The sequence below is a fragment of the Paramormyrops kingsleyae genome, chromosome 7 (genome assembly GCF_048594095.1).
Source record: "Paramormyrops kingsleyae isolate MSU_618 chromosome 7, PKINGS_0.4, whole genome shotgun sequence".
NCBI classification, from domain to species: Eukaryota; Metazoa; Chordata; class Actinopteri; order Osteoglossiformes; family Mormyridae; genus Paramormyrops; species Paramormyrops kingsleyae.
The window spans coordinates 6,350,409-6,494,587 of NC_132803.1; the positions used below are offsets into that span (position 1 = coordinate 6,350,409).

A 144,179-nucleotide genomic window follows, 5' to 3' on the forward strand; every position below is an offset into this window, starting at 1 on the left:
TAAAGACCATCTGCTTATAGTGATCAATTTCACCCAGACAGATGTGATCACTATAAGCGGTTTCCACTGTATATGATTGGGTTGTTTTGGTTTGTTGGAGATGTTATTGCATCCCTCACAAACTCCACAACAATCATTATTCCCTCCCGATTGAAGCGGTATACTTTAAGAAGTTCAGCATTCATTGTTTCCAGGACACTGCAATGTGGACTGACAGCAGCCATTTTGCGACTCTTTGTGAATTGGTCTTAGTGACTTAGGAGTCCACTGAACTACTTTTTATTTCTCCCAGACGTTGGTGCTACTTTTAGCACTATGGAGCTTAGTCAAAAAAATTAGGAGTCCTACATTTAGGACTGACGCGCCCATTATTTTTAAGAGTTTCTCCTAAATTGGCAAGTTAGGAAGTACTTTTAGCCTTAAGATGCTTTGTGAATACAGGCCCAGATTGTTATTCGGCATTGTCTGTGGCATGACAAAAGATTCATCTGGGTCACCTGAAGCTCACTAAATGTAGACAGAAGCTATGGGGCCCCATCTGGTGGCCAGGCATCAGCAATGACGTCAGGAGACTGGTGTTGTCATGTCAAGGCTGCATCATTAACCAAACAAGCCAGAAGAGAGAGCCTTTATTCACTACACCTCTGCTAGAGCTTCCTTGGCAGAATATTGCAGCAGACCTTTGTGAGCACAAATTAAAGACTTTGTTTTTGACTACTTTTCAAGGTGGCTAAGGATCTTGCACGTGCAAAAAACACAAAAGTGTTATTGGAAAGCGAAAGTATTTTCTGTTTTTGTTCAGATAATGCAGCACAATTCTTTATAAAGCACTTCAAGACATTTGCTGCAGAATATGGCTTCAGATATGTCACATCATTTCCCTTAATCCAACAGCATGACCGAATGAGCAGTAAACACTTCTAAGGCAATTCTCAATCAAGATGATGCTCACTTAGCTCAACACCAGTGGAACCAATTGGAGAAAGCCCTGCCAAGCCAATGATTGGACGAAACATCTGTACGACCTCTCCAATTGTCAAGGTGAACCTGAAGCCTGCATGGCCTAACCTGGATGAAGTCCAGAGAAATGACATGCAGGACTAATGGTCCTATAAGTACTACAACCACATGTATGCAGGTAAACCTCTACCATCACTTGTCTACAGTGATTGAATTTGTCTTAAAATTAATGAAGAAAAAACATGGACGACGACAGCCACTGTACAAAACGAGGAATTTATTCCATGACCAAATGTACTGCAAATGGATAAAGGTGACAGCCAGAAGGAGGAACCTCAGACCTACTGTATGCTGGAAGTGAAGAGATGCCCTTTCTTTACATTTTATTTATTTAGCAAACACTGACGCAATGGACAAAGTAGATGCAGCCAGTCACTGGGCTTATTGGGCTTACGGGCTTTGCTCCAGCACCCAACAGTGAAAGCACTTTACCAATCCTGGGATTTGAACCGGTGATGTTTTGGTCATCGCTTGAGTGTCCTAACCCACTTAGCCACATGTAACATTTGGCAAACATGATTTAACATATTTTTCCATACTTCCAATTAAATCTTACTTCAAAATGAGATTTTAAAGGAGCGACTGAGAATTGCGGATGCATTAGAGGGGCTGAAATGGAGTAATTAAGACCGACTGTAACATCCAACCTCAATTGGTTCTCTCATGCCATTGCCTCTTAATTGTGCTGACAGATAACAACGGATAATAAGACTTCATGATGTCAAGGTCAGATCTGTTTGCTATGCAGTCATATCGATAATGATGTCACAAGTTCAGTTGACCTTTATGGTGCTTAGCTCTCCCCCTCTGTGGGGGTTGATGGAGGTGTGGGTTTAGAGAACAATTGTACAGTGAGTGTTGCATTCATTGTCATTTTGGCTTGAGTGCAGAGACTTTTGTTTGGGTTGTGCAAAGTTTCTGTAATGTGCAGTATAGTTACAGCATCAGCCCTTATTTAGTTTAGCAAGTATCCTTTGAAGCCTTTGTGTAGGAAACAACAGTTATGGGGTGATCATAAAACTAAGAAAGGGGAAAATCTATCCAGTAGTATGCCGTAGAGCCAGCCATCTTTCAGCAATTTGTCCATGGCCATTTCTGAAATGATCATCCATAGTGCTGTGTCATCCTGATACAGCTCATGACCTTCCCACAAGGACTCTGCCCGGAGAGGATCCTGTCTGCATTTCTCTACTTTTGAGTATTTGCCAAACATTATTTTTTTTTTGTGGAAGTCATTAAATCTGCCAGTCCGAGTCATGGTGTTCACGCCCCTCTCATAATTTTTATTAGTTACTACTGTTGATGTGGTACTGATTAAATGCCAATCACAAGACTAAAGTTTAGTTCTTATCCTCTTACCCTCAAGTAACATATTAAAGAACTGCACATTAATTGGCTTGTTTGTCTATTAAGATTGTTAGAGCAATTTACATTACTGCTGTTTATTTGATTAAATGACTACGGAGAAATAAAACAAATTGAATCAATCAATCAATCAATCAGTCAGTCAGTAAATCAATGAATGAATGAATGAATTAATTAATATAGAAATCCAAAGTATGAAATTTGTAAGGATTGGAAGGTTCCACGTGTGGCAGTAACAAGGTCACATCTAGAATCATAGTCCACAAAAAGGCAAATGGATGAAAATCAGGCAGAAGAAAACAATAGCAAACTAAGGCAAATAAATCCAAGTCATGATCCAAATCTGTAGTCTAAGCACAGGCAAAATGTCAGCAAGTCAACAAAGTCAATATGAGGAGTAGAGGGCAAATAGCCAAATGCTAATCACAAGATGAACAGCAAGAAATTCAAGTAAAACAGGCACGAGTTATACACAGGGACCAGCCCATTAATGGGACACTCAATATTTCACAATCAGGTAACTGAAAACCATGCGCTTTTATGCCATGCCAAATAATCCTATTGTTCTGCTACAGCTACTGTTCAGGGGAGGTGGAGTGGGACGTGGCAGGATGTGGCTGGATGAATGTGGGCAAGACATGGGCGTAATTTATGGGGGGATTGGGGGGTCGTAACATATCATAGACTGTATCATAGACTGCTTTTACTGAGAGGTGGGGGTGACATGTATGTAAAGAAAAAAAGGAATGTGGATTTGTTTCTTTTGTATGGAAAATTACACGGTACAATAGGCTGCAGTCTACTATAGGGTTAATCTCCATTTAAATACAGCTTTTTGTATGAAGCTATTATTATTCAGGCCTTTGTCTTCAACCCATCTCCACTACCCTAGTTTTGAATATAATGTCAGATTAACATATTTTTCATCTATTGCACTAGATAACTTACCCAAGTGAAAAGTAATTTCTTGCTAAATTATGTATTAAAACACCATTATCTTACATGGAAAATAATCCTGATGTATTACTTGGTAGATATTTCAGTAGACCGGTGAAAAAACTAATTAAAAAACAAAACAAAAAAAGATGTCTGTACCCAAGAAGAAGCACATAATTCTTTAGTAGCAGCTCTGTATGTGTAGAATTTGCACATGCTCCCTGCGTCATGTGACTTTCCTCCCGCAGTTCAAACACATGGCAGTTAGACTATCTGGCTTCTCTAAGTCCTCCTGAGTGCAACCATGTATGTCTCTGTGATGAACTGCCTGGGAAAGGCTCCAGGTCCCCTGTGAGCCTGTGCTGGATGGGTTACAATATGGATTCTGCAGTTTTGGGACTAGTTTGCCACCACAAATGCTTTCTTGTTAATACGATAACTCAAAAATTCTGTAACGGAACTTTTTGCTGAGGCATTGTACAGTATGGGTGCAAAGTGGAACCGATTACATTTTGAGACAGATCTCCCTAAAATTGATGCCGGTTAGTGGCAGCAACGGGGAGGGAGAAAGCAAAGGAAATTTGTCGTCGTGAATGTGGTAAATCAGAAAGCATTTCATGGATCTTACAAATGGCTGAAGATCTACACCTGATTTAATTTTCAGAAAAATTGGCCAAAAAATGAAGCAGCGGTGCTGCGTGGCAGCAAAGGAAGAAAATGGCAGCAATAGAATATGCTGTAACTCTAGAAGTAGTTTACAGGCCTTTTTCAAACTTTGCAGACGTATGGGTGAGAAACTAAAAGTGATCAAATTTTGTGACAGATTTCCATAATTGAAGCAGTGCCACAAAAAAGGTTAGCTTCATGCACTGTATCTTCTTATTGTGGTATTTGAATGTTTTCAACATTTGCAGACAAATTGTAAAGGTGAAGATCTGTACATAATAAAATTCTCAGACAAATCACACCAAAATTGAAGAGGCACGGTGATAAATAATGCTGTCAATTTGATAACAGATTTAACCTTGTGAACAGGATAACTTGTTTTGTTATTTGTTAATATTACTTTATCTATTCTATTTCATCTTTGATGGATCTTATTACTACTTCGGAAAAACATGACATGGATGGAAATCTACATCTGAAAATCTCCCCCATGATGACCCCAAATCACCCCAAAATTGGACCTACGGTAACAGAGTGCAGCAGAGGGCAAAAATGCAGGCTGCAACTGGCATCTTGTACACATAGTCATCTACCATCTAAAATATTCCCTGGATCTTCTCTCAATCTTCTCATGAACATTGTACAGGTCAGTGATTCTCAAATTGTCAAGCACGAGATGATTTTCTGAATATTCTATGATAAAGTTTATATTGTTTTTTTTTTGCCTGCATCCCCACTTGGTGGCAGTCCGGTAGCCAGTCAGCAAAATGTATTGTGTTGTTCGGTACTTGGTAAAATTTAACTGTGGGAGTTAAATCGTGTTGTGTTTATTGTAGAGTTGAGCATAGTTGTAATAATAATATTTTAATTTGGCAAAATTTGTCATGGATACCCCCCCACCCCCACTCGGCTAAGTATGTTGAATTTACCCTTATTACTTATACCTAGTCCTAGTCAGTGGTGGCACATGAACGAACAGACGCAAATCTGGTAAACCTGATTACATTAGGACACCAAAGGTGCTCCAGGAGTGCAGGATACTGTAAATGGCCTGAAACTGCACTCATTCCCCAGACTTCACTCTGAACTGTGTATGTATACATGTGTTTGTCTCAAAAGGAGAGCAGTTAACCACGTTTAACCATTTAGAATGTGAGTTCAGCTATCAGACAAGATAAATTTACTTGTTCAACAATGTCTCATCATTTGTGGGCAAGGAATCGGTATACTCTAAAAAAAAGAACCAAGAGTTAAAAATACTTTAATTTGTGAATACTGTTCTTGTTGGTAGTAGCTAATCCTGTGAATTTAATATAAATAAGAATGTTCATTTTTGAAACATGTCAGTGCAGTCATGAAATTCAGTCTTTTGGTAAATGCGAGGATTGAAGTTACATGATTGCTCCGTATTGAAAAATAAAAGTTTGTGTCGCATTTTGAACAAATATCCAACAATTCTGTCATTGCAACAGCACCCCATTTCCCCCTTCTAGTTTCAAAAAGCTGTTTGTAAAACTGTAATAGTGCCCACTGGTCTCGACTTTACACCAGCAACCAAAATTAGGTCACCGTAAGAGGTTAACAATGACAAATCACTTGTTTAAAATATTATTTCCAGGTCATTTTTAATGACAACTACAACAACCTAAATGCACATATAAAATTAACAGCAATCAACGTAATCAGGTTGTCTTATACTTGTTGCCGCGAGTTGTGTCAACCTGACCTGTAGCCAGAAATAAATTTCAGGTGTGAAGTAGTGAAAAGGCTATTTGATGGGCACAAAGGGTCGCGTTTGATGGAGTGGGCTCTGTTGCTGCAGTGTTTGTTAAATGTGTCCATGAGATATGTAGAGAGGTTCTTATGATCTTCTCTGCTATCCTTGGTCCAGGAGAGGTCATCTGACATGTGTCCTCCAGGGAACTTAGTGCCTTTCACCGGGTCCACGGTGGAGCCATTAATGGTCAGCAGAAAATGTTCTGTGCTGGTCTTCCTGAAGTTTATTATGATTTCTTTGGTCTTATCCATGTTCCGGGCCAGGATATTATCTGCACACCACACTGCAAGATGTTCTTTCTCTTGCCTATATGCAGAGCAGACATGTGTGATCAGGATGAGTAACAGTGGGCTGAGGATGCATCCCTGTGGCGCACTGGTGCTGAGTGGTAGTGATCTTGATATTCCGTCACCTATCCAAAGAGACTGTCATCTATCAGTTAAAAAGGCTGGTATCCAGTTAAATTCAATTCAGTTCAGTTCAGTTCAGTTCAGTTCAGTTCAGTTCAATTCAATTCAATTCACCAGAACATGCGGGACATAGGGGCATGTCTGATCAGGACATGTGTGATCAGGATGAGTAACAGTGGGCTGAGGATGCATCCCTGTGGGGCACTGGTGCTGAGTGGTAGTGATCTTGATATTCTGCTGATATTACGCTTTTAACAGAAACAAGTAGCACAGCGACTTGTTTTGAAGATATTCATATTGAACTGCAAATGCCTCAAAAATGCTTAAAACAAGACGTACAAATGAGGTGGAATTAGGACTGGACGATATGGCAAAAATTTATATCACGATATATTTCTTAATTTTGGTCGATACGATATAATTCCGATATCGATATGGACAATATTAAAAAGCCTCAGGAAAAAACTGCCGAGGACACACACAATGGATGTCTGCAAACTGAATTTGCAAAGTCTATAATACCTCCAGGCTCCTCCTATTAAAATTATATACTTTTTTTAAATAAAAACAGTACAAAAAAAATAAGGTTCACTTTTTATTTGTATTTAGCCTTTACAAACAAGAAATGTGAAATAAACTATCAAATAAATAAAACTCTCAGACTCAGCTTAGTAACAATAATATATTTCCATTTAAACTAAAACAGGCTGATTATTCATATACTGTATATTATATGATACAGTATATATGTATATCGAAATATCGGAAATGTGTTTAAAAATCGTATCATCGTTATTGAAAAAAATTATATCGCGATATATATTGATATCGAATTATTGTCCAGCCCTAGGTGGAATAGTATGTTATGTATGTTTGTAGTAACCGAATTAAAAACATTTTGTCATACATTTTTTCCATCTGTGTTTACTAGCTTAAAAAAAATTAGATATAAAGTATAACGAAGTAAAAAGAGCTCTTGTATTGGAATCTGTATCGGTATCGGCAGTTGTATCGGAATCAGATTGGAACTGTAAAAATGTGGATCGGCCCATCCCTAATTATTATTGTATTGGAGTGCTGAATGGGAAGGCAGTTATGGGTAAAGAGGGATTTGAGGAGGGGCTCTGGGCTCAGCCTTGAGGTACACCAGGGTCAGAGTGGAGGAGATGTGTTTGCCTAGCCTTACCGACTGAGGTAAGGAAGTCCAGGGTCCAGTTACAGAGGGAGAGACCAAGTGAGAGGAGTTTGGTTATGAGCTTTGAGGGGATTCTGATGTTGAAGGGGGAGCTGTAATCAATGAACAGCATCCGGATGTTTTTGTGTTCCAGGTGGGTCAGGACAGAGAGCAGGGCTGTGGCAATGGCATCCTCTTTAGATCTTTTGGGGTGGTTCAGGCAAAGGTGGTCAGACTGACGCAGGTGGGGGCAGGGAGTGGCCTTATATCAGTCCTTAATGTTAGTGTAAAGGTGGTACAGAATCTTCTGTCCCTTAGTGTGGCAGGATAGATGCTGGTGGAATTTAGGCAATACAGTTCTAAGGTTAGCATGTCACTGCCTATGATAAAGGCATTGTCCGGATGCTTAATCTGTTCATTATTGATGGCACGCTGTAGCTGCTAAAGTGCTGCCTTAGCATTAGTACCTGGGGGGATGTACACAGCAATAATGGTAATGGTTGTGAACTCACTAGGCAGATAAAAGGGTCTACACTAAACTATAAGGAGCTCAAGATTGGCAGAGCAATACTTTCCAATGATTTTCGAATTGTTGCACCAATTGCAGTTGGATTTGTTGAGACCAAGTGTGTCTAGTTTCCTGATGAACTTCTGTGGTTCTGTGGTTCACTTCATGTAGTTGTTCTTGAGTTCCAGGTCCATGAGTGTTAGGTGAAGGGCACTGGATATGATGTCCTCTGTGGACCAGTTGTGGTGGTAAGCAAACTGGATGGGATCCAGTGAGGTGGGGAGGCAGCCTTTGATGTGGACCATGACTAGTCTTGCAAAGCACTTAGAGATGATACGTATAAGTCCCACAGGACACTACTCATTTACTCCTGACATTGCTGACTGACTGATTAATGAATGATTGTGGCTGTTTTGAGAGATGAAGAGACAATAGCCTGGCCCAAGAAGATGTTGCAGATATCTAAAAGGACATCTGGCACTTGGAATGCATATTCCCTGAGCATATGACTGGGGATGTTGTCGGGCTCAGAAGCTTTTCGACTTTGGAGAGAGTTGGTGTACATATGGAGGACTTGATCATCGGGATGAGGGGGTGCTTTTCTGTGCTGGTGTGTCATTGTGGGTGTTGAAGCATGCATATAAGTTGTTTGATAAGTTTGGAAGAGAGGCATCACTGGGGCGTGTCTGGAGTGCAGCTTGTAGTCCGCCAGGGCTTGCAATCTCTGCCACATGTCGGGTGTCATTGTTCAGAACATAGCTGTGGATTCCTTGTGCACACCTCCTCTTGGCCATTCTGATGACATGAGACAGGTTGGTCTTTGCTACTTTGAGGGAGGCTTTGTCTCCTGCTCTTTGCATTGCGGGCATTCAGCAGTGTTCAGTCTTCACTGGTTGGCCAGGGTTTCTGGTTGGCACATATACTGTTGTACTTGAAGACAGTGACGTCCTCTGTACATTTGTTGATGTAGCTAATCACAATTGATGTGTACTCCTCCAAGTACTGTATATGTTCTGACCATAGCTTGCCGTTTCCTTGAAAATGTCTCAATCAGTGCATTCAAAACAGTGCTGAAGTGTTGAGGTACAACCTTCTGGCCACGCTGTAATCTTCTTCAGAAACTGTTTTTCCTGTCTGAGTAGTGGTTGATATGCTGGGATTAGCATAACAGGTGGTCAGAGTATCCAAGGGGGCTGTAGGGTGTCGCTTTGTATGCAGATTGATAGCTAGGTTGCAAAGTCCACATGATGCTGGAACTTTCTAGGGAGTAATGTTTTGAAATGTGTATGGTAATACAAAACTTCATATCTACAAAGTCTAATTTGTGACCAAGTTTTCCGATTGTAGATGCTTTTGCTTGCTGTTGTGCTAGTTCAGCTTTTGGAATGTTTCAACAAAGATGCATATTAGGTACTTCTAATAGAATACACTGTTTTCTTTTGCTCCATAGACGCTGCGGCATCTGCACTTGATACCATACTTGGTTTGTCCAGTGCAAATCACTTGCTATTGCTCAATATCATGTCTTTAAAAGCCAAAATATTTCCATACAGCAAAAGCCGAATGTCTTCTGGTAATCAGTTCTTGATTTTGTTAAATGGCTCACCAATGCATCACACTATGGGTGAGTAATGATGAAAATGATTATGATTGGCTCGGAAAGCACATGCAGAGCTCATGCAAAACGAGTGGAAATATACTTCAGAACCAATAGACTGTAAACATATTACAGAATGGATAAACCACGACTAATTATATTGCTGTTAAACTAATATTTAAAATAGCTCATTTATCATTTGATATCAAGATTTTTTTTTTCAGTTTTATACATGCTCTCTAATATTTGAATATTCAGCAATGCTGACTCATCCCTAGTGTATAGCTGCATTTCCCCTGAAATTTGACCATCTGTTTTTCAGCACAGAAAATTGTTTTGTCACTGTATATCACTACATTTATCTAAGATGACATTTCTTCTTCTTTTCTGGCTCTAATTGTAAGTGTGAGCCTTGGTCAGTATTCAGTGCTTGTTTTATACAGGGACTGTTAAATATCCACGTCTGATTTTGGCCTTTGAAACAAAAGCCCAAGTACAATGTAAAACTGTGTATATTTATCCAGGGGTCTGCTTTACATTTAAATACGAGCTACAAAACTTTACTGTTTTGATAGCTTTATTGATTTTCTGCAAAAACCTAACCTTTCAAGCTCCATAGTTATCTAAGAAGGTAATGATTCATGGACGATTCACATGGTCCCCAACCTGCTGTTGAAAATATTTTTGTGTGAAAAAATCCCACAGTTGCAAAGACCCATTGTGGTTGCTCCTTTCTTCATGCAGGAATTCTGGGAAGTAGTCTCTGCATTGCTTTACTTTGTAAGTGTACATGAATTCCAAGGATCCTAGTGGGACATTGCATTAAGGGGGAATTCTGCCCCCTCTCAATCTGATGAAAGATTATATCTCTTGTGAGAACCTGTGATTGCAGATGATAATAGAGACACACTGCACAAGATATAAGCATAAAGGATGTGTCCCTTACAAGCAGTTGTAAGTTTATTACTTAGATTTAAAACCACTTAGGCAAAACATGGGGTTTTGGACTGTTAAACTATGATATAATTCACCAGTTATGTACTGTATAGGAGGATAAAAAATACCTCTCTATGATAATAAAAATCCTTAAATTCAAAACATATAACAATTCACAGAAAGCCAACAAAATCTGAGTATCTAATATGGTAATTAGCTGTCTCTACAAATGCCCCCACCCATCCTGATGGATTTGTGAGTGCGGATGGTTGAGGAACTCTGGATGACTTAGTGTGGTGGCCATATGGTCAATATGGTTTTGTGTTTCAGTTTTTACAGCCTACTGGTTTTGGAGCATTAATGTGACTGTTCCTGAAGAAATCCTCAAGTCAGTTCTCCTGGGAATGTGTTAATTTATCACTTCAGAAACATGCTTATTTTTAGACATCAGTTCAGCAGTGGATATGGGGGGGTGGCACTTTAGCTGTCTTTTTTTCTAATATCTGATATATACTTTCGATATGGTTGGTCTGGTCATGACTAAGAAGAAGTGATAGCTACAGCTTGCCTATGGCACTCTGAGGCAAATTATGGAAAAATGTTCCTCACTAGCCATAAGCAGTGCCGGTGTGTAGCACTTCACAAACCATGCATTGTAATGTATCCTCCAAGATTCGAGGTCTGATAGAGATGCCCAGACCTCCCCAATTCCCAATCGCCTCCTCTAGCTCCACCAGAGAAATAACCTCTCCATCGTGTCCTAGTTCTGCCCCAGGGTCTCTTTGTGTTTGTTCACGTCTAGAGCGTCTACTCTGAGCTCTTGACCATAGGTGAGGGTGGGAGCATACCAATTGGTAAATCACCTTTTGGGCCAGCTCTCTGTTCACCACAACAAACCGGTATGATGTCCGCATAACTGTTGACGCTGCACCAATCCACCTGTTGATTTCCTGCTTCATTTTTTCTTCATTTGTGAACAAGACCCCAAGATGCGCTTGACGCTGTAACTCATCCCCAACCTGGACGAGGCAGTGCTGGTTAACAGCCATGACCTCAGACTTGGAGGTGTTCATCCTCATCCCAAAGGCTTCACACTTGACTGCAAACTGCCCCAGTGCATGCTGGAGGTCACAGATCAATGAAGCAAACAGTGACCACATCATCTGCAAAAAAAGCAAAGATTAAATCCTGTGGTCACCTAACTGGTCACTCTCCATTCCTTCACCTAGAAATTCTCTCCATAAATGTTATGAACAAAGTTGTCGACAAAGGGCAGCCCTGCTGGAGGTCATTACCCACCAGGAACAAGTCTGGTTTACTGCCAGCATTATGAACCATGTTCCCACTCTATAGCTATGCAGGGACCTTAGGACCCGTAGTATCAGGTCATGCACCCGCCGCAGGACCCCGTGAGGTACAAGGTCATATATCTTGAGTTATCTTGATCTTCTGAATATACTTGCAAGCAGGGGGCGGTTGCAGAGGGTAGGCCCAAAAGCAACAAATTTATCCTGGCTGTAAGGACAATATAAAATACGTGCATCTGTGATAGATTGTATGGTGTCCTTTAACATCTTAGTGCACAGAGGGATTTACTTTGTTGAAGTAAATCCTTTCAGTGCAGCTTGTTTTTCCATTAGTGGCAGAGTAATGGTTTGCTTCAGTTTAGAGAAGAAATCACAGAGTGAGGAGGCCTACTTGTGTTGCATGTTCTTGTGTTAAGATCATGGTGTTGTGCATACAGTAGTACTGTATATGAATTAAGAGGGTCAATAAATTTGAAAAATGAAAATCCACTTGTGTGGATAATAAATATTAGTGTATTGTGCTACTAGTTAAAAAAGGGATGATTTCTATTTTTGATTACCAGAATAGCACCAGAGAGCAATCCGCGCTCAGGAATAATAATTATTTTTGACTTTTGTATTTTTAGTTCCTGGAATAATGTTCCTTCAGTTCAGAGAGAAACAGAGGAAGTCTCAATAGTAGATGACAATTGAATTTGTAAAATACAGCCTAGTTGCCACAGGGCTTGATCCGCAGGCCTTTGTGTAATTACACTCACTGCGGCTCTTTCTCTATGCTTAATACTGCACGTGACATCTTATAGCAGGACAGCCCGCCCCTGCTGTGTAAGGACTCTCATTATGCGTTTCATCTGCATCCCTTGCTGCGGAGGGGGGAGTGAGTCGTGGCAGGGTGACCCCTTACCGTGTTCCCCTCTCAAAGCTGGCCGGGATCTCTGGCTAGGGGTTGGTGTCATGGCTTCAAATTCTAAGATAACCTCCAAAATATTTGAGTGACGATAACAACAACAGTCCTCAGGGATTACGGTAGATACATTTCAATAGACAGCAACTCTATCATTCTGCAAACTTTTACGTGTCTGTTTTGTAAAGTGGAGCATGTAATTAGATTAGATGGTTCTTTTCCACAGTATGCTTGTTCACCAGTAGCAAAATTACATTGGTTACTCTACCATAATAATTAATAAATGTGCTATGTCTGTCTCTGAATAATGAAATCTCTTGCTTTTACCCTTTTATCCAAAATAGGATGGCTACTCGTTCACTGTGACACTGACTGATTAAAAGTAACGTGTGGCGGCTCACATACAAATATGCTTCACAGATTGTTTTGCAGTATCTTATTGTGTTGGGTGATTTTATGGAGTACTAGGCTCTTATCACATAACTATAAAGTACTATGCTAATCTAAAAAGAAAAAACATAGTAGGTGAAATGCTATTGCTCTATAAATATTTCAAATTAGTTACAAATTCACTTGGTTAAACAGGTTCCAGTAAACGAATAGACTGTTAAACTGACAGTGGGGAGCCATGAAAAGAAGCTGGAAGCTGGAAGCTGAAGCTGAAGGTGCTGTGTGTACTGTGCTGTGTGTACTGAGCTGTGTACAGTGCCTATGCCATGGGACAAGGAAGGGGACACCCAGGGTAAGACCCCAGTCCACAGGGAATATGTCCAGCAGGAGGAAAACATGCAAATAGCCCCCTATCCTTGGGAGGCATTTCTGCACCATACTGCCTATGCACCAAATGAGTCAGATGAAATAAAAGACTTTGTATTCAATCACAAGAAAGATATAGATCAGTGTCCCAAAAGCAGGAAGAGTAGGTAGCATATGATTGAAACTATTAATAGGTTGAGTGAGCGGGTGAGCAGCTCCCTCATGGCACCCTGATAAAGAGAGTCAGCTGCTGATTGGCAGGTAAAGAGAGCCAGCTGCTGATTGGCAGGTAAGAGAGCCAGCTGCTGATTGGCAGGTAAGGAGAGCCAGCTGCTGATTGGCAGCCTGATGTGGGACTCCTCAGGCACAAAGTGTTTTACAGTTTTACAATGGGGAGCCACTGCAACCACCACCACTGTGTAGCCCCCACCTGGATGATGTGACAGCACCAGTACGCTCACCACACAGTGGCTAAGGTGGTAAAGGGGCAGGAGAGAATTCACCAGTTAGATATAGGGGGTAATTAGGAGGGAAGATCAGATAGGGCCAAAGTGGGCAATTTAGCCAGGGCATTGGGGTACCACCCCTGCTGTTTCGAAGGATGCCCAGGGATAGTAATGACCTCAGAGGCTCAGGACCTCAATTTTACATCTCATCTGAAGGATGGCCGGACCTGAACTGCAGGTTGAATGGCTGCTAACATTGTGGGGATGTTTGGTCCCCACGATGTAATATATGCATGACCCCCCCCCGCCCCCACACACACACAATGCTCTCCACTAAGCATTAAATAATTCATGAAGAATTGTGTATCCTACCTACATTAGTTATACGATGAGGGAGAGGGACAAAGCTTGCATGGATGTTCACTCCATGGGGGGCTGGAGGAATATTAGTGACCCCAGCCTCCCCATCTGTGTGTCTCTGCTGGCATCAAAAGCTATGAGTCTGGTCTGTGAGTCTCCTTACATGAGGTATTCACCAGAGCCATTCCTCTAGCAGAATACTTCAGTTATTTTGTGTTGGATCTTTTATTACGGGGTGACAAGTCCCCCTCAGACTGTCAAATAATACGTATGTGGCCGGTTGTGGTTTATCGCAAAAGCGAATCCCTCTAACACTCTATCTGCACGTGGGAGGTAGACACATAAAACATTTTACTTCTATATGACCTTTAGTGGTATGATAAAAACGCTTGAGTACTTCAAGCTTTAAATAAATCGGTCTTCCCACACAGTGTCCTCGTTGCTTCTCTCCGCGTCAGCCTTGGCACTCACGCGTGCATCATCACCACTTATCCCCGTCGAGAGATTCCGGGAAGGCTTTCGTCATCGACATGTGTAACTTTTCCAACACATCGAAGTAAAGGCTGTCATTAGTGTGTACAAATTGACTCTATGCAGAGTTGCGTTCCCTAATAAATCTATGTAAAACCCTGCTGCTGGTCCTGCAGTGTTGATGAATATTATATTGGCACAACTGCATCTTCTCTTGTAAATATGGTTTGCACTAAACACATAAGAAAAAGTATTTCCATTGTAATCTAAATTTATATGGCGCAGTTGAAACATCTGGCACTGGATATCCTTTGCTTCTCCGTGGGCACTCGTGGTGTTTGGGTTTCATATTTGAATCAATAAAAAGGACTGACTCACCAAACAGATGGGCACATTACACATCAGTGTGGAAAAGGCCAGCATTTCAAGGACCTTGCATGATAATTGTTAGAGTTCTGTGCTTTAGTGAGCTGAGAAAATATTCATAAAACAGGGAAGCAGTAAACTTGAAACTAGCTGCATTTTATGTGTTACTCTGTCTAATTCATTATGCTTATTTTGACATAGTGTTTTTTTGGTAAACAGCTAAATAGTAACTAGGAATGGTGTTACATGCAACTCCTCCCATAGCAGCGGGGGGCGGGGTCAGTGGGAAGCAGTGGTGGAGAGTTCAAATCTAGAAGGTAAAAATCCAGACCAAGATTTTGTTTCAACCAACCACTGAGTATAAAGTATGACAGTCAGAGTACTCAACTAGTTGAACCAAAATCTTGGTCTGGATTTTTACTTTCTCTATCTGAATAATTCACCTTTGCTGGGAAGACAGGGAAAAATGTAAAATCATAATATATATATATATATATATATATATATATATATATTTTTTCTTTTTTTCATTTCAGTTGGCATTGAAAATTATCAGTGATTTAATTCAAATCTCTACTTCAAGGCCCCAGTTTTGCTTAAAATCCACTTAGAATTGCCCTTAAACAGATTTAATGGTAGTACATTGGAAAATATGATAAATTGAATAGATTGGAAAATGAAATCTAACTTAAATAAATATATAAAACAAAATTAACTTCTGTTGTAGGCATATTGTACTTATCAGTAGAATTCCCACTTCAATTAAATTCCCCCATGATACATTTCATCAAGTATTCAACGATAAATTTTGTCTACCAGCTACCAGACTACTACTGATAAAATTTGCCGGGGAGGGGGATATATATATATATATATATATATATATATATATATATATATATATATATATATATATATATATATATATATATAAAAGAATCATCACATGCTCCACAGTTTGAAAGTCACTGATCTGTACAATATTCCTGAGAAGTTTGAAAGATGAACTGTGTTCATAAGATGGCTCAATTTTGGGGCAATTAGTCTCAAAATGAAATTTTATGTAGATCTTCACATGTAATGCTTTTGTGAAGTAGCAATAAAATTAAATACTTTTTGACTTTCAACATTCAAATGTCAAGGTCAAATGTCATCTGCTTTCACCTTTCCCTTTGCTGGCATTAAGCAATTTTTGGGTGATTTGACTCAAAATTTGATCAGTTCCAGTTGTTCACCCATACACTATGTCTGCAAAATATGGAAAAAAAAAAAATCTTTCAGATTATTTTTCATTGATTGTGCTAATGCAATCATGTAAAAACTGCCCTCTTCTTTGATATCATTTTGTGGTTCTTCAATTTTGGGTAATATGTCTGAAAATGAAATAATTTCCAGTTTGTCATGCAGAAATTGTGTCTGCAAAGTTTGAAAAAGATCCATCAAATACCTTTTGAGTTATAACGCTAATATGAGAGTTTCTGCAGCGGTGGGGGTGGTGGCAGACCAGTCCCATAACCGTATTTACATAATAAGCAGCTGGTCACACTCTATAGGTCTAGAGCTGGAAATAATCACATTTAGAATAGAATACAGATATTTTATTCATTCCTGTGGGAAAATTGTGTTTTTAGCCTATCCCATCTTGCTCTCCATTAAGCAGATGTATGGTCAATCCTTCTACAACGCATGATATTGGTGAAAATATTTGACAAATTATTATACAAAAACACACAGCAACCTCACTACTCTTGGCTATCGGCAATCGTCAAGTTGGCAAGTTCAGCACGTTTGGTTGAAACAATTACTAGGCAATACTCATGAGACTCATAAGACCCTTAGGAGATGTTTATGCTATAATTTATTAATGTATTATTATTATTTATTTAAAATGCACGTAATTGCATTATTGACCACTAGTATCACTGTTTTTTTATTATTTAATTAAATTTGTTTGTTGTAAGTTACTAAGTCTTGGAGTCACTTGCTCCTAACCCTATTATTCACATTGGATATGAGATTTTAGTATGCGATTTTTGTGAGTGCAAGGTTTTTCAATAATGTATTAGTCACATTGTAGCAGGACTGACTGTAGAGGTGAGATGAAGCTTGGGGGCCAGAATGCAATGTTGGGCAATGTCAGGCAGCCCAGGGGTTAAGGGCCTTGCCCAAGGGCCCGATGGTGACATCATTTTACCAGAAACAGGATTTGAAGCGGAAACCCTCCAATCACAGGCATAGAGTCGTGACCCACTGAGTCACACACCTCCCTATGTAAACAGTATGTAATACTGTTTCAAGCTACAAATATATACCTTTTTATATGACCTGGCATTTTAATCCAGTACTTGCAGTGCTATGAAATGTCAGGAGAAACTATTTTGTGCTGTGCTGTGCTGCTCATAGTTGTAATCTGTTTGGCAATACGCTCTGATAGAAGAAAACACACTATTCCACTTATTACTGGTCACTCCCCCACACAGAGTGATTTCTGAATGAACAGTATTGATTTTTTTCTTTCTCTTTTTGAAGGATTACGAAGACGCTCCAGCAAGCAGAGGCAGATCAGACACCTACCCTAATGCCCTGGGAGGACATGCCAAACCCTGCACTTGTCTGATAGGATCACACGGTAAATCAACAAGTCAAAACAGGGACATCTATGTCAGCATGGATCGATGGGCATGGCACAGGGAAGTATAAATAGTTCAACTGATTGGACATTTACTAAAACAAAATGAGAGAATGAAATTATTTTTATTTCATACATGGGGAACTCCTACAAACAGCTTGTTGCATAAGAATAATGATGCTGACATATATCACAGCATATTTAGATCTACCTGTGCTGAATAAGGTGAACCTCTAAAGTGTTTGCACTCTAGTGTGTGTTCCTGTAGGGCTATCATGCCCAGAGAATACAGGCATATATAATAAGACACGTCTTATTCCTCCTGCTGTGTGACAGCCTTCCTTTCCTGGCAGAAGTCACACCCAGGTCCGAAGAAAATGGATCCTACGGTGACTGGAGGGCTCTCAACTGCAGCCATCGTAGCTATCGTGTGCAACGTTCTGGTCGCCGTTTTGATCGTCATCCTGTTTGTCATCCTGTGCAAAGCCTGCAGAGTGCCCTCCAGCCAGGAGAGGGTGCCGGTGTTAGCGTCGGGTCAGGTGCAGCAGGGCAATCAGCACCGGTACCTGCTAACACCCTGACGCCGTCTAGCAGCCGGGATCAAACAAAATCGTCGTGCTCATCTCTGGCGTCGCCATTATCAGGCCTTAATCACGCGCTACGCCTACAAGAAGCCACCTGCAAATGGCTATGTGTGATTCAGGACAGTCACTATCTGTCTGTCAGGAAAGAAGAGGGTATTGACGCGTAATTGTGGGATTCTAAATGACAGCATTATGGCATAGTCCATAGTATTCAGTATATGAATCATACAAGCCCTACACATTTTTGAATATCATCTTTTCATCATCTCAGAGTGAGCAGTTAGACATATACACACATTTTGGATCATTAAGGTTGAGTTATCAGACAAGTGAATGTATTCTCAATTATTTATTTTGTTTCTTAGGCTAGGCTAACATTCTATTATTAATGCTAGTTAAACATAGACCTTAAAAAGTAACAGCTGGACAAGACAAATGCGTAAAAGAGACTTAAGTTTTTCGATCACATAGAAAGATATATCTGATGTATTTGCATGGTGAAAGGTTATTGAAATTTAACACCATAAAAGTGATACATTTTTTTTTATTATATGCACAAGAAACGAGTCTGAATTATTCAGAGAAAATATAGCAACATACAGTAATTTCTTTAGTGGTATAAACATGCATACATAATAGTGACTGATTAAGTTTACATTTTACATCCTCAGTAAGCTACTCTTTACCTTTTCATAGTACTGAGGATTCATTGTAACCTGTACAGGAACAGGGAGACACTGTGTTTTAATATAAATATTACAGGACAAAATTGATTTAACAAGCTTAACTTTGACTGAAAGGACATAACCAGTAAGTGGCTATTGTTGATGTTGAGATTATAAACACTGATGCATATATTTTACTTTCCATAAACTTAAAACAACTGGAAAAGAAATATTTTATGGTGGTAAAGTAAAAAAAAAACAGAAGGCACTTCTATTCAATATGCATGTGTTAGTTTCCATTGGGTAAGTGTGACATTGTGTGATGACGATGAAAAGCTGGGTGGGTTTTCCTGACATCTCTGAACCACACATCCCTACTGCTTCTGTATCTCAGAGCTCTGAATGTTGCTTTTCATTATTATCAAATTATTAGAAAGACATAATGAATTCCTTTCACTATACTGTCCAGTTATAATAAAATGTCTTCCCCACATTAATATGGTGTTATCTGTAATGTGTCTTTGGTAGAAAAAAATGTATTCAAACACAATACAGGCTGTGACCTAAATAAAAACCACTGTATTTTATTATTTCAATTAATGTACTTTAAAGATTTTGCATTTCTTTTTTAAATAACTTGAAGTAAATACTCCCCCTTTTTTGTATTCTCATTGTAAAGTGGGCAGGTCTTCTTATTTTTAATATACTGTTAAACTGCATTGACATATTTTTTATTCGTTCATTTTATAATTAACAAATAAAACACTGAACTCTCCTCTCTGTATGTTCTTCCAGCCTTTAACTAGACAAATGCTCAGTGGATGCAGCTTTTGCCTCTGTACCTCTCAGCTGTTATCTGGTTCCCTTAGTAGATTCAGTAACTTCTCCATTTTGGCAACTTCCACTTCTGGGCCCTTGGGCAGCTCCTGACCTTTCTTCTCCTAGGGACAGACAAAAACACTCTCTTTACCAGTACATTATAAATTCTCACCAACACAGCCTCTCTCTGTCTCCCAAATGCATGAACACTCAAACCAATCTAAGACAGACAAACAATTCTTAGTATTTATGCTATTTATAAACATTAAATGATTTTTTTCCCTAATAGATATTTTTTCCCAGGGCATCATTTACAGTATACCTTGGAACAGTCAGTAATATCCCCAAAAGGGTCTACAGTCCACAGTGTTCAGTTCTCGTATGTGGACTCCGGCCTAAGAACAAGGTCTCATTAAGATCTCATTAAGAGTTGAATTGCTGGATGTTCATCGTTCATGAAATCTGAGATTTAGTATGGTGATGACTTGCTCAGGGGAACAATTTGAATAGGTAGGATCTTAGCTGCTACAAAATCTAAGCCCATAAATAGAATGGTGCACTTACAAGTAAATCTGTCTCTATTAACTTTGTATTCAGTTACTGTTATTCAGATAGTATCACATTATTTGCAATGTGAAAGCCCATGGATACTAACAAAACATTTACATTAACATTATATAACAAATTATTAATAAAACGCCAGTATCTAATTTACATATGAAATCATTTATTCTAATAAACATCTCTTGAGGGCTGTCGTGAAACTGAGCCATTCATTAGTGCGAGGTCTGTGCAGCCGTTTCATCTTTTTTGTGCATCTGGAGGAAAATAACGCAACATAATAAATGTAAGAAGGTGAAAAAAGGTAAGAGATTAATCAACCTTACAACTAAGTAACTCAGTATTATATACTTCTTTTCTGTATTTAGCATTATCATTTGATAGAATAGGTATCATTATCTAGAGTGATACATAATGATCATCTTAAAATGAAATTAGGCACAAATAAAAATATTGGTTTTTCCTGTAAGAGCTGATAAAATTTACTTTGTAAATTATGTTTGACAATCGAGTTATTTGTGACAATAACGAGACAGTATTCCGAATAAATATTTTAGCATTACGGGTTAAATTTCGAACATGCATTAAAATACATCAAAAACACAGATATACTTAAAAGCACAATTAAATAAAATACTAATTTATCCTATTCATCTAAGAAAGAACAATGGCAAAACTCAAAATAATGCAATTTAAAGAAGCAAAAGGTAATTCTGGAACATTTGAAAAAAGGTAAAATACACGTAAATGTTCTTGAAGTGATTGCTCAAGGTTGCAGAAAGGAGACAGACTGCTTCTTCTTTGTATTTCAAAGACTGCAGTAGTGACTGCAATGCAGATCTCAGAGCCCTTTTATCAAGGTGACATTCCACAGCTGATGAAGGCTTTGGTGCCTAGAGAGGGACTGTGGTGTGACATGCAAAGTGATGAAGAGGGGAAAAAAAACACATTCAAAATATCATGGATTACAGGGCTTATTGGTGATCTAGTTATTTACTGAGGGGATAATAAAATCTGCCATTTACATTTTTGATAAGGGCTGTTTATATTTATATTAATTTATATTATATTAAAACACAAACATATCACCTAAAAATTAAGGGACAAAGAGAACTATATAATGGACCCCATTCCTTTGGAATACACTTTTAATATTATTTTATTTTAATGTTTTATTTAATATACCTAATATACATATGTCATGGGCATTTTTAGGTCTGACATTTTGAGCCTAGCCCCCCGAGTCTTTTACCCCCGACCACGGTCCTCCCTCAAAACAAAAAAGTAAAGCCCTGTGTAATCTTGACTTAACCCCTGTTTTTTTTCAATAGCTAGAAAAACCCCTGCAATATATACATATACATTTAATTCAAGAATCTACTTTTTGGTAATTTGATAAAAAAAAATAAAAATAAAAACGATACAAATTATACTTTTATACAAAAACTTGCAATTAGTATACAGCCCACTATTTAACACATAGAGTAAGTCGTCACTGGTCTTCACTAATCAACTAGTCATCTGGGTATCATGTCTACCACTATGACTTGCTCTGGGCCTTTTTGTTTTTATCATTAGTCTCAATATATGTTATACTGTACACATTTTACTGACAAGCTATTTACATGAAAAACACAGAGAAATATATCGACATTCTAGAGTCTGTGTGACCAGCCTAATTAAAAATAACTAAAACATTTGGTACCTATTTAGTTAATGAATGATATTTTAAATGCTTTCTACTAAAATTTATTTAGGTACGCAGTTTGGAGATTTCCCTTCTCAAATGCATCTTTATCACGGAAATGCCAGGTTTAGTAGGTGTGTCTGAACAGGGAAATCTGCAACAGATTAGTCTCCAGGACTAGAGTTGGACAAAACCCATCCATCCATTTTCCATATTCACGTTTCCAATGCAACATCACAGCAAGCCTGAAGGCAATCACAGCAATTTTGGGGCTCAGGGTAGACACTGGATGGAAGGGACAGAGGAACTATTTAAATCCATTTCATCAAGTGAAGTAATTGGAAAGTTAACTGTGTGTTACAGTTACACTAGACTTTACATATCATGTCACATCTTTACAGAGATACAAAAAGTCCTTGTAGACTTCATAGTGTGTCCCTGTTCATTACCAGATGCTTTCCACTACTGTTGCATGTCATGCTGACAAATGGCTACAGCCCTACTACTGGCTCTCTCACTGACAAATGCACAGCAGCATTTTGACAGTCTCTGGGTGATGCATTGACATGGGGGAGAAGACACACATGCTTCATTTTTTGCAGTTTCAAATAGCTGCTGGTGGAACTCAGCAGTGGCATAATTCATTATTATCATTTGTAACTATCATTATTGAGAAGGAATATGGTGATATTTGCAATCCTAAGATAAACAGATGGACATGTACAGATGGAAAATGAGCCATTTAAAAAGCTACCTGGACTTAGATGCCTTTTTCTCTTCTTAAACCCAGTCATGACAAAAATAACACAGCTCGCTTTGGAGTTCTCTGCTCTGCTTTAGGGGAAACATCTGCAATGGTGTTGTTGCGAGAAAGACTCTGGAAACTAACATTCTACAAAGTGAAGCTGCATCAGTCCTTAGTGAGTGTTATACAGACTAAATTGTTCTTTTCAAGCTGTCACCCTTTTTGCCTTGAAGTCCACTGCCAGCATTATTTTACACAGTTAATTTCCCCTGCTGGAGGAACTGCTGTCCCATATATCATTTAGAGTACCACTGCACTATAATAACTATATTTGCCCTATCTTGATATGAAATCCTGCAACAAATACACAAAAGGATCGCATCCTCTCCGACTCGAGAACTTGATCTTCTATGCCACCTGTACTGTGGCGGGCGCAGATAAGGTATCATACTGTCGGCTCAGATACCATCGCTGAAAAGAACAGCATGAGCGTCTAGCTTACAGCCCTGGGATCACAAGCTCAGCTCCACTAGCCCACACTGCTGCCCACACGCTACACTTCAGGTCTTTCACTTCAGTTCAGCAGAATGAATTTGTTTGAAACCCTCATGAATCAGTTGCATAGGAACTAGGGAACACACATTTTTTGAGACTCACTTAAAGAATTCAATAAAAACAATAGAATCACTGACCTCTCTGTCATTTTGCTGATAATAAAATTAGTCTTAATAAAATTCTCTTACTCCACATGCATACTGGTTGCTGGTTTGCAAATACAGTAACCATACTTGTTCCTGTAGTACCACTTTAAGGAGCATTAACAAAGACTATCCAGGACATGCTAATTGCCTGAAACTAATCCAATGGACACAATGTGATAATGAGTTGTGGGCTTTGAGAATTCAGCTGCTGACGGCTTAACTAACTCTAATTATTCTTGGCCCTGCTTGAGGTTTAGGTTTTAGAAGCAGCAGCAGATCAACTGCATTCTGAGATTCAAGATTGACCCCCCCCAAAAAATAATAAATAAAAAAATACCCCAAAATATCTGTGTAAACAGGTACTGAGCAAGTAGAAGATCCCAAAGCAAGCTAAACTGACAGAGCTCAAAGCAAAGACACAGCATAATGTTTTTCCCTGGCATTAGCAGTTAAGACTGTTGTGTACTAATGGGAGAGCAATACCTTTCCCAGTCAAACACTTAGGGAGACATCTACCCAGTCTGGGCTACAGATTATCATACTCACATTAATATCGAGCAACCCCAGAGCAGAGCATCCTACACACATTTTAGCATTTTCTTGATAATAATAACTGAATTGTAATACAAAACTGTATTAGGGACTGAAAAACATACAGCTTCATGAAAAATGTAAGACTGAATTGTGACAAACATAGTACCCATGAGCATTGCTTTCAGTCTAATACAGTACCTGAAACGACAAGGTATTCTGCAAACATGTCGCTTAACATGTGGAAATTTCTTGCTATTGATGAATCTGCAGCAAACAAGTTATTTATTTAATTTTATATAATATATTGCAACTTGCCTAAGGCAGGAACCAATCCTGGATGGAATACCAGCCCATTGCATGGTGCATACTCATTAACATATACAGTTAATACTCCAGTTCATTTAAGTTGCATGTTTCTGGACTTTGGGGGGAAACTGGAGGATCCGGTGTAGACCCACACACACATGGGAAGAACATGCAAACTCCAAACACACAAAGCTGCAGCATGTGGCTACGTTCTGCACCACTGCGCCACCCTCGGTCCCAGGTCTGCACACTGCGCACTGCATATGCGATGTTAATATTCACAGTGCAAATCATGCACATGAAACTGTTACGTCGCATAGACCACAATAGTCAGCTGGGTTGAAACCATCAAAAAGGTAGACTAAAACATTTTTACTCTGTCACAGGTGACAAAACTCAGCAAACTCTGCAATTTTTCTGATGGCTATTCTTAATCTTGGGTAATTTTTCAATGTCTTATTTATTTTATAAATTTTGTAACTTTTTCTAGCATTGTTCAGCTCAACTCAATACACACAATATTTCCCCCCCAAAAAAAGTAGTATTTTATATACCATGTCATGTATTATGGTAGATGATCAAGCTAACCGATGGAGCTACCCTCCATTTAAGATAAAGGAATTGTGAAAAATAAATGAAGCAAAATGATTTAAAGTGAAGTAATGACAAAGACAACCTAGGCTACTTCAAGACACTGAAGGACACAGAGCATATAGTTATTCTATGACTAATCTTGCATTATTCAGTGAGTCCTTCAGCTCTCAAAATTATTCTGAATGGCTGCATTTTCTTTTACTTTTAAAAGAGAAGGCAAATCCTAACCTATACTTTTAAAAACATAGAGTAAATGAGTTTAAATCGAGTAACCAGGATGACTCCAATTCGTACGCCCGGTTCAGACTGAGGCCACAGATTTGGAGCCAGCACTGGGAAGACTGATCTTCAACATTTGAGTTGCTGGGGAACTATTTGACTTGCTCATTCATCTATCTAGTTAACTGGACCCAAGCTAGTGGGGAACCCAGAAGTCATAAAGTTAAAATGAAAATAATGCAATGGAAGAACACTACAGTAACTCACTAAAACTACAAAACTACACAAGAGTGCTGTAGGTATTAAGTATTTATATACTTATATACATAATATTCAGTTGGTTTGTCACACTGTGTATAAAGACTATAGCTCTAATATTTAAAATCAGATTAATTCTTAATGAGATTATAATGAACATGATTAAAATACAAAACATATACAGTGATCCTCATTATATCGCGGTTCAGCTATTGCATCCCCACTATATTGCGGATTTTTCCCTGACGCATCACAGTTCTCTGCGATGCGTATACATATACATTACATATTATTATTATTATTATTATTATTATTATGTTATTCATATCCTTATCCCGGCATCCACATATCATATGTGTGTGTGTGTGTGTGTGTGTGGGGGGGGGGGGGTATTTTAAGGTTTAAACTATTAAAAAATGTTTATTTATATGATCTTTCTATATCACGGATTTTCATCTATCGCTGATGGGTCTGGTATGCTGGGATCACTGTATAACCTATGACTGATTTAAATTTAAAAATTTAACAAAGTTTTTCTGTTGAAAGCACACCATAATGTTTTATGCAAATAATATTTAAATAATTTAACATTTTTTTCAAATTTTATATAATTTGACATACTTTAATTCAATTGACATAAATTCAGATACTCTGAATCCAATTTCAGGCTTAATGGACCAATTCTGAGCAAGCGGTGATGGGCATTTGCACATGGCCGCTTTTGTTTTCTTTGCAGAAGGATGGCACTACCCGCAGGGTGGATGATTGAGTGCTTGCATCATTTCCTGAGCTAGGAAGGTATTTTTTGACATGCTAGAGCTTTTCTTGCCACAAGTGCTGTAAGATCTGGTTGGTCTGCCTCTGCGTGGGTTAAGTTCCTCTCTGGCCTCCCTCCAGAGGGCTCTTACCTTGGGCTTTTTGCGCAGGTTAGGAGACAGCTTCAGGCTGGTCACAAAGCCATGGTCGTCCCCCACGATGATGATGGGGTGCACAGGGTTGAACTCGATGTGTGTGAGCTTGGTTTTCTTTGCAGCCACGAGCTGCTGGCAGATTGGCTCATATTTGTTGACAGTCAAATCAAAAACATGCACCTGGTGGAGAAGAGAAGAAGAGAGACGCGAAGGTTTTTCCCACCGTCTTTGAATAAAAATAAAACTACTCTGTACATTCTATACTCTGCACATGAAGCTCAACAAACATTATAAAGAATTCTTAAACATGACGCCATGCCTACACTGGTATGAAAAAAAAGAATAAAAATTTTATCCTTAATATCTGAAAAACCAATGAAATCCCCTTTTTAATATATAATAAAATATGAGTGTACTTCATTCTTTTAGTCCCAGTTTTAACATAGCATGAAGTATTAATAAGGATTAGTACTACAGAAATGCCAGTTTTAATACTGGATATTCTTGGAGAGATAGTACAAACTATGTAATCTCAGTTTCTAAATACAGAACAGAGTATGGAGGAGTAGGACACGGTGCATAGTTCCAGATTTTTAACACAGAATGGTGCATGGAGAGTACTGCACACTGCATACTCTCAGTTTCTAAATACAGAACAGAGTATGGAGGAGTAGGACACAGTGCATAGTTCCAGATTTTTAACACAGAATGGTGCATGGAGAGTACTGCACACTGCATACTCTCAGTTTCTAAATACAGAACAGAGTATGGAGGAGTAGGACACAGTGCATAGTTCCAGATTTTTAACACAGAATGGTGCATGGAGAGTACTGCACACTGCATACTCTCAGTTTCTAAATACAGAACAGAGTATGGAGGAGTAGGACACAGTGCATAGTTCCAGATTTTTAACACAGAATGGTGCATGGAGAGTACTGCACACTGCATACTCTCAGTTTCTAAATACAGAACAGAGTATGGAGGAGTAGGACACAGTGCATAGTTCCAGATTTTTAACACAGAATGGTGCATGGAGAGTACTGCACACTGCATACTCTCAGTTTCTAAATACAGAACAGAGTATGAGGGAGCAGCACAAACAGTGTGGCTTCCTGAATCATTAAAAATGGGCAATCACATTATAATGGTTTTGTTTTATTATTCTCTTGGTCAGAAAGCTTTATCCACATTTCATCCATTTACTGAGCCATTCCTCAATTTGCATGTGTTTGCTTGTGTGCTTGTGTGAGTGTGCATCTGCATGCGTGTATGTCTGTGCATGTGATTGCGTGTGCTTACATGTCCGTATGGATGCTTCCATAGCTGGCTATAAGGAAACATGTATGCATGTGTGTATGTATGTGCGTGTATATGCAGGCACATGTATACTGTATGCTGTATGTCTGCTGTATGAGCACTGTATCAGTAGCCGTGGGGTGGGAGAGGACGCTCGACCATCTGGCCATGCGGACTGCCTGTTGTCTGTTTTCCTGAAACAGCCAAACCCTCACTGGCTCATTGACAGAAACACAGAATGAAACATAGATCAGAAGTCCATATAAACCTTACATGAAGCTTAAAAACATCACCGGTTTCTGCTGGGTGAACGTATAATATGCATAACGCATAAATCAAGTATCTGCTTATTTAGCTCTGTATACTATTAAGATAAATGTGGCACTGAAAGTACATTTACACTCAAAAAACACTTGCATGAAAATTCACTTATAGCTGGTAAACACAAATCCCAATAATGCGACTCTCACATAAACCACATTTTTCCCTGTAAACTTTATATTCTCTTGAGACTGTTATGACAATCCTTTAGTCTCCTTTCTATAACGCGAGACTGCTCAAGAAAACACTGCTTCATGAAAGCACTGACCAAGCTCCTGCAGAGATACTGGCTGAGCTCTGGCGGAAAGCAGGCATGGTGAGGGGGGTGTCAAGTACAGGTCACTGGGAAGGAGGCAGAGGTCACTTCCATCCCCATGCTGAAAGCCCCCATTTATCCTGGCAGTCAGCGATGGCCTTCTGTACCAGGCAGTAATTAAGCGCTTTGGTTTCTGCAACCATTATCAACATTAGAGCAATGTGACGCTCATGGTTCAGGAACCAAGGAGGACAAGCTTGTGGCTTGTAGCAGGGTGCATAATTCCAGTGGCAGAAAAGCTTCTAGCTACTCGTAACACAGCATACTGGCTCAGCAGGTATTGCTTTTGTCTCATATCAGTTTAAAACCTTCCGTTCCTCCCTTCCTATAATTATATACATAATTCTGGTAATTCTGTTGTCCATCCAGCTCCCTAAGCCCTTGGAAAATGTGTGTGAGTGAACTGCTATACCCTGTGATACCTGTGAACCTGTCCAAGGGAAAGCTGCCAACGTCACTTCCTCCGCGGCAACCACGCCTCCCTAGCGATTCCCTTCTGCAGGTCCCACCCATTCAGGGACGCCTAATGCAGCCCAAGCCTTGGGATCACCGATGACCCCTATTAGCGACTCCACCTCTTCTCAGCTTTTAAGGCACATTTAGCCTACACCGTGGACAACACCGATACGAGCATTTATACTTATGCAGTGAGCCTACACCGTGGACAACACCGATACGAGCATTAATACTCGAGTGCTGGTGTGTCTGTGTCGCTCAGCAATTACACCGTAATGCCAGGTGATACATAGTTTTGGGTGCGGCGTTTCCCCACTAATTAGGTGGTTAATTCTATTTCTTTGTGCATGTCTTAATGTTTCATCCATGTTTTAAAATATGTCTTGATGTCTTTGTGTCCATGTCTTAAAACATCATTTGTATTATTTATATTTTGCATATGTCTAAATATTCATATTGTATTTATTTTTCTTTTGCACTACTAACATTTTCTGTGACACATTAAGATCTCTAACGAATTTACAAAAGGTAGTTTTGTTTTTTTCCTGTGGGTACATTGTACTACATCATGTGCACAATTTAGTTTAATGTTCCAACAAAATTCTAAACTGAGCTCACAAAATCCCTAAAATGTGCTCATGATTTACTTCTTTTATGCTCTCAATTTGCTATTTAGAGCTCACAAATACTTTTTTAATTTGATTAAACTCAACTTTTTGGTTTTTTGTGTTCTTACCTAAAGAAAATGTGACTGCAAAGCCAGAAGCAGGAGTGATGGCTGAGAAAATTATGGGTTTTACAGTATTAAACTATTAGCTCAGATCATTGTAATAAATGCATAATGTCTCCCAGTCCAACATGGTCTTATTCTGCAAGACCTGTCACTTGTCCAAACAACATTTCAAACAATTCTATAGTGGAAATTAAGCGTTATGGTAATCTAATTCGGAATACTGAACATAGCAATAAGCAATATATGCGCACATCTTTCAGCCCATATCTTCACAATAATCCATAATAAGTTTCCTATTCCCAATTTATTCTCCTGTACTTTTTTGCCAGTCCCATCTTGCTCTCCGTGAGTCACACAGATAGATATACAGGTGAGAGCAGGTTCTGGGGTCACAGCACAAGGTTGGCCAGCATCCAGCCCCTCTGGAGCAATTGGGGTTAAGGGTATTGCTCAAGGGTCCAATGGAGGCATCACTTTGCCTCCCATGGGATTTGAACCAGCAACCTTACTATCATGGGCAGAGAGTCATAACTCACAAAGCCACACAATAACCTTAATGGATCACAATCAACATGCAAATGACAGAAAACTGCATTAATAGATTTATGATTAGGAAGTGGCCTGGGGGAAGGCTGATGTCCTGGTGCTTACGCAGGATTTGTTAAAGGGATACACCCAGTCTGTTCATATAATTTAGCTTCACCTGCCCGCTATTAACAAGCACAAAGAGAAGCTTGACTGCAAATGACAGGCAGAGCCAGACAGATAGGACACAACCGCCAGGTTTTGTATTGTGGATACCAGGAAATGTGTGCTTGAACTGATTTTAATTAGGGACTTCAGTAAGACACATGGGAAGCTGCAGTTTCTAAACTGATGCGGCTGCCAAAAGTCTGGCTTGTTGTGTGAGATGGGACAGAGGAGTTATGGTGCAAAATTCAGTGAAGGCCATGCCACAGAAACAGTACATTATACTGTACATGAGAGATCAAGTCAGGGAAAGAGCAATATTATCTATCTGGGAACAATATAAACGATGGTGCAAAACAATCAAAGGGGCAGTTCACGCCAAACCTGAAAAAGATACAGTATGGGGAACTTTAGGGCTATCTATCCATCTTGGAGATATCAGTCACAGAAATGTCAGGCTTCTCTTGAATGAAATGGCACTGAATAACATTCTTTTTGTGGTGATTAAAGCGCCAAAAATATATTAGATATTTAACAGCAATGTTACCAGAAATCATGACCCGTTTACTGAAGATAATCCACAGACTTTGTAGTGAACAGTTTTAACGTAGGAAGTATTATCTTCTACTGAACTCCACCCGCCAACCGTATCACCGCGCAGAGTCACACGCCAGGGTGCTCACATCTTCTGATACAAATGGTGTGAAGAGTTCAGTAGAAGAAAACAGTTACTACATTAAACTGCTCACTAAACTGCCAAATATGAATGGTATAAAATTTTAGATTTCAAAATAACCGGGTAGACTGACTATAGGCTAAATGTAACGAAAAACCAAATCAGCTCATCCATCCAAACTCTCATGCAGGACAGATATGCAGGTGAAACTGGGACTTGTACCAGGAGCCTATACCAGACAACACAGGATAGGGGGTACATCTTGAATGGGATGTAAGTCAAATCCAGCTCATCAAATTATTTACCAGAACAGCTAAATACTACCCTAGTAACCAACTGGTAGACATTATACGTTAAGATATTCTCCTGGAATCGATGGCCTCAGGAGACAGAAGTAATACATAATGCAAAATGATAATTCCTAATTAGTGTAAATAAATATTCATATTCAGTTCGACTGAAAGGTATTTTTATTCTTGCATCCATATACATATCATGCATACGTATATGTCTTATATACTCTCTCACCATGTTTGAAACCTTATTTTACCTATTGCTAAAAGATACGAAATGTATTTGCATGTCATATAATATTTCAAATGCATTTAATCAGAAAATCGGACTGAGGGTTAGGGCCCAGTCAGGGTGTGTGTACCTTGCCATCGATGGTGACAGCGGCGAACACGGCCGATGAATATGGGGACCAAACCACATCCCCCACAGCACAGTTCAGGTCAAAGGTGAACATGGGGCTCCTGTGACACAAGAAACAGCATCAGCACCATATCTGCTGCCGAACTGCTCTGGAGATTTAAAGTCATTTTTCATGCTAATACAGTCTGATGCCAAATGTACAATTTACGCTACTGGAAAAAGACTTTCTGACTGTGCTGGACTTTTTGTATTTTTTAACAGCCACACTATACAGACAAAAGTCAGGCAGTCAGGTTTACAAATATTTGTGAATGAATGGGTTGTTCCGAAGAGCTCAGAGGATTCAAGCATGGTGCTGTCATAGGATGCCACCTTTGCAATGTCAGATCCTGAAATTTCTTCCCTGCTAGATATTCCATAGTCAGCTGTAAGTGGTATTATTGCAAAGTGGAAACATTTTGGAACAACAATCCACATTCCTAAACAACGAAGTGTCAGACCACGTGAAGTAACAGTCGGTCACTGAGTCCTGAGGCGCAAAGTGCATAAAAGTCGCCAACGCTGTGTTGACTCAATAACTGCAGAGTTCCAAACTTCCTCTGGCATTAACTTCAGCACAAAAACTGTGCAGTGGGAGCTTCATGGAATGGGCTTCCATGGCCAAGCAGCTGCATGCAGGCCTCACATCACCAAGCTCAATGCCAAGCGCTGGATGGAGAGGTGTAAAGGACACCGCCACAGGACTCCAGAGAAGTGGAAATGTGTTCTGTGGAGAATCATGCTTCTCTGTCTCGCAGTCTGATGAATGACCCCAACAAACACCTTTGGGATGAACTGGAATGGAGACTGTGAGCCAGGCCTTCAAATCCAACATCAGTATCTGATCTAATAAATGTTCTTCTGGATGAATGGGAAAAATCTTAAATCAAAATCTTGTGGAAAACCTTCACAGAAGAGTGGCAGCTGTTGTAGCTGCAAAGGGGGGACCAGCTCCATATCGATACCTATAGATTTAGACTGTGATGTCATGTTCCTGTAGGTATAAAGGCCAGGTGTCCCAATACTTTTGTCCATATAGTGCATTTATAAAAAAAATTAACTAGAATTATGCCCAAATATGATATAAAGTTTGTTTTCTTCCCTCTTCATTAGGCTTGGTTGGTGTAAGGAGGCTTGTATACATCAGGAAAGACAAGTGTTATATTATATGCAGTGTTCAACTCCTATATCACCATAGGATGGAGGGAAATTCAGGTACAGCCTTAGAGGAAATGAAGGGCTTTTGTTTGAACTCCAAGTACAAGCAAACTGAAACAAAAGGACAACCTGGGGACAGAACAGGAGGTAAGTGTGATCCAATGGGCAATCAAGGGAAAACTAACACTAGGACGGGGTACAGGGTAACTCAACGTAGGGCACACTAATGAATGACACAAGAGATGGGGCATCACTAACACTGACAACCACCAATGCTAAAACAAACAGCTTCAATGACCGAACTATAGGGTTAGACACAAGCAAGAACATACAGTATATACACTAATAATGAAAAATGGTCCCCACAACGTCGAAATAACTGTTTTTTGTGGGGGTCATTTGGTCTCCACAATGTAATATAAACATAATCCACACACATGTATTCCTCATGTGCTGATTGGTTATGTCATTTTTGGTTCAGAAAGCACAATGAAACAAATAAATACATTTCTTGATACGAGTGTCCCTAAATTCACAAATAGATGGTCAATACAGAAAATATTATGCTAATTGTGACCGTGAGTTGGATATGAGTAAAGCTGGCTACAGTCTGGCATAACTGGCAGTTTGGAAACATTGGATTGCCAATAAATTACACCAGCACTGGAGAGAGAGTGTAGTTGATAAGACCAAGACTGTCTGTTGGCTGGTTATAGCAAATTCGGGTATGTTGCTGGAAACACATGCGACACGCTAGCTCATTTGAGACATTATCTGAGTGTGTTTACAGCTGGAGCAAGATGGAAAAAACCTCTGCAAGGCATTTAAGATGTTTGTGCCAGGAAATTCAGACCAGACTAAAAAAAGAATTATGGCAATAGAGGTGTTAAATTAATCACTACAGATTATGATTGTTATTTTGAATTTTTATTTATTTTACATATTTATTTTCACAATGTGCAAATAAACATCCCTTAGGTTTTGCTTTTCAGACACATCATCATCAGACACTGTCAGGGGTCTGTATCGCAAAGTGAGGTTCGTTGGTTAGCTAGATAACTTGTCAGTTTTAAGGTATCCTAGTCTAAATTGGCATTATCTTTGTTCACTTACATTTGGCCCAGGCTAATTTAAATCGAACACATTATCTTGTTAACCCAAAAATTTGGCTTCATGATACAGATCCCTGGCCTACCTACTGGGTTTGCCCAGCATTGGGTCTAGTAATTACCAACTATCCTGCCCTGACTGTGCTCATATGTTGCAATTGTGTTTTCCCTTTACACGTAAGGGCTTAGGCTCTGGCTTGCTAGTCTGGCATTTGTCATGTTTGCTGTTGCTGGTGGTTGTCATCGTCTCTTTCCAGATACCCCTTGAATTTTTGCTGTGCCTTGTACATTAAACCCTGTGGACTTTCATCCACATCCTTGTTTCCCTTCACATCTGCATGGCAATTTTTCACAGAATACTTGACTCCAACCAAAGGATGCGACGAGTCATGTTTCATGTCCTATCTGTCCTGGAGTCCTGTTGTTGTCCGTTGCAAGACCTCTTTTGTCTGGTCCTGCAGTCGTATACCCCCCAGTCTTGTGTTCTCAATATTCCTATGTTGTCTTTAGCCCCTTTCAGGCCTCCCCCCACAGGCTGGAAATGTGGGGACCCCAGGTGGATACCAACTATGTTCTGACTGGTTTGAGCCACCTAGACTGGGTGGCCTGCCAGACAGTGGAATCCCAGCCCAGTCCTGTTTCCAACTCCTGTATCTTATCCTGGCTTCCGTTGTGTTCCAGAGTCTAGAACAGGGTTCCCCGATTTTGGTCCTGGAGTACAGTTTAAACCCTGTATACTTGCACTTGCATCCTTGTCCTCCTTCACCTGTGCCTGGCTATTTGTGACAGACGCATTACCTTTGGTTTCCAATTTTGTAATTGTGTTTGTAATTTTTGGAATAAATCATTTAAAAATAAATTCAGTTGTCCCTGCTGTACTGATATTGAACCAAAACGTAAAATCCAAATCCAAGGTATGTACTGAACCATGAATTTTGCATACAGTTGCACACCTATTTTTGGGCCAAGCAGAAAATCATTTGGTGGGCCATAAAGAATTGTGCTGCAGGGCAGATATGGCCCGTAGGCCTTGAGTTTGGCATATGTGGTCTATCCTATATACATGAGTAGCGAAGCATACTGTAGTCAGCATACCTTACTGTGTGGTCCCAGATCTTGACGGTCCAGTCAGAGCTGCACGAGATAAAGACCTTTGGATGGAAAGGATTCCAGCGTACTGCTTCCACAGCCATATTGTGAGCATCATAGGTCTCAAGGAACTGGCTTGAGTAGGCCTTGGAGCACTGGAAAGACAATTGGTTGAGAAGACTAGGTAAACAGCCCTTAAGACAATGAAACAGATGATGAAGATGATTTCTAAGACATCCTGGTTAGCAGCTCTGTAGTGCTGATGGATTATGGCTTCATATGAGGGCAGCAATGTCTGTATGCCTGAACAAACAATGCCAGACATAGCAATGACAACAGTGTCACTAAAAGAACATTCTGGTGCTGAATTTGATGCGCAAAGGCCCACAAATATAGGGATTTGATTTTTTCCTGTTCCTTCCATGAGGTGACATTAATGCAACCCACTAATGTGTGCTAATTGTCTGGGAAGCTTTGATTGATCAGTTCCAGCTGCTGTAGCCCATTTGATCATGTGACCAGGATGACTTGTCAGCAATACAGCTGTTACATTTGATGTGATTTCTTTTTCACTGGTTAGTGCATCTCTCTATCTTGTGACTGAATATCAGAGGTGATCCTGTGAGAGAGAGGCAGACAAGTATGGCAGGAATTTCAGACAAGGTTAATTTGACAATAATGCAGCCTGACAAGGACGGGTGTTGTGTTGACACTATGACCAGGCTCTACATGCTAGCCTGAGAAGCAAAGCATTAAGACCAAGACCCTTTTGGCAAAGCGACATCTCAGTCAGAAGCACAGCTGTCTGTGTGAGACTATGACAGCCTGACAGCTTCAGGATGGGCTGTCAGGGTGAACGGCAGACAGTGTCACCCTAATGAGACAGAAGAAATGCAGGTTTGCGGATTCACAACCTTCCCTCGCTTCAGGCAAATATGAAAATCTCTGCTGCATTCCAAATAACCGTACATAACATGAAAATGCATCTTCCTGCATTATAATGTACATATTCGGCATTCATCTGTGTTTGAGAAATTGTCTTTTGCCAGGACCAAAATTTACATTTCCGACATTGCGACACTGTTTACATTACAATTTACATGACTGTACATTTGACACATTCTAGTACACTTGTTAGTGGTTCTGTTATGCACACATACACAGAAACACATGCCCAAAAATGAAGTGCACAATTTAACAAACAAAAAAATGTGATACATTTTAATTGACAAATGTTTATGTGTAAAAGTAAACACTACAATAAGTGTTCTCGCAGCTTGGTACTGCCAAATGGAGAGCAATTACAATCAAAGGGCATCGCTTATTTAACACATACTTCGATCTGAAAGAAAGCTGGAAAGAGTCTCAGATCACCGTAAACCAATGGCAGTAAAAATGCCCTTTAGCAGTGTACTAATCAAAAACAAAATATTTATCTGTTTGGTGAGTTTAATAATATGCTCAAATATACTGAATATCACAAATATATGTATAAGGGCAGTGAAACTGCAGTTCATTTGGATTTATACCATGGATTTACATCTTCTAGCTCTCATATTCTACTTTTGATTTATATGTTTTCATAGAAATTGCACATCAAAAATACAGCTTAAAGTGAGTTTCATAGAGTAAGTAAAAACAATTTACGTAAGTTGCTGAAAAGCTTAGAGTGTTCAGGTAATATTTCTTACCTTGTGAATTTTTCCTTCTTCAGTACCAACTAAAAAGAGGTAATCAATTTTCTTATGGAAATCAAATGATGTCCCACACGCTACAAAAAAAGAAAATATTTATAAGAATAACAAAATTATCATAAATCCTTACGCAGAAGAGCCTGCTGAATCTGAGGTATTAGATTAGGTAAATTTTATTGATCCCAGAGGGAAATTCAAACATACATTTAGTGCAAAAATAGGAATTATATTCATATTTTGCACACAGAGACGAGGACTGAAACAGAATGTCTCACAGCACACTTTCCACATGAAAACATAAGGCTCATCCTATCACAGCTGCCTCTAGCAATATAAAATATTTTGTATCACTTCAGTGCGTGCTCAACTGGCTCAGCCCCCCTTAGGTCTCCATTATTTATTTGAAATTTAAAGAATAAAGCGATTGAAAATGTATCACAATAAAATGTATGTCATTGGAACAGATTTATTTATGCATCACCCTGTGGTAGTGTGCAAAAGCCAGTACAGTACGCTTTTAAGGAGAACTAGAAGGTTTTAAAATTTAATATTATTTAAACCTAAAAAGGATGCTGGTCGGAATTATTGCAATGTATTCCCTGGACATAAAAAGCAACACTCTTCTGTTATTTTGAAATCTTGGTAATAAAAGGCGAATGTCACCAAGGCAGAGTTTCACTGAAAGGAAATACCTTGGTATGCCCTGTTACCCTAATACTGCCCAAGGCTAAGCAGCAGTTCTACTAATGTCCTTTCAGTTTGAAAATTTGAAAATAATGTTTGCAAGTACAAACAAGGTAGCCAAATGTGTGATAACCATGGCATAAGAGGGATAATATGCTGCAAGGTGTGCATTTCACGTTTTGAAACGCACTCCACAAAGTTTCTACGCCTTCGTCTTGTCGTGCATTAACTCTTACTTAATCACGCTCCTTTTCAGACATACACATATATACATAGTTGAGAGCTAAACTTAGGATGTTAGTTTAGAGTCATACAGTACCATTCATCTGGCAACCCTGGTGCATTTTGTGTGACTTGTCTTAATATAATCAGGTTCACAAGAGCTGCACCTGTTGTTTCACGTGCCACCACTGACTTGGACTAGGGTTAAGGTGACACGATTAAATCCCCTCACGATAAATTTCACCAATTTCCCCATGATGAATTTTACCAAACAGCAACCGATAAAATTTGCTGAGCAGGGGGCTGGTGAAGGACAAAGAATTTAAACTTTGTTTTAGAACATTGAGAAAATCATCTTATACGCCAAAGTTTGAAATGCAGTGATCTTATCTACGTCAGTCATCTCTTTGCTGTCATTAAGTCCCATTCCTTTCGTGAGATTTCTTTCAAAATTTGAACAGGTCCAGGTGCTCAGCCACACAACACGTCTGCAGGTTTGGAAGAGATCGGCCAAATAATTTTCGAGTTACAGTATCATGCTGACAAGATCAAGTGTCTGACCTGGCCTTCTCTACGCTATCATTACGTGGTACTGCTTCAATTGTGTTGCGATGTTTCTCAAAATTTGAACACCTTTATTTTGTCACCTATACAATGTGACAACTTTTGAAAAAGGGTCTGCAAAATACTTAAAGTTACTGTGTTCAGAAGAAAAAGTATCTTCTACAGCTGGCCATTCCTTCCTTTGCTGCCACAACGTGCTCCTGATTTTGGGGCAATTTGTCTCAGAATGAAATCGGGCGTAGATTTTCATCCATCTAATGTTTTTGTGAACCGCTAATAAGATCCATGAAATACTTTTTGACATCACATTTACAATGTCAAATGTCTCAAAATTTAACCAATTCCACTTCAGCAGCCTCTGCAAATTTAGAAAAAGATTCATCAAAAACTTTTTGAGCTATCACCTTAATGGTATCATGTGTCCTTTTCCTGCCATGAAGCACCTTCAATTTTGGCATAGGTTTTCTCAAAATTTGATCAATTCCAGTTCCTCATCCAAGCAATACGTTTACAAAGATTGAAAAAGATCCTTAAAATAAATTTTCTGTTATCGGTGTAAGATCAAATGTCAAAACTGCTGTTTTCTTTGCTATCACTATGCAACGCTGCTTCAAGTTTGGGGTTTTTTGCAACATTGGAACAATCCCATAATTATATGTATTCCCCTTTGGGAGAATTCAAATATAGGAATGAAGGGAAAGATGGAGGTTCAGTATAGCATGACCCTGTCTCCAATCAGGTAGCAAGATATGCCTTATAGTGAAGCATAGCATCACTATGTGTCTGAGCTTGTGACAAGGCTTGGCTGGTATCTGTACCCATGGTCAGATGTCGTGCTTCCTCTGACCTTTCCACCGTGGCACCTCCCACTGACAACTTGGTGATGTCTGTAAACAGCAACTCATTCTGCAACATCACAAGTGCAAACATCGTAACATGTACAGAGACATCTGCAGAGAGGCAGTGATTTTAATCTTAGCTTTCAGTCAAATGACCTAATCAGTGTCATCTATATGGTTAATATTTCTCAGGAGAACAGAATAAAAATATCTGGTGACCTGAAAACTAGTTCTTGTCCTTCAAATAATTAAACTTAAAATAACACACCAAGAATTAGACACGTAGAACAAAATTATTTCTGCTCACCTTCACAAGAGTCCAAGATGCCACACGGCCATCAGATGACACAGAAAAGAAACAATGATTGTTGTCCATATCATCCTTCTGCCATTTCACCTGCAACATTAAGCATCAGAAATGCAACAATAAGAAAGCTGTCATATTAAAATTCACGCAAAACAATGAATGCAATATAAAATTCAAAAAATAAAAAACAACATCTAACACTGAGTGAAACTGCATTGGCTTTATGCTAAAAATATAACATGAAATCAAAATTCAGAAAACATGTAAGCGGAAGAAATCAAATTTGTTAAAAGGGAAAATGTTATATAAATATAACATCTGCATTATTACAAAAACTCCATTCACTTTTAGTGGTGAATGTAATACATGTTAAGGAAATCTACTGTAGCACCTTTATAACACTGGTTAGAAAGCAAGCATTTTTACTTTTTGTCATTTTAATATACAACCCAGCTTTTAAACTTATATAATATAGTTACAGGACACATTCACGGGGCACTAAAGTAACTGCAATTGTTTAAAGACCATTGAGACAGTTAGGTAATTCCTCGAAAGCTGCTAAAAAAATAGATTTAATTTTCTTTTTACAGTAGCCTATACTAATGTTCAACACAAGTAGCAAATGGTGTTACTTATGAAATAGAATTAAAAATATTTAAAAAGCCCAAAAATTCAAACAAATTAATGAAACAATAATTTCCCCAACAATTCCGTCACTTGCTCCACCTCTCACTCATCCCACACTCACCAACCTGTACAATTTCTAGAAGTACTGGATGGATCACCTGGAGATATGAAAGTTAATAAATGTGCTTTTATCGGAATGAGTTCTAGTAGTGACCTGTTTCTTAGAAACTACACCTATTCATTTATTGCATATTCCACTTACATGCCAATTTGCAGAATCTTTCCCCACCAAATAGGGGGGGAATCTTTCCCCACCTGTATTTCCAAGTGAATGTCTTAATGTCTATGTTTTAAAATGTCATTTATATTATTCATATTTTTATATGCCTAAATATTTATATTGTACTGTATGTATTCCTCAACATTTTCTGTGACCTAAAAACTGTAGCAGATACACTAATGGAATATATAGAGTCCTGGAAGGGCCACAGACATTTTTTTTTTCATGGCCACAAATGCATTAAATTAGTTTAACACTCCCACAAAATACTAAATCAAGCTGAGAAAATCTGTAAAATGTACAGATGATTTCATTTTTTTCTGCTCTCAATTGCTTTTGGGTGCAACAGTTTATAATAGTCACAAGTTAAACTTTTCAGTGGTGGCTCCGTAAAAGATGGGCAAATACAACATATGACAAGTAATATTTAACCAGTTACTGGCTTAGTTATGCTTATTTGCCCCCAAATAACTCGCTGCTAGTTAACTTTACCATAGCAGGCACTGAGACTGGTTTTAGTTTCCCAAACAGACACAAAAGCGCAACAGCTTACAAACACAAGCAGGATTGCGACAAAAGACATGTCCTTCTGTGGTCTGGAAGCATAATGATCCCCAAAAACATTAAATAAATTATACTAAATTAATACAGCAAAGTGATTTAACTCACTACTCTACATTTTACTGATGCAAAGATGTTAGAAACAACATATCCAGAGTTCATCCCAAATTGTGTCCAATGTGCACTTTTTTAATCAGGCCTGTGGCATCATGAATTTTAATGCCGCTGCACCCACGTGAATCTGTGAGTCTTATGCTTATATCAAGTTCAAGGGCTTAATGTTGTCTTACAGGTCCATCAATGGACAGGCACCCATCTCCATCAAGAGGCTCCTTAAATGTATATTCCATCATGCCTGATCAGCTTGGAGATCCCTCCACCATATCGGAAGTCTCACTCCAGACGTTTCTCATCTGTGGCAGCTTGATGGTGGAATCAGCTGCTGAACCACATCTGGCCATCAGATTCCTTCTCCACCTTCAAGACCCATGATTTCCATGAATGCCTCTTCTAACCTGACACCACTCTGCATTCCCTGAATGCGGCACTTTCTGCTCATTAAATAATAGCCTTATTAATGTATTGTTTTATATGGAAGATATTGTGTAACTCCTCCAACACTGCATACACATCTACCTGGGCATTCACTGGAAGCTCAGCCTAGCTGCACTTATGCCTAGTCAACTCCTTGACAGCACGTATGTTTGTAATGTGTTATTTGATTGACTTCTTTGTAGCTTTGGACATACAGTAGAGACTGCTAAATACGTGAACGTAGGTTTGTTGTATACTGGTGAATAGTATAACCTGCTTTAATAATTGAGGGAAGTCTTTAGACTGCCCCCATGTGTCTGAACTGATGTATTTCCCCTGATTTAAAATACATATGTATACAGTAGGGGTGTGCAAAGCAGCCGGTATTTGTATCTGTATTTGTATTTGTTGAGGGGGGAAAAGTATTTGTATTTGTATTCGTATTCGAGTAAAATTCAAAATAGGCGTAAAAATCCAGTTTTTTTGCGTTGCACTTCTAATTTACGTTATAGTGTAAGTATTCTTTAATTATATCCATTATAATAATTATGGATATGCAGTAGACAGAGTAACTTAAACGTACCATATAACTCCTACAAGTGCATACAATTCGACACAACTACACAAGCATTGTTTTAACCTTTTTAACCAAACGTTAACGTTACTGTCAACAGCCTATTGCCTAAATTACCGAGCTAACAGAGCTACGTAAACAGAGCGAACATGAGAGCACCTGACTGCAGACGTCAATAATGCAGCGTAATGGAATAATCTCCCGATCAAACTCCGCTTCCCGAAAGTTATAAACTGCCTCCGGAACCCAGTTAAGGTACAAAAATCTGTTCAACAAAAATAGTGATACAGTTACTGTAAGTCTTTTTTCACTCAGCCGAGCCTTCTCTGTTGCTGTGTGGAGCAGCCTGTGTCAGTCACCTCTTTTACAACCCCCCCCCGACTCCTGAACTCACTCACTCACCCGGGCATGCACTGCGGTCTCAAGAGGAAACGCAGCTTTTTGATATAAAGTTTTTCTTGTTCCCGAATACAAATATTTTTTAAAGTATTTGTTCGAAATAAGTATTCGTAAAAAACACATTATTTGTGCCTTTCCGAATACCGTATTCGGGTTCGGCTCCACCCCTAGTATACAGTATATGCAGTCAAGGCTGTGAGGAGAGTCAATGGTTTTCACTCCATCGCCACGCCAATTTTTTGGCCCCAGTGGGAAATATTTTTGGTTATTAGCCAATGGCTACACTGATGCACTGGGAGCTCTCCCAGTAATCCAGTTTTTCTGCTTTTATGGAAGAGGCTCCAGGTTAACTGGAACCCTGTACCATGTAAGAGATATGGTAACTACATGAATATATATATATGCAGTTTCTGAAACCCTTATGGTAACAACTTCACAACTGTGCCTGACCCATCTCAGTGTATGATGTCTAGTAGGGGGGTCAACAACTTCCCCCAATCTGCCAGGTCAGTGGTTACCAGCAAATGAAACCTAAAGACAATGAACACAACCGAAAGAATGCATGACTGTCCTAATTTAAGTCTACCAAACTGGCTGGCTTGTTAACTGTGTACTCCATCAAATCAGCTGAGATCGTAATCATCGGTCCTTCTTTGTTTTTAATAAAGGAAGACTGAGAGACCAAAGTTTGATTTCCCACAGTTACCTGCCACACAGGATCAGTGTGTTTTCCAGACTTGGCGGTGCTCCTGTACGTAGCTTCGTCATCTTCCTCCTTGAGGTTATAAACAGCCACGCTGCCATCATAGAAGCCTACAGCCACCAGGTAGGACAGAGAGCTATGGATGTCTAGGCACAAGATGCCAGAGAGGGTGGGGTAAATGTACTCTGGGAAGGTGGAGTTCTTCAGCGAGTAGAAAATCAGCATTCCATGACCCTGTTTGCTGAAGTCGTCTACAAATAGAACAGAAAAACAAATATTTAATAAAGAGATGTTTGGTAAATGCTGGGTAAATTAACTATACATGTTTGGATACTTACAGGATCCAAGACCAACAGCAAACAAATCTTTGTATTTTGGATTCCTAAAATGAATAAAAACACGTAAAAAAAACACTGTATAGACTGTTCATTCATTTCCCTGCATTCATTGTGTACATAAGCATTTCCTAAATTTTTCCTAATTAAGGTTGCAAGAAATAGACACAATATGTATATGACTTTGCTGCAATGAATATTGTATTCCGTCTTAATATATTTTAAAGTGCATAGTACATGTCTGTAACATACAATGATGTGTCAGACCTGAGAAAGGCTGAAAACATCACTGACGTGACAGCTGAATATATTTCGAAAACAGTTAACTTAAGTAACGACAAAGAACTACTTCATAAACCAAGCTTGAAAAAGAGAACAATTGCTATAAATGTACAAAACACATCATAAATATTGTTTTTTTAAATATTGTTTCCTTTTTTTCTAGGAAATTGTTTTTTGACACAATATTTCAGTTGTAACACAGCACATTGTAAACCTCTTATATTTTGGTAGCGCTGATATTATGTTCTAAGAGTGGCACAGAATTGGTTGGACATCCTGAACGCACCAGCAGAGGGCAGTCACAGTCAGCCTTTTGGCTTTGTCATACTGGAACCTCCACAGTGGAAGTAATGTTCCTTCCTGTTCCCGGAACTCATCTGAAGCATCTTCAAAATACTTGAAATCTGAGAAGACAACAAATTCATTACCTTATCTAATTCAAGTCAGGCAAATAAACAGCATAAACAATTATAATTATACTTTTCTCACTGTGGAGTTAACATTATTTCAAGAGGCTTTATGGGAATTTTATTTCTCATTAATAAAATGTTTCAAGCAGCTGTTTTATAGATCTTCAAAACCACAGACTTATTTGAAAAAAATCATTACAATAAAATGTAAAAAAGAAATCGTTAACATAACTTAAATGAAATCATTGTATTTATATAGCAATCTTTATATTTATATAGCACTGTTAAAAACAACCAGTGGTTGACGTACCCTGTGCTATGTCATCAAATGCATTTTGGTTTACCATTCGCTCCATGATTTTCGCTGCCCGTCCAACATTTGTGATGTCATCACTCTAAAAAACGTGAATAGGAAGAAGGAAAATAATGCAGTACTGTTGAAACTGTACCTAGTTCAAAAAATGGTGAAAATTGACACATAAAGACGCAGGTGTCGATTCTCTCATGTACATAAGTGATTAAATGTAATATGTATAGTGGTTTTCAAAATTATATATTTTTTAAGTTGCGGTGCTCGCTATGGTAAAATTCATTAGCAGGAAGATCTTTTGCGGCAAATAACTATGACTAAGCCAGTAACTGGTTAAATATTACTTGTTATAATTTTGTTTTATGGAGCCAACATTGAAAAGTTTAATTTGAGACTATTGCAAACTGCTTGCATGCAAAAGCAAGCTCTCTTTTTTGTCTGTGAAGGAAGAGGAATCGCCAACTCATTCTTATGTTTATGGGAAATCTTTAACAGTCCAAAGTTTGTTTGTTTTTTGATTTGCAATTTCTTCTTTAAGTATATATATATATATTTTTAGATTAAGGTCAACAACCGAGTGTTCAGTTTTATTTTATTGTTTACGTCAGATCCACCTCCAGACTGTATTCACTCCTCTCCCATCATATTGCACTCCCCGCTGAGCCAGAACACCTGAAGTCAGACTGTCACCGTGGTTACTGCTGCTATGCTGCACCTAGGCCAGTACCTCCCTCACCACACCACATGACATCACCAACATACTCAAACAAACTAGAGTGCCAACAATGGGAAGGTCCGGGGCCTGGCCTAGACCTCGCTCTCCGCTCCATGTCACATCACCAACATTCCAAAACACAATGCAGAGTCACATAACAGGAGGATCCTGGGCCTGGTCTGCACCTCCCTCACCAGGCCACATGACATCACCAACATACCAAAACACAATGCAGAGGTCCATGACAGGAGGATCCTGGGCCTGGTCTGCACCTCCCTCACCATGCCACATGACATCACCAACATACCAACACACAATGCAGAGTCACATAACAGGAGGCTCCCAGGCCTGGTCTGCACCTCCTTCACCACTCCATGTCACATCACCAACATACAAAAACACAACGCAGAGTGCTATGGCGGGAGGGTCCCGGGCTTGGTTTGCCCTGTCCACTGGAGTTATTGAGCAGGAAGCTGCACACAGCCAGGGTTAAATAAATATTTAATTATTAGTTGCATCTGGCGATGTATCAAAACTTATCATGTTGTGTCGCACTGCATCACAATACGATTGTGAATCGTATTGTGTCCCAATAGTAATTGCTTCATATGTATCTTTAATGTATTGCATTGTTGGCAATGCATCAAGATGTGTATTGCATCAGAGATGGAGATGCACATCCCTTATTGATATACTTATCGATATACTTAGATCAATGATTAACAGATTCTATATGTTTAGTATAGAATAGAAAAAAACTTAAGACGTTAATAAGGCTAAATATTCAGATCCTAGTTTTTATCAGTTCTATTATAATGTCCTGTAAAGTCTGAGCATCCAACCTGTGTCTCGACCACTGCTGTCTTCTTCCTGCTTTTCTCTTCTTCCTTCTTCATAGACTGGGCTTTATGCTTCTCCTTGTTCCTCTCTTGCTTCTGTAGCTCCTCCACATAGGCGTCATATATCTCCCACTGCAGGAAAACATCAGCCAGACCGATACAAACTGTACTAATACATGGATACTGCAATTCCGCTTTAACACTTACCTTTTCCTTTTTAATTTAGAATATACATTCAATTCAAATAATAATCTTCATAATCTATTCTTTACTTTATTGACATCTAAACTCTCCTTACATGTTGACTAATCCTGAAAGACACATAAGTAAAGCCCTATGCTAACTGCTCTGTCGTGGAAATGAGCCGGAGAATTTTGGCTAAATTCTTTTCACACACTATACCTTAAAAGGTACATTAATTTGCTGTAATATACATCAAAATTTCTTTTGATCTACAAAGACAATTAGTAAAGAGAATTAGAACATTTATTCATTTTCTACACTGTTTGTCCTATAAAGGGTTCATGGGTCCAGATCCTATTCCAGTAACAATGGGCAAAAGGCAGGGAATAACCCAAGGTGAGCCAACAACCCAACGCAAGGCACACACACCATTCACACCTAGGGACAATTTGGCAACTCCAGTTCAGCTAAGCATGTTTTTGGACTGTGGGACAAACTGCCAAACCTGAAAGAAATGCCATGAAGACAGGGGAACAAGCAAATTCCCTGGAATCAAACCCTGGTCTTCAGAGGTGTGAAGCGACTGCACTAACCACCAAAACAGTAACATATTTATGCATTAACCCCATATCTATGAGTATTATTTTATTGTCCATGAGTGCATAGACAATATCCCCTAGGTGCTACAAATTTGGATAAGTTGTGATACTAATCGCAGTGAATGTCTTCACTGAAATACATTCAATAAAATTTTAGTATTTGTTATTCAAGGGAAAAAAAATAGTATTTAAATAAATAAAAAATACACTCTTAATGTTTTTTGATGGGCTAGCCACAGAAACATCACTGCAAGAGAAAACCAAAACCAAGCAGAGTTACTCACAATGGGCCTGTTAGCCCACTGCAAAACTGACACATAATTGACTCAGAATTCATGTGGAGTCAGACATTAGTGAGACGGAGTAGCAAAAACTGATCTAGCTAAAGACTGCAATGATTTGTGCTAGTAAAACCCTGTCCAAACAGAAAGAAGATTATCTTTATTACAACTGATCCACCGTGTGTTAGCTAGAGTGACCACAAAGTGACATGTTTGCTCTGACACAAATGTCTCCTGAGAGGGGTTCAGTTCCAGTATTTACATTAGGTTCTGTACACATAAGGTCTGGGCAGTCATGGTCGAATAAAGGACTACAAAGCACGGAATGGTTTACACTGTTAAAGACAGATGGCGCTGTAACAGATGGAGTTATGTTAAGACCTGAGGTTAAGTGAAAAGCAACAATTTTAGAGTTTTTCCATTTATGCATTCTGAAGCCATTTAGGGTAAGAGCTCAAGGGTACAGCAAGGGTACAAGTGTTATTACTTAAGTGCCATGTCACACGTTACCTGGTCTAATATTTACCTGATTGGCGGTGGCTGAAAAATTAGCCCTGGGAGGAGGTTCTGTCTGGCATTCTCTCTGCTGCAATGGACAAAAAAGATTAATCAAATAAATCCCTTTAGTGGTTTTCTACCTTCCCTTACCCAGAAGGCCCTTGGACAAATTGCCAGCCTATCACAGTATACAGACTTTGGGACTTTTAGAGAAACCTTTTTTTTTTTTAAAACTGTGACTGGAAACTAGAGTAACGAAGGGAAACCCATGCAAACATAAGGAGTACATGAGAACACAACGTCACAGTACAGGTGAACACAACCTCACAGTACAGGAGAACACAACCTCACAGTACAGGAGAACACAACGTCACAGTACATGAGAACACAACATCACAGTACAGGAGAACACAACATCACAGTACAGGAGAACACAACGTCACAGTACAGGAGAACACAACCTCACAGTACAGAACAGAACCCTCTGAGCCACACCCTGTCCTCCAGTCATCGTATATACTGTACATGTTCATATTAACCAGTCATAGACATAACTGTAACATTATAATCAGCAGCATTTCAACATTAAAGTCATTTTAGGAGCCATATGGTCAAATTCAGAAGACACAATTGCAAATTTACATAGAACTACTGCACATATAAATTCTAGTTGTTCTTTGATATTTTAATGAGCAAAATTATAAAAAACACTATATACACCCTTAAAATATAACAGCCCAAAAACAGCTATAAGATAAAGAAACAAAAGGCGTCAACGTGGCATTATTTAAATTTTCAAATGTGTGCAAGAAAGCAAGACATTTTAAAACCAGCGCTACAGATCACACTGTGCAGTGAGAGATTAGCATTGCCTGCACTTCGTTTATACATTTGATTGTTAAAGAAAATCTTATATTTTCACCAGCTACATTTGTATGAGAGGGGACCAGCTGTCTCAGTGATGTCTATACTGTATATTGGTCTTTTTCATTTCCCCCCAAAAACCGGATCCCAATATATACCAATTTCAAGCCCTGAAACCAACCAACTAGTCTGGAAAAACAGTGTTTGGTCTGACGTGCTCAGAATGCTGCTACTGTCACCCTCACTTTGAGAAGTGGCAGGAAAATGATGATGATAATGATCTCCCTTATTAAACCAGATGCATTAACCCAGTGATTAGTTTTCATATTTATGTTTCTGTTGTGTTGACACAACCCATCCCAGCTCAATCTAAACTTGACAGACTTATCAGAAAACATTCTTATGATTATGCTCCGAGATTATAATGCTTAATTTCCCTAGCTTCCCTCTTTTATGAACCACCATGCAACAGCTAAGATTCAAAACAGTTCTGTTGAATCATTACACTGGATAAGCAGCTGGCACCTACCCTCAATGGATTATTGAGAGTCTGGGATGCCCTCTCACTGAAGTTGAACTGGTTTGTCAACTTCTGCTCCCTCCTTGTGCTCTTGGATTCTGCGCTGTCTGGTCTCTCCTCGGCCCCAAACTCTTCAGCCACCCCCTCCCCAAATACCTGCCAAAGAACCACACGCAGCACTTATCCATAAACTAAGAGAGACACATAAACAGCATCAGAAAAAAAGAAGCTGCAGTGAAATCTCCACTGCTCATCACTGCAGAGAGGGGAATGAGGCTTTCCTCTATTTGACCATCAATTTAAGTTGTGGCTTTACCTTTTAATACCTGTTTAATTTCAACACATAAGACAGATAAAACAATACATTTTAGCTAGTACCGGAGTATCAGGTCTTTCGTTGTCCATTTCCGCTACCGTGGACTCAACTGGCATATTTCCTGAAATTTTAAAAAATGACATTATTCTTTTTTCTCTATGTGAAAACATCTGTCACATATCCAGAGAAAACCATTCAGCAAGTATTTTCAAGAAATGACCTTTAAAATATATACTTAAGTTAAAATTCTCAAATTTTAGTTTGAATAAAAACATGTACTGCTATAGGCTTATTTAATGATTCCTGCAAATCTTTGATAAATTATCCACATTATGGCCAATAACCTGTTCCGCTACTTAGGAGGTGCTATGTGCATCTGGGCCTCTGGTGTGGTGTGTATGAGTGTGCCCCATCCTACCCTTTTCCAGGCCCTGCCTGGCTCTCTGTCTGCAGGCTTCATCAGAGTCCTGGTGCAGCAGATTCCCATCAAGCACCAAGTGCACAGCCAGCTGGTCGACATTGCTGATTGGCTTGTATGAGCGCTCCTACAAGAAACCCAATCCAATTGGATATTAGGAAAAACACCAAAGAGATGGTCGACATTGCTGATTGGCTTGTATGAGCGCTCCTACAAGAACCCAATCCAATTGGATATTAGGAAAAACACCAAAGAAAATATGCTTCAGTACACGTGAGATATGCAGGCTGTGGAAAAATAAGGAAAAAGAAACACTTGTACAAATAGAGTGATAGGGGAAGCCACAGAAAGAGGATAATTTATGTTTTATTGACAAGATGGAAAAATCAGCCAGCTAGTCACTGTGTGAAAGACATTTATGGTATTCCTAATTTTAATGTGTAGAAAAAGAAACCGAAATAAATCATAATTTAGTATAAAAGGACAGAAACTATAATACTGTAAACTTTCAGCCTGGTAGATTATATTCTGAAATGATGGGCAACAAAAACTGATACTTCACTTTGAAGCTGTAACGGACGATATTGTGTGGCGCGTGGGGATTGTTCGCAGTCAGAATCCTTGTGAACTCCTCTTTGAGCTCCTGAAGACATATGAGAAGTCACAGCACGCTATGGCATCGTATTCGTAATGTTTAAATATATCTCACATAAATTAAAATGAACAAAATTACATTAAAAGAAAACATGCAGCATTTTAAACAAAGCAACCGTCACTAAAATATGCGTGTAGTGTATTTATTAGCGTATTGTTTATTTCTTGCATTTTCTTCTTGAATATTCATAGTTATTAGATCTATCATAAACAACTGAGTCAAAGAGTATGTTTTCTCTGTTCTGTTTCATGCATTTTATACCATCTATCTGTCAAAAGCCATGTCTATTCATAACACCTAGCTCTGCAGATCTGGCATAGTACTTTCACAGTTTTGAATACATACTGAATCTAAAACAATATGATGCACAGTTCCTCCCATTTACTAACAATCTGTCATTACGAGCGGTGTTGCTAATTATTCATACTGAACCATGCAAATGATATGCGATCATTTACAAGCACCAGCTAAAGGTAACTTGCCGCTTCACTGAGATCAAGCTGGTCGGGGGGTTTGATAAGTGTCTTTCCCTGTGTCCATTCGTCTGTGCCATCAGCCATCTCCGTCCCGTCATCCTCATCCTTTCACACACGCAAAATTGAAAACTCTTCCAAAGAATATGTGTAAATATGGCAGATTATATTTTTCATACATTTGTATGTTATCAATACACACACATACTCGTGTAATAAGAACACACCTTTTTCTTGGTAAGCTTTACGGTCGGTATCTTTGTTAGGTGAGACGGAACGTTTGAACCCTGCAGATATCGCAGATTAGGTTAAGTTCATTTGCAAATCTATAACTTCACCGGTAGCTCTACATGGTGTCTTGTTAATTTTTTTTTACATAAAACTGTAGCGCCGTAACAAACGTTAAAATGTTTTTTCAAACAAAATAAAAATGCATGCTGTATATTTTATTTTATTTTGGACTTCATTTAAACTGCAAATATATTAAATCTACCTGCTTGGGTTTTACAGGTCCCATTCTTTGCGGAACTGGCATCGTGTCGAAGTTGGTTAATCCGGTTTCGGGGTAAAAAAACAAAAAAGCAACTTGTCCCTTTTACTCTTCAAAGCAACATTCATTTAACATTCACTAAATATGCGAAAACCAGTACTTTTTTTTCGTAATAATGTAATTTAGCTGTCTTATGGAGAGCAAATGCGCCGCTTGCCTTGTATATCAACTAAGTGTCTGTAGACAGTGGTTACCATGGCAACCAGGGCTATATCCTTTTTAGCTAACTCAGCTTAACGCTTAACATACACACACACACACACACACACACACACACACACACATATATATATATATATATATATATATAGGCTATATACACACACACACACATACTGTATATATACACACAAACACACGCACACACACTAACTTAATTACAAATTATTCAATAATTTGCAATAAAATAAGGGGCAATTTGATATGTATATACTGGATTATTGTACATATTGATAATTGTACGTTTATGATTATGTATTTGTTTTTACATCCATTCATCCATACATCTTATAATCAGCTGTCCTTGTGAGGGCCGGTATTTATGTTTTAAAGATATCAGAAGGGAGCTAACATCCATCCATTAATTCAGCTTCCTGCTGAAAGACCAGTACAGACTTGCATAATGCATGCTGGCTATACCAGCATATATTGCGCTTTGGTGCTGCTGAACCAGCATCATTAATCAAATATTGCTGGTGGACCAGCATCACCCAGCATAGGCCAGCATGGAAATACAGAGTGACAGAGCTGGGAGGCGATCCCACATAGCACAAGTCACAAACGGACCGAACGCTACTTCATCACACGGCACACCTTTTGTAGTACATTATGTGTATGATTATACTTTATTCCGTATATGTGGTTCCCTATATCTATATGTGTCTTTTATTATATATGTGGGATAAGGAAAGGATTCTTAACGAATACAGCAAGAAGAGCATTATGTAATTTATTATCACCCTTGCGAGACTTTGACGAAAATACCGGAACACAAATACACGAATACACGATATAATAAAAAGTTAAAAAAGAAAAACATTAAGAGCAATAACTAAAATAATACTGATACCCAAGTCAGTTTTAACAGACATTGGATTAGACATTGGACAACAAAACTAACAACAACAACAACAACAATAATAATAATAATAATAATAATAATAATAATAATAATAATAATAATTCCCCTTGGGTTCCTGGGATAAATAAACGCTGACCCCATGGGCGGCCGCCCCGCCGCTGCTCCCGGACCCGGAAACGAGCTCTTGTTGTTGAGTCACCGCTCCCGGGCAGTATAGCCGCGATCTTAGCGAGCTGCAGCTAGCTGGCATGAAGCAGGCGAGCAGCATCCTCGGTCTCCGCTGACACCTTCTCACCAAACATCTCTGTGACACAAAGTCAAGTCATAACTGCTGACCGCTATTCATACAGCCTCGCAGCGAAGACGCCGGAGAGCTTCTTCCAAAATGATGGAAGAAATAGACAGATTTCAAGTGCCGACAGTCCACTCAGAGATGCAGCCATTGGTAAGAGTTGGTGATATATTATAGCCGACGCGCGTTTCATTTTGGATTAACACGATCTCACGTTTACTGTATGGCTTTTCAGCTTGCGCATGTTTTTTCTTATTAGAAATAACGGGGAAATGCAACGTGGCTGTTATGTCTTGCGGGTGACGTTTCAGTGTGAATCATGCCAAGAAAAAAAAATGCAGGCAAGTGCAGTATTGAATGCGATAACACAGTAAACAGCTAGAAATCAATTTATGCTGCTCACTGTAGGCTGCTACAATGGGACAGTTTGACTGTAAGGTTAGTCACTTTCATGGTTGTTTTTATTTACTTTAATAGTTTTGCGGCCAAAGTCGAAATGACTTATGAGCGTGACTTTTATTCATACTGTTTAATTATAATATCTTGTTTGGTGGTATGGATGAATAGATAGCCGGTGGAATCATTGCCGATGCAGTCTCCGTGGTGTTCGGATGCGGAGGAGCGGCGGTTTTGTTCCCTGAAGTACAGTATACTGCGTCTAGTCGTTACTGCTACAGGGGGACGCCCCAGGCTATACGGGGCCGCTGGGGAAACAACCTCATCATGCACAGGATAACTGATATTAATCACCCACAAATGCCGATCATAAGTGGATATAAATATAGGAAATCTCCGCCGTCTCCCTTCTTTTTATTTATACTGTCCTCGTGAATATGCCTATAGTACAAGTTCATCAACAATGCACATTTATATAGACCTACTATATCTTCCTTTGTGTAATTTTAGATGCCGTATATAAGAGCATTTTTATACACCCCGCGACTCGGTACTGCATGAGTGAACCGGATGATGGGTGGATGAAAATTTTGATAACTGACATTTACTGCTTGAACTGCATAACACTAGTTTTCTTAGTTTAGGGAAAGACGTACAGTTCAGCTACATTAATTTTTTGATGATTTCAATATTTTGAAATCTGCATGAAATGTGGTGGCAGACCTCTTCTGTTTAATAAAATTCTTTATTATTATTAGTACGACAACTACAGCTACTATAACATATTTTTACATTATTTTATTATCTGGTTAGCATGGTACAGTATGACATTCAGGGTTTCATATTATTGATTTTTCTATGTGACTGACAAATGAATCTTCCAATAAGTTGACCTAAAGTATAAGCATATTTGTTTCATTGCTGCTTTAAATAAACAATAAAAGTCTTCTTGATATCCTGATAATGAATGAATTATGCACTCGAAATATTATTGTATTATGTTACAGGAACTGCTGAAAATGGTTGGACAGTTTTATTGACATGAGCTTGTATCAATATGAGTTAAGCATGAGTTTAAATAAGCTTTCATTTATAATTTACTGCTCTTTCACATTTAAATAAACATTTGCATGGAATTTATTTATTTGATAGTTTAGGGTAGCTTTTTGAGTATGAAAAAAATAAAGTGACACTTTCATTAAGTTGCACTTAATTTGGTAAGACGCCATGCATCCATATCACGGTTGGCCATATGCTTGAACATCCTGAAGCATAATACATTTAAATGATTCATATTCAGTTTTCTCATGCCGTTTTCACATTAGACTGCAAGCTTACATTTCCGTAGATTATTCAGTCTCTCAAATTATACAGAATTAATTCCTTTTCACAGAATAGAACATATACTGCATATTACTAAGTAAAATTGCCTCTGAGTAGATTATATTTCTTTCTGACTTGTCTGCTCTTATAACTCAACAATTTACTTGACTTCTAACAGTAAGGATAGGGAAACACACTTTTAAAAATACACCTTTTTTGATATCCCACATGCATTTGAGCAGTGACCCATGGCATTAAAGTTAAAAGCTCAACAGATGCCCTCACAGTGTTACATCCGAAGTGCAATGTGTCCACAGCAGGGTGCTGTTCTGTAGGCGGGGCCATAGTGAGTATCTGTGATATTTTGTAGCTTTGTTGGTTGCTTTTTTAAGTTCAGAGAAATGCATGCAGATTGTGTCTGAAGGACAGCAGTGTTCGCACGGTGGCCCGCGTATTTAAATTCAAGTAATCTGATGTTTAAATTTTGGAATGAAAGAAAGTCATTACTGTATATAATTAATGTATTCTGCATATATTTTGAAGAACTTCATTATGTATGTCAGCTATATTCAAGCAGTCTCCAGTGTTCCAGTTGAAGAGTTTAGGAATTTATTCAGAAGTACAGTATAAAGTTCAGTAGACATGCCCAGCTTTTCATCTGAAAGTGAACAAATTTGAACTGAACACTTAATCCAGTAGGAAATTACATTTACCAGGCAGTGTGACTCATATATCAGGTCTGTAATTGTTAGCAGTCAGAATAAATTATATAGTCTGGAAATGTTGGAAACTCAGTTTTAGGGCAGGGTGTAAGCAACTGTAATACTGTTTTCTCACATTTTCATTTCATATTAATTATCGTTAGGGACCACTATTGTTTCTGTTAGGATTTATTATTATTATTATTATTTTTATTTTTTTTTCTTCTTCCCTAAAATGAAATGGGCAGCCTAAACCATAAGACCGAGACCTACCAATTTGGTGGGAAAATGTGAATTCCTACCCACTACTCAGACCATCTGACCTAATTCAGACACTCAGTGGCGAGCGCTGTTTCCTTTATGCAGATATCTTCTGACCCATTAGTCCTAGAGTTAAAATTCTTTTTTCTCTAGATATAGGCAGCCATGCCATAACAACTCAGACTACCATTTCTATCACACCATATCTTTATCTCGTTCATGCTTCAGCCAATCATCATCAAACTACGTGATATACTGTAGGAGGGTACCGGGGAATGACCCTCCAAATTTGGAACTGATCAGTAAATAGGGAGCTCTACAGCAATTGAACATGTGTCTCTAAACCTACAAAACCAGTGCAACTGACATTTTACTAATTTCTCTTTGAATAATATATAATTGGTCAAAATCCTTTTTACTTTCGGTTCTGTGACTCATGCCAAATCAAAATATATTTACTGTTTAGTGGCAGTCACTTGCATTTCCTTGTGATTTTTGTAAATTCAATAAAAGACATGTTTCTATTAATACTACAGTTGCCACCCCACCTAGCCAGGTCTGTTAGCAGGTCAATCAGCACACTGCCCTTATACATGACTAATAAACCTTTTTTTCAACCTCTGCACACATGTTTTTAGGTTGAAGATAAAGGCTTTTTCAAGTTTTGAGACGAATCGCTCCAAAATTGAAGCAATGGTGCTTAGTAGCAGCAAAGCGAAGGATGAGATGATTAAATTCTTATCCTTGTGAATACGGTCAATCTATTTGTCATTATCCAAATCCAAAAAGCACATGAAAATTGTATTTCTTTCCTGTACTATAAGCCTTTTTGGATGAAATTGTCAAAAAGAAATTTCTCCATAGCTCCTATGTAAGCATTAACTGAGCAACTTTCCCACCGTAAACTTTAATTACGTTACTGGTCATAACAGTTTGATGTATACATCAATAAGCGTTCATGCTCATATAGCTTTTAGTAGCCAAGAGTCAGTCTGAATGGCTGATTAAGCAGAAAATTAAGTAGCACACAAGTTATATATTCTTCATTAATGAGGATTCGGCTATTGAGCAGTAATTGTGAGCAAGGTCATTTACAAAGACAAGCCCAGTAAAAGTGAAGTTAATGTAAGCCATTAATAATGTTTGTCTGAGAGTAATGAAGAATGCTGTGTAATGTGTAGCATAAGGTTGAGTCAGGATAATGACTATAAATCACAGGATACATTCGTTTTTTTCTTCAAAAAAATTCTGAAATGCATTCTGAATGATGTTGACATTTATCATTTTATAGAAGAATAGAAATTCAAATTAGATGGTCTCCATCTGTTTATTGTGTCTCTGTGTATTTAATGTGTTTGTGTCACTGTACATTAATATATTTATGGTTCTCTCATTCTAAATTAATCCTCGTATTAAAGTTCTGTAAGCATCAGCCATTGTTCTGTAATACCTCTTGCTCTAAAGTAATATGAATGACATCAGTCAAGTGATGCATTCATTTTCCTGTTTATCGGTTCGTCCTTGATTTTGATCTACTGACTGGAGAGGAGAAAACATATAAATAAGTTCAGAAAATGATAGGCTGCTTAGCTAAAATGATCACAAATGCTTTAAAATGCCAACCAAAACCTGAAAGACGTGGATGACAATGGAAAACTACCATTCAGATGGATTGAAGAATGGCCAAAATGGCAAAGCCAATGATCAGCTCCAGGAAGATCAAAGAAGGTCTAAAGTTACCTGTGAGTACTGTTACAATCAGATGACGTCTATGTGAAGCCAAGCTATCTGCAAAAAGCCCCCGCGAAGTCCCATTGCTGAAAAAAAGACATGCTGAAGACAATTTGCCAAAGAACACACTGACTGGCCTGAAGTAAAACATTTTGTGGACTGATGAAAGCAAGATTGTTCTTTTTGGGTCAAACACTGAATTCAAGCCACAGTGCACTGTGAAGACAGTGAAGCATGGTGGCGCAAGCATCATGATATGGGGATGTTTCTCATACTGTACTACGGTGTTGGGTCTATTTATCTCAAACCAGGGATCATGGATCAGTTTGAATACCTCAAAACACTTGAAGAGGTCCTGTTGCCTTATGGCGAAGAAGAAATGCCCTTGAAATGGGTGTTTCAACAAGACAACGAGCCCAAACACACCAGTAAACCAGCAACTTGGTTCCAGTCCATGCAACAAGATAGTTATGGAATGGCCAACCCAATCCCCAGACCTTAATTCAATAGATAACTTGTGGGGTGATATCAAAAATGCTGTTTCTGAGGCAAAACCAAGAAATGCAGAAGAATTGTGGAATGTAGTCCAATCATCCTGGGCTGAAATACCTGTTCACAGGTGCCAGAAGTTGGTCGACACAGATGTGTAGCAGTTCTCAGAAACAGCGGTTATACAACTAAATATTAGTTCAGTGAAAAGGAAAGCAAAATCTTGAAACATTTTTTTCAGTTTATACAGTGAATGTTTGAGTTCATAAAGAAGTATGCAGACATACTTTTTTTGAGAAGCCTAACTCACTTTCTGTGAATTTTTCTGTCAGTTTTTCTTCATGTTTTGATTTGAGATCAGTGTGTTTATGGAAATAAAAGCTATTATAAGGATTTTGAGCTTTATTCACTTTTTTCTGAACAAAACTGTACGTGTATGTGTGTTTGTGTGTGTGTATGTATAGCGTAAATACACATATGTATATATGTGTGTGTGTGTATATGACTGTGTATATATGTGTTCCATGCTGTTAGGTAATTTTTCAGTTCAGAGTACATCATGTATCCTTCAAATCCCCTCGGAGTGGGATTCTGAGCTGCAGTTAGATGTATACATGTGTACATGTAACCACCATTGACTACTGTATATGGTTGTTACGTTGCCGTTTGACTAAAAAAAAAAGAAAAGAAAAAAGTTTAAAGTGCCTTTAAGATTTTATGAATTTTAATACTTCTGCTTTTATTTTAAACCATATTGTCCTTCTGTCCATCCACTGGTGGTCTTCATGGGTCTCAGTTACTCCCTCCTCCCAAAATGGTCTCACAGTGGCTATTTGTTCAGCCCTGTGAGCCATGAATAAGGGGCTCTATGCAGTAGGTGCTGAGTTAGCCGTGAGTTAGCCGTTTTGGCAGGGTTCCAAAGGCCAGCCCCTGACCCTAACACTTTCTTTGTCTGGCATTGCTGCATTGGATTTTTCTGTTACTATTAATTGAAAAGAACTTATTAAATCGTAGCTTGTGTTGTATTTTATTATCATCACTGTTACTGTTATAGAATCCTGAGTCAGGGCAGAAAAGTCCTTAGTAATGTACTCTCTAGCTTTTCATTTTAAAACAACTGCATATTTTAATTAATTTGTGGTGAACATGAATTTAAAAATACCTGTGTATTAGCCAATTTAAATATTCAATCAAAGCATTTGTTCTTGACTTGACCTTGTACAAACTCAACTTTTTGACTCAGGCAGTAGCTAAATTCACAAGTAGATGTTCAACACTGAAGAAGCGTTAATTGTTAATTGTGAGTTGGTTACTGCTAGTGCTGGTTACTGCCATTAAGGATGGGAAATACCACTGATTTTGTCGATCTTATTTGATCCCATGCCAAGGTCGGTATTGCTGATATGATCCTGATATTCTAGTCTTTTGAGTGGATTAAATGGAGGAATAGTACTGAACTGTATTGGGAAAAAATCACAATGGAATGTTTGACATTTTTGCAATAAATTTTATGATATTTATAAAACAAAAATGGATATGCAAAATTTACCCAAAATAAAGTATAGCCAAATGGAACTCTACCAATACAATCTGTTGAAGAAGTAGGTGGTGTTGCCTTGAGTTTAAGCAACAGACACAAAGTCGTGCCAACAGAGATCTTGCTTTTGCTCAATATCGTCTCTGTGGAATACAAAATATTTACACACAGCGGAAGACAAATTTTATGACCAGTTCTTCACTCATTTTTGTTAAATTTGTCACAAACGCATCACACTCAGTACATTTACATTTACAGCTAAGTCGAGCTCTGCTTATTTTCCAGTTGACCTATTACGTGTCAGAGGTGAAAAAAATAATAAAATGAGAAATAATGGATGTGGACAAATGACACAAGCTTTAATTCTTGTCTTGGAGAACATATACTAAAAATCATTAAAATTGCAAAACTTGCTAGTTTTTTTTTCCTATGACAAAGTAAAAAGTTTAAGCGAGACTTAAAGTTGCTGCGCTGTAATATCCATACCAAATCGGATGTGCATAGCATGCGATGTTGGTATTAATATTGAAAGAATCGATATTTCAGTATTGATCTGCACATCCCTAAGTTAAAAACTCGAAGACTCTAACACATCAGTTAAATCAGCAATTTGGAAGCATTTTGGTTTCACAATAAACTACATCAATAGGAGAGTAGCTGATGAGACTGATAGGACTTGGACACATTCCTGGAAACATCCAACATGCTGACTCATTTGAGATGACATCATCCAAATTTGTGTACAATGAAAAGAAGGCAGAAGGAACCCATGCAAGTTGGTCTGCCCATTACAATTAAGGTGCTTTTGTCAGGAAATTTTGACCAGGCTAAGAAAAAACAAAAAAAACTAATGCTGCAAGGGTCTTTATCACTACATATATGTGACCATGCTTGATATGCTCACAGTGCTTGAGTCCCACTACAATATTCTCTGCCGAGTGCATTTCAGTCAGTCTGCAGTGCCCGCCCTCGATAGATGAGCTACTTAGACAATAAATGGAAAAATCTGTACTGCTAAGGTTTATTATGATGATTATGACCAGCCTTGTTTTGAATTTTCATTCATGTTACACTTTTATTGTTACATTTTGGTATCTTGACATGTCAACAGATATATTGCCTTTTGATTTACAGCTGTTCTTAATGGTATTTCTTTGCAGTTTTAATAATAATAAATCATTTCAAAACAAAATCTTTTTTTCCTGCTTTACCGAAATTTCACCAATTCAAAATCTGAGGTTTGGACCAAACCATGAATTTTTGGTGGCATTACTGCCCTAGTTGTAGCATCCCATGACCCTGTAGTGCATAAGCATTTAGAAGGATGTTACAGCGCATCTTTCTTTAATGCTGGGAGGGTGATTCCTCAGGAACAGCAGTCTCATACTTTATCTTCAGTAAGTTTCTCCTTGTGACTTTTTTGGGAGTCATAGTGTCATCTGTTACATTTATAGATTGTATGTCAGTGTGCTTTTTTAAAGGAATGGTGACAGCCTGTCACATGAAATTGATGATACATGAAGTAATGAACTTTGGATTGAGAAAAATAAATCAACTGGTGATCACAACCAACCCAGCAGCAATACTTACAATTAATATCAGTAATTGTTGTTGTTTTAAATTAACCCCATCCATTACTGGCCGTCCGTTGCTGTCGTTTGAATGAAGCCCATCTGTTGTTATTGTTTTTCCGCCATGTCTGACTGTCAGCTTCAAGTAGGTTTGATTTGTATCAAGCAAGATAGCCCACAATACTCTGGGGCCGGAATACTGTCCCAGCAGATAGTATTTATAGTTTTCCATGTATCTTCATGTATATGAATTGCTTGGTTGATCGATTTTGTGCACATTAGTAATGTGAAATGACAGGGCAGCTTTAAAATGCATTAATTTATGGCTATACTCCAGACTGGAAAGGGGGCTGTGGGAACGACATCATTGTGTTCCCCGCACAACCCCATCCTCAGCTCTACCCATATAATCTGTACTCCCTGGTTGAAACTGGGTTTGGACAAGTGCCATGTCTTCCAGAATAAGTTGAATCGGGAGACATTGCATTATTTTAAAATAAATTTACTACATTAGCGGTCATGTTTTCTTTAGACAAGAACATCAATAACAAAAACGTAAAATTTAATTAAGCTGAAAATGAATTAAAGAGCTCAAAGTTGCAAATTGAGAGCATGAAAAAGTAAAAAGCATGCACATTTTAGGGCTTATGTGAGCTTTATCTGGTAGGTCTTGGGAACATTAAACTGTGCGCATAATGTAATACATCGTGCCCACAAAAAAAATAAAAATAAAAAAATACTATCTGTGCCCCCCCCCCCCCAGGGCTCCGTCTGTATCATCAGTGTATCTGTTACAGTTATTATTGTTATGTCACGGAAAATATTAGTCATAGTACAAATGAGAAATAAGTACAATATAAATATTTTGACAAAAAATATGATTAATATAAAACTTTCAAACTCTATATATCGCAGTAATACAAATTATAATAAGATAATTGGAAGGAAAACCTGAGAAGTTGAAATATAAAGGCTGATGGACAATAATCTTGTACTAGTTAATCTCCCAACTTGGGCAGGTTAACCAACACCCCCTGGGCACCAACGACCTCCGACAACCACTCGTGATTAAAAGGGAAAGTCGTGATTAAACGGGAAAGTTCTGATTGTCTTCTGCGCCCGTGTTTTGTAGTTCCTGTGCCATGTACAGCGTAAACTGTCCTTCCAACATTCCTGACAGCAGTGTCTGCCAGAAATGTTTAGTCATAGTAGAGTTGGAGGTCAGGATTCGCGCATTGGAGGAGCACATTAGTACCTTAGTGGAAATTAAGCATATTGAGGGATTTTTTAGATACGGCTCAATGGGAGCATACAGCCAGCTTAGATCAGGCAGTTATCCCTCCTCCCATGACGGTCTCCAGTCCAGCTCCGGTGCCGGCAGTCAGCACATGCGAGTCCTGGGTCACTGTCAGGACCTCAAAGCCAAGAGATCCTGTACACCAGTCAGCTTTGGTTAGCAACAGGTTCTCTGCTCCTTGCAGTGTGTTTGCCGGAGTGGAAAAGGTGCTTTTAACTGGAGACTCCATGGTTATAAATGTTAGAGTTTCTAACAGCCGTAAAGCAGTGGTTTCTGTAACATGCCAGAGTTTCCAACATCGTGGCAAAATCGGACTCCCGACAATCTGACGTATTAAAGAGGAGCTTCATTCTTATGTGTGCAAAAGCTAAAACAAAATGCCGGAATCTAATTGTCTCTGGTCCCTTACTAATTCTCTATAGTAGGCTGCTTTCCCAAAACTGTAACTGTTTATAGACTTGGTGTGATTATGCTGTCTCAAAAGGTGCCATAGTTTACCTACCAGACTTCTGAAAGGACCTCATGGCCTTAGTTTTGTACAGAAACCTCTGGGCTTTAGGTGTGGAGCAAGCCTGGCAGCTGTTTTGAACTCAATCTTAAAAAACTATTCAAAGTCATAAAACATTTTACATCATTTGAAGAAATTATACTTCAAATGATATAGGTCCCGCCCATCTTCATTCTTATAGGATACGGACCACCTGAACTATACACATCATTTCTGACTGAATTTGGGGAACTATTACTATGTTCTCCACATACAGTACATCTGTTGCCAAATTGCTTTCCTTAATCACCACTAGTCACATGACATCATGGTGCTATTGATTAGAGAAGTGGATTTATAGAAATCATATGTATGCAGGTAAATCATTGGAATGTGTTAATACAGGTCCTCACAGTGTGAATTTTAGTTTTTGTCAAACATCTTTTGTTTCTGTTCATCTATGCTTCCTCTATTTCTGTATACTGTAACAACAAGCATAAAAAACCCCCTTTTACGTAACCCATGTTTTTCTCACTCAATGTAAGAGCTATACAGGAACATCTGTATTAGCCTGTATCAATAATTAATTTTAATAAGTAATTATAATCTTACATTCCCTATTGTTTGTCAGACTACAGGCTATTTTCTTTGAGCCAAACTAAAATTTCAGACGAGCACATCAAGTCCACAGTGACATTCAGAATGTACCGGCAAAGTGTGACTATTCACTTTGAGATGAAACACTTCAAAGCCAAATCTGCACATGCTGACTTTCTGGTGACCCATGAGTGGATGCTAATAAGGCAGAGGCGTGAAATGTAGACGTGCGAGCTTGAAAGAAGAGGAAATGGAGAAGGAAAGTCACGCAAACCGCTGTTTGGTCACATGGCCGTCTTCCAAGAGTCAGTGGAAAGAGGCTCTTTCGCATTTTGTGGTGGCAGGGTTTTTGATAAACCTTCCTGCTGATAAAATGGAGGTGCTATTTACTAATTAACGACTTCCATGCGATTTGGCATCCATTTGGTGTTGCATAATATTATCAAGACATAATAGCTGGGCTCAGAATGAACCTCGTAGATTGCTTGGACCACTGAACTTATGAAATTTACCATTCAGCTTGAGAGAGCTTGCTCTTGCGCTGCTGGTGTTGTGTGAAAACACCCAATGTCACACTCCTCCATGCTGAAGATACATGTATTCCCCGCTCTCAGGCAGTGTTGGGAAATGAAATAAAGTCCTTTTTCCCCGGATAATGCTTCACTCAAGGACTTCTGCAAAAAATACAAATAATCAGCCTCCCACTGCTGTCTGAATACATGTGGGGCTGAAGATAAATTTTGACAATCTGACTTGTTTTTTTCACAGATGAGTAATGATGGTAGTGTAGAGCACAACTGAGCATTTCTTATCAAAACTACTGCACTTGGATAAATGAACGTGCTAGAAAAAATCATGTAAATATACACAAATCATATGAGTACCTCATGTCTGAAACTGCCTGAAACTTATACCAAGAATAAACATTGGATGGATGGATGGATGGAGGGACAAATGGATGGGCAGAAGTAAGGAAGGACAGAAGGATTTTATTGATCCCAATCAAGAAATGTAGCATCATATTCTTTTGCATTGCATCATATTGTATTGAATAATATTGTTGAATCGCACTGCATCACAATAGGGGTGAATCATATCGTCGCATTAGTGGATGCTTCATATTTACAATATCTTTAATGTATTGGATCTTTGGCAATGCATCGAGGTGTGTATCACATCGGCCTCAGTGATAGAGATGCACATTGCTAGTGTACAAGTTTACTCCACACTGCAGTTGATATAGTTGAGTAAAAGTATTTTTCACACTATAGTTTTTTTTTTATTTTATTTTGTTCATCGAGGCTGTTCACTGATCTAAAGCTTTTAATTATGGTTGATTGCTTGTTGTGATTGATCATTTATTATAGCAGGTTGCTAATTGTGACAGGTCATGATTGACAAATGACAGATTATGAGGGATTGGTGAAACTTGATTATGTGTGTGAACATGTTTTCTTTTATGCATTAGATATTGTAGCAGTTCATGAACAAGACATTTCTAAGGTTGTATTTTAAGAGCTATGTGGGTAAGCCATACTGTAGTTTAGTTTGACTAGAAATGTTAAAGGAGCAATGTAAACAATGTCTAAATGTATGTACAGCAAAAAGGCGTTATTTTACTCCCCTTTCCGAAACATGAGTGTCTCATGTAGGAGTTCTGCTTTGAAAGTCTTGCCAGAAGTACCAAGTCAGCATTTTTTGTAGCAATTTTATTACGTCAAATCATGTATGAGAGCATAATTTGAAAACATTATCACGCTGGACAAGTTAATGATGGTTCTGTTTTAATTCAAGCAAAGCCCTGTGCAATCCAGGCTTCTGTGGCATTCTGAATCAGGCCCATCCAAACGGTTCTGTTTTCCAAATGACCTAAGAATATAAAGTCGATTGTCCCCCGGTGCTAAGTAACAGAATGCTGAGTCAAGGTGTTTGGTCTCGGCTGCAGCACAGGGGAGTGTGCAGTGTGAAAGGAAATCGAGTTCAGGCTGTAGTGAGCTGAACGCCTCCTTGCCACATCGCTGTACACACTCCTCTGGGCAGGAAAGGGGAGCACAGGGCAGGAGCGGCCGTCAAACAATCTTTATTGCCTCTCTCTGGGTGGAGAAAAATGACTGTTACTTCCAGCAAATGCAATAAGACCTGGACTGCTTTATTAAATATTTAACTGAATGAATCAAAAATATGTATGTTACTTTGGATAAATATTTAGAGTACGGTAAACCATTCATTTCGCATTCAATATGCTGAGGAGGCAAGATTCAAACCCCCAGCCAGTGTGCCATTCAGAATATACCAGCATTCGTTCCTATGTTTAATTGGAAGGAATTTGCAGTGTCACACACTAAATTTCCCGTAATAACTGCTGCAGTTACCACTGTGCATTCATTTGTTGTTTTTTGTTTATTTTCCCAGGACCCTTCAGCTTCTTCTGTTTCAGAGGGTGATTCAGACACGAGGGAAGGGGAATCAGTAGCCATCAATTATAAGCCGTCTCCGTTACAGGTGAAAATCGGTGAGTTTTGTTTGGTTCTTGTGGCCTGTATGTCTGATGGAATTTTGACTGGATGCTTTGAAGCGTTGTCAACAACCAGTCTTTGTGTTGTGTGTGTAAAGTTTAAGCTGCTTACATATTTAGCATTTATTTTTGAAGTTGTTAATTTCACGTTTCATTCAGACCCATCGCCACATGTATATAAGTTCAAACCCCTAACTATGCAGTCAGTCAGAACGGGTCGTTCTGAAGAGCTCAGTCAATTTCAGCATAGTACTATCATAGGGTGCCACCTTTGCAATAAGTCAGTTTGTGAAATTTCGTCTGTGCTAGATATTCCACGATCAACTGTAAGTGGTATTATTGCAATGTGGAAGCATTTAGGAACAACAGAAACTCAGCCACGACTGGCAGACCATGTAAAGTAACGGAGCGGGGTCTCCCAGTGTTGAGCAGCATAGTGCGTCGCCAACGCTCTGTTGACTCAATAACTGCAGTGTTCCAAACTTCCTCTGGCATTAACCTGTCGCCACTGGACTCTGGAGCAGTGGAAGTATGTTCTGTGCAGTGACGAGTCACGCTTCTCTGTCTGGCAGTCTGATGAATGAGTCTGGGTTTGGTGAATTCCAAGAAAACGTTACCTGTCTGATTGCATTGTGCCAACTGTAAAGTGTAAAGAGGAGGGATAATGGTATGGGGTTGTTTTTCAGGGGTTGGGCTAAGCTCCTTAGTTCCAGTGAAGGGAACTATAAATGCTTCAGCATACCAAGACATTTTGGACAATTCTATGCTTCCAACTTTGTGTGGAACAGTTTGGGGAAGGCCCTTTTCTGTTTGAGCATGACTGTGCCCCAGTACACAAGCAAGGTCCATAAAGACATGGTTGGGTGAGTTTGGTGTGAATGAACTTGACTGGCCCACAAAGAGCACTGACCTCAACCCCATCAAACACCTTTGCAATGAACTATAACGGAGATTGTGAGCCAGGCCTTCACGTCCAACATCAGTGCCTGACCTCACAAATACTCTTCTGGATGAATGGGCAAAAATTCCCACAGACACTGTTATAGCTGCAAAGGGGCGACCAACTCCATACTGATGCCTGTGGATTTAATGGCCAGGTGCTCCAATACTTTTGTCTAGAGATGCACCGATTGACCGGCTAGTGATCGGAATCGGCCGATTTTTTGTATGATCGACCCAGATCGGTGACCGTCTGCCGATGCTTTTATTTCCAGCAGCAGCGCAGGCAATTACGTCACAACTACGCGCACACTCACAGTCTGATGATAACATGTCGTTGGTGTGGAAGTTCTTTTCTGTGAGTGGAGATGACACAAAGATCGCAGTTTGTAACGTTTGTAAAGCAGAAATACATCGTGGGGGAACAAGCTCAAAAACGTTCGGAAGAACAAACCTAATAAGACACTTAAAACGCTATCATTTAGCTGAATATGCCCAGTTTAAAAAGGGGAAAGTGGCTAAAGCTAGCGCGCCGGAATTTATTTTATACTTTACAACACACTTTATTTAATATTTTTATTTTGTTGTGAGAAGATCCTGTCATGTTTAATAATTTATTTTATTATAAAATAAATTTAAATGAATGTCATATGCTTTCATTACAGTTCTATAAAAAAATCGGAACCGGCAAAAATCGGAATCGGCAGGTCACACTTACTGTAATATCGGAAATCGGAATCGGCCAAGAAATTTGCAATCGGTGCATCTCTACTTTTGTCGATATAATATTTCAAGGGGAGTTGAAGCCCATCAAAACGTGTGCATCTCTGTCTGTCCCAGTCTCTCACAGTAGTGCAAGTACATGCACTGCGGCTTTGGATTGCGAGTACACATTACTACTGAATCTGTTTTTTTACTCATTTTAATTGAAATAATTTTTTTCATCATTCGTTTAGCCCAGTTGATTCGCCTACTAGGCAAATTGACAAGGCTGATGGCCCTTGAATCCTGCCTAATGCTGATATACTTTGTATATAATTATATATTTCAATATACTATTACATTGAATGTATATAATTATATGAATTATTTACATGTGACTTAATACAGCCATCCAGAGCACATAGTGAAAAATGCATTTAAGTGCATTTAAGTCAGTGGCAGAATGCGCTTAAGGGTCATTCACATGCGATATGCCCATATTTTGGTGTTTCTGTGCCCAAAGCGCGTAAATCACCTAAGCACACTTAAAGCCCAGATTTAAGTCGATGGGAGAATATGCTTAGGTCAAAATGTGAAGCAACCTTTTTTATCTTAAGCACTATGGAGAATCAACCTCTAATTGAAAGATCCTACTGTTAAAAATATACTTTGATTTGTAAATACTGTCCTTGTTGATTGTGGCTAATCCCATGTATATATAGTAAACATATAAAGATGCAATTTGTCTCTTAGTTTCAGGCCATGTGATCAACCCCCCCCACCCTCCCAAATTTTAAAAAATTATTTATAATTAGCATTAAGTATAGGTAGAGTTACTGCATGTTTTCTATTTGGCGGTATGACTTTGGTTTATTGCCATACCTGCCTGGGGAACGTGGTTTATCGGACACATTTGCAAATGAGCTGCATCCTCATATATTGTGCAGATAAAGCTTTTCCGGTTGCAAAGTCTGATGAAAGTAACTAAATAAGAAAACCAAGTTTTGAACAGTGTGAGGTAGGGGTGTGAGAAAATCTTATTTTTAGGGGGCCTAAGCACATTTAGAGCAAGTTAGAAAATGTATAGATCCGCATTTCCTAACAATCTGTTTATCACACATGTATATGTAGACTAGGCAAGTTGACTACTAGTTTACAGACATCTAATTACTAACCAATCAACTCCAGGCTCCATGCTACACAGATAGCAGTTACTTTCTGGATGTCAGAAGGCCGGGCTTCACCGTAGGATGACCAAGAGGTGCAGCTGCAAAATCATAATGCAAATTGATTTAATTTCATGCGGTGTCCAGTATGGGATCCCCTTGGTACATTTTGCCAGCCAAATATTTCAGGGGGGGGTCAAATCCTTAGTTTTACTACCTGGCTTTTTGCCCGCATGTATGGTCTCATGCCTTCGTTAGATATAGATTCAAATACAGACTAACAGTCTGCAGGCATCTCAGATGAGATGTGTAGGATATTAAACAGGCATGATTCCGCATGTCCGCAGAGCAAAGAATCCTTGAGAGTCGTCAGATTTTTAATGCCTGTTTTTAACACATTTTGAAAGTCTTTCTGAATTTGCTTTGGCGAATTAAAATCTTTGCAGTAAACATTCACTTTGTCTCCATGTATGTATTCAGTTCTATCTGGACCCATCGTCACGCAGTAGGACACAGCGTCACGCAGTTAATAATGCATCAAGCCATCTTGCAAACACATACGCAGTTCTGGGTTGTGATGAGCCTAGAGTCTATCCCTGGCAGCATAGCGCAGATGACAGGGATGCCAGTCCTTCACAAACATGCATAAAGTCTGTTATCTGGAGACGTCACTTAACCACAACCATAGTACCTGGAGGAATCCCATATATATTATTACCATGCTGGTCTGCTGGTGGGTTTATATATGAATGGGGATTGAACAGTTCGTTCCATACACACCCAGGATAATTGGGGGCTCTTTCCATTGAATTATCCATGACAGTAACTGGCACATGAAATTGAACAATCCGCTTCACCATGGATGGTGCGATGAGAAAGTGAAAGACGCTAATGAGGAAAAGCAAGGAAAGTCGTTTTGCTTCTGAGATCTCTGGCTGGTACCATTTAGAAATGAAAGACAGGGAAATCCATCACTTATAAATCTGCTCTTTCTGCATTTCGAATTAACCGCCCCCTAAGTAGAACACAGTTGCTGCTGCTGTTTTTCCCCTTTGAAACCACAAGCCTGAGGACCAAGGCTTTCCATCATCCATCTTCTGTACGCGCTTATCCTATGCAGCGTTGTGGGGGTCCTGAACCTGTCCTGTAAGCTGTGGGCACAAGGAACAGAGTAACCCAGGAAGGGGCATTAACCCATTGCTGGATGGAGACACACACACACGCACACACACCTATGAGCAACTTTGCAACTCCAATTCACCTTAATTTGTTTGTGGACTGGGGGGGGGGTTTACTGGAGAACTTGGAGGAAACCCCATGACATGCGCACACACACACACACACACACACAGCCAGGGTGGGGACTCAAACCACTGTGCCAGCCCTCAAGGTTTTCAACACCAGAAATAACTTTTTTTTTTTTTTTTTTTTTTTACATTAGGTACATTATCATATAAGTTTACTTTAGATGCTTTGTTGCTCTAAATTCAGTGCTACTTTGCTTGACCTGGTTTATATTTAACAGATAAAATAAGCTTCAAAAATTAAAAACTGAAATGTTCACTTGATGAATTATCTTAAGAGAAAAAAGCTGTTACATCATTCTCATATGTTGTGCTATGTACAGTATTGCCAATATGTCTAAAACTGGGGGGGTGGGGGAGGAAATTATTACTGTAATTTTATTCAGTGAAGTGTACTGTTTGCCTTCCAGTGATGGGTAATTAAAGGATTTGGGTCAAGTGTGATGTTTCTGGGGTTTAGTGCCACACCTGTCTGGAGAATGTTAATTACCATGTCTCTGTTTGTGGTGGGGTTCAGTCATGTCTGCCTGTCAGGGTTTAACAGCATGTTTGTCTTGGGATTGGCAGAAAAGCAGAGGGAGCTGGCCAGGAAGGGCTCAGTGAAGAACGGCAACGTGGGAAGTCCAGTTAATCAGCAGCCCAAGAAGAACAATGTCATGGCCCGGACAAGGTCAGCCTAGGGGCTAAGCTGTATGGGCGTGCTCACAAAAATATATTACAACTTTTAAACTTATTTTTAATGTGATATTATGTTTCATAATGCAGAAATTGTGTTTTAAATTGGAGGCTATAATGCATATAGGAAAGCTGTCAATGTATATGACCAGGGACCTGATTTATCAAACTTCATCACGAAGAAATATTTATGCACAACAAGAAAAAAAACAATTTGGGTTTATAAAACCTGGCATACGCACAATTCCTCTCTAATGTTGGAACTATCTTGTAAATCTGCATACGTGCAAGAGCCTGAAATCCCGCCCAGTTGCAGCCCAGATATAACCATAAATGGTCAATGCAAATGAGATGTATTATCATATAATACGCAAATCAAGCCTTTCTGGTAGAAAAGTCTGACAATAGGTAAGTGTGAGACAACACTGCTAACCACTGTGCCGCCATTTGTACTTGAAAGGCAACACCTGGCCGTTTTAGCATTAGAATATATACAAATAAACAGGAATATAATAAAAAGTACAGGAATTTCTTGTGTCCTCCAAAATGTCACTCATATCTTGTTGAATGGCTAGAACAACAATGCTTCAGTTCCCAAAACTCTGAATTAACTTCATGAGGAATTTACTTCCCAAACAAGTTCTGTTAAAAGGTGAGTTCAACAAATACTAAGTGAATTAAAAAAAGGTTGCTGCATGTTTGTATAAGGCAATTATTCAAATATTTTGAGATTTTTAGAATCCAAGACTTACCATAAGTACCATATTTTGTGCCACAAGTGCAAAAATAACAGCTCAGAACAACAGTGGTGCACAGAAAGGCTTCTTGGGACACACAGCTTATCTACTTTTGAAGCAGTTCTGTACCGTGCTTGAAGTAGGGGAAAGCAGGTGCTGGGACTTGCCTTGTTATTCACTACCAGGCGCTGGTACTTGCATTGTTATTCACTACCAGGCGCTGATACTTGCCTTGTTATTCACTACCGGGCGCTGGTACTTGCCTTGTTATTCACTACTCGGCGCTGGGACTTGCCTTGTTATTCACTACCCGGCGCTGGGACTTGCCTTGTTATTCACTACCAGGTGCTGGGACTTGCCTTGTTACTGAGTACCAGGTACCAGTACTCCTTTTGTTATTCAGTATCACCAGATATTGAGAAGTCCTGGTACTCGGAGGAGAAAAGCAAAGAGGTGCTGGTACTGTGTGCTGTTGAACTCCAGCCCATTTCAATCACTGGTTCTGAAGCCAAAAGTGGGTCCTACTACCAAATTGTTGTACATAAATTATGTTAAATTTAGTTGAAATGTTTAATTTCCCGAAGTGTAGCTGCAGGTGCATCCCTGCCTGCTTTTTTCCTTTTTGGAGGATGGTGGGGATATTATTATTTGTGCCTGTTTGTTAGGGTATATTCTTAATTACTCAGTGCCTCATCAAGATCTGTCTATCTGTTAGAGAGAAATAGAAGTATAAAGAACTTTCTATACATTGTTTTCCTGAGTTCCAAAAAAGTGTTCTTTTCATGCTTTCTCTCATGCCAACCCTCTCTCTCTCTCTCATTTCCCAGACTGGTTGTCCCTAATAAAGGATACTCCTCACTAGATCAAAGCCCAGATGAAAAGCCTCTGGTAGCTCTGGACACAGACAGGTATTGTGAACCTGACAGTGAGTAGATAGGAGTCACAGGGTCTATAATGCAATTTTTTAAAAACTTTTCCTGCAAGAAGCACTTTGTCAGTTTGGACAGGAGGATTCAGTTTGAAGAAAGTAGACCTAGTAGAGTGTTAAACTGTAACTTAAATTCTTCCGGTGCCATTTCAGAAAAGATCCTGTGCCATTCTTTAGTGCAGCACAGTTTTTTTGGTCCAAATTGACATCCACCCAATAATCTTCTTCTTGTCTAACCCCATTGAGGGCCTGATTGAAAACTGAACTGAATTTCAGGGAAGATATTTGGATAAAAGGTTTACATTGGTGTGGACCTGAGTGTGCATTGTCAAATAATGGTATTACCCTGGTATAATGGCATGTAAGTTGCAAAGCTGCAGAGTGGAAAGCAACCAGTATGCTGTTAACCGCAAATGGTTGAACCTGTTTGCTTTAGATTATTCTTGGTTTCAGTTGGTTTAAACCAGGGGTGTCAAACTGCAGTCCTGAGGGGCCGGAGCCCTGTGTAGCTTAGTTCTTTCCCTGTTCCACCACAAATGATTCAGCTCAACTGCTATGTGGTAATTAGCACAAGGAGTTGAATCAGGTGTGTTAAACGAGGGGAAACCCAAAAATGTGCAGGGCTCCGGCCCCCCAGGACTGGAGTCTGACACCTGTGGTTTAAACTAACCTGTACACTCATAGTAACCCATGATGAGACCATTTTACAAGGCCTCATTTCATCCAAATCCAGGGTACATGACACACATGATGCATTATCGCATTATTTTACACTAATATATGCTAACAATCCAAGGAAAGTACTAATCTAGCAGACAGTACAGAAATGAAAGATAGTGATAGAGTTCTGGTCTAGTAGATTAGAAGGTTTCATTCTAATTATCTGCTGTGGGGAGAGCTGGAACCCTGTTGCCTGACTTGTCTGTCTTTGTTTTTTATTCAGTGACGATGACTTTGACATGTCCAGATACTCTTCTTCAGGATACTCCTCTGCTGAGGTGAGATACCTGAGGGGCCATAAGTCTGTACACTACCGCTAATCACACTGTGACATCACCACACTCATCCAAGCTTACTGCCATGGCTTTAGCACAAACATCACCTCATCTGTCTAGTGCCATATGTCATTTTACATATTTTATATTTGTATGCTTTTCACCAAGACCACATTCCACTCTCCATCCATTTTCTGTCCCCCTGATAATGTCTAGAGGTTCAATGCAGAAAAAAAATTCTTATTTATTTTAGTAACATTGCTGCTTTTATTTATTCTTTTACTTATTACTACTGTTACCAGTACCAGTACTACGGGTATTACTAGCACTCATACTAGTACTGTTACTGATATTATGAATAATACTATCATCACTCTGTGCTACTACTCATCAATATTATACCTAATACTACCATTACCAGTACTAATATGACTAATGCTCACACTGCTGCTACAGCTACTACTTGGACTAGCAGCGCTACTAGCACTGAAATGCCATTAATAACATTTAACTAAATGTAGCCATCAAGGCTTTTTGTTCATGTATAAATTATGCAAACACTGTCGACCACTAAGGTAACAGTTGTGTTTGCTGTGCTTCCCTGCAGCAGATCAACCAGGACCTGAATATACAGCTCCTGAAGGACGGCTACCGACTAGACGAGATCCCTGACGACGAGGACCTGGACCTCATCCCCCCCAAATCCGTTAACCCCACCTGCATGTGTTGCCAGGGATCCTCCTCTGCCGCTTGTCAGATCCAGTAACCTGCATTATCCCTGCCCACTGCACCTCTGTCTGCAGTGAGTTTACCAGTAGAACTGCAGCAGAGCAAGAGTTAAACGTTAAATAATATTAAGAAAGGAATATAGTTCAGTAAAAAGGAGAAACATAAAAAAACAGAAAGGTAGACAAACAGCCGTTGCTTCCTCCTATGGTAGGACATGGTTCTTATCTCCGTCCAGCAGTTTGGGAACTTGTGGGGAAAAAAAAACACAGTTCTGGCTGCTTATGGCAAAAGATAAAAACTAAATTTTTTTTTTCTCTCCCAGAGCAACTACTGATTTGGTGATGGGTTAACAACACTGATTGGATTTGGGTTCATTCTCTTCCCCTGATACAGTGAAGATGGTGCAGTGAGTGTACCTGACTGGGAAAATGATTTAGAAAAATCCTGGATGCGACAGTAGAGCATGGAGTGTATGTAAAAGATTCTGAAAGATAGTGAGGTCTTCATATCCCCTGTGGGATTTTTGGGTAGTACTGTGAACTCAATTCTTTTTGACACTAAAGGTAGTACTGTAGCAAATGCTTGGGAGTTGCACTCGTCTACAGTCTGACAGACACTTTTATTGTTTGTATTCTATTTTTTATTTAAACGTCCTTTGCTTCGTGTATTTTTGTCAACTGTGAGTAATAGTTTTGAGGTGAACAGACTGAGACATCCTGGACTTCCTTTCTGTTTCACAGGTGCTTTCATGCTATCCTTCCAGTACCCCCTTCTCACTCTGTCATTTAGAGAAACACTTTGGAATAAGAATAAATAAATTAAAGAATAAATTTGGCATCTCAAATATAAAAGGTGACTGACAGTAAAAAAAATTACGGATGCAGAGCAAGGATTTGCTGTAATTTCTGTTAAGTTCTATACAACATTGCATGCTATAGTATCATTTACAGTACACATTGTACTCACCAGTTCTGTAAATATCAGTGATTTGGTTTTGTTTTTTTGGTGAAACTTTATGTTGTTGGAATAACAACATTTCTGAAGCACTTTAGCGTTGACTGACAGAGCAGAACTTTGTGACTGTAACTGACTGACATCACCTTGACTGGAGTCTGATGTGCCACTGAAAGAAGTCCCAACAGGTACCCAAATGCCCGTCAGCCAAACAATGGCAAGATAGCTGCTTAGAATGTGGACTTTTCATTGCTCAGGTGCCCAGGGCTGTTCTGCAAAGTCATCTGTTCAGCTAATTTGCTCCCCTGAGGCCTGGAGCCACTATGGTGTACCGCCTCTTCCCCTGAGCAAAATTGTACAGTATACTTCCAAACTGCGGTTTAGCATTCTATTAACTTTTAATGCTCTACCATTACTAAAACCCATACTGAGCAGAAGATGACATATGCTTGATTCAAGTGCAATCCAGCACCGTTTCATTTAATTGTTTGCTTGTTCTGGTGCATTAACGCTACATCAGTTCCGTTTCATTGCAGTGTGTTTTGGGCATAAACACACAGGAACAGTGTGCTTTTGAAGGTGAATTCACAGATTTCAGACGTTTCAGGCAGGTGTACTAATGAGCTATGCAGACATTGGTGGGCCTTCAAGACACGGAAAGGTTTTACAACATCCTTTCATTCTCTTTTTTAATGTTTATCTCCTTTTGCCTCACTCTGCCATGGGGTATTCATCTGTGGCATGTTTGTTTATTTCTTCCTCTTCCCATTATGGGAACAGGTTTTATGGCGTGAAAAAAATGCTTTTTTCAGGCTTTTGTATGAAACCATGGGCAACAATTATTGGCACATTTATTAGGCTAAATATATTACTAATTAATCCAGATGGGAAAGGAGCTGTAGACCTCAAAACTAGCATGTTCTTGTGGAAAAAAAATTCTGCTTTCTCATTATTTCTGTCTCTTAAACGCCACTGCATTTGGTTCAGATAAACTGCAAAAGGAATCAGTGGAAGGACATTTTATATTCATTTAGTCAAAGATTTCTTCTGGGTTTTCCCAAAAGTGGACACTATTATCAGGCTATCAAAAGGTATTTAGGGGAATAGTAAGAACATATCTAAATCTGTAAATGGAGCGAGATGACTAAATGAGGTGTGAAATTACACTTTGCCAACTTGGGAGAGTTGAATGTGATATTTTTTTATTTTAAGTTATGTAGCTTTGCAGCTTACATTTCAGTATTAATTTCACTGATAATGTTTGTTTTGATATGTTATTATTTCTGGAATGTTCCACTATGTGGCAATTATAAAAGACAGAACAAGCAATTATTGCAGTTTTCAAAATGTAAAAAATATTGTTGAGATATGGTTTTACTGTGCCTCATTTGCAGCATTTCAGAAGTTCAAGTAGTAAAACATCTTTAGATCTGTTGCTTTTCATATTTTTGAAGATGTTTGTTCATTTCTTTAGAAGTGTTAATCCAGTTACCCTGACAGATAGTTGTAATGCAGAGGGTCATAATGTTATACTGTTTAAACCCAGAATTTGAGAGTTTTGTTTTCAATAGTTTTGACTTTTCCATGTGCAGAAGCCTGACAAGCACTTGCTTCTAAACCCTGTGAAGCTGATCACCTTTGCATGACTGTCAGTATGTTCTGTCTGGATTCTCACTGAAAATACACACATGCACATGCCAACATCTTTACATGCCAATTAACAGTAATTGAGGAACGTTCCAGCAAGTGGAATTTTATGTATCAGATGGAAATCTCTTCTTGCTGGTTGACCTGTGCCTAAAACTCAATGAATGATAGAGCAGTTTGCAATATATGTCCTTTCCCTTTAAACCTGCTTCCTTATGGGATTGGAAGATTATTCTTTGGAGCCCCCTGAATTTTGCCCCTGAGTCAATTATCCCAACTGAAACCGGGAAGTTTAGTGAGAATAGATAACTGCTCTGCTTTTCATTTGGGGTGTGTTTTCTTAAAGCAGTATGTTTTCTAGTGGTTGTCTTCAAACAAAACTGCTGTTCATTCCTTTATCATTAATGATGGTATATGGAAAATGTTCAGAATTCATATTCTGTAAGTCTATTACTGTCTACGCGCCTTCATTTTCTTGATCTGAGTGGCATGCATTGACTTTCTAATGCACATGATTGGGGAGAAAATGAACCTATTTTGAAAGTTCCATTCACAGTGAATTATATCTAATACATGTTCTTTTAAATCCCTGCTCTGTAACTTTGTGTGGTCATAGAAAATTTAGGACTGGACTTGAGAGAACTGAGAATAAATGATTGTTTTATTTTCTCCTTAAAGTTCTCTCTCTCTGGCAGATCTATATTGTTATGTCTGATTCTTTGATTGATAAGAGTATACAAGCACATTCTGTACTGTTCTTTCTTGATGGCTGGGATTTCTTTCTTTGGGTCAGTTTACAGTGTAATAAATTTTGGTTACCTAGGATTTCACCACCAGGTCTCCTCAACACAATGACTTTGCTCTGTTTAAAAAAACCATAAAGGGATAAATGCCAATTAATGTATCATTTTTATTGAGATCTCAAAATCACATTTGCTCACAGCTCTGAATAAGTTTGCTAAATTAGAGTATGCCTTAATTGATTCATTTTATAGAACTTATATTTATTGCCATGGTTATTTTAATTTATTTATGAAAAGAAATGTATGCTTTTTAACATATGGAGGTTCATTATTATTATTATTATTATTATTATTATTATTATTATTATTATTATGTGAACATTTCCATACCAGTATTTAACATTATTGTTCTGTGTAGTATTACATATCAATGAATTAAACACAAGTGACATGTCAAATGAAAATGGCCTTCATTTTGTTCATTTGAATCCAGATATCTTCTATTTACAAGCATTCATCCAGTCTTTGTTCACATTGAGGGTAAAGCCTGTCTAAGTCACACGAGGCCCCAGGTAGGTGATAACCTCGATAGTGGGAGTGAACGAGTGCGGGAATGTTTTTCTGTATGGGTGGGGAGGGTCTCAGAATTAGTGGAATAGAGATCACATGACTGTGTCTCAAGCGATTGTAGTATAAAGACATCTGAGCCCGGAAGGTTCAGTCACTGGTTAATCAGTATTCCTGGGTACGAATACACCATAAAGACAAAAGACCACTCCCAGCAACTCAGAGAAAAGGTTACTGAAAAGTGTAAGTCAGGGGATGGGTCCAAAACATTTCCAAGTCAATGAGCAGCGCCAGGAGTCCAGTTAAATCCATCATGAAGAAATGGAAGGAATATGGCACCTATGCAGATCTGCCCAGAGCAGGCCGTGCTCACAAGTGGCCGTGCAAGAAGGAGACTAGTGAGGGAGGCCAGCAAGACACGTGAAGCTTCTGTGAAGGAGAAGCTTCACGAAGCTTCAGCAGCTGACATGGGAGAGACTCTGCATACTGTACAACAACTGTTGCCCAGGTTCTTCACCAGTCAACGATATATGGAGAGTGGCAAAGAGAAAGCCAGGAGTGAACAAATCTCATATTAAAGCTCAACTACAGTTTGTCCAAAGGCATGTGAGGGATCACAAGGTCAACTGGAAGAAGGTTCTTTGATCCAATGAGACCAAAGTGGAGCTTTTTGGCCATCAGACTAGACGCTATGTTTGGCGAACACCAAACACTGCACATCACCACAAAGACCCCATCATGCTGTGGGGATGCTTCTCAGCATCAGGCCCTGGAAGGCTTGTAAAGGTAGAAGGTACATGGAATGCAGCAAAATGTACAGCAATCCTGGAGGACAATCTGATTCACTGACTTGAAAAGGGCTGTGCACGCCCAATCCCCATGCACCTTGACAGAGCTTGAGCAGTTTTGCAAAGAGTGGAGTAAAAATCCAGTGTCTAGATGTGCAAGCCTGATTGAGACGTGCCCCATACAGACTCAGTGCTGTGATCGACTAAATACTAAGTTGAAGGGGGTGAATATTTATGCAATCACTTATTTGTCATTATACATTTTTCATTAATGGACATTAGTCTGTTTCCACTATGACATTAAAGAAGATTTTTTGTCAATTCTTGTCAAAAAAGGAAAATTATATTGACCATAATTCCATGAATTACAGCAGTAAAAGGGGAAAATGTCCAAGGGGTTGAATACTATTTATAGGCAGTATACTTTTTGGATTGTTACCTTATAGCTGAACAAAATTACTAGTAGGTTGTAGTGGTGTGTGTGGGAGTGTGTGTGTGTCAGAGAGAGATGGAGGGCAAGGCTGCTCACCAAGCACCAATTAAAAGTAGCTTGCGGAAAAGCCCTAGGACACATTTCAGTCTAGTTAGCAAAACTAAGCATATTAGGTCGAAAAAAACAGAGAGCTTTTAACAGGCACCAAGGGGTTATAAAATTATAAATAAGCCATTTAAGCATAACAAACCACACAACAGAACATAGTTTGTACATGTAATGCATTGTTTTTGCATGTAATACAGATAAAACTAGGATTTGGTGGTCTTGATTTTTCATTTTTTTCATACCATCATACTGTCCAGCCATTATTCTATGACATTTTCAAAAGTAATGCTATTGTGGTATTTTGCAACTTTGGTATTTTGCAAATTTGCAGAGCAGGGCTGGTGGGTTCTCCACAATAACATTTGCGGAGCACGCAAAGAGAATATTATATGAACAGGACAATATGTGCAGTAGGCCAATGAGCATCATTGCTTCCCTAAAATTCAATGAAAAGTTGAAGCCGGGCACAGATATTCATCGTTAATGACCGGATGACAGTTGGCTTTAGAAAACAGATTATTCAAGCCTAATTTTCTTTTCAGCTGGATATTCAGCTCACCCCAACTAGACAGAATGTCTGGCCATCACAGGGCACATACTGACAGATAGAAGCAGAGAAGGTGATCGGCTGTCCACTCCCCTCCCTGGACTCCATTGCCATCTCTAGGTGTCTCAGGTTCAGATCCATCAGGTGCAAAACCAACACAGTAAAGAATAGCTTCTACCTGTGGGCAGTCAGAACTCTTAATGCACCAGATCACTAACATCACTCCTTCAATCCTCCCCTCACTGCTATCTTTTTAAACTTATGGTGACCATAAGTATGTATGTGTGTGTGGGTGTGTGTGTGTGTGTGCGTGTGCACATGTGTGTGCAGATTTCTTCCATACAGTCATCTCTCTTCTGCAATTGACTATGGCTCTGTGCAATATCTTGGCAAATGTGCAATTACCAACGTACCCAATAGTGTCACTTATCTATGACAAAAGCCTTCCCCCCTTATTTATTATATTTATGACACCCTTGCATATACCCCCCCATGTCTCTTGTACCTATACATTGTATATACTGTGTTTATTATTCTTATATCTTGTACTGACACTTTCTTGCATCTTTGTGGTCTTGCCAGCTAATTCCGTTGTCCAGGCAACTGTACAATGACAATAAAAAGTCTTGAAGTCTTGAAGTCATAGTTACGGTGTGTTATGTGCTAGGTTGCAGGCAAGCTAAGCTGAAGTAATAGGTCTTCAGTTAAGATTTAAAGACTGGGACCTGGTTCGGCATCTCAAACATTGGCTGGCAAATCATATGTGGAGTGACAAGGAAACCTGCGTTCTGTGATCTGAGTGACCTCTGCAGCCTACTGAGTTCTCTTCAGTAGCGTCATGTCCGGGCCAGTAGTGATTTCCAGCCCCACAGTGGAGATTCTCCTAGTTAGGGTCACCCAGTGTTCTGTAGCCAGATCCTCTTGAATAAATGAGCCAGCCAGAGGTGTTGCCAGAATGCTGGAATGGAGGATTAGGGGTGGAGCAGTTTTTGACAGTTAGTCAAAAACAGAGGTGCTGAAAATGTGACAGCTGGCTGCTGTTTGTGGTGCTGAAAAAGGTTTTTTGACTAATGAGGAGACAGTTTCTATGTTCCAGAGGTGGCGCTGTAATACCACACACATTGATTTATTTAAACCTCAAACAAAGAAAACACTACACTACATAATGCCACATAAACAAGCCCAAATATATGGCAGCGAAATGCAGCAAGGTCAACAGAAACGAACAAGCAAGAATCCCACACTTTCATTGGTGGTTTAACAGTAATCAGCCCTGTAAATACACTTGGAAACACACTGTGGTGGCAGAAGTACATTCAACATAATTAATCTCTCCCCTTCTAAAAATAGTTTATCTCCTAGTCCCCGATGGTACTTGCCTCCGTTACCTTTCTGGGACGACCCACGTTGTTGGAACACTTGACATGTTGGAATTACCCAAAAAAAAGAATTTGATAGGAAAATATGCATATTCTCTTCAGCTGCTGTGCTCCACGCTGACAGACGTTTGGCAATCTGTTCTGCACAGCTGCATGGAGATGGAAAGTTAAGTCTGGCTGCCCTCGCTGTGCGCCTCCTCTCCATCTCTTCCACAGTCCAATTTCAATTTACTGTCTGCCTTTTTTTTTACTGGCCAATGAGAAATTTGAGCCTCAGAGTCAGTCCTACCCCAACTCATATATAAAAGCACTCAAAAACAAAAGGGATTCAACCTCACTCAAACTGGAAATTAAGGTCCTAATTAAGGGAAATGTCAGCTCTGCAGTGAGCTCTGTACAGACATCAGTAATATAGCAGTCATGTGTTGTGAGGGATTTTCTAATGTTTCGTTTCTAATAAATAGTTTGGATAAACCCACCCATAGAAAAGTTTACTACTAGAAAAGTTACTATTCTCTACATTTTAGAATAATTACAAAAACATCAAAACTATAAAATAACATATAACATAAGTAAATAATATAAAATAATACAACAGTAGAGTGATGCCACAACTGGGCCCTTGAACGAGGCCCTTAACCCCAAAGGCTCCTGGGACTGAATGACTCTCCTTTCTCTGCTACTCCAGTTCCATGAGGTGGCCTCCTGGGAGGCTTTTCCAGCAGCCCTGAACGAAGTCCCACAAATATTCTGAGCAATCATTAGCCGCTTTTCCTTCACTCTCTCGTCAAACTCCTCCGAACCATCTCTGCTGTGTTCAGGACAAGGTGCCAAGTCATATGATGCGACACTATCAGTCTCCTTTGTAGGCAGCTTGGCGTATCCAAACTTTTAACTTGTACTTTATGACCTGTAGCATCCAGGTTTGTGGTTGTGGGGACGTAGGTCAAAAAATTACTGAAGTACTGTCCACAGAGCTAAGGCCTTCAGGTTATGTGCTTGATAAATGTTTTTATCAGTACTCTCAGTAAAGGTCACCACCCAAATCATCTAAGCTGGCATCCATGTGAAAAACACAAGGCTTCTGAGTATCGATGAAAGTCAACAGTTTCCTTAAGTATAGAGTTGTAGCCATTCACCCTTTGATTAATACGATATATTTAAAATGCCTTTCTTCAATGAGGTCATCCAACTACAACAGTACTTCCAATACATTCATATGTCAGGATCGGTACCTGTCTGGTCCTGTCCTATGTGTCATGTTCCCTTTTGGCCAGCAGGTGTCACTGGCTATCCTGGTCCCTCCTCTGTTTTGTAGCCCCTTTGTCCCTATTGTGTTTTTCTCCTCCTTGTGCTGCTGTGTGGCTTTACTGGCTGAGTGCTTAGCCAGTGTTCCCAACTCCTTGCAGTTGTGTTAATTCTATGGTTTTTGGTTAATTACTTATTTTTTTCCCTGTTGTTTTTCTGACCCCTCGTGGTCCTTTTGTTTTGTCGTTTTACCCAGTGTGTTTAATTTCCCCAATAAATCCCTTTGTCTTGAAGATTTTAGGTGGATTGTCACCTTTTTTCCCCACCTGTAACATGCCTCCAGTCTGATATCATATTGCTGATAACTCATTCCTTTAGGGATGCATGGATACCATTTATCTCAGACCCAGTATTAGTACCATCCCAGCCTTAGGCCACCAATGTCAATTAGGACTGTGTGATGTCTAAAAACAATATAATGTAATATTATACTTTTAAATGATAATATAGATTAATATAGATTACACCCCTACATAAGCACACATGACGCATGACTCCAAGCGTGACACTTGTTTTTAGCCAAAAAGAAAAACTATGAAAGAATAAAAAAAAACATTATACGGATAATACGTGAAACAGGCAGTGTTAAAACTTGCCAACCGATTGTCAACCAAGGGGCCGATTAGTGGTGTCGATCACCATGGGGACAGTGTGTGGCTCAGGGAGCTAAGCCTTAGCGCATGTGATCGCAAAGCTGCTGGTTTGGGCCCAGCCTCGGCAGAATAGGCATGTCTGCCCGAAGTCCCCAGTGAGCAAGCCAGAGGCGACAGTGGCAAGGAAATACTCCCTAGTAGGAAGAATCCTTGGGAGGATCTGGACTCAAAGGGGGAGCATAATGTAGCTGGGTATGCATGGGTCCTCAGTGCCTGAGGCTTCAGCATTACAGGCATACTGGTCAGAAACCATGAGCGAGTTGAAGGTAGTTCACATACAAACAGATAATGTCTACTTTATTATTTATCTACTTCTGCTGAGGTGTACATTGTGACCTTGTCAGTATCCTCCTGGGAAATGAATCTCTTTAACAGGGTGTAATGAATATGTTTGCCTAGCCTATATACATTTACATTTATTTATTAGCAGATGCTTTAATCCAAGACAACATACTGTACAACTGAGAAAGTAGGATCAGCCAGTCCCTGGAGGAAGTGGGGTTAAGGGCCTTGCTCAAGGGACCAATGGCGACATCACTCTGCCACCCATGAGATTTGAACCAGTGACCTTTCTAACCCACAACAGACTTCCCCCATTTCTAGTTCAGCTGTATTTGTTCCTCTTCTTGCAGTGTGCCAGAGAATCTCAGAGACAGGTCAATGCCACTCCTGGTGTTGCAGAACATCCAGGTGTTCAGTCAGCGTAGCAGAAGGATGAATGTCTCTAACACATGGTTGTGTCAGCTGCTGGCCCCCTCAGACTCTCCACAACACTCTGCTTCTTCACATGCTTTGCATGACTGCCTGGCGCTCTATCTTCACTGGTGTCCGCATGATCTGGGATGTTTTAAGTGCCTGAGATGTGTACCAATTAGGGGTGTAATTGTATAGTTTTCCCACGGTTTGGTATACACAATGGTTTTATACCATGGTAAGAGTGTGGTTTCAGTATTTTTATATTTAAGAAAAAAATAAACACATAACCCTTTAATTAAACAATGAACTCTTTTTCAATATAATCAAAAATCAAAAACATCAAAAATCAAAAGGGGCTTTATTCAACAAAAACATCAGGCAAGGAGAAAGGAAAGGGACCACACGCAGGCAGCAATGTTAATGACCGGATAGGGGAGCTCAAGACAAGGAGGCACTACAGTATATACATCACTGAGGAGGGAGCAGACGAGAGGCACCTGGGGTGATCCACACGAGGGCTGTAACGAGAGGGAGGGTTAAACGAGTAACAGGTGTGGCTCGTTAGACCCACACAAAGGAGAGAATGAGGGGAAAGGAATGCGGAGTGTGACCGTACTGTACCTAGTATGCACAGTATCTGTATAGGCAATATTAAATTAATTTTTGGAAGAAAAGATTTGGTATTCCAAAAGTTACCTTTACAACGAATTTTTTTTTTGTCAACAACATATACGAAGTTAATCATATCACTGTTACAAATCAGCCACAGGCAATCGCAGCACAGCATGTGTAGGTAGATAATCAATATTACAAACTCTACAAGTCAAGAGAGCGCAGAATGTTCTTGATGCAGCAGGACCCACATAAAGGCGGCAAAAACTGTATTGAAGCGAGTGGTCGCATCATTTTAATGAAGCTAACAGCTATTTTAAAATGAAATACTCTATCCTCTATCTATAGCCACTATCATTTTAATACTAGCTGAGGCACAGAAAAAGAAATCAGCAGTTTACACAGTTACAGGCTAATGAAACAAATTCCATGGCAAATATTACACAGCTACGACATTTACCTTTAACACAAATACAGGAATACACATATTAACTTATAAAAGCATGCTGGCTGCTGATCAACCCCACGGAGTCATATTACGCCAGTTAATTGTAGATAATCTATGGGATCACCGCATATACAGCATCGTTTTGCTTAAACGTCGCCGGTCACTTTGAAATATGCTGCAACCTTTAGGCAGGAGGCGGATCATTTACGCCATCTGCTGTTGTATAATGTTAACATTTAAATTCTAGCCCTTGACAATAAGGTGTCCTGAATTTTTGAGATGCATTTAAAAAAATTTAAAAAAAAACTTATATTCGCACCAGAATGTATAAGAGAATAACAGGCATATTCTCTAGCAGAGAAATTTGTCATCGCTTTTCTATTCTGTACCGCAGTTGGAAGAAGATCTACTATTTTCAAGTTACAGGGTGGGGTGTTCTTCTGTGTGGGTCACCTTTCAATTGCTTCTTTTGTATTGTAAGCAATTTGTTTTTTAATTGTAAAAGAGAAGCTAATTAAAAAACATTGAAAACCCAGTATCACATGTGATTACTGAGTGTACTTTTAAATAGGCCTGCACGATATCACATTGTGATACAATCACGAATATATGGCGCATGCACGAGAATCACCAGGGCTGCAGATGACGGCTGTGAGCATTTAATCATTGTGTGCACAGTATAACCGAGATGTGATATCATGCAGCCCTACTTTTAAATGATCCATAATGAACATGACACCACTGGTATTTACATGGTGATTTCCACAGGTTGCAGTGGTGCCATTGTGGTAGCAGAAGCCCGGACAGTTGATGACCCAGTTCTCACATGCCGGCGTGTGGTCATGAAGCTGATAGACTTCACCATGCAGCACTTTCAGGAGGCTTTGAGGCAAAATGCTGCAGCTGCCGTTATCCTCATGCCGAACAACATCAGTGCCGTCTCCCAGGATGTAATTGAAGTAGGTTACAATCCTGGCAGCTTAGGTTACACCTACTAATGAAAATGAATCACTGTTCAAGCTCAGATGTGCAGAAAATAGTGTTTTGATAATAATTACTTGTCCTTCCAATATCATTTTGTTGCGTACCATTCACCTTCTGAGAGAAGATTAATGGTTATACATTATTCTGGCCATTACACTAATAATAGGCAGCCCAGTGAGCAGAATGAGTTGAGCCACAGTTATATCTATCAGTTTCAGGACAGAGTACAGAGCTGTAAGGCAGTTTAACTGAGATGCAGTCATTGCATGTGTTCAAATCACATTTCGGCATGGTATATGTGGTTTCCTTTACTGATTCATAATCAGAAACAAAAACATTCTGAATATTTGACTATGCTCTTTCTATAGTTTCTATAGTTTTTCTAGAAATATTAAAATTATTAACAAGGCTAAAACTAAAGGAGTATGTATATTATATATCTAGAAAAATTACATTTTCTGTTAAGAGATGTGCCTTACAGCTGTTTCAGGTGTAGTGGGATTTTTAAACTGGCCCTAGTGTACACTTCTAAGTGTGTGTGTGGGGGAAGGGGGTGGGGGGTATGTATATATTACATTGTGGGGTCCAAATGTTCCCACAGTGTGATAAAACCCTGATATTTTGATATTGTGGGGACCATTTTTTTGGTTTACACAAGGGGAAAAAATCTTTTACTGCAATCAAAAGACTGAAAATGTCAAAAGTTTTGTATTTTGTTATGGGCTGGGAAGGTGTTAAGGTTGTCATTGTTGGGATTAGGGTTTTTCCCATAGAAATGAATGGAGAGTCCCCACAAAGATATGAATATGTGGACTGTGTGTGTGTGTCTGTGTGTCTGTGTGTGTATCCCTACCTAGCGGCCAATGCTTCTTGATATATGGTCTGGTTATTGAAAACGAGTGAAGGGCTGGAGGCAGGAAGTTCTGTATGTCTCTTTATTCAGTAACACTTAACATTAAGTGCACCTTCATAATGCATTTATTATGCATTCATTGAACATTCAGTGCACCTTCATAATGCATTCATAGAACATTAATAAGAAGCATGCAAGTACACTTTAACATCATAACATCCCTTAACAGCTTTAATATATATTAATAACAAACATTACATGATTAAACAATTGTAATGTTTGTTATTATTATATAATGTTTGTTATTAATGTATATTACAGCTGTTAATGGATGTTAGGATGTTAAGGTATACATACTGTACATGATGTTTTATGAATACTTAATAAATACATTATGAAGGTATATTGAACGTTTTATGAATGCAATATAGAAGCATTATGAAGGTGCAGTTAATGTAAAGCGTTACCCTTTATTCTACAGTCCCATCACTAAAGTGCATCTTTGCCATAAGGGCTTCAGGGTGAGTGAGGCATGGCCCCTCCAGAGGGGCACCCTGATGCCACCTTGGAGGACGAGTCACTGCTCTCCATGTACAGTATGACCAGCTGAAGGAAGAGTTCGCCACTCGGGGCTCCTCAAAATTCATCCAAGGTACAGAAGAGATGATCAAAACAAGTAAAGAGCTGCAACAAAATTGGATGATGTCTAAGAGTTTTTCTTAAATGGATGGCTCTGTCTTTGCATTGCAAAGTTGCACTTGCCAATACAAAACTGTCAATCCACATACAAATGACCTTAAAATCTCGTTCCCATAGTAATCTCCAGCATGCCGATGTCAAATGGATTTCAGATTTTTGTGAACATCAACTCTCCAGTGAAGCCAGTGACCGGCACAGCCACCTTCCTATACCTGATCTGGTTTTATGCTGGAATCTACTCTGGGTGTGTACTCATGCCATTTCTCAGTCACATGGTTAGCATACCAGATCTTATTACCAAATCATTATGTAGCCAGTTGACCCAACCACACTGGGAAGGGTACTACGAAAAACAAGGTGTATATGATTTCTCTGTTTCAGGGAGTTCTTCCTGGATCTGGAGAGGACCCTCCCACCATCATTGTTACTGCTCACTATGACTCTTTCGGACTGGCCCTACCTACGTACCTACTGGCACATGCGTACGAGATAATTTATTGCGTGCACAACTTACTCTCGCTTGCGCATGCAAAAGTATGTCATGCGCATGTGAAAGGTTTTTGCATAGGTTCTGTCAGGGGCTTCAAATTGTTAGGAGTTCTATTATAATTATTATTATTATTTTTGCAGTGGTTAGCGCTGCTGCTGCCTCACAGCAAGAAGGTCCCGGGTTCGGGTCCTCTCTGTGTGGAGTTCACATGCCCACCCCGTGTTTGCGTGGGTTTTTGCTGGGGGCTCCGGTTTCCTCCCACAGTCCAAAAGCATGCAGGACAAGCTGATTGGTGAGTCTAAATTGGCCCTGTAGTTGTGTGAGTGTGTGTGTGAGTGTGTGAGTGTGTGTGTGAGTGTGTGAGTGTGTGCACCCTGTGGTGTTGGTGACTGCCCAGGGTTGATTCCCACCTGCACCCATTGTTCCCAGGATAGGCTCCAGTCCCCCCTGTGACACCAGTTGGGATTAAGTGGTTTCAGAGGATGGATGATTATTATTGTGCTTTTATTTTATGGTTTTTAAGGGTCAAATGGTAAAGTATTTCATTTATCTGACCTTAGTTTGTAGTGGTACTTATTTATGTCTGTACACATAATATGTGAACAAACAAAAGTGAACTCCATTATCAATTTATAATACAGCTACTTAAATTACCATACAGATACAACACAAAATACCATACAGATATTGAAACCAAGGACCAGACTTCAATTGTTACACACCACGCTTAATCACGAATAAAGTTAATCAAAACATATAGGAACTCATCAGGAAGAAGAATAAAAAGGCTAAACTAACGCTTTGGATAAATGAGGCCCCATGATCTGAACACTATGAAAAATTTCTGGCTACAAAGTTATGGCAACGAACCCTACTAGTAACCAAATTGTGGAAGAAACTGAAAATCAAGTGTAACAAAATCAAGCCGAGCCACTGTGAGAAACTTATGACCTGTGGCTGCTGATGTGCCAAAGTCATTGAAAGAAAGGGCCCCTACCCTGCCTACTACCAACCATGGGAATAACTGACAAAATTGATTTGTAGGCTTCTTCTGCCATAGAATTATAACTGTTCTCTAATTTTGACTGCAGACCTTCATCAAATTTCTTAGTTAAACCTATTATTGGTATCACTTGACATTAACTGTATCTTCATAATGCATTCATAATGCATTCATAAAGCACTCATAAGCAGCATGTTAGTAAACCTTAACATCTTAACATACCTTAACAGCTTAATATACTTGAATAAGAAACATTATATCTTTATACAATTATAATCTTTATTATTTTCATATAATGTTTGTTAAAGAATCACAGCTGACTCATAAGTGTCTCACTGAATATTCAAATTGTCGGCTTTCTGGGGGCAGCCCTAGTGCAGCGTAAATAAAATCACATCACAGGAAAGTGCTATTGCCAGGTTTTTGTGTTACAGCGTATTTCCTGACTTATTGGTGCCTCCACAACAATTATAAATAGGGCAGGGTGGCCTAATGGTTAGGGGAAATGTATGTGTGATTGAGAGATTGCTGATTTGAATTCCCAACTGCTCCTTGGTGCCGAATTACCTGCATACTGTTATGTCATGTATGGGTTAAATGCAGAGGACACATTTTGTTGTGGTGTGTCAGTAATGGTAATCACTTTCACTTCACTTCCCATAAGATGGGCTGAAGGTGAGAGTTAATGCGCATCTCTTTTACAACATGCTGTAAAATTTCCCATGTGTTTCTACATTTTTGTACATGTTAACATAGAAAAGTAAGTAAATCCCCCTACAACAAATCCAGAGTAAATAGGTCTTATATTTCGGGGAATAATGCTTGGGCCAGAATTCAGTTTATGTTTGATATTATTTTTTCAGAAATTGAGCAATAGATAAAAGCCTGTATGCAACAGTATTACCTTCACTTGTCCAAAGGATACAAGATTTTGTCCTCTTCATTGAATTCTTGTGTTTTGCCGCACAGATGAAAATATAGTCTGTCGTAATTTTCATGAGCTCACTGATTGGCTTTTTACTTAGGTAACTTCTGAACTACACTTTTCAAGATGCCCATGCTCACACACTCAGTGTGTGGTTGACTACGGTTGCACACATAATAGTCACAAGCACAGAATACAAGCACCTTGCGTACTGTTTCTTCTCACAGGACATTCGGGACAGCCGCCTGTCTGCTCTGTCATCCTTCCTCTTGTCAATTCCACGGGCTACTCAGCTGCTGGGTCATGAGGCGGCACCAGACCTCCTAGTTAATACTCTGGAGCAGCAACTGGCCCAGTATCTGTGACAAGTTCACCGGCGCACCTTCCACCCTGACCACAGGTAAACACTCCAGTGAGTGAATCCTCAGGCAAACCTCTCTGTAGACACATAAAATGCCTAACACTCTTTTTAAGAGAACATACACAGGCCCCCATTTTGTCTTGGCCACATGGCAATTTCCTAACAAAAACCGAACCTGCAGCCTAATCACTATTTGAATTTTCTATAAAAAGATTCTTATTTCCACACTGTTAATTGGTAAACATTGTTAAACCACAATATTACGTCTAAACCATTAAATACATAGAAAAGAACTTAATTAACCAAGACCACTTTGAGTTACGTCACTGTTATTAATTGTGTGATTCCCCCCCACACCACTACCAGAAGTCCAAAGATAACTTTTTTTTTGACCAAATGAAGCAACCAATGACGATGTATAGGTCAGTCTTCTAGAAACTTTGAAAGATTAGCATAGAGTGTAGAGTTGTTCATGGTTATAGACTGCCCATGGTTATAGACTGCCCATGTTTATGTTTTTAGTGCCTTTCCTTCTTTCCTGACAGGGTAAAGCCAGCAGCATTTGACCTTCTCGGAGGCTGTCTGGCTGGATACTTAGGAATAGTTTACTTCGCTGTTCAGGTATTTCTTATGCATCATTTAATAGTGTTGTTTTCCCCTTACTATGAATGTAAATATCATAAGCTTCCCTGTTATATTACCAAACATTTGTGGCCTTTTTTCCTTCTTTCTTTCACAGAACTTTGGCAGTCTCTACTCCCAACTTGTAAGAGTGACCATAGAGTGCAAGCAGCAGCAGAATGTCGTCCTTGATGCTCTGAAACTTGGGAAAAGCAGGAGGATTCTGGGAAAGGCAGAAAATGAGCCTGAAATAAGATTTCTGAAGTAAAAAAAAAAAAAAAAAGAAACATTTTAAGCATGTCATGTCATTCTTACCTTTAATAATAATAAAAAATGACGGCTTATTGCAATGGATCAGAATTGTCAATCATAATTGTTCATCACTAACAGTGCTTTCATTATGCATTTATTTCAACAGTTTGTATGGTATTTTATATGAACACATAAATTGGATGAATGTGAATCGATCATACTTTGACAGACATGAATGATTAATAATGAATCATTTAGATTCTCGGAAATAATCATGAATAAATCTAAAAATATACTTTAATGAGCAGACTGGATTTAATGTGTAGAATTTTTCCTCCATTTCAAATGACATGGAAATGTGTCCTGTAGTTAATCTCTTTATTTTAAACGGTATATAATCTTACCTCTCCCTGAATTCTTCTTAGTGTTTTTCTAATTTGATGACACTAAATCTTGCTCTGTTTTCTCAACCACTATTCCAATCATAGGTTCTCTTATACTAACATTCAATACAACAGACACTGAGCAGTGAAGACCAGCACTGACATAATTCTTCTTAAAGAGGTTCAAACCTTATCCCAGAACAAAAGTTTGGAGTGAGATTACATCTGTCAGGGGTGGAGCGCGTGTCTCCCGGGCAGCCCCGCCTACCGCATTCATCGGATCTTGCTCTTCCACTTCCACCTTGTCTGCACTGTGTGTGTGTGTGCATTCATGTAATAACCTGTTTGCAGCAGGACCACATGTAACTTATTTTGGAATTTACCCTGAAACAACAAATGCTGTTTTCTGATTGACTGGGAGGTGGTTATTAATTCTGAATAACCCGGGACAGCTATGAACTCCCCTCCATATGCCTGGGCATCGTCCATTAATTCTATATAAAGGGACACCTTGGTAGACATTATTCCTTACTTCTCAGCGTGAGAAATCCAAGGTGCGGCATGTGCACGGCTTGAAATGCGTGTGTCTCATGGTCAGTGCGTGAGACTTGAGAGCGTTGCCCCAGAAAGTGGCTCAAACTTTACACCAGAGAGTGTTTCAAACCTTATCCCAGAAAGCTGAAAGATGAGCCGCTTCTCAGTACAACCAAAGCAGTTGTCTCCTCCATGGCTCCTGCAGGCTGAGTATCTATAACCAGGGACTGATTGGATTTGAGTTGGCTACCTTTTGCATGTCACTCAGAGGACAATCGGCCAGCCAAACCCAGCTGAGATCGATGACATAATCTGTCAGCCTTATCTCTCTGCTTGAAGTTGAATTATTCATTGTCAGAAATGTGCTGGCCCTCTCAATGAAACAAGCAGTAGGAATATGAGCGAACTAATTTGATGCTGCCAATCAGATGTGAAATAGTAGAATTTGTGGACGGATGATCATTGAGGTTACAGGCACCTGAGGTTTAGTGCTGCTAACCAAGACTCGTGTGATGCCTGACATTCCAAAGTGTCTACTACCTGCATTCAGTCTATATCTCAGTTTACCAAAAGCCACACTTGGCTTTCGTGGCAGCTAACATCATAAGGCCGTATATTCCTTTGTAAAATCTCTCATGTGAAATGCAAAGAAGTTTTAAGAAGATTTTGAAGGCATTCGTTTTTACTTAAGAACAAGAAGAATTAAGAGAAGGAGAATTTCAACACAAGACTGATAAAGAAGTACAGCTTCGGGAGGCAGTGGGGGGGGCGGAAGAGGAGGCGCGAAGTGCACAGACAGTCAGACTGGAATCGTGCAAGACTTAGCGATGAGCGTCGGAGTCAACATCAGCACCTACTCAGAGGAGTTCCGATCACCAGGCCCAACAAAACCAACCCAGGCAAGACCCTCCTCTCCCAATCGCAGAAACAAGCCCCATCCCCGACCGGTGAGCAGCACACAGGTTCCTCCATGCTCTCATGATTTTATTCCTCCTTTAAATGATCAACTTTATTCTTCAGTTTGATTTGTCATTATTGTTGCTGTTGTTGTCCTTTCTCAGATGCATACCCCAGCTAATGTTTTTATAATTCATATTTATTTTATTAATCACTTTTCACAAAGATAAAAGCTGAAATGTCATTCTCTAAAAGGGAGAATTACATATTAGAATGATTTTTATTTCCACTTGTTACACAACTGTAAAATACTGCTATATATCAGCCAATTCACACTAATGAGTCAAAACATTATGACCACCCCCACCTGAAGCAGCTAACGTTGACTGTCTTGTAAAAATGGTGCGTGTCATGGTCTGTGATATATTAAATGGTAACTTAACATTCAGCACTCGTAGTCGGCATGATGAATGCAGCAGAAATGGGCAGTGATAAAGATCTGAGTAACTCTGACAAGGGCCAGATCAGTATGGCTGGGTGACTGCTCACAGCGTCTCCCAAATGGCGAGGCTAGGGGGATGCACCTCGTCAGCCATAGTGAGCACATACCACCAACAGGGTGTTGGCTGTCAGCATTATTCATATCACATAGGGGAGGTCATGATGTTTGGAGTCAAAGGTATTTAACAGGGTCTGAGAATTTTGTTTTGTGTCTCCAATTCCTATTTGTCAGGATTTTCTCCTGCCTCGAATGTCGACCAGGTGTCTTGCTACCAATGTTGTTCCAGTCCCAGTACCAGTATCTCTGGGTTACTGTACTCATTTCTTTCCCCCAGTGCAACACAAATCCATTCAACGTCAAGGTAAGATAGTGCTCCAAATCGGGATTTATATAACCACAGTAACAATCACCATTTTAAAAACTACAGTTCTTTTACAAGATGTAATTTTACTGCTCTTAGCAGGAGGATCAAATGTCCTAATTCTGATTTTGTTAACAGTGGGAGAGAACACATCCATTGTAAACTTCCGTGTTGGAAAAGTGGAGCCCAGTCACAAACAAGTTGTGAACTCAGCCAGAGAGTGCTTTCTGCCCCCTCCTGGTAGACTGTTCAAACATCAGTTTCATGTTCAGTCTCCCTCTTTCAACAAGGAACAAATATGCACCAATTTGCAAAAGAAGCCAAGGTACTCTACATTTGGAGTTTGTCTTGATTTGCGTTGTAATTATTATTGCTCTCGACAGCTGCTCTTTTTCACCATATTCTAACCTTTGATGATCTATGTACCAAAGCAGTATAATTCTAGCCATGTTCTAGTCTTCTAACCAAGTTTATATATGTGTGTGTGGGGGGGGGGGGGGGGTCAGTATATATTACATTGTGGGGATGTCTGGTCCCCACAATGTGATAAAACCTTGTTATTGTCACCTTTTTGGGGTAACTCAATTGTAGAAAAATGTGTGACTGCAATCAAAAAACTAAAAATGCCAACATTCTTGTATTTTGTTTGGTTACTAATGGTTAAGGTGAGGACTGGGTAGTTATAGTTGGAATTAGGGTTTTTCCCATAGAAATGAATGGATTGTCCCCACAAAAAGATGAATATAAACGTGTGTGTGTGTGTGTGTCACAGAGGCATCTCTGGAAATGATTTTCGAAGAGGAACAGTCTACAAGTTTATGAATGATGGCAACATTTCCCGTGGGGAACTCAAATCACAAGGGTATTTCAAGAAATCCTGTCTCATAGCAGTGCTGGATTCCAAGTAGCTGATTAGAAAATACAAGTCTTACCATTCTAGCTTTCAAATACAGATCTCAAATTGTTACCATATGCTTCAGTGTGACATACATAGAAATATATATTTGCATATCAAGAGCTGACATTGCAAGGTGTAAATCACAAATGATATATCATCCAGTTCAAATCACAAATTATATATATATATATATAGAAAAAGCATGTGGCCTTATACAATAATTTTTCAATACAACCTGACCTACAATTCTTTTGTTACTTACAGTGGTGGTTACAGCTGCTTCCAGGTCGTCAAGCCATACCAAGCTGGACATTACATCATTCACCCAGAGTTTGTTTCTGAGAACTTGAATTGAATTATTTTAACATCAAGTTAATATATACACGTCATTTGCACTTTATTTGTGTATTACAGTACAGTTGAGTAGAGACTCAAACTCCGCATTGGATACATAGTATATAGTTTATGAATGTTATAGAAATATGAGTGGCTTTTGAACATTATGTTTCGATAATTCAATAAAAGTGTGGTTACACCAATCCGCATTTCGAAGTCATTTCAGTTTGCTTATAAACTACAAATCCCAGAAGGCTCCGGAAACTCCACCCTTTGTCCTCTTTGACTGACAGCGTGATTTACAAATAGTTACTCACCATTCGATCACGTGACTTTGCGTCACCCTGCACCGAAGGGACCGTTTGGTATATCTTCACCTTGCTGGGCTGTTGTTTTTGCTGGTAAGTATTGTGCTATCGTTTGGTCCGTTACATGATTTATATAAATGCTATATATATTTATTTTCTACAGTAATTTTGCATATTCGCAACTATTAACGTGCCTATTTTAACTAGCTGTGACAATGACAGTGATTTTGAATTTGGTTATTTTTAAGTTGGTGTGCAGTTCTTACCACAGCTGTACGCATTCCACTTCCGTCCGTACTGCTGACACCGTGAACATAATGTGAAATTGCTTGCCGACTTGCTGCTTTTGACCGCATTTCACGTAAGAGTTCATGTAAGCCTTCAAAGGCACAGTGGGCAAGGCGACTGATTCCGTTAAATGGTATATTATCAACTGAAGTGAAATGTATTCAAGACGTCCCTTTTGGCTTTTCCCCGCTATCGAGCTTAAGTAACTTAGTTTGCGAGTTTTATATGTTTTTGGATTGTTCCATTAAAAGCACCGATATGTAAAATTTTCTTTTGATCGATTTGCCCTCTGTGTGGTTGCTCGCTTTTCAAGTTCTCTTTCTGCTGAGGTAGCAGTTCACTAAACGAGATTCCACATAATATCACAATTAAGCAAGACTCATATCATTATTAAGTGATCATTTAAAATTTATTATGTATTATATATCTCAAGCTTTATATTTTGAAATAATCATTAAAATAATACTTTATAATACAGTATTTCTGGGAAGGGGGATTTAAACAAGACCGTGATCAGCCAAAATCTGTACCATGCCTGGGTGGACAGAGAGCATTGGCAGCTCACGACAAACAGGTTTATTGACTTTGTACCAGGCAGGCGGTGATGTCTTGGTATAATGGGGGTTCACATCAGCAGAGAAGACTTGGCCCCATGTGTTTACGTCATGCCTTTAGCCTAATTCCATTCCCGACAGCAGCAGCCTGAGTTCTCTGGCTTAAATGCGAGCTCATGCCAGGCTCTCCGTGGTCTACTTTGGCTTATTCACAGTTTAGTCCACATCTTGACTGCATGCCCTGCTCTGGAAAAACACAAGGTCACTCACCATTGCAGTAGCCATTAATAGGACCCACTGGCAGGATGTTTTGTATGTGTGCCTGCTCACTTTTTGGCAGTGTTAGACAAGTGTCGGGGGAACAAATTAGTTGCCTGAGCATGGTATGGTGCCTAACCTGGAAATTTCACCTATGTGCATACTAAACAGTGCCTGAGATTACTTTGTGATCTGTTGAATTACAGAGAAACTCCAATTCATTTACATAAAAATGGACTTTGTCCTTGTCAGAAATTATCCAGACAAATGTTTTCCTGGCTGTTAGGATCTTAGGACTTCAATGCTGCTATTTCTGGTCATATAATGGTTGAGTTCAGAAGCTCATTTTGAACGCATTTTAAATGTTCCTTTTACTCTTGCAGGCTGTGCCTTTTAAGGCTAGGAACTGGGAAAGAAATGGAGGAAAAGAAGATAACAGCTTTTGGCTGCCCCTTCAGACCGCCCTTGGGGGGGGACCCATGAAGAACGCTAGTCCATTCAGCTGTCTTGATGATGCACTCTCTCTCAAAGGCAAATGATTTGCTGTGACAGGAAACCTCAGCATTTATTTTAACCAGCATATGTGCAGCTTTCAAAGACACTACCTTCACCATGTATCAGATGGTACCAGGCGGTCCTATGAGCACAGTGGGCAGCACCGCACCCATTAAGCAGAATCTGGCTCGGGACAGGCGCCCCCTTCTTGGAGCGGGTCTTTTGGGACTAATTCTCATTATTGCAGCTGTTACTGCTTGGTGCTACTACATTGCCTCCCTGGCTAAGGCTGACCTGCTCAAGACGGAGCTCCTGGACCTGAACAGGGATGGATTCCTCATTCGAAACCAGGCAGGAGCCATTGTCTTCCGCATGGCCTTCAGGTCTGGGTTCTTCCATTGATACGTAGACCTACGAGCCAAAGCTGTCAAACTGTGATACTGCAGTTTTTCTTCAAAATGATTTAATCAGTTAAATGTAATTTTCACATTCCCCCTTAAAAACTGAAATTCAGGTGTGTAGGAATGCATCTTTAAATCCATGTCAGCTGAATGTCCTACATGTAATAATTCAGCAAGGTAGATAAGTTGGAATATAGGTGGCTTGGTCCCTGAGTGGGTATTACTACCTCACACATCCAGGGTTGGGCTTGTGATTCATTGATGTGTGTTTGGAGTAGGCATGTTCTCCCAGTTTTCTTCAGCATGTTTCCAAAGTTCCTCTGGGTAGACTGGTGTCCTTGTGCAGTATGAACTATTCTCCTTTATGGAGCAGGCTTCCTGTTCCCCACTTCCCTGACCAGGAAAAGCAGGTAGAAGATGGATGGATACGAACCTCCATAACAGGGCTGGGCGAGATCATATTGATATAATTTCGTGCATGCACAGTAATCACCAGGGCTTCAGGTGGCTGAATGCCAGTGTTTTTTTGTGCTGTACGGATGTTTGTTTACACCCACAATTTCTTGTACAGCTAAAATATTCATGAGATGCATTTTGTGACACCCAAAAGTTATTCATCTTTATAAACTTCCCGTATCTTTATATTTATTAAATCCAGTTACAGGAGCATACCACATAATACTGTTTTGGTATACTATAGTTTGGTATACTTCAGTGCGATATGCACTGTAGTGGAGCACACCACAATACTGGTTTGGAATACTTCAGTGTGATATGCACTGTGGCGGAGCACACCACATAATACTGGTTTGTAATACTATAGTTTGGAATACTTGGAATGACATTTTTTTTTAAAGAGAAGATCTTGTGGGTAAACAAGGTAAAAAGATATTGGAGGTGTGGCCGTACTTTTTGCAGTTTAAAGTTGACATGTTTATTAAACATGAGTATGCCGAATTTATACTGCTTACTAACTATTGGGGCGTCAAAATGTTTCGCCTGTCATCTGAAGCCCTGGTGCGATTTAACATTGATGTAACATTGCCCAGGCCTATTGCATACATGATATGGTGGAACCTTTAGAAAATAGCTCTTAAGTCTCTTTCTGATTACCATCTCATTGTCAAATTCTAAGCATGCCAGACATTGACTTTAAAGTTTACCGCATACTTCAGATTACCGATCCCATGTGGGAAAATTCTAATTTGTGAACAAAATGATACTAAAAGTGATGCGTGAATTCTTCAACAAAAGAGCAAGGTGTTCTGTATTAACCTTAAATTGTTTGGAGTATTGCAAAGCTAAAAATAGGTTCTTCTGTTTCGACAGAATATTGAGGATTGACAATGTATTTATTTATTGTTAATATTTACAGCATTTGGCAGATATAATTTAATAATATAATTTTGGGCATCAAAGTATTTAATATAGGTACTTGATGACCATGCCTGAGAGAATCTAACATGCACATTCCATTCTAGTAAAACAATGAGTATTATCTGGCTCAATTGTACATGATCTTGAACAGAAACATCTGCAAAATATATAAATTTAAATGTAAATTGTTTCAAATGTGGACAAATTGCATATGATCAGTAACATAATATTACTTTTGTCTGTTTTACTGTATGTTGACAGGAATAATTGTTTTAATCTGTTTAACACCAGTTTCCCAATGAATCTGTCATTCAATTATACGTCCACCGTCGTGCCCCTTATTTTGGTCAGGGTCAAGGAGGGACCTGGAGTTAATTCCAGACAGCTCAGGACACTAATCTGTGGTGAACTCAGAATGGGATGCCACCCTACCTACATGCACAAAGATGCTTCAAATACTTTAGATACACTTTAGATACACCAAGTACTCTATATTCATTTCTTTCAACTATGAGGGGAAAATGGAGTAACCAGTGGAAATGTGCCTGAAAAAGGGAGAACAGGCAAACTCCATATGCATTGGAGGCAAGATTAGACTTTTTAAACTTGGAGTTGCTGTATCACAGTACTGACCCCTATTCATTTTTTCAGTAATTAGGTACCTCCTTAACTGCAGTAACATCTATACATATTAATTGTATTTTTTTTTCATTTTACATTATAATTGTCTTAGTATTCAATATAAATACGTTAATAATACAGTTAAATAATGAAGTTAATATTCGTATCCTTTCTTATTTTAAATGGTAATAACAGGTCGGGAAATCTGGACCTGGACTCTTGCTCAAAGGAGGGTGAAATTCTGAGCTGCACTCGGTCCAGCACTGGCAGTCTGAACTTCTTTATTCAGACAGTCCGGCCCAAGGACACGGTGATGTGCTACCGTGTTCGCTGGGAGGAGCTCACCTCTGAGAACCCTGTGGAACATGCCATGTCCTATAATGGTTCTTACTGGTATGGCGGCGCTGAGACCAGCATCCAGCACTGGCCCATCTCCATTACAGGCCAGCAGGCACCAACACCATTTGTCACCAGCGACGTCTACTCCAACCGCCATAGCTTTGGTGGCATTCTGGAGCGTTATTGGTTGTCCTCAAAAGCCTCAGCCATCAAAATCAATGATTCAGTGCCCTTTCATCTGGGGTGGAATGACACGGAGAAGGTCTTGTACTTCCAGGCTCGGTACCAGGACAGCCCATACAAACCCACTCCTGGCCAGCCACCTTTTGCCGAGTTGAGCTACAGGGTATGTGTTGGTTCAGATGTTACTTCCATTCATAAGTACATGGTCCGGAGGTACTTCAACAAGCCCAACAAGGTACCCTCTATGGACATGTTTCGGTACCCCATTTGGTCCACATGGGCCCTGCACAAGAAAGACATTGACCAGGAGAAGCTGGTTAGCTATGCAGCTAACATTAAGAAATATAACTTCAATTGCAGCCAACTACAGCTGGACGACTGCTACACTAGTGGCTATGGTGAATTTGATTTTGATCCCATCAAGTTCCCGAATGCCTCAGCCATGTTCCAGAAGCTAAAAGCTGACGGAGTCCATGTCAGCCTTTGGATACACCCCTTCATCAATTATGACTCACCCAACTTTCGTGTGGGTGTGGAGAAGGGGCTGTTTGTGCGGGAACCCACAGGCCAGCTGCCCGCATTGGTTCGCTGGTGGAATGGTGTGGGCTCCATCTTGGACTTCACCAACCCGGCTGCTCGCGAATGGTTCGGCTCCCACCTCCGTGCCCTGAGGTCCAAATATGGTGTGACCTCCTTCAAGTTTGATGCTGGTGAGACCAGCTATCTGCCGTGGCAGTTCAGTACCTACGTGCCATTGAATGACCCCAGCACCTTTACCCGCCGCTACTCTGAGATGGCTATCCCATTCAACGATAGAGCTGAGCTTCGCGTTGGCTATCAGTCCCAAAATATCTCCTGCTTCTTCCGCCTTATTGATCGGGACTCTGTATGGGGCTATGAACTGGGCCTTAAGTCCCTCATTCCCACTGTGTTGACCATCAGCATACTGGGATATCAGTTCATCCTGCCAGATATGATTGGGGGCAATGTGTACCCCAACTACACCGAAGGCTCGGGGAAGCTGCCGGATCGGGAATTGTACATCCGCTGGCTGGAGCTGTCCGCATTCATGCCCTCCATGCAATTCTCCATCCCACCCTGGGAATACGATGCAGATGTCATCCAGATTGCACGTCGCTTTACCGCCCTGCATGAGTCCATAGTGGCACCTCGTGTCCTGGAATTAGCTGGGGAGGTGCTGGCCACTGGGGACCCCATCATACGTCCTCTGTGGTGGATAGCTACAAATGATGAGACGGCTTACAAAATTGACTCCCAGTTTCTTATAGGGGATGATCTCATGGTAGCTCCGGTGCTGGAGCCTGGAAAGCAGGAGAGGGATATTTACCTTCCTACAGGCCGATGGCGTAGCTATAAAGGTGAGCTCTTTGATAATAAAGATCCTCTTCACCTCACTGACTACCCCGTTGACCTGGATGAGATTGCATATTTCGTGTGGGTGTAATCGACAGTGCGGTTGTTTTGGGGATACTGAGATACATACTTGGTGTTTTTGCAGGGAACTGTGTGGATTTAGATTAGTTAACTGATCCAGCATGTATGAGCTGATGCATTAAAATAAATCTTGTAACCATTTGCATTGTGTCCTTGGCGCACTCCAGCATTGTGCCCCTGTGCTATCTGGGATAAGCTTGAGGCTTCTCTGCAACCCTGACCACGTGGTTATAAGATGGAAGGATAAGATAATAAAATAATCCTAATTGATCCTAAGGAGTAATTCTTGTGTATACAGCAGTAGGTACTCAAGTATGTGCAAACAAAAATATAGTGCAAACAGATTTTAAAATTATACAAACAGAATGTCCTGAAAATTGAATAATAATGTAATAAGACAAAACAAATTAGTGGATGGTATATGCATCTAAAAACAGTGACTTGTCTGGTGTTATGGCTTGAAGTTGGGTAGGCATTGTTCAAGCGTGATAGCAGAAGAATCCTCAGTAATGCTTCTTAGCATGCTGTGGTGAAATGAGCTGGTAGCTAAAGATGCTGTGAGATAGAGCACCCATGGAGAAGGCAAGCAGCATTGTTTATGATGATTTCCAATTTTGCCACTATCCTGTTCTCCATCACTGCTTGTAGCGAGTGTAGGTTCAGTCCAGTGATGGAGCTGGCCTTCCTGATGCGTTTGTTCTGGTCTTTAGGATCTCCTCAACTGATGCTGCTTCCCCACACTGCCATTGCATAGAAAACTACAGTGGTCAAACTGGCCTGGTTCCTTTGGAAAAGCTGTCCATCCATCTACTAACTACTTATCCTGGTCAGGGCCAGGAGAAGCTATTCATCTTATTAATTTATCTCATATTGTGCCATAGATGTACACAAAGTAACAGGCTTTTGTACATGCTTACACATGTGCCTTGAAATGTAAAAGTGGGATGTCTGACTGAATGTAATATTGCTGCAATGACTTATGTTTCAAAGACAGTCATCAAGTTGTTTTATGCATTTCATGAGACAGAAAAATCCTGAGTCACATATGAAATGGGGTTATATTAAATAAGCTATAAGAATGATTTTTTTAAAAGGGTTATTTAGAGTAGTGGAAAATAGAATTAATTATTTTCTTTTGCAAGGAATGTGTTAAATATTCGTCAGTTTGTTCTGATTGGACCTTGTATTAATGTACTTGTGTCAATATGATAGTTTGAAATCAAAATAACCAGATGGTGCATAATGTGTAAAAATCTGGCAAATAAGAAATGCATTAATATTTTCTGGTACCGGTACTAGTTTTAATACTGTAAAATAACAGTATCAGTTACTTTGTTTAATATTTAACTACACAGCTTCCTTTATGTCATACAGTTCCTGTGATCCAAGCAAGGTTCTGTTTGGGAGGATTCAGATTCTGCACAAGTATTAACAATGAGAAATTAGGAAAACCAGCATAGGAAACTAGGTTAAGAATGACTTCATAGTTTATGTAGGATTTATCATTAAAAGTTATTAATTTCTTATTGCTTGTTATAAAAAAGTACATAAAGTTTGGATTTTTAATTTTATTAAATGCAGCTTTCTGTTCTGTATTAAGATTAGCAATTTAAACGGACTCAGGGAAAAGCAAGTGAATGTTTGAAGAAAAAAAAACTCAGCATTGCACAATAATGAAACAGAAATGATCTCCATAATGTAGATTCATGTCCAAAAGTGAATGATCCATTTGTTTTGTAAGTTGAATATATAGCATATCTTTTATGTTACACCAAATCAATATTACACTATATATATCATGTCTGCATCAAATGTATGACTGACAACAAATTAAGTATTTTGAATAAAACCGTTAATAATATGAGATGATGATGATAAGAAAGCTGTGTTTAATGCAGTGTTTTAGATATTGGTATTGTTCTATTTTCAGCTAAGTCCCTTGGCAGCTGGTAACTTTATAACACTGTAATGATAAACCTGTGTGTCTAAGCAGCGCAGAACTGTTCTGGGGCAGTTTCAATCTAGAATTCTCCACTGCCAGAGGAGTCCAAATTTAACCTATTTATTCTTTTTTTCTTCCTTTGATGTGCAGTGGTGCGTCCAGTGGGACTGTAATCCCCCTGGTCAGTAATCCTCTTTAGTTTGCTTGGTAGTCAACCACGAGGCCTGCCTTGCTGGTTCTGCCAGCCCATCACACCGCACACAGTCGTGATAGTTCTGTCCACTTACCGCCTCTGGGCTCTATTTTCCATCTGCGCAAAGCGCAACGTAAAGTGGTTTTGCCAGTTTCATATAAGCACATCGCTCGTTTTCATGCCATGGGCGCACGCCTTGAAAATAGTAAATGATTTTGCGCCCCTTTCCACTCATAGGAGTGTGTTTTTTAAATGAGATGTGGCTGGGTCAGCATGTTGCCATTTTAAGGCAGGGTAATGTCATTACGCTTTTGACCAACACAACCCACGTCAAAAGTCATTGTTAAACAGCGTCTTTTTGAAATGTGCGGACGCACGACGTTCGTTATTGACGCAGATACGCACTTGAAGTGCACTAATGGTTTCTTATTTCATTTATAGACGTTTTTATAGAGTACACCTGGTCATTTCACACAATCTTACTGTTTAATGAAACACCAAAAGAAAAACTATATATATTACGTAAAGAACAAACCGTATCGTTTAAAAACCATTAGAGTCTATTAGAATTAAGCACGTACTGTCATTGAAAGGACATTTGGATTACCAAAAATGTGCTTTAGATATTTAGATAAGTCAGGTGGAACACTACAATACAGCCCTTAGAAGGTCGCGGCATTCTTGGTGGCATGGTGTATATTTATAGCCTGGTAAGAAATATAAATTGTAAGAACAGAAAAACAACAGCCCTGTTGCCTATATTTTTGGACATTTTAAAACATCTTAAAAACTGTAGGTTGTTTTGTTTGAACAAAGATCGTACTTTTATTTATATTTTGCAAACTCCAAACTCAGAATTCAAATAAACACAAGCATAATTAAGTCCCCGTTCCCAGCCACTGCTCTCGTTCAGCAACGAGCTTCCCCATCTTCAGACATCGTTATACCGCTCTCAGCACTGCGTGGATGATCTGGTGGTGCCAGAAAGTGAGAACACACTCGCTTCTACTCATCTCATGCCTGCTTCTTTTGGAAGAAAGAACAGTGACGCTCCCGTAGAAGACGTGCTCACGTCTTTTCACCGCATGCGAGATCGCGCAACTGTAATAGCAATCCGTAGTAGATCATGCACTGCCGCCTTTTAAAGTTGAGGTGACGCGCGATTTCTATTGGTTCATTGCATGATATGCCCAAAACGCCTCTGAATAATTAAGAGTCAGGGCAAACATGTTCCACCTTGTGCAGATGCAAAGTCTGTTCTTTTCACCTTCAAAAAGCAAAATTGATTTGCGTTAGTTGCACTTTGCGCTTTGCGTTAGATCATCAAACTAGAGCCCTCTGTGTTCTGGACGTTGCTAATTCATAACTGCGGCACTTATTTTTAGCACTTAAGCTCAGAAGGCAAATTCCAGCTTTGAGCTTGATAAGTTTTTTGTTTTGTTTTTTTTAATATGGGAAGTCATCTGAGAATCTTAAAATGCATAAAACATGTACTGATATAATTAATTATAACAATTATGCATATTTAATTTCAGTTTCTCCAAGTTATTCCATCTGACATATTTAATTTTAAGCAAAGATTAAAACAAAGTAGACTTATTATTAGTAATACAGCAGATATTTACCCAAATATGCTCTTGTAATTATCTGTCTCCTTGGCAGATGGAGAGTATGTGGTTCTACACAAAGCCAAGATGTCACCAGCATAGCTATTCATTCCTTATCAACAACAGCCAAGTGCCGTGTTTCACAGGTCTAGGATCAGCACTGTCCTTATATATCTGACAGTGCTTTTATTGGGCATAAAACCAAAAAGTTAAAAGGCAAACCTGCACCACTGTAAATACAAGGTTGGTCGAAGCAAATATGGAGAAATTGCATGAGCTAAATTTCTTTCAGGAGATTAATTGTATAATTGTTTAAAACATCACATTTGACTGTCTTGTGCTTTCGTCTTGAGCCTTTTTGCCTTTACAGCCACAGTAAACACTGCTGGATCTTCCGGTCTTCCAGGCACCTGTCCATGGGATGATTCAACAGTGTGAATGTACTTCAAACCAGGAATTACTCAGTTGTGATGACAAAATTTTGCATGCCTGACATGCATGGTAGCACATATTGCAACGATTGCAATTGAAAGTAAATTTTCAAAATCCTCAAGTATTTTAAATGCTGCCTTTTGGTTATTTTAGCTGTTTTCTGTATTATCACCTTTTTATATATATTTTTTTTCTGTAAAATAAGCTTATGATTCTGGTACGCTGTAGCTGCCTTCTGAAACATACTGTAATATGCTTACATATGGCATTCATTGTTGTCAAAAGCATAGTGTTTGCCAACTAGCTTTACATTGTATTTTGAATGTTACTATACACTGAAATGATTAAATTCTGTTACACAAGGGAGTTGAATCCTGTTTTTATTTTCTTGACCTAGGTATTTAAGATGAATTAATCATTTACAAAGCCCATGTTGGTAGCCTCTGGAATTATTTTCAGGTTCTGTGCTGTCTCTGGAATTATTTTTAGACTGTAGTCAGAAAGTATGCCGTGTCATATTACATCAACAGCTAAGCTTAATCTAATCTTAGTTTACCTTGTTTCTCGTAGGAGGTTGCACGTTTAACCCATGACTCTTCTCAGGATGAGCAAAGTTTGTCTGAAATGCAATAAAATGTGTGTGATGGAGATTAGGCGTTCCAAAAGGCCTCAGCTAAACTTTTTTTGCCTTACTTAATTTAATCAAAATTTTAGGTGATAAAATACAACATTATTTGATATACAGTAGGGCTTGCATTTATTTAGCAGATGTATCATCATTGGGCTCTTGATCCAAGCCCTTAAATAAAGGTCAACTTATGAGCATTAAAAAGTGAAATTCCTGAATGATTGTGCATTGAACAGTGTGTAATAAGGTAAGCAATACAAACAGTACTAAGTAGATAAAATAATGAGTTATAAATTAAAGCAATGATTTCTTAACCTGTCAAGAGTTATAGGCATGAATGTATTACTGTGCAATTACCCACCTGTAGAAAATATGTTCCTGCAGTGGAGATCCATACATTCTGTCATTGAGTAGCGCCAAGCTACTTGGGAAGAGACTGAAAACAGATGGTCCCATTGTTCTGTGTAAGATAGGCATAGTACACATGTGAGACTTGATTTGCAAGATATGTTAAAACTGTTTCAGATATATTCTGAAAGCTGTAGTCGATCAATATTTTGAGAGGAGACCAGTATTTTAAGAGGCGCATAACTTTCTATAGGGTCCATAACAATCTGTGTGGAAAATCAACCGATTTTTAAATACGTCAAACTTTGGTTTACGTGTTCTGTATTTTAATTAACTTGAAATTTTACAAAGTACAATACACTACAATACATGTTTCAGATTCGCTATAATAATTTTCTATTGAGAAACATGAACTAGTTCCTCCAGCTAAACACAAATAAGAAGATAATGAATGAGAATAACCTAAAGCAGTGTTCTGTCACCCAGTCCTCAGAAACTCTCAGACAGCTAACATCTTTGCTCCCTACAGCTCTCAGCACAGCTGAGCCAAGAGCACCAAATATATGGCTCAGATGTGGTGAGAGCTGGAGGGAGCAAACATATGCATGGGAATGCTGGGGTCCCCCAGGACTAGGTTAAGGAACTGTGGCCTGAAGTGAATACAAAGAACCATTGCAGCCCTATGCTTGGGAGATCAAGAAGGTGGATTCTCTGCAGGCGATGTTCTCTTTGGATTGCAACACAGGAAAGGCAGTGAAAATAGAAGGCGCAATGTTTCCAAAACCATGAAGAAGTTTAGGGGAGATTCATTAAAATGGGAAATTGATGAAAGGAGAAATCATGTGTTTGTGAATCACAACTCCATCATGATGGATTAGCCAAACCAAAACCTCAACTATATAGTTATCTATTGTCTATGCGTTTAAACGTTTATTTAACTAAAAACACACTAATTTGGCAGTTTACTCCATATTCAGCTAAAGTAATGCTTTGTGTATCCTTCTTCCTTGATGGAAATCACTTAAAGAAACATATTCCATTTGGCCATTGTTCCTTTGGATTTAGGTAGGTTTCCTTACCCTAAAATGACTGGTGAATTTCCCAAAAAAATAATGGACTCGTAAGACACCTGGGGGTTGGTTAATTGGTGCATTTTTGCATAACCACTGCTCTTTATGGCCATTAAACCCTCAAAAATGTGCCAGGCTTCCCAGATAAATGGCCTAATTGTATACTCAGTACCCAATCATCTCTCTCACCTGTATGTGCACGTGTTCCAAGATTGGAAGTTATGCACATAGCAAAAACTAAAGAATTCATAGGTATTTGTTCATATTTAATTTCATCAGAGAGCAGGATTAGCTAGTCCCTGGAGCGGTGTGGGTTAAGGCCCTTGCTTACAGGCCCAACAGTGATATCACTCTGCCAGGCACAGGATTTGAAGCAGTGACCCTCCAATAATGAGCACATATCACCCTATGGTGAATGAATATGTTGGTCATAACAGGGACCTTTAATTCCGTGTGAGGTTTTCTTTTCCAGTTTCTTCTATATTCTTCACCTCATAAAAGTGTTATCGTGTTCTGATTGGGGATGTTTCTGCCGTGAAAATGTTGATTAATATTTTATTAGATATAGCTCAATGTAATTTTTTCTGGTCCGATCCTCATATTAAAATTTTGAGTATCTACTGATATCAATACCAGCCCAATATTTTTCCCTCTTTCAGCTACTAAGCATTAAATTAGATATTTCTATCAATTCATTTCAATTAACATGGCAAACTTTCTGCATTTAGTGTGGTAGCAGCATTCTTTTCTAGTTTGCTAAGAATAGGGAAATATAATGGTCATGTTGCTCAAAATATGCTATGCCACTGTGCTACAGGAAGAAATCCACAGTCAGCACGATTTACACAAATCTGCTTTATTGTTTAAGTAACAACTTTCACAAAAATCCATCCATCCATCATCCACCACTTGTCCGAGGTTGGGTCACGGGGGCAGCAGTCTAAGCAGGGCAACCCAGACTTCCCTCTCCCCGGCCACTTCATCCAGCTCCTCTGGGGGAATCCCGAGGTGTTCCCAGGCCAGCCGAGAGACATAGTCCACAGGGCCTCCTCCCAGTGGGACAATTGAGGAGGGTCCAACCCCCTCAAGGAGACTGGTTCCAGAGCCCAAGACGTGCGTTAAGGTGAGCCCGACTATATCTAGTTGGAACTTTACAACCTCGCGCACCAGCTCAGGCTCCTTTCCTGCCAGAGAGGTGACATTCCATGTCCCTAGAGCAGGCTTCTGCAGCCGAGGATCGGACCGCCAAGGTCCCCGCCTTCGGCCACTGCCCAGCTCACACTGCACCCGACCCCTACGGCCCCTCCTACAGGTGGCGAGTCCATTGGAGGGGAACTTTCACAAAAATGAACAGAAGTATTTATTAAAGTGCAAATTGTGTTGGCAAATATAAGAAATGAATCCTAAAAATATCACTGTATACCCCAGCTAACCATTTCTAGTCAAAAAATACACAAGTTTCCAGTACAAAATATATTATGGAAGTATATAAGTAGTAATTTACCAAATGTTACAAAGAATACAAATTTGAAGACATCTAGTTTGTGTAAATTGGACTGTGTTTGGACTTTTGAAAAATCAGCATTTGTCTTACATAAATTGCCCTCTGCAGTTTTCCTTTTCATCCTTAAACATACTGTGGCTCATCACAAGAATGCAAAGAGCATAATTTTGCTAACTTGCCTTCCAAGAACGAACTTAGGGCACAATGAATCATGGGATTGGTCTCATTCGGCGAGGATGCAACCAATGTATTCTGTTTCCAGTACAAAATATATTATGGAGCACAGATAAAATTTATAAGTAGTAATTTACCAAATGTTACAAAGAATACAAATTTGAAGACATCTAGTTTGTGTAAATTGGACTGTGTTTGGACTTTTGAAAAATCAGCATTTGTCTTACATAAATTGCCCTCTGCAGTTTTCCTTTTCGTCCTTAAACATACTGTGGCTGCATCTGAAGTCGCACACTTCTACACTCAATAGTGCAACAAAATAGTACACAAGACATTATAGGCTGTGTCCGACTTCAGGGGCTACATCCTTCTAAGGCTGCATTTGAACACAATGCATCACAGTGGTACGACAAAGCGGCCCCATTTCAAAAGGCTCTTTCAAATGTGGTCTAGAAATGTGTCCTTTTCCTGCTCCAGGAAGGATGCCATCATTTTTTTCCCCATTCTACAAATGATGCACCCGATGCATCCTTCGCAGCCCAACATATCCCAAGATTCATTGCACGGTGGTAAAGTGGGTGTGTCTCGGTTAGGTAGGAATAACTGGTGATGCAAATAGGAAATTAGTAGGCCAGACCATTACATTTCACAACACTTTCTGTTTGACCTTCAAAGAACACCGCCTTCAAAGGCTACAGCTTCATAGACTGGATGCAGCCCCTGAATTTGGACACAGTAATAGCACGTCCAAAACCATTGTGCGCATTGCTTAGTGCACTAAAAGTTTACAGATGGCACCCCATATCTCATCAAAATCTGAAGTATGCAAAAACTATTCAATCCCACATCCCTAGACGTGACTTCTGAGGTTTGTCCAGTACTTGTTTTACAGGACATCCGTCCTTAATTAAAGGTCAAAGTCCACAGGGTTGCCAACTTTGGACAGCTGGCTGGCGTGAAATTTTCATTTTGAGACACGTCTGCACACTCATTGCGTGCATGTATCAGTTTTATTACCTTGAAAGTAGCCTGCAGGTACTGTAGGTTTACAAACTGCCCCAGCACTTGTGAGCTAGCAAATGTTAGGCTTTTCATGGAATAATATAGATTTGCCATAAGATTTTTCGCATGAGCGTGACAGTTGGCAACCAAGTCCAGCAGTTCGAAGGTAACGTAGTGCATCTGGAAAGTATGCAAAGTTTTGTACTCATGCACTAAGGAATTGCACTTGTGGCAGTTTACTCCATATACCACAGTGACCATTGCCATAGTGTGCACTTTTTCCTCATTTAAGTGTATTGTGCATAATGTGTGATTTTTGGATGCAGCCTGTGTTTCCACACAGTCATCATGACAGATCCAATGCACCTGCATTGCTTGGAACATGCACATACAAACGGGAGCTTTAGATCAGCATCTGTCCCTTTTCCTCTCGATGGCCATGGTGCCATTTCTGTGAGGGTTTTTTTTGTTTGTTTGTTTGTTGTTGTTTCCTTGCCTTAGCCATTTTTAAGTTATAAGTTTAAATATTATTAATTTGTAAAATCGTTCTTGATATGTGCTGTCTGGCTGGCTGAAAAGTGAATTTGCTGGTAGCTGTGGGTTTGTACAGCTGTGTGTGACCCCCTCTTTGAATGAAGAACCCATTAGCCAACAGAAATAAAGCAGCAGCAATCAGTCACACTTTCGAACAGGAAGGCAAGTCATTTCTTGTTCTCCAGAACGGTGGTTTACATTGAAATCTGAACCATCATAATATGAGAAGTGAAACAAGTGAGCTATTTGTACGCTTCATTCAGGCAACTACTCCGAGACATTGAGTTTCAAAGCAGCGGGAAATTGTGTAGTAGCATATAAGCAGCCAGTAATATATTTTATTCTAGTTAGTTCTATGATATGAAAATTTACTGTATGATATCACAATTATAGTGACCAAAATTATGGTTGTCAGTATTATTGCGGTATTCTTAAAATGTGCTGAAAATGTTCAGAAAGTATTGACACACAAATTGAAACCATTTCACCAAATTTTATATTGAAAACCACAAAAAAGCACTATGCACTTTTTGTTTGCATGAACATCAAAATAATAACATAAGTCATTACTTTATGTAAACCATAATTTGAAAACCATATCAACTGTGCATTAACATTCAAAATCTCTGGATCGCTGCCGCCACCTTCCGTCATATTTTCACTGACACAAACCCATATAAAATGTGCATTAAAATTAAAAATCTTTGAAGCACTGTCTCTGCCTTCTGCCATGTTTTCACTGACACAAAACAAACCCACATTGCATGCTGTGTCTGCACACCTGTGTTTAGGAGATTGTTGGTAAATCTCATCACAAGAATGCAAAGAGCATAATTTTGCTAACTTGCCTTCCAAGAACGAACTTAGGGCACAATGAATCATGGGATTGGTCTCATTCGGCGAGGATGCAACCAATGTATTCTTGATGTTTGGGGCGGAGCAAGACCAACATCCGGGGATTTTTACCATCCTCGTGTGCTTGTGTTCTAAGTATTGGAACTGGTCTTCAGCAGTGGAAGATGACATAAAACGGGTACAAGAGAACACAAGTACGGTCAAGTACGCAATCGTGAGATTCATCCTGTGGATAACTTTGGCTCTTGCTAGACGGTATTTAACTTGAGCTTTTCAAAGCGTGGTAATCAACTGAGATTTTAACGATAATTAAAAATTTCAAACTGTAATACTAATCTTTGGGAATTTTACAGTGAAACAGTTTCATCCCTAACATTGTTTTTGCAATATTGGTCAGCTTTTTTAGTCCATATTTTGTTGCATTTCAGAGAAATAACCATTTCAAAAATCTAAACACAAATAAGCATGTTGTTTCATATTAAACAGCTTTTGCTTGTTAATATTATAAAAATAAATCATGTCTTATTTCTTAGTTCACGTTGCAATTTACTATAGATAAGAACCCAGTGAATGTTATTTGCTATTATTATTTATTTTAAATTGAGTATATTTTAATAAACTACAGCTAAATACATTTTTTGTTTTGTATTTCCTTTATTATATATTACACAAAGTACACATTCCCAGCCAAGGACGTAACTTTGGCTGGAACATTGGGGGTTTGAGGTCTCCACCCATTACGGGGGAAACATGATTATTGGGGGGGTTGTATTAGCTGGTTTTGATTTATTGGGGGGGGCTACAACCCCCCCATCCCCCCCGTAATTACGCCCATGTTCCGAGCCCTACCAAACTTATCTGAGACTGCTCTGTGCACAACAGTGCTGTCTGATGTGTATTCTTGTTTGCTTACAGCCCTAGCAGAAATTGACAGGAAACAGCAAAGTCCAGGTACAGAAGCTGACCATGTCTTCTAACAGCCTGAGAGTGGTCTGCAACTCTGAGAATAATCTTCAAATAATAATCACAGCATTTGTTGGGCAAGTTACTGAAAATTGATCATTGCTTAAAGTTACTACATTACTTAATTCAAAAGTAATTCATTTTGCCATTAACTTTACCAATTACTGCATATAAAAGTAATTAGGTATTATGGAAAGGGTTAGGGTTTTGTATTAAGTTCTCTTATTAATGCATACATCTATGCTGAAGTTATATTATTTTAGTGTTGCCGCTGTGACAGTCCGAGACAATACAACTGTCAAGGTTTATCTACCACTATACTGTACCTAATATCACCCATTCATTGCACCATCATACGGTGGAATAAAGTTAGATCATAAACAAGAAATTAGGGGAATGGGCTGCATTTGCCACAGAATAACCAGTATCAAGCTCATTTAAATTCTAATGCGTTTAATTGCATTATTTAGTGGGAAGGAGTGGGATTATAGTACCAACACGGGGTGTGCAGCTGGGTTTAAACTGGATGCAGCCTGTTCAAAATGCTGCAGTGAGAGTGCTCACACATTAAAAAGAGGGTTTTAGATCTTTCTTTTCCGTCCTCTTTTGCCATCTAGTGGTTATGCGTAGGTTTAAACATGTACAACTTTGGCATCTTAAGACTTTTAGAGGAAGGTCAAACATAAAGACAATTTGTTAAAAGGCAACTGAATACTATGGGCAGCATGTTAAAATTGTGTTGTTTTTTAGTAGCATAAATGACATGCTTAAACCCACGATCTGTCTTTAAAAATGTAATGCTTGGTGTATATACTATCCTCCTGAGACCCAAGGAAAAAAGTGTCCTTCAATTTTAGGTTTTTTGTCTTTGGAGGAAATAAGACATCTTACACAGGAATAAATATGTTTCCTTACATCAGTGAAAAGATAGATGCAAAAACAAAATGTCCACTACAATGGACATAAATGAATGGGTGGGGTCTCAGGAGGTTACACAAGGGACCACTAACACAAATATCCCCCCGATCTTAACTCCACTTGAGAAGTATATATAAATAATGCATGTGTCTATTTATGCTTCAAATTATTATATAGTTGAAGAGATGGTTTCAGTCTATCCGTTAGCAAATACTTCATAAGGAATATACCCATAGTCATATACATACTGTACCAAGACATTCTGGACAATTCAATGCTTCCAGTTTTTGTAGGAACAGTTTGGGGAAGGCCCTTTTCTGTTCTAACATGACTGTGCCCCAGTGTACAAAGTAAGGTTCATAAAGACATTGTTGGGTGAGTTTGGTGTGGAAGAACTTGACTGGCTCTTCTGGATGAAAATTCCCATACACACAATCCAAAATCTCGCGGAAAGCCTTACCAGAAGAGTGGTAGCTATTATAGCTGCAAAGGGGGGGGGGGGGGGGGGGGGGCAACTCCCTACTGATGCCTATGAATTTTGAATGGGATGTTATTCAAGTTCCTGTAGGTGTAATGACCAGATGCCACCGAACTTTTGTCCATTTAGTGTACCTGTAAATGAGGTAAGTGTTAGAGGAGAGTAGGTTTGGAAGCTGTAGAGGACACCAGCTGTAGAGAGTGGAAAGTTATTCTGTTCCCTGCCAAAAGGAAGAGAACAGAACACACACAGCATTTACACCTATGAACAATCTGACAACTCCAACCCATCACAGGACACACACAGCATTTACACCTATGAACAATCTGACAACTCCAACCCATCACAGGACACACACAGCATTTACACCTATGAACAATCTGACAACTCCAACCCAACACAGGGCACACACAACATTTACACCTATGAACAATCTGACAACTCCAACCCATCACAGGACACACACAGCATTTACACCTATGAACAATCTGACAACTCCAACCCATCACAGGGCACACACAGCATTTACACCTATGAACAATCTGACAACTCCAACCCATCACAGGGCACACACAGCATTTACACCTATGAACAATCTGACAACTCCAACCCAACACAGGGCACACACAGCATTTACACCTATGAACAATCTGACAACTCCAACCCAACACAGGACACACACAGCATTTACACCTATGAACAATCTGACAACTCCAACCCAACACAGGACATTCACAGCATTTACACCTATGAACAATCTGACAACTCCAACCCATCACAGGGCACAAACAGCATTTACACCTATGAACAATCTGACAACTCCAACCCATCACAGGAAACACACAGCATTTACACCTATGAACAATCTGACAACTCCAACCCATCACATGGCACACACAGCATTTACACCTATGAACAATCTGACAACTCCAACCCATCACATGGCACACACAGCATTGATTCCTCCAGACACTTTGGCAACTGCTATTCACCTTAGTGTGTTCTTATACTGTAGGGGGAGAACAATCTCAAATACGTAGAGCTGGGGCAGAAACTCGAACCCTGGTTCCATAGGTGTGAGGCAATAGATCTAACCACTGTTCCACCCCTATGCTGATGATAGCTTTTAAATTTTTTTTCTGCTTCTTCTTGAATAAAAAACATGCAAAGAATAAGCCAGTATTGGTATTATCTGTTACTACATAGGATTGCTTGAGAGAGTAAATGTGTATTATGTAATGTAACTAAAGATTTAGTGCACACTACATAACAAAACAGAAAAGGCCCTCTGTTTTAGGTTCATTCCATCTTAATGCAGCTCAAGTGACATGTGTTGTGAATCCTTCATTTTGAAAGCGCATTAATGTGCCATAATGGGGATTGATATAATGTGAACCTTCACCCTGTCCATGACAAGCCAAGCACACACAGCAGCTACAAAGTGGGGTCAGTACAATTGCATTTAATCACTAGCATCTAAATTTCTAAGCTTCTATTTTTAACCCTGATACCCCCATTTATTTTCCTTCTAATACCTAATCCTCTCATTTGGGTCCTATTTGCTCTCTGAGGCTCCCCTTCCTTAACACACCCTCCTGCCTGCTAACTCACATCGTACAAACACATTCTGCCATTTTAACTTCAATTCTATCCCCTCTGAATATCCCTGCAGGGTCCCTAGGAGGAGAATAAAGTTATTTGAGTTTTTTTTAGTGTACAGTGTGAATCTGGCATAAAGTGTACAAAGGTTACATTATTTAGGGTATAATCATAGAGTCATAATGGTGAAAACAGTACAGCAGCCTGGCACAAGATTCACTGACAGTACCAACTTAATAAATCATTTATCCAAGGCAGGATCATGGAAGAAATATGACAAAACTCAGGCCTACATCATGTATCAGAATCATAACAAAACATCAACTAATCATAGCAAATCGGACAGACACACACTGAAATTGAAAGCCTTGAAGAGAAAACTAACTTTTAAGTAGAGAGAACAGTGGTCAGTTGCAACTACAATTGTCTCTTCTGATAAGATTTATTGCAACCATAGTCACGAAATGTGCCTTTGTTCATGAGCCCTAGACTTGATCTGGACTTTCTGCTTGCGCACAACACACACACACACACACTCGCACAGACAAACACACACTGGCTTGTAATTATATCTTTGTGGGGACTGTCCATTCATTTCAATGGGGAAACTCTAATCCCAGCATGACAACCTTAACCTCTACCCAGCCCTAACCTTAACCAGAAGTAAACAAACAAAATAGGAGATTTTTAGTTTTTTTATTGTATTCATAGATCTTTGTGAGGACCTGAAAAATGGTCCCCCAATGTCAAAATATCAGGTTTTTATTGCATTGTGGGGGACATTTGATCCCCACGATGTAATATAAATATAATCCACACACATTGATTTACTGTAAACACTGTCTGTACTTGTTCCAGAAAATCAATGCTATTCGTAGGTTTGCTGGTTTTCAATGAAACAGATTTTTTTTGGAGTAGGGAAGATAGAGAGGAACTTTTCTCATTTTATTTTAGAAGAATATAAAAGATGCTTCAACAGGTCAAAAACTCCTTTTAGGAGAAGGACAAGATGGACTGTGTAGATTCCTGCAAGGAGAATATATAATCCTTATTAAACTATAAATGAGGTGTCAGCATACAGTGGCTGAGTTCGAGATAAAAAGTTGGAATATAAAGCTACTCTCTAACAACACTGGTATTAATTCTTTTGTTTTGCTGAATATTTAATGTTGGAATGAAACACTGTATTACATTATTAGCATCTTAAGCTTTTTAAAGTTATTAATAGGTAACAATGCTGATCTCCATTTAACCCCCTGTTATGCATTTGAGAAATATTATTTTAAGTGATGCATATTTGATGTATAATATGAGGGTTTATAAATGGGCATATTGATCAGCAAATACTACAGGAATATTTTTTTTTCCAAATATTCAATAATTTCCAAATACTCAATAATAACCTTTACTTATGGTAAAGGTTAGCATTACTCAAAGGAAAAGAGTATGAAACAAAAATTGCAGAAAAACAGGGCACAATACCTCTGAGTCCCACTAGAGGGCAATGTTGATTCATGTTGTGCCATTAATAGGAGTATCAGCCTGAACGGGTCGGCAGAACAGATCTTATAAAATTCTAACAAACAAACAAATAACCCAAAACCTGCTACTACAAGAAGTGGAAACAAACACGGGGCAGCTCTCCCCCGACTCCAGCACCCCAGCAGTGGCCACCTGTGTGCCCATCTGCACAGCAGCACTGCCAGTTGTTGTCAGTGTCTGGTAGGCCCCTTCAGCCTCTTCTGCCTGGTTTGTATGTCTGCAAGGCAGATACCCACAACCTGGACACCTTACTCCCAGGGAAAGAGGACATCTTGCTGCTTCACAAAAAACAGAAATTCTAAAGTAACACAGCTAATAAAATGGGACATGATTATACTGGAAACTTGTTCTAGATTCTTGAAAAACCAGTGGAGTTACTCTGGATTCAGAAGAGTGTCACTGTGTTGGATTGATTCAAGAATGTGTATTAGCTGCAGCCTTAATTACTTGTAATTTCATTAAGATTTTGACTGGTCTAATCCATTTTAGTAACTGGTTATCCATCCAGGGTTTTTATTGGTACAGATACCTTCCCAGTAAGCACAGGATGCAAAGGAGGACAAATGCTTCATGGGATGCAAGAAAAAAGAAAATAAATTTCCAGCATATTGTATGCTGCTGATATGCAGAAGAAATCCTGCCTATCAGAGTGAAAATGGCAAAAGATGGAGAAGGAAAGAGCTGAATCAAATGGAAAATAAAATCTGCTGTAAAAGAATTTTTATTCAGTGACATCTACCTCTCAACAATAGCTTAGCTATCAGTCTATTTGCAGGTTGCTAAAGGCAACCGAGACCCTGCAAGAAGGTCAAAGTGTGACATGTGTTCTAGCCTGGTAATCATACATTTTCAGCATGTAGCTCAGCAATAGAAATCCACATAAATACTGTATTTGCCTTATAAATACACTGAAGAGGTTCTAAAGGTGTACCAAAAAAATGACTTTTAGAGTCATAGAAAGGGTCGGAGACCATAGCATGGGAGCTTCAGAGTGGATTAGGGTACCCGCTTATCAGAAGGGCGCATGAATATAGATACACATACACACACATTTTATATATATATCCATGAGGCGACTCCAACACAACGAGGGCTTATTAAAACAAAACAACTCAAACTAACAAAAACCAAAGGGTCAAGAATGGGCAAGGAGACATCACACAACTCAATAACTCACTAAGGAACTGAACACGGGCAGGCACTGAAATACAGAGGAACACCAGGGCAAACAAGGAACAGGAGTAATCCGTAACCAAAAAAACAATCACAAAAGGAGCAGGACAAACAGGTGGAAAAAATAAACAAGCACAGAACTAGGGAATACTACAAACACTAAAACTACAAAACACTAACCAACACTCTGGGAATATAGCAGGATAATTAACAAAAACAAATAATATAAACAAGACCAGAAGTGAACAGGAAACAAGCAGGGCAAATCTATAATCAGGAAAGCAGGATAGAAAACAAGAAACATTGGGGAACAAAAATAATAGATACAAATGAACAGGTAAGACTGTTCCTGGCCAACCTCAAAAACATAGCCAGAGTCTCTAGACCAGACACTGAGCTAAGCAGCGGTTCAGGAAACAAGAAAAACACACAAGGGATTAAACACAATGGGGCTGAAAGGCAAGAGACAGGGAGGAGAACAGGATAGCCAGCAACACCTGCTGGCCAAACAGGAAGGAGACACAAAGGGCAGGGTTGGTGGGATGCTGACTCTGACATATGTGTGTGTATGTATATACATATAGACACAGTATCAGTCAAAGGAGAGTGGAAGTTGGACACAACAAGCCACCTAAAAAGGTTGCATCACATGACCAGGCCACCTGACCTAAATATTAGTACAAATGATTTTTGAAGGGTTTGGCCAGAGAGTGAAGGAAAATCAGTCAATGTGGGACCTTCTTCGGGACAGCTGGAAAAACAAGGAGGCCACCTCATGAAACTGCAATAGCGGAGACAGTAGGATCAGCCAGTCTCTGGAGCAATTACGGTTGAGGGCCTTGCTCCAGGACCCAATAGAGGGATCACTCTGCTGACCACGAGATTTGAACCGGCAACCTTCTGAATCCCAACCCACAGAGCAATTTTCTTAATACGTTCTTGGTCTATGCATAATGCCATATATAGTAGAACCTAGGAACTTGAACGCCTTTTAACTCAACCAACTCGGACATCAAACAGGTTTGTTGAATTTTTTTACTTGTACCTCGGCCCAAAATCTTGGAACTCAACCATTCCTGTTAAAACTTGCATGGGTCGAGACTCTACCAGTTCGGACCTTAAAGGGGTCGGTCGAGAAAAAGCTAACTGCAATTTGACCGAAAACTCGGAACACGACAGAACAAAACAGGCCTGCTAAAACTTGTGTGGATCGAGACGCGTCTCCACTTCAAAGCAATAACCCGTCCATCCTTCCTCCTCTCTACCTACCACTTCCAGCACGCCATCAGCTCACCTCCATACAGGTAAAGTGCTCATAAATTATCATTTTTTTCATGTTTATTGCTTTTGTATGTGTGCTTTTTTCATGTGCGTATTAGTTTTATATTGATTGTTAATGCCTTTACTCATTAAGTCGGTAGATTGCCTATTTAAACCTATCTGAAAAAGATTAAATTCATTTACATAATTTCTTAAGGGGAAGTTCGACTTGGACCTCGACCAAATCGCAACTTGACCCAATTAATTAATTTCATGTTCCAAGGTACCACTGTACAGTATGTTATTCTCCAGTTTGTCAGTTCCCATAAGGGGAAACTCAATTTCCTAAAAAATCCATGACTGCAATGAAAAAACTAAAAATGCCAAGAGTCTTGTATTTTGTTGGGTTACAGTATGTATGGTAAAAGTGAGGGCTGGATCAAGGTTAAGGTTGTCATTGTTGGAATTAGGGTTTGTCCCGTAGAAGTAAATGGACACTGCGAAAAAGATATGAAAACAAATGTGTGTGTGTGTATATATTTTAGCTACCCATTGCAACCACTACATGTTTAACTGCAAAATTTTTTTGATCTGCGGAATTAAATAGACTGAAAAAAGCAATATTAGCGCTAAAATTTGTCCATGCTTCCAGTTCATTAAGTAATCCCTTTTTTAAGGTCTGAAAACATGATTGACTAGTTTGGCCTTCATTTAAGCCAGACATATTCAGTTCCAGAGTTGAATAAATACAGATTGATTAGAACACTGATTCGGAATTAGAACCAACAGCACTGCATCAGTAAATCAATCTATCCATCCTCCAGCCACTTATCATGGTCAGGATCATGGTAGGTGGAGCCCATCCGGGGCAGTACAGGGCTGGATATGCTCTGGATAGCATGCTAGTCCAATGTAGGACACAAACATGCAATTTAGAGACGACAATTAAGGCAACTGCGTATCATTTAGACTGCAGGATGACACAGAGATAACATGCAAACTCCATAGAGCAATGGTGGCAATTTAAAAGTCGTTAGCTGGATACAGTAATTAACATAACAATGGTGCACAGCACAGAGAGTCACAAAATGCATTCTGTCTTGGTGATATTTATAAATGGGAATTAACTACTGTACATGTAGCACAAGCCAGAACATCACATTTCAAATTTTCTGCCATTAAATAAAGTAAAATGTACCTTTTTTGCTTAACTCACCTTTAAACCATTAAAACCCTTAAGTTCAGTTGTACTGGCATATCTAAATTGCCCATTGCACACTATGATGGACTGGTTCCCCATCTGGGTGTTCCTTTAACCTTCTCAGGTAGATGTAAGACTTTCCATGATTGTGTACTGCATCCAGGATAAGTGCTTGGAAGACTGGTGATTTTTCAGACATTTTTATGCATTATAATCATTGGCTTATCCATCCATTTTTATACAACTCTTCCTTATGTATGAAACGGGCCCATTTTTTGGGATAGATTGTGTGTGTAAAACTGTACATTTCTTTCATCAAGTGATTACACGTACATATGGCTGAAAGTCCGACTGGTTAATATTTTTATTGGTATACCTGTGCCAGAGAAAAGTAAGATATTCATAAGTAATTCACATTATGCTTGTGCCATTGATTATATCTCACAGTGTCCAATACTCTTCCATGGGGAGATATTAAATCTGTCTAATTGAAGGGGTTAGTATTGGTGGGATCGTTGAACTGGGCAATTCAATACACACCAGCAGAAACCAAAGTGTTGCTGGACTCAATAGTGTACAGTATTTTTTTCTTGTACCCGATGGGTCACTGCATTAATGGAAATAATGACTTATGTCAAATGGGATTTCAAAGATCATTGAGTCAATAGAGGAGAGCGGCCCATCGAAAGAACAATTACTCTCTCCCATAACATGTTTTTGAAAGTCATTCAAGAATAACCTGCACAAAACCATTCATTTTTGCAATTAAAACCTTTGAAGTGTGCAAAATGGACATCTTTATGTCATTTTGAGTGTATTTGAAGTCGAATGTATGTCCTCCTTAACTTTTAGGTCTTTGAACCTTCATATAAATCAGTCACCAGCAGGAGAATACACATGAAATATAATTACTAAAGTGTAGTATTATATGCTTTATACCACTCAGTATTTTTATGTTGTACTGAAACACACATACAAAAATGTTTGTATATTTTGTAAAGGTTTGTGATATTTAACAATGCATACCATGATGTTTGGTGAACGGTTCGATTTATTAAATGATGTTATGCAGCTCCTCTGTCTCTTTCAAAATTTTTATGCAAAGAAAATATTAGCATTTTGTAAGATTTTTTTTTTTTTCTTGACAAACAAAGCAATTATCTGGCAATACTCATTCAGCCTGCAGTAGAAGTTTTTTTATGGGGAGAAGATTCCTGTGAAGTAACTTTATGTACAGAACAGAGTATTCCTTTGTTAATCATAAAAAAGCAGCTTAAAAAGGACCCTGAGTTGTTCAGAACAAATACACACACATTTCACACCTTTTATATTCCTACTGGAACAAACTCACATCTGGCTTCGTCACGCTCCCTCTGAAAGGAATACATCAGTTCTGGCTGTGTTGCAAATGAACCTGACATCCCACGGACTGTGATCTTGCACCTGTTAAGCGCCTGCCCCCCCCCCCCCCCCCATGTCCCCTCAGGCCCTGTTTCCTCTCCTCCTCTCCACTCCTCCCATCACGCCTGAGCTTAGGGTTTCGTGTCCCTGAATCACGCATCCTGGTTAAAAAATTGGCATGGCTACCAGGGCTAAGATGGCGTGTGCGAAACCTCGTGTAGCCTGTTCAGTGGGTGGGAGAGCAAGGAGCGGTGAAGCCGTGGAGACCTTCGATAAAATTGAAATTCAATAAAAATCTAGCGAAGGGCGCTGGCCTTTTCCCCTTTGACCTCTTACAGGAATAAGGGGTAAAGGGGCACATGCTGAAATTGCACTTCAGTTGGAGGAAATCCTGGGGAGGGGAATCATGCTGTTTCAGAATCATCTTGTGCTTCATCGCAGGGGGGCTGGGTGTTACCTGAGGAAGGGATATGTGTGTGCTGCTGTGTGTGCATATGTGTGGCTGGTCTGCATTGGGTGGGAAATTGGCACCATCCATCAAATAGCATAGTTAACAAATGCCTAGCCAGGACGCCAAGCAAAGGATTCTTATTTAAAGCAGTGAACCATGAAACACAGGAGGGTCCATGCCAACGAGGGTCTATCAATCAGCTAGTCAGTTCCTTTATTTAACAAGCGGGTAGAGACCCCTGGGGCATCATGCTTGGTTCTGGTTTGTTGGGCTTTGCAATGTGTTCTCTGAGCAAAAAGGAGGGAAAGAAACAAGAGAGTTGGTGAGAGAGAGCAGTCCATGCAGACATGATCAGGAGAGGCAACTGGGTTTGCCTCATTCCCCGGTGAGTGAACATGCTTCATCTTCTCATGTGTGGCTTCAAGCAGCTTGGTGCTGCAAAGGGCATCAGATGCCATAAAAGTGCAAAATTGCCTTTGTACAGCTGAGACCTCCTACCTTTGTCCAGGCAAAATGAAAGTCCACTATGGCAGCTCACCTTGAATGGCCAGGGCAGAGTCCTGCACGGGTCCACTTTTGGAGACCCGCACCCGCACAGTACAGCACCACACCCGCCCGTGCACCCGTGATTATTTCAAGGTTAAATCCGCACCCGCCCGGGCCCGTTAACATTCCGCCCGTTACCCGCCTGTACCCGTGATAAATTACACACAATTATTTTTTCTATGCACCTCTCAACGTGACAAGCGCTAGGCCTACATGAATTTTGAATTGAAACGAAAAAGTCCGTTTAATACAAAATCAAATCAGATACATCTAAGCTATCCATACTGTGATGAGCGTGAAAGAGAGAACACGACGACACGTTTCAGCAAGGATTCAGACATGTACTGTATGTGAATGTTTGTCGAAGTGGTTATCTAATGGTGCGTTCGTTTTTCTCTCGGAACTCGGAAATTACGAGTTGAGTGACATCACGTCCGACAATCTTCCGTTCGAGCTACCACATCTCGGAACAAACATGGCTGCCTCCATGAACACGCTGCTGTGTGTTGTTGCTTTATATTTCAGCAGATTTGGAGTGAGTTTAGTTTTTCTGAGAGACAAACAAACAAGAAACACGAACTAGTCAAACCACATTAAAAGCTTTAGAAAATATTTTAGCACATTCATAACGATATTCTTTTTTCAAGAGGCAAACAAACTACAAACAAAGCAAGTCTGGTAAAAATCTGATATTGCATGATAGGATACTGTTTACGGTCATGATATGGTATTCTCTAAATCTAACATGTGCAGTTACATTTATAACTATTAATACATTTAGCAAAATAAACATTTTTAAAGATTTATAAAATAGAGTTACTGTTGACTGTGTAAGCCACCATGTTGAAATTACATCACAGGGGCAACTCGGACAACAAAATCTTGTCCGACATCAACGTCATAAAAGAGGAGTGTTTCTGACGGGAAGTGGCGTTTTTCGTGACGTTTCGCGACGTTTTCATCCGAGTTCCGACTTGGAGAGAAATAAGGTACCCCCAGCATACTGAACACACTGTGATGATGACAGTTTGTGCATGATACTCTAATACATAGATATTTTCGCTTATCTTATTTTTGCAGACTACAATACTGTTTTGATTGACCTGCTACCCGCCCGTGTGCAATAAATTACCCGCCCGCATACCCGCCCGTAAAATTCCAGAACATTAAAATTTGCCCGTTTCAGCAACTATCTGCGGGTACCCGACCCGGTGCAGGACTCTGGGCCAGGGTTTGCAGAGAACCCTTGATCTTCTTGGAGTATCAAAATTATTTTAAATAACACAGTGATACAACGGTTACATAAATGAACTTGTGACTAAAAAGGTAAAAAAATCTCCCCCAAATAACTGCTGTTTTACCCATGAGGAACGTTAACGTCATACATTAATTTTAAATATCCAGCTGTGTGAACTGTGAAATCGATCTAAAACTCTTACGATAAATTTTAAGAGAATTACACATTGACACTGAAAGCCGAGGATGAAGGATAAAACAGAAGAAGTGTTATTTTCTCTAGCAGACAGCAAATTCTAAACACAAAGCAAGAGAGAGAGAGTACACTTTTTTTTCTTCACCTTCAATCATGAAATTTGAAAGACATTTGTGAGGTCGTTGTGCAGCATAGGTCATTCAATTCAGGAGATTACGCTCTTTCATCCCGTGTGGTGTTTGCTGGTGCGACATCGAATCGACCGCTTGATTGATCAAAGCCATATTATCCCAAGCCTTTTGGAGGTGCTGATTTAGTGGCCGACAGGAGGAACTGCATGGACGGCACTGGACTGCCAAGTTCAAGGTGTGGTCAAGCCCTTGGTTGGGGCAGCAACCCCAAAGAGGCTCCAATGCAAGAAATTCTACAGAGGAGTTGTTCTGCAATTGTATTGTCTGCCAAGGTGACATTATGACCTAATATTCACAGCTTTCACATTAAGATCAGATCTATATTAGTTGTTTCACATTGATGTGAATGTTATGAAATGATGGGAAAAATTGGCTCGTGAGGTTGAAAGCTTTTTCTGTTATCCCGGACTGCACTCTTTCATTTTTTTCCCATTCATATACTGTATAGATTTTGTTTCCCATGGTCAGATGGGATGCACACACATCAAAGCGGGAGAGTAAGCATCATTACGGTGCCCCGACAAAGGAAAGGGGAACAAGCTTGCGGACACAGGAAATCAATGATGATCAATTTTTTATTTCAGTGAAATACCTCTTCCTGGGCCAAATCATTTTCAAATTGCCTCACAATCACTTGTGTTACAAGAGGGCACGGTCGCCGACGGAGAGAATTTTATTGGGAGTTCAGTATGCTGGGCATGCCCTGGCAGAATGAATAGGAAAGTACAATGGCACCCCTGTGAGTCCAGGCTGTCAAATCATCTTTATTAGTGCTATTTTTATTATTGGAGACATTACAGATTTGTCTCATTATGGAGACTTTTCATAATTAGCTGCCACAAGGTGAATGGTTAACTCTGCAATTACAGGCTGGGCATTATAGTCAGTGGTCTGCAATCACACTGGTTGTCTAAGAGAGGAATTAGAGGTGCCTTACATCGCTGACCTTTGGTCTGAAAACGTAACATGCTCAATGGATATGAATGAGACACATGCCATTGGCAGATAATTTGCCCATTTGTTAAAATGGTTATTAACTCTAAATGTGGAGATGCACAGGAGTGGGGAAGGAACAGAGAAACAGATGTGGGTGGTACTCAATCCATAACACAAGAGAAGGAACACTTACAAAGGAAATGAGATTTTTAGACCAAAACATGGAGACAAGCAAATTCAACCCTAAGGAAGATCAATACTACAATCCGTTGGATGCTCAGAACATTACTGAAGTGACAACAGCAGCAGAAACAAGCAAATAATGATAGCACGGAAAATCTGTCAGAATGCTTGGCCCATCAATAGTACTGGCTTTTTCCAGATTAATTATTGCATTGTGGGTATCAAGATGTGCAAGAGTATATTGCTACTCAAAGTACAGTGTTCTAATGAGTGTCCCAATGGGCTGGTGTTTCAACGACGAAATTAAAAAGTAGCAAAACCATTATCACTATTTAAATTAATTGTTGGTTGGATATTTTCAGCAGTCAAACCACAACCAAGATAGTACAGCTTACGTAACCGGTCTCGCTCTGCTACACGGCGTGTAATGAGACCGATTAAAAAAAAAGCAAGAACATCTATACAGCTCTCTCTGCGTTGTGTTGAAGGTCACTGGTGGTGTCTGGGTGCAGGAGGAGGGAAGAGCCGCATCACCGCTGCTGTTGGACACTCAGTGTAGTCCGTTTATTAGCTGAGGGAGTTAAACAAACCAACCAATTACATTTCAGTCTCCCAAACAGCTCAACTCTCCCGTTCACTTACAACATAATTGCATATGAATTATCTTAAATAAAGGCATAATGGATGTAAGAAATTAACAATGGATTATTAAGAGAACTCACACCCATGCTCGTACCTCTTCCCGCGAACTAAACAAAGGAAAGAGGAAATGACGCAGGCGGAGAATATAAGAGAAGATAGAGCGGCATAGTGGGAAATGTAGTTTCACCATCAGATTAACCAAATAATTAAACACTATGAATGAATTTTTGTATAATTATACCAATAGAAAACACAAACCTGTTACTCTTACAAACTGCGTAAGTGCTAAATGTGATGCACGGTGTCGCTTGCGGTAACGGTAACGTCTGGCTAATCTCAAGAGCTCATGACTGGGCGCCCCAACAGGTGGCTGCCCTTCGCAGACAGCTTGTTCTACAAAGAGCAAGTTGAGGGAGGCGTAAAAATGAATTTCCCCATGAGGGACAATAAAGGTTAATAAAGGTTAATTATGACTGCAAAAGAAGAGAGAAACTCATTGATAATTATAGCTGCTTTCTGTGAAGGAGAAGGTAGTCGTGAGTCTTCCTTTGATAACCCAAGAAGACGCCACTTGTCTTGGACTATTACAGGACACTAGAGTACCTGCATACTGTACGTGTGAGCAGGTACGGTGGCCCCTAGAGACAAAACGCATACAAAAGAAAAAGCAGAAACAAAATGAAAATGCGCTGCAAATTAAAAAACACACGCAAAAGAAAAAGCAGAAACAAAATGAAAATGCGCAGCAAATTAAAAAACGCATACAAAAGAAAAAGCAGAAACAAAATGAAAATGCGCTGCAAATTCAAAAACGCAAACAAAAGAAAAAGCAGAAACAAAATGAAAATGCGCTGCAAATTAAAAAAACACACGCAAAAGAAAAAGCAGAAACAAAATGAAAATGCGCAGCAACTACACAATCCCAAACCGGAAGTGCTCCACCACGCTAGGGGGCGCGGTGAGCTCATATGGCCCAGTCGCTACACAGTAGTGATGGGAAGTTCGACTGAATTAACTGATTTGATTCTTTCGAGCTGTCCGTTGTAATGAATCGATTCTAAAATCGATTCTGTGATTCACTTTTTTTTCCGTCTTTTTTGCGCCTGACCGTATGACTCAACGAATCATGGGATCGGATAATATATCAAACGGTGTCTCAAGGTTACGTTATTTGACTGAAAGATGGGGCTGGTGTTCAACAAAAATGTTCAGCTTGACTATTCACAATAAAAAAAAACAATATATAAAAAGCAGAAAGGGTGTCGATGCTGAATAAACACGCGTGTATATATAGTTCTTATTTTCTTGACTTTAGCCAAATTCATGTGCATGAGTATCAAGGACTACATCACAGTTAACAACGGCAATATTACCAATACAATCACACACACATACAATGAGCATGAGTAAACTTGCATACGTTGTTGTGTAAACGTCAAAGTTAATAAATATCTTTGGTTTTTGATGAAAGACATATGGTTTTATTATGCAGAAATGCAATAATTTACTGTTGTGATAAATGACGAACACAGGGCTGCCAACTCTCATGCATCTGGCGTGACACTCACGCTTTCGGACTCTCACGCTCGTGCAAGAAATCTTACTGCAAATTTATATTATTACATTATAAACCTAAAATTAGCTGCAGCAAAAGCGTTGGGGTAGTTTGCAAACCCTACAGACCATTTACAAGGGAATAAAACTGTCACAAAGGTGTAAATGCGTGTGCGGACTTGTCTGAAATCGAAAATCTCTGGCCATATAAGTATACACATATATACATGGTAATATTGCCGTTGTTAACTGTGATGTAGTCCTTGATACTCATGCACATGAATTTGGCTAAAGTCAAGAAAATAAGAACTATATATACACGCGTGTTTATTCAGCATCGACACCCTTTCTGCTTTTTATATATTGTTTTTTTTTATTGTGAATAGTCAAGCTGAACATTTTTGTTGAACACCAGCCCCATCTTTCAGTCAAATAACGTAACCTTGAGACACCGTTTGATATATTATCCGATCCCATGATTCGTTGAGTCATACGGTCAGGCGCAAAAAAGACGGAAAAAAAAGTGAATCACAGAATCGATTTTAGAATCGATTCATTACAACGGACAGCTCGAAAGAATCAAATCAGTTAATTCAGTCGAACTTCCCATCACTACTGTGTAGCGACTGGGCCATATGAGCTCACCGCGCCCCCTAGCGTGGTGGAGCACTTCCGGTTTGGGATTGTGTAGTTGCTGCGCATTTTCATTTTGTTTCTGCTTTTTCTTTTGCGTGTGTTTTTTTAATTTGCAGCGCATTTTCATTTTGTTTCTGCTTTTTCTTTTGTTTGCGTTTTTGAATTTGCAGCGCATTTTCATTTTGTTTCTGCTTTTTCTTTTGTATGCGTTTTTTAATTTGCTGCGCATTTTCATTTTGTTTCTGCTTTTTCTTTTGCGTGTGTTTTTTAATTTGCAGCGCATTTTCATTTTGTTTCTGCTTTTTCTTTTGTATGCGTTTTTGAATTTGCAGCGCATTTTCATTTTGTTTCTGCTTTTTCTTTTGTATGCGTTTTTGAATTTGCAGCGCATTTTCATTTTGTTTCTGCTTTTTCTTTTGTATGCGTTTTTGAATTTGCAGCGCATTTTCATTTTGTTTCTGCTTTTTCTTTTGTTTGCGTTTTTGAATTTGCAGCGCATTTTCATTTTGTTTCTGCTTTTTCTTTTGTATGCGTTTTGTCTCTATGGGCCACCGTAAGCAGGACATACAAACACCAATCTCATATACAGCCTGGGGGTGAAAAGAAAGCCTTCAGGGATCGGGCTAACGGCAAACCCCAACCGCTTTACCTGCCTTTGTTCCTTTTGTTGAAGCTCACTGTCTTGTGCTCATTCCTCTTCCCCGTAAGAACCCATAAAAGTTCAATTCATCCCATATTCATGGTTCAATTCATCACCTTGATAGAGAAAGTCTTACTGTATCAAGTCTCACTATATATTTATTAGGAACCAGGACTTTTACCAAGACACTGCAGGTTAATGTCCTGATGATGGCCCAATTACAGTATTGCTGAAGAAAGAGCTACATCTGTATTGGATGTCCTATGCGCTCTGACCTTTGAAGGTTAATTTAAGGTCTAATAATGGTTTTGTATATATTTGCATTTGTATGCGAATTTTGTGTGGTCTGGCTGTGTAATGTAAATGAAAAATAACTCTGCACCACCTTAAAATGTGTAATATGTGTAAAATCAGGTTCATTTCTGAACATAGGTGCACAATATCGTTGTGGCCCAGGTCACTGCAAAGTGACGGTGTGAGCTTTTTCGCCTCATTCCTGCTGTGAGGGGGGCTGTCACCAGGCCTGGGAGCCATCTTCAGTGCATAATGTGAACCCCCCCCATGGCCGGCGTGCTTGGGGGAGACACATGCTGATTTATGATGGGGGATTAGCTTGTGAAGACGATGCAGCGCTCATGCTGGGAGCCACTAAAGCAGCTTGATCCTGACACATGCCTGTTGGTGTGTTGCGATGCATATACAGCAGACCGAAACAGATGATCCTACTGCCCATAGAAGATTCCCCTGCTGATTCCTAAACATTTAGTAAGCCATGGTATTTATAAGCTTGTGCAGTAGTCCTACTTTGAACCATAAATGCATCTACTTATTTCGTACCTTATAAAGAACTTAATGAAACTTCTCGCTGCGCACCCGATCTTAATTGCCTTTAAATGATGGGCACTGTTCTACAGTTTGTTGCTAATAGACTTTGTTTTTTGCAAGAAACTCTTAAGTTTCACCAGAAAAGTTGTTAGTGAAAGTAAGTTGGAGGAATAAGCAATAAAAGTGAGTTTAAAATAAAGAGGTATGGCTCAGGTGTAGATCGTAGCCGCATTTTTCAGACGGACAGGTCACCTCGCTGCTGGTAACAGTGCAGTTCGAGGTGCCATATTGCAGCAATCAGAAGAGAGCCTGGCATCTGCTTGGAGCCAGTGCCCTCCGCCTGCCAAGCGGCACGTGGTGCCCCCTGCCCACCCTCCATCTGCTCTGGGGGGCCCCTTGGGTTGGGGTGGGGGGGGGGGGGTGATCTGCCTGGCACCGTAACTGACACTTACTCACCATGTCGTGCCTCTTGTCTTCAGACCCACACACTGCATAGACTCACCCTCTCACACTGGCAGTGTGCTGGTAAATGTGAATGGACTCACCCTCTCGCACTGGCAGTGTGCTGGTAAATGTGAATGGACTCACCCTCTCACACTGGCAGTGTGCTGGTAAATGTGATTCAGGCACATTGACGGCTATAAGTGCTGCAAATGTCAATAACTGCGTATGTCGACAATTATAGCTGCCGCATCTGTCAGTGCGCCTGATGTGTACATCGATGATTACCTACGACTGCTTTATACATAACTGCCGCCAACTGATGTGTGCATACTGTAAACTGCTATGTCTGATGTGTATATACATGATATATACTGACGTGAAACAAATCAAATGACAAATGATGTGTGACTGCAGCTCTCTAAAACTGTATTGTTGATCTTTTGCTGTTATATTTTCTCTTGATGGTGGTGACAGACTATTGCATGTTCTAGAGATATGATGCTAGTAAAAATAAAGTAGATTGGAAGTGTATATCAGCTTGTATTCTGAGCGTTCTTCCTTCTTCCACATCAGGGCTCATTAGTTTTTTTTTTTTGTATTGTTTTTATGTTTTTAAGTCTGTTGTCACTTTTTGAGCATGCACATTAAGTTTGGAAATGATTGCTTTTTCAGATTAAAAGAGAGGCTTAGCCTTAGTGGTCAACACCTTAGTGGTCAACACCTCCTGAGATCTGAGTAGAAATTAAGCTGCAGAGGCTGCAAGTCCACTTGCAACTATTCCTTTAATTTGGTGTAAAAGGAAGTTTTATAGTTCTGAAGTGTTAATGAGTTGTTGTCACGCCCCGCTCCGTCCGCTCCCGATGTGTGCCACGCCCACCTCATTACCTCATGACAGAGCATCTGTCACGCTCGCGGGTAGGGTAAGCAGGAAGCAGGCGAGCGTAGCCAGGTAGTCAGGGTAACGGGGTTTAATAGAAGGCAGATGTACAGGTACGAACATCAACGGACACTACACAATGACAGATCTGGGGAATACAGACTGAGACTCGGACTAAATACACAAGACTAGGTAACAGAGAACGAGCTACAGGTGGGAACACTTAGGGCGAAACAGGAGGTAATGAGGTGGGCGTGGCACACATCGGGAGCGGACGGAGCGGGGCGTGACAGTTGTGATGATAAAATATATTTTATTTCATGCTGCCCCAACAAGGGAAACACTATGCTGGACAGATCAGATCATAATTCAAAGCGTTGCAGGGAGGAATCATTGATCTCTTGTTTTGTCCTGTTCTTCTAGGAAATAAAGGAGTGTGTATTTTACACAATCTAAGAGTCACAGAATTCATCAGGAGAGTCAAATCCTGGTGGTGTCATTCTGTTCCCCAAAAATCGCCTTGTGCTCATCATTCAGGGGGGGTTTTCTACTCCATGAGGGTGACTATCATTAAGAACTATTGATTAATCATTTTTTTCCATTTTTCCCCAAAGAGCTGCTCACTCTCGCCCCAGTTACTTGTTTGTTATTACTTTTTTTGGTCAGTGCGTAATTCCATATATGATATTTTATAGTTTTGATGTCTTTATAATTATTCTAAAATGCAGAGAATGGTAAAAAAAAAAACCTTTCTATGGGTGGGTGTATCCAAATGTTTGACTGGTTCTGTATTTTATAAGATTTCTTTACTGCATATAGTTGCTTGTGTTTATCTCATGGTATGAAATAACCTCGAGCTTATTTGAGTGTAAAATTCAGTGCTATAATAAATGCTCATTCCAGATCTGGATTAGTTTAGCATTGCAGCCATCAGAATCATACTCAGCACTTTAAAAATGTAAATGCTGTAATTAACTGCTATGCAAAATAGAAAGACTTCTAATGAGGTTTATAAGATACTGATTCAGCAAGAAATTATACTGCATAGTTCTATATTCTCTACCCATCCTACATTTGTTTCTATTTCACTTTTAATGATTAACTTATATTGTCGATTTGCTATCTGCTGTATATCCCAAGGCAAGTATCTTTTTTGCGAAATATTTATATAAACAGATTCTGTGCATGTAAATCAGCAAGTGTTTTGCTATTTCATATATGAATTGATATACTGGATCAGACAAAGAGGGAAAAATATATTAATTTACTGTATTTTTTATTAATAAATATGTTTTCATCAAAATTAAATAATTAATATTGATTGGATTTGTTAGGAGCAGTAAAATGCCTATAACATATTTTCAAGTAGTGACTGATTTCAGATTTTTGACTATGCTTAAAAAAGAATGTGTCAATGACAAATACATTAGTTATGGCAATGGTTTTTTTTTTCCAAAATGTATTCAATATAGCCTCTGAAAATATAACTCTTTATTTCAAAACTCAGCCTTTGACTTGCTGGATTATTACTGAAACTATCACTACCCCCAATCACTACTCATTATAATGTTCTTTCATTTAAGCACTGTAGCAAGACTTCCAAATAAGCGGGCATGACAAGGCATAAGAGAAGAGCCCCGGAATCAATAAGCATTTCTAAGACTCTTACATACCTTTGATAGAAACTTTAATGGAAACCAAAAAAAAGGAAATGCTTAATTCTATACAGTGTGTTCAAAGACATAGGTTAGCAAATTGGTGCTGGGCAAAGGTCAAGACTTCCTGGGGCAAGGAAATAAATCCAGGTGTTTCAAGGTTAATAGCAGCATAAAACAAAACAGATTCAATGCCAAAGGCAGGCTGACGGGTGATTTGACTTGGGTGACCCGTGTCATCAATCTCCTCTGTCTTCTTCTGAATCAGCAACCAAAACGCCATTGCCTCTTCAAAGCACGGAGATCTCTGGACACCACATGTCACCAGGCCTGTCCTCAAACCTCACTGCATTCATTCGAAATAAATAAGCACCTCTGAGTCATTTGTAGATCTTCTTCCTGTTAATGAAGGACAGAACTTGTAAGAGTATTCTATCCCTCTTTCCATTTGAGTCATCAATTATTTACCTCATCTCCTCCTTCTTAAAGGATAATATATGTCCTTTTTTAAAGAAAAGAACTGTGTTTAACAGTACCAATAGGTTACCATGCAGATATCCAGCCCTGCAGCGATTGTTAAGGTCCTGTTGCTTATCTGAAATTCTGCATTTTTCATGTTCCAAGACATTTTAGGTCTTTAAGTTCAAGAATTAGTTGAAATCCAGACATTTCAATAACCTTAAAATGAGGCCAGATAAAAGTTCTCCCATTTGTCTTTCTGTATGTGACGGAGACCTTATCGCCAATTTGCCCCACTGAAATCCACAGTGTGTCATTATTTCTATGCTGTCTATACTGTTCAACATGACTTAAGGATTTTGTTAGTGCTTATGTAACAATTTGTAATAAACTGATTTTTAGTTGCCAATATGGTCTAAAGAACCATAGTAATTAAGACACTTATTAAATGCACTGTTTGCACTTTGAGCTGTTCCTACACTTGTTTGAAAGTTTAACTGTGATGTTTAACGGTCAAATTAACGACACTGAATTCATCTATATGCATGTGTATGTGTGAATATATAGATATATGAGAGTGATAAGAATGACACACTACCAGCACACATGCAGGTGATTCATATGCATTCTATTCCTGATTCCAAGCCAAATTAAATAGTTGATAAAAATCAGGATTTGGTTTTTCAATAGTTGATTAATCTTTCTTTTTAAACTAGGACCAGTTCTATATGCTGCAGTTTTTGGGTTTAGGCTTCTGTCCACATTGTGGCTATTTTTTTTAAATCACATTTTATTTTTATTATTCGCCAATCTCAGGTACCTTAATGGATTCGGAAATGGAGTGTGGCATTCCATATTGATTCCTATCTTGGGTGACTTAAAAAATGTTAAGTTCAGTAGAACATTGCCTCAGGAGCAATGTAAATAAGAGCGAACAAATACAAGCTATAAACTTGAAATAAACAAACATGTGGGTGCTACCAAAGTGGGGTCAAACAAGAAAAGTTTGAAACAATAATTGCGTTGATTACATAGCTGTGTATAATGAACAATGGGTCAAGCACCAGGCATTGTCAGGAAGGTTGGGTTTGTTTTCAGACAAAGAAACAAAGTACATCCACTCAAACATCTACTACAATGCAACCTGAGCACTTTTTGCCTTAAAACGAACTCTGATTTACAAAAAGAAGTAATTTCAAATGTAAGCTTCAACTTAATTTGTTTCAATATATATCCAAGTGATACTACAGTTACAAAATGCAGTAATTATGGTACAAGAAAGATTGTAGACCTAAACGCTATTTCACAGTATTGCATCAGACTCTATCCTAACTTTGCCAAACAGAGCTCTTGCTGTTCTCCATAAGAGTAAGAAATTTGGATGCAGGAGGGGGGCTGACTGGATTAACGACTTTCTGGGCTTACTAGTGAGAACATTAATCTTCAGATAAAATGTTAAGCATACAATTTTTATTTTCCTCTTGACAGGCCATCCCTTCATGTAGGGCGATAAGCAGACAATGCGAGTTTAAGCTATGGAGTATGAAAAGAGGAAAGCCAGGAATTGGCTATGCATCAGGAGGTGACAACATTTGGGAATCTTAATTAATAGTTTCATGACTGGATTAACACTTGTTCCTGATAGCAGATTGATAAATCTATGCTTTTTTTTTCTTTTCAGAAAAACAACATCACAGCATTCGTAACTTCAGCAAAATTTTTGATTTTTTCATCGATGTGTTGAACAGGTGAAACACAGGGTAACATTTACGAATGTTTAAGTAAAAAGTCAGACAAGCTGAACTGACTTTATCACATGGATTACTTATTGAAAAAATAGCTTAGAAAAGAGAGTATTTACTTGGTTTTAGTATTGTGGCTAGATGGTTTGATACTGGATTGAGACTTCAGTCATTCTGGATTTGTGGGATGAAAGCAAAACTAAAATAACTCAGTCTTCAGGAGTTAATCTTTCTCTTACCAGACAGCTGTGACGGTCTCCTAAACTTCTGCCAGCAGATGATGAAGTTGCCCTCGGCAACAGGCTCCACGTTCAGCTCCACCAGTTCCTCTGCGTTGCCTTCTGGCATTCTGCCAACAGTCCGTGTGGAGTTGCTGGTGCTGAAGATGCTTAACTTCAGATGTCATCTGCTTCTGGGAAAGGGATGACTTCAAATCTTATAGCAACCCAACAAACATAAAGAAGATGACCCAGGCTGGGACATAGCCATGTTATACATAATTGCGGTCTGCTGCTTGGTCCTGGTATGGTTGAGGCTACTGTATACACTAGGCCTGCCTGAAATCCCAGCCCTGCTCTGCAGTGTGTGTAGGACAGATAAATCTTTTGCCATTACTGTCATCATCCATGTGCCTCCGTATGAATCAATGGTACCAAAGTAGTTCTTCTACCTCTTGGGTGGGCAGGAAACTAAAGGTAAGGCCACAAAGTCCAGGCCCCAGCCTGGGACTGCAGGACTCCATGCTGGCAGTGATCCTCTGCACGATGATGAGCTGCAGTCTTGATGGCACTGGCCATGGTTTCTGGCAGCTAGTTCCCAGGACTCTTTGGCAGGGGTGCTGCCAGGTCTGCAGGGCTCTCTGAACCTCCAAGGTGGTGAACGAGGGCTGCCTGTGGCTGGTACAGATGTCCTTTATCACTCAGTTGCTTCTGGATCATAGTTGTTCTCTCGGGGTGTAATTAAATGTACCCTCTGTCATTCATGGTTCTGCCAAAGTGTGTCCAAATGAATTGGAATCAGTGAGGTATACCTGCCATGAAATAATTTTCTGGAGTCACTCTGTCATCTTTACAGTCAGATATAAGAATAGCTAACATGCGGTAAGTTAAGGTTCAGTTCAGAAAATATGAAAAGGATAAGAAAACATAGAATATAGGCATGTGAGAGGTGGGTATGTTTAAATAACCAGGTGACTCTAATGTACTTCACAATAGGCAATAAAGAATCACTTTGAAGACTATGAATATGTTCAGTGTTTAGATGATGATTATTATTATTATTCAATCAAAAAAATATGGCTTGAGATATACTTGCATAGTTGTCTTAAAAATTATAGGCTACTACAATAAAATGTTCACCCTCTTAATTTTATTGTGTATGTCTCTGTAGTATATATATACTGTATATCTTCAAAAAGAATCTTCACATTTTTCAGTTAATACTGGAACAACAAATCCACACTTTTGTTACTTCGATAATTCCTACAAGAGCAGCAGCATGGGCAGAGTGGGAGGAGGGGGTCTGAGGAGGATGGGGACACAAGGACAACGGGGATAGTTGGAGGCACGACAAAGTCCAACCTTGAGTCTCTTCTATAACTTTTATTCATTTGCAGCACTATTAATAAAAACAGTAATCAGCCTGAGACCGACTAGAACTAGTACTGACCCTGAAGCCTGTCTTGTTTTTCTGGTTTGTTTCCCCACTTGGTTCAACCTAAAATAACTGCGTTTTGTGTTTGTTTTTATCCCAGTTTGTTAAACTCCAGAGTTCTAATAAGGTCCCATCATCCCCATATTGCACTGATTTTTTACTGTCCCAAGCACAGTCATAGAAAAATGCTGATTACCACTATATGATTCTAAAATGAAATCATTGTATGTTCCTGCAAAAAAAGATCCAATCAGGATATTTTCCTGTGTATTGTTGCATCCTATCTCACCTCCTATTTAGCTGCAGTATTACAGCCATTCTTCTCTAACCATGGATATTTCTGGATTTTCATGTTTAAACATTTAAACCTCATTTTTTGTGCCTCTCTTTTTACTTGTGTGATTGTTCATTTCAGTTGCTGACACCTATGTTTATTCATGTTAAACAGCTGGAAGATCACAGGATTATATGTTACTGTGAGAAGATACTTTTTATTAAAAATTTTATTACATGAATTATCGGACTGTGCATATATGCCCATGTGTAAGATATTTATTGAGTAAGCAAGTGGTGTCATTAATTAACTTACTTATTGGCTTGTGATACAATTATATAAGGGATTATCTTAATAAAATCTGACACTTTTATACTTTTAAAGATATTGCTAACCAGATGTGGCAAAATAACTGAATGCATCATAAAAGAAGCCAAATTGTCATGCTGCATTTGGAAATGATGCCTTAACACGTGCATGAAAACAAAATGGCTGCCTTACATACCAAAATTAAGTAATATTTCATGTACAGTATAGCTGCCTCTATCTACTTGCAAGTTTGTCTCAGGCTGTGGTTTTTAACTCCCCCATTAACCATGTCTCATGTTTACACTAAGTGGTGCTAATTCCCCCAGAATACACCACTGGAGAGCCAGAAAGTCTTTTTGCGTGTGTGTTTTTCCCCACGCTTGCAGCTCTGCCGATGAAGGCTCTCCTGGGGTTTGGCCCCTTGTTTAAACCTGACACAAATTCCCTGTCACAAGGCTTGGGGGGAGCAGGGGCTTGTAGGCTCAAAAGCAAATATTTCCTTTTTTGATCCCAGCCAACACACTCCCCCCCCACAAAAGAAAACTGCCCTCACCCCCCTCCCACCCCAACTTTTCCTGCCTGCAAGCGAGTCATTTGTCACAAAGTAATTATAGAATTATCGATTGGCAAGCAATTAACGTGTTTTTTTTTTCCACTTCTCTCCCCCCCATCTTTTAATTTGCAGTCAGAGCACTAGAAAGAAAAAGCTTTTCGAGTAACACATTTAATCCCCATGGTATTTCTTTACTTTCCTCAGATTAATGGAAGGACAGGGACAAAAGACTTTTCTCCCGCGGTTCTTCTGTTTCTGTTTGCCTGCAAATCTCTCTGTGGCAGCAGTGCTGGACTCTGAATGCTGCTTTGCTCTCTCCATATTCACCATTTCTAAACTTCAACAATAGACAAAAAAAATCAGTTAGGCGACGACTGTTTATTTGCGTTCTCTGGCAATTTTACCGGAGGTTCATGGGGTGTTCAGTGTTGGCCTAACTGCCTCTGGGTGTCAAACAGAAGCTTACTAAGTCTTTATGTTTGGATGGGCATGAATCATTGTATTTTTCCTGTTTAAAAATTCCAAAGATTCTTTTGTTTACTTTGCCCACACTTTTTTTTGTATAAAATGCATAAATACATCTTATGACTATATGAAATCCTGCTGGTATTTTATAAATTTTCAGTGTGTCCTGCTGACAAATACCCACTGGTGTAATGACAAACTAGATAAACAAAGGAGTGTGTCACTCTCGGAGGGTGGAAATGACAGCTTCCCTTTGGGAAACCCCACAGCATAATGCCAGCACAATACATTGTTGTTGATATAGGGTTTTGTGTAAGGTATTGGTAGTGTCACATTCATGCCAAACAAATCACTGGAACGCATCTGATGACAAAATCTGTTCCCGCATCATAATTGGGTGACATGTTAGAATTGAATCCCTTTATTGTCATTCTACAGGGAGCAAGTAGAACAAAATTCAATCTTTGGATATCGCTTATAGCCCTATTTTGAAACACACACAAAAGACATATACACTAATGAGTTAAGAAATTATAACCATTCTAACGTGGAGCAAATAATGTTGAGTATCTAGCAAAAATGTGCCTGTCAAGGTGTGGAATATATTGGATGGTAAGCCAACATTCAGGACTCATAGTCAAAATGTCGAATGCAGGAGAAAAGGGTAGGGGTAAAGATCTGAGTGACTTTGACGAGCCAGATCATTATGGTCAGACGACGAGTGTGGTGCTCGCGGTCAGCCAAGGTGTCTACCTATTGACAGTGGTCCCAGGAGAGAGAAACCATGATCCACCGACAGGCTTTTGGGCAGCCAGGACTCAATGATGATCTGTGCCTAGATCATTACTTAAGGAAAAAGCCAATCTAAGCATTAAGTTTTTATTATAAAAAAGATTATTAAGGAAAAGCAAACATCATTATGAATAACCTATAGTATACGATTATTAATTCATGCAGCCCATCTCACTGACTTGGAATACAAAAAGATTAGTTGAAGACGTGTGATCAGTCAATAAACCAGATTTCTTCCTTGAAGAAAGGCAGTAAAACACCGCATGTGCCTTTATCCTTCGCACTTTTATGTGATGTTGCACCTCTGCAGCAAACTTGTCTTTTATTCATTTATAAATCCCAGCTAAACTAAATGTGATATTACCTTGAAAATTCATATTGACTCATAACAGCTGTTCCATGGAATTATATTTCGTGTTTTACCATGATCTGTAATGAACATATATCCCTCTTGTAAATTTGCTCAGATCAAGAAGAATAATAGAATAATAATAATAATAGTAATAATAGCTGTTATTATTATTATTATTATTATTATTATAACAGCAACAATAATAATAATGTATATTATGATCTTGTTTAGAATTTAACAATGCTGGGAACCAGAACTAAATATTCACAAATAAAATAATTGATTTATTTCCCCAGATACACAGAGGCAGTTCACATTTAAAATCGTAATAAAGCTGAGGAAAGCAATGAAAAATTCAAGTGAATATTCTTTTTGATTTCTGCTCTTCTGTATGTCACAGATGCTTGTGATGCAGCCCAGATGGACATGCGAAGACCCAGTACAGGTGCTGGACACTCCGAGTCGGCATGTGTCACAAGTGGGCTGGATTTCATGGAACATCACCTTGCTAACATATGGCCAGTGCCACAGAAGTTGTATTCCCGTCTGTTGAGCTTCATGCTTGTTGTGTTTCATGTGTTTATATTTCATTTCATTTCCCTATTCACTCACACACACTCGTATTAAAGATTCCGATTATTTAATACCAGGTTTTTGAGAGCAAAATATCTCAATTATTAATTGCTGAAATTTTGTGAAAAGAGAATTATAATGCATGCATTTCCTCAAACTGCTTATCCAGTTCAAGGTAGTGGTAATTCCATGCCAAAGAAAGGAAAACACCCATACATAAAGTGTGAATTTAAAGAGACAACTAACCTCATGTTTTTGGACTGTGAGAGGAAACCCATGTTATACTGGACAGAAACATAAAAGCTCCCCATGCACAGAGCCAGAGAGCAAACCCAAGATTGTAGTACAGTAATAGTGTTGTCCACTAAGGTCCTGCTCCCCCAAAGCATTAATGAGCTTTAATTTGATGATGAATATTGCTATTCAGTTGTTGAATGAAAAAAAGCCAAACTCACGATTAAGTTATTAGCAAAAATAAAATAATGCTAATAATTCTTCAGGAAAAGTAAACTAATAGATGTTCCGATATTTGTTACAGTGTTTGCTTGCAGAGCTTTGTGGCTTTCATGCAATTTAGTCAACATTGCCCTTACCCGTTTTATTTTATATGTCTTGCCGTTTGTGTTTTGTTAAGATGAAACTTTTTGAGTCTTTGATCACTACACATCTGGCTCATCCCAATTACACAACCGGCCCATCTCAATTACACAACCGGCCCATCTCAATTACACAACCGGCCCATCTCAATTACAAATTCAGCTACAAAGGCCTGGCATATTAGGTTGAATGTCTGCTATGAAAGACATATATAAGACAATCAGCACCTTAAATATGCAGGTTTTCAAAGCCTCATGAGGCAACTAATGGAGTTGCAAAGAAGCACTGCAAAAACTGCACCATTATTTGTTATGTCAAGAAGAACAAAAAGCGTAGCTGTGCATGCTAAACATGGACAGACTGAATTGGCAGAGAGGAACAGTGGTTAAAGCGTAATTGCTGGGATAAATGGCTAACAGGATATTTGCTAAATGGCACAAACAAAAAAAATGACCAGAGAACTGAATCAGCACCTTTGCCTTTCAGTGTCAATGTAAACCATAGTATGAGCTTCACAAAGCTGGAAACTACTTCAAAGCTGCCATTTGGACATCGCTTTTATCTAGGGTGACCACTGACTTTGAAAAGGAGGACACCTGTGTCAAAAAAGGTGGACCAAGGGTCCCAAAAGAAAGACATCCATCAAAAGTCTTGAACGAGAGGGGTGTAGAGAGTGTTATTTCACACACAAGTTGTTTTTATGTTGTGTTCTACATGTACCAATATTTATCTAGTTAAGATCCATCCATCCATTGTCCAACCCGCTTATCCTACTGGGTCGCGGGGGGTCCGGAGCCTATCCCGAAAGCAATGGGCATGAGGCAGCAAACATCTCTGGATGGGGGGCCAGCCCATCGCAGGGCACACTCACACACCATTCACTCACACATGCACACCTAAGGGCAATTTAGCAACTCCAATTAGCCTCGGCATGTCTTCCCCCTCTAGTTAAGATTATTTCCTAAAAACATTATTGCAAGCATAGCCGCCATCAGCTTCTGTAGTACGTGTGTGCAGGACAGTGACACTGCTTGTTGTCAGGGGGAGGGAATAAGGAGGACAAAGGGGCAAAAAGGAGGATACCCTAATGCAGTTCGGACAGAGGACTGGAAAACCGGACTGTCCGGGCGAAATCCGGATGGGTGGAAATCAGAGCCAGAGTTGCCAGGATCAACAAAATTCTCCAGGCCCAACGGGAGCTGAAACTAGCCCAATACCTGAGATCCCAGTATACAGTATCTCAAGAAATAAACCAGTATTTTGCATTCTGATCACATTCAAATGTTCAACATTTTAAAACCACAGTTAAGCACAATTCCGTAGCATAGATGGACACTCTCTCCTTTCCTTTGCCAACTTGGGCAATTTTCAATTCGATAAATAGCCCAATTGGGTAGAAATACCGTGGACCTAGCAACTCTGCTCAAAGCAATGGAAAAAACCAAACATGAATGATGCTTTGCCCTTTTTGATACATCCAGATGGGTTTTACATCTGGGGAAAATCAACTGTTAAACATGGTGGGGAATGTGTGCAGAATGCTCTGAAATTTTGTGACCCTCAGTTATAAAGGCTGCTAATAACTAGACTCTTCAGATCATCTGTTTAAGCCTGTTCATACATGTGGAGGTGTCTGCATGGGCTTCTTTGACGTCACTGACATAAATGCTGTTCTCCGCGGTTGAATGCTGCCAGCATTATGATTTAATGCCCACATGGTCACTGACCATGTTCGACATGTGAGGATTGTGCAGGCTGGACTGCAGAAGTATGATCCACGTCCAGTTTACGTATGCAGATGTGTGAACACAGTCGGAGAAGTATGTCCTGGCAAATGAATGTTGATATTTTTACATTTTAAACAATTGACGATGATCTGCTAGTATGTTACACTTTCAAGCCGTAATTCTGGCTCATTGATTCACTAGTTACAAATTATAAAATAAATTCACACACATGCACAATTACACACCATGCCGGTGTAGTTTTGAAAATAGAGTGGAAAAATACATTTATTCTTCATGATGCAGAATGTCTAGTACATCATTATAAACAGCCCATCGGCGATTGCCCAAATAGTCAGCAGATACTCCTAAACTCTATCAGCATAAGTAAATATTATATGGCCTGCGGCAGGATTATAAAATTGATTATCAAAATCATTGGTCAGTTTTTCTATGCATGCTGTACATGCACTGCCTACACTTGTAATGGAGCACACATTGGAAGCTGTATGTTTGCAATTTGCCTCACCTGCATGTCGCTGTGGACAAAAATGTCTGTCTGCTAAATAAAGTAAGTATAGTGTCTGTGTGTGCATATATATATATATATATATATATATAGGGGTTGGACAATGACACTGAAACACCTGGTTTTAGACCACAATAATTTATTACTATGGTGTAGGGCCTCCTTTTGCGGTCAATACAGCATCAATTTATCTTGCAGAAGAGTGACTAGGTCAGTACATGAGACTGGTGGAGGAACATAAGAACGTAAGAAATTTACAAACGAGAGGAGGCCATTCGGCCCATCAAGCTCGTTTGGGGAGAACTTAACTAATAGCTCTATGTGTCTTGACTGACTCCTCCAAAACACCCCAAAGTGACTCAGTAATACTCAGATATGGTGACTGTGTAGGTCATGTTCCTTTTCATGCTCTTCAAACTACTCTGTCACCAGTCTGGCTGTGTGTACTGGTGCATTATCATCCTGATACATGACACTACCTTCAGAGTAAAATGTTTGCACATTGGGTGAATATGGTCCTCCAATGGTTCGGTCAGTGACACATTCATCTAGGAAAAGTAGTGGGCATAGGGAATGCCATGTTATTGCAGCCCAAACCATCACTGGTCACCCTCATGCTGCACTCGGGGTATGAAACAGTCCAGGTGGTAAGGCTCTTTGAGGCTTCTTCCCACCATAACTCTCTCGGATGTGGGACGAGGAAAGTGGACACATCAGAGGACAATACATGTGTCACATGGTACACAGCCCAAAATTTGCGCTGCTGGCACCATCAAAACTGATGTTTAGCATTGGCACGAGTGACCAAAGGTTTGGCTATAGCAGCCCGACCATAAATTTTGACCCTGTGGAGCCCTTGAACCACTTTGGTGGAAACAGGAGCATCAAGGTGCACATTTAACTCTGCAGTGATTTGGGCAGCTGTGGTTTTATATTTTTTGGATACATTCTGGACATCCCACTCAGGCAGCATCCACTTGCATCCGCAGTTACTCCTGTTGGATGTGGTCTGTCCTTCATGGTGGTGTGCCGACATTACCCTGGATATTGTGGCCCTTGACACACCACAAAGACTTTCTGTCCTGGTCACAGATGCGTCAATGAGATGCGCACCAACAGTTTGTCCTCTTTTGAACTCTGTACAGCTGTACTATTGCTCCGCTAAATCAACTTTCACACTTACTGATGGAATGTGCAGTCAGTGAAGATTGGCCACCAGGCCGTGCATATATACAGTAGGTGTGAAACCTCAAACTCTTTATTGGCCAATGTTTCAGTTTCACTTTCTTACCCCAATTTTATATTTATCATTGACTCATACATTGTCTGGTTGATCATTTCTCTGGACCCTAATATGGAATTAATTAACCTTCTTCGTTCCTTGGCCCCTGTGGACCCCGTCTGCCTCACTGAACATCATTCATCTAAAGGCAAGAGGCATAAGTAGCCTTTAAGCAACAGTAAGCGTAGCTGTAGGCACCAGATGCCTCAGCGATCTCGGGACTCGCTCAGATGGAACCCCTTCATTTACTGCTCCTTCAACTGTAGTCTGCAGGCCTGCAGCAAGGGCCAGTAGAATGACCTTGGACCCTCAGACCTTAATTCCTGCTTCTGGTTCTACT

The 144,179-nt window shown here is 39.4% G+C and overlaps 4 protein-coding genes across 5 annotated transcripts; 3 read left to right on the top strand and 1 right to left on the bottom strand.

The window, feature by feature from the left end:
* Nucleotides 1-11,482: 11,482 nt before the first annotated feature.
* dnai1.2 (dynein, axonemal, intermediate chain 1, paralog 2) lies at nucleotides 11,483-51,159 on the bottom strand. 2 transcript variants are annotated; one of them, XM_023838901.2, is made up of 21 exons: nucleotides 50,929-51,159; nucleotides 50,663-50,722; nucleotides 50,445-50,543; nucleotides 49,870-49,950; nucleotides 49,308-49,434; nucleotides 48,952-49,010; nucleotides 48,583-48,729; nucleotides 47,218-47,277; nucleotides 45,632-45,760; nucleotides 44,075-44,159; nucleotides 43,641-43,758; nucleotides 43,076-43,119; nucleotides 42,741-42,988; nucleotides 39,060-39,149; nucleotides 38,732-38,819; nucleotides 36,441-36,520; nucleotides 34,756-34,904; nucleotides 31,356-31,455; nucleotides 26,210-26,392; nucleotides 19,720-19,818; nucleotides 11,483-11,552 (listed from the first exon to the last, which is right to left on the bottom strand). In XM_023838901.2, the coding sequence occupies exons 1-20, from the start codon at nucleotides 50,968-50,970 to the stop codon at nucleotides 19,723-19,725; spliced, it is 2,085 nt and encodes a 694-aa protein (XP_023694669.2). In that variant the 5' UTR covers nucleotides 50,971-51,159; the 3' UTR covers nucleotides 11,483-11,552; nucleotides 19,720-19,722. The 2 variants fall into 2 exon arrangements, with proteins under 2 accessions (XP_023694669.2, XP_023694668.2); XM_023838900.2 differs by lacking the exon at nucleotides 11,483-11,552 and having other exon boundaries at nucleotides 19,632-19,818.
* Nucleotides 51,160-52,245: 1,086 nt separating this feature from the next.
* Nucleotides 52,246-77,246, top strand: fam219aa (family with sequence similarity 219 member Aa). Its single transcript, XM_023838942.2, has 6 exons — nucleotides 52,246-52,511; nucleotides 65,161-65,260; nucleotides 69,942-70,044; nucleotides 71,614-71,694; nucleotides 72,658-72,712; nucleotides 73,317-77,246. Exons 1-6 carry the CDS (start codon nucleotides 52,452-52,454, stop codon nucleotides 73,473-73,475), a joined length of 558 nt encoding a protein of 185 aa, XP_023694710.1. The 5' UTR covers nucleotides 52,246-52,451; the 3' UTR covers nucleotides 73,476-77,246.
* Nucleotides 77,247-77,681: 435 nt separating this feature from the next.
* Nucleotides 77,682-90,525, top strand: LOC111843800 (BOS complex subunit ncln). Its single transcript, XM_072713865.1, is given in 12 exon segments — nucleotides 77,682-77,907; nucleotides 85,090-85,280; nucleotides 86,671-86,719; nucleotides 86,722-86,756; nucleotides 86,759-86,810; nucleotides 86,975-87,052; nucleotides 87,219-87,391; nucleotides 89,503-89,675; nucleotides 90,003-90,018; nucleotides 90,021-90,058; nucleotides 90,182-90,257; nucleotides 90,376-90,525. Coding segments are annotated over 12 exon segments (1,257 nt in total).
* Nucleotides 90,526-94,747: 4,222 nt separating this feature from the next.
* Nucleotides 94,748-105,237, top strand: myorg (myogenesis regulating glycosidase). Its single transcript, XM_023811626.2, has 3 exons — nucleotides 94,748-94,821; nucleotides 96,212-96,706; nucleotides 98,918-105,237. Exons 2-3 carry the CDS (start codon nucleotides 96,441-96,443, stop codon nucleotides 100,707-100,709), a joined length of 2,058 nt encoding a protein of 685 aa, XP_023667394.1. The 5' UTR covers nucleotides 94,748-94,821; nucleotides 96,212-96,440; the 3' UTR covers nucleotides 100,710-105,237.
* The last annotated feature ends 38,942 nt before the right edge of the window (nucleotides 105,238-144,179 follow it).

What these genes read in the sequence shown, in the direction of transcription:
- dnai1.2 (XM_023838901.2), bottom strand. Translation starts at nt 50,970, where the DNA reads ATGCCAGTTCCGCAAAGAATGGGACCTGTAAAACCCAAGCAG. An exon ending in GACCTGTAAAACCCAAGCAG is followed by an intron (nt 50,723 to 50,928) that starts GTAGATTTAATA and finishes CGATATCTGCAG; the next exon opens with GGTTCAAACGTTCCGTCTCA. An exon ending in ATTTGATGACATAGCACAGG is followed by an intron (nt 43,759 to 44,074) that starts GTACGTCAACCA and finishes TTGTCTTCTCAG; the next exon opens with ATTTCAAGTATTTTGAAGAT.
- fam219aa (XM_023838942.2), top strand. Translation starts at nt 52,452, where the DNA reads ATGATGGAAGAAATAGACAGATTTCAAGTGCCGACAGTCCACTCAGAG. An exon ending in TCCGTTACAGGTGAAAATCG is followed by an intron (nt 65,261 to 69,941) that starts GTGAGTTTTGTT and finishes TGGGATTGGCAG; the next exon opens with AAAAGCAGAGGGAGCTGGCC. An exon ending in GTAGCTCTGGACACAGACAG is followed by an intron (nt 71,695 to 72,657) that starts GTATTGTGAACC and finishes TTTTTTATTCAG; the next exon opens with TGACGATGACTTTGACATGT.
- myorg (XM_023811626.2), top strand. Translation starts at nt 96,441, where the DNA reads ATGTATCAGATGGTACCAGGCGGTCCTATGAGCACAGTGGGCAGCACC. An exon ending in GTCTTCCGCATGGCCTTCAG is followed by an intron (nt 96,707 to 98,917) that starts GTCTGGGTTCTT and finishes TGGTAATAACAG; the next exon opens with GTCGGGAAATCTGGACCTGG.